Genomic DNA, 144179 nt, shown 5'->3' on the forward strand with positions numbered 1-144179 from the left:
AACCTTATGTAAAGGAATATCAATAACTAAAAACAACAGTGATAACTGTTGAAAAGTGGACACGTTACACTGGTCCTTTAATAACTTGGGCCGGCAATCCGTCCACTATTCTCTGACAATAAACCAGTAAGAATATATGAGAGAACAAGAACTATGCAGAAAAACAAATCATATACACTGTTTCAGTTTTCTTTAATGATTTATAAATGTGTGTTTCCACAAGTGAAGAGTCAGACAAAGTGAAGGTTAAATCTTCCTTTATTAAATCTTAAGAGAGACATAATCTACAGTGGTTTGACACCAACGAACAAGTCGTTTATATCAATGACCAACTCACTGAGAGCACTCTGAGTACTGTCCTCTAGAAGACTGAATATATCGTTTACATAAACATAAGGCAGAGGCAAACAGCAAGATGCAACAAACAAAGCATTAAATTAATAAGAGTACAAATTTTAAGAAAATGTTTTGTTGAAACCACATTCAGTACAACTCCATTTATTTTCCATTTGATTGTGTCTGAAAGTGTTGTGATGCAGCACAGCAGAGGTTTGAGAGGTGTTCACCTGCTGGCTCTTCTTCTCTGTGCAGACTTGTTTTAAATAAACACTTTGGAGAGACAAATGTTCTCGTCACGGCAGAAAAACCCTGGTGCCTCCTCACACCAGACACAAATATTGACAACAACATGTACAGACCTTTATATTATATAAAGATCCAATAAGAGGAATGTGTTGAATGATGAAGGCTCAACATTTAGTCGACAAATATACACACACACACCAGATGAAATAATTACGCTGCAGCAGAGTTCAGAGCCGTGCAGCCATTCAAACCCTGTGTATGCGCGTTTCAATCTGTTCAACTGAAGTCTAATTCAGCCTTCGCACCGGCTGTAAACTGGGGAGTGAATGACAAGTGTTTTAAATTGGGGTTGGACGAAGGGTTCGGGACCATCAGGTGCTTCTGCAGAGGGACATCGATCCTCGCCCACCTCATCATTTGAGGTTACAGGCCAGGACGTCAAAAACAGCCCAAACACTCACACTCGAAGGGTGTGTGTGTGTTGGAGCTCCTCTGAGAACATCACACTGGTGAAGCCCAGTAGATCAGCAGAGTAACCCCGCTGTTCAGCAGGCTGCCCTCACATTAAACTTCCTCAGAGCTGGAGACTCGCTCAGTCTCAGCTCGGGATTCTTTCAGCCACCTCTCAGCTCATTAGTGAACCAAAATGATTCAGACGCTGGCTGTGGTGTGAGCCTTGTCCTGAGACACAACTGCCCTGTAAAGTGAGCAGTGTGAGGTGAGGCTGAGCTTTACTGTTGATGTAGAGAGGGAGTGTAACGTGAGAGCAGCCCGCTAAACAAGCAGGGTTTAACCTCAGCAGCCAGACTGGGCGATGTCTCCACCGGAGCTCTTGGTCACTTCCATGGTGGTAAAGATCTGAGAGGATATAGAGAGACACAGACACACACGTCAGGCAGTGCAGTTTCATTATGTGGCTTTTACAGACATTGTGTCTTAACTTTTTCTAGAGGCTACCTGGAATCAGTCTCAAAAACAAAACTGAGAGAATATTGTGGCTGTGTGTAAACCACAATCTCAGATAGAGATTTGTGGCATAAGTTGATTTTGAAATGTAAGTGCAAACACTAAAACATCATTAAATTACCTTGATCCGGTAATTTAAAGATACATGAGGCAGCTACTGATAAGATATGGTACGATTCCTTCTTACTGTGGGGTTATTTTATTTATGAAGTGCAGCATGGGTCACACTTTTCTGTCCAAACATGTCTGAGAGAAAATTAACCAAGCCCAACAGTCATTTTGTTAGTGTCTGAGCACCATGCAGTTAATGTAAGTGCGTTACTCTGTCCCTGACATGCATGCTTATTGCTTGTTTTCCCCCATTACAGATATGTGCAGCGTTAAAAATAAAGTGGAAACAGCTAATAGGGATCACATATGTCTGGGAGAAACTGATCACTATAAGTGGTTGATTACTATAACCAAAATTACACATCTTCTGTACGATAGTCCCAGAACTTGAGGGAAGGTAAACAGCTTTTAAAGATAAGGGCGATATCACATTGCACACTTGCGCATGCACACACACACGCTCCCTTTCCCCTCCCTCTCTTGTGCTGACTCGTGAACACACAGTTTCCGCTGACGTCTCAGACCCTCTACATTTTAAAAAGGTAGATTTTGATTTAAATGACCACCACAATATCAACACTGATCACCACATAATGATCGACACTTTCCTTAAATGAGTTAAGTCTTTCTTTGTAGAACCATTTAGAGAGGTGGAAACAATTTAAATATAAAATAATAAGTAACTATGTATAAACAATATTTTACCACTGAAAAGATGTTAAAATGTATGGGTCCTGAGTTAATCTCAATCTCTTTGCATGCAGCGTTTCTTTGCGTACAGTTTGTTAATTGCTTTGTCTTTGTGGTATGCCCCATTATCTTGTTTTCCATCTTTGTAGTCATTTCACATCCCTTTGTGGACATTATGCCTGCAGCACAATTTCTTTGCAATAGTTTTTTGAACTTTTATGTCAGTGCATCCATGCACATTTGTGAAACTTACCATCTCTACCACATCAGTATAATGAATGAGTACTGCTGGGATCTTAAGACACTAGGATAAATTAATGAAAAGAATAAGACTGTCGCTGTGAAGGATTTTCCCCTGTGGCGTTTGGTTTTTGGAAATTACCAATTACCTTATTGTTCAGCTAGTATTAGGCAGAGGTTTGAAAATAAATTTTTAAAAAAAGAAAACAAAAATGACCTTTCACCCGATGATAAGAAACATAGATGTGTTAAAGCTTTGAATTAATGTGGTCTGACCAAATGTGTGGCACAGTCAGATCATTCACACAGAATTAGCAAATAAAAACAGCAGAGTGACTGTCACCGTCTTAATCACATTTCATACTGTTCAAGAAACCCAAGTGCAATCCTTTGAAATCAGTCTGTAATGTCCTGACATGACATCGACAAAAACTTTTTCCTGCATCAGTTCTGCATTTTCAGATTTTCTTGCTGTGTTCTTACTGGTTAGTTAACAGACGTTTGATAGTGTGAAACCGCCACGTTCTGTTACACTGCGACATGTTTCCTAAGCACTGGGCCTGGTTAGATAAAGTGACAGACTGCAAGACTTCATGTTGCTCTTTGATTAGTATAATGCAAGTTTAACAGTTTTTAAACAGACAAAAAAAAGACTGACTTGTTTTCTGGCTCAAAAAGGTAAGACGCCCTACCTTCAGGCTAAATGTCGCATTAAGAAGCCACAGCCTCTCAGCTCTGAACAAAACTCAGATTTCATGCTACTTATTATCTTATTACAAAACACTGATGAATTTTCACAGCTAAACGTCCTGTTACAAATATCTGCTGGAGTGAAGGCGAGGTGTGATGTAGTTGCTTGGTCAGAAATGCTTTGGGGTGCTTTCTCACCAACCTTGTTTGGAGTGAAAAGGTGCCTCAAACTATGGTCTGGACCAACGGACCACAACTGAGTCCAACCAAAAGAGGTTATGGATAAAACTGGACCATGGTTCTGTTTGTTTGCCTTGTGAAAAACTGTTTGGACTTTCAGACCACCTGTACGAAGTTGACATTTAAGCATAAACTAATAAAAGCAAAAGTGAAAATCTTAGTGGTCCCTCCAGACACGGAAATGCCATGGGTTGCTTTGGGAAACTGATCACAGAATTATTATCACAGACTGTTTGCTTGAATTTAACTGAAGTGACCAAAACTGAATCAGACCACTGAGGGACAGGGATATATGACATTTTCTTCAGGTGTTCCTGACAAAGCATGCTCACAAGAATGAGAAAGATGTGAGGTAACACCAAAATCTAACCAGTTCATCCTTGTGTTCCAGTCAACGTTTCTACAAAGTTTAAAGAAATAATTTCAAGGGGTTCAGAAACAAACCCCAAAACATAACACCTCTGGCCACAGCTGTCACTGGTGCAGAAGCATGAAAAAAAGTAATTGTCAAACAGTGAGTTGTCTTCTCACCTCAGCACAGGTCGGGTGAATGCCAATGGTGCCGTCCAGCTGCTCCTTGGTGACTCTACATTTCATGGCTGTACCGAAACCCTGCGTCACCTCTCCTGCGTTGGGGCCCAGGTAGTGGAACCCAATGACTCGATCCTACAAAACCAAAACATCATTTATGTGACATGTCAAGGAGTTAAAGTTGTTAGTTGCGATGTTCTTAGTTCTTACAAATGTATTAAAGTATTAATAATCTCACATTGTCAAGTTTATTGCAGATGATCTTGGCGTAGCATCTGTTGTTGTCTCTGCCAGGCACAGTAAACTCCAGAGGCCAGAACAGACTGTGGTACACCTGAACACACACCACAAACACAGTGAAGGCCCATGACCGTAAACAGCAACCAGCTGCATTTTATAAATAAAATGGACATCAACTCATCTGGGCTCAAATCATTTTTGGCAGGCAGCTCTAAAAATAAATTTTAAAAAAGGCAAAATTTTGATGGTCGCATAGATCCGTGGTGTGAAATTAATACAACACAGGGCTCGTATTACTGAAATAAAATTAATGGAGCGATATATATCTTGTGGCTGTGACACGGACCATCTACACAAAAAACAGGAGACAGATAAGAGCAGTAATTGTCACATAGTTACAAATATGCAGTAGATAAAACTATCTGATTGGACAAGTTCTTTAATAGTCAGAGGCAACAAACTATTCAAAAAATACAAGTTTACCAACATTCCAAGGTGAGTCAGCACAGTTCAATGTTCACAGTAAGGTGAACCTGATAACTAATACATTATTCAGATGAGTCTGTGTGTTACCTCAATGTTGTCTAGCCCGTAGAGCTCAGTGGCTCTGTCCTCTGACAGACCGCAGGAGCCGTACTCCAGTGGAGTGAAAACAGTCGTGGGAACGTTGATGTAGTCACACTGCACAAACAGATATTTAATAATTACTCTTTGTTGTCAGTTCAAATAAATCCTCCTATTGTCTCATGTTGCAAAATTGTGCAGTGGGAATCATTGAGGTTGTCAATCCAAGTGTCTCTTGATGCCCGTGTACCTTGAGCGTTGCTCCCCCATAGAGGCGTCGTGCTAACAGCCTGCCAGCCTGGATGGCGACAGGCGTCAGCTCCCACTTGCCCTCCAGAATGTCTCCGATGGCGTAGATATGGGGCACATTGGTCTGCTCTTCATCGTTCACTGGAATTTTTCCATTCCTGGAGGTTGGTACGGAGAATTCAGCAAGGAAGAATGAAACATGCCTAATCTAAATGTTAACTAAAAAGGTAAATACATATTTGGCCTGAAGACCAGCAGCAGAAAAGGACTGTGTCCATCATAAAAAAGGCAGAGATCAGATTAAATGGATCTAATGGTGCGTTCACACCCAACGCCACATGAAACGTGCGATCAGCGCAGCAAGATCATTTGTGTTTATTTGGGTTAATTGTGGGAAACGAGCTAATAAACACAACTTGGGAGTATTCACCTGTTCTCCTCCAGTAGAGAGGAGAACAGGCATTGTACATGTTGAGGAAACGGAGAAGCCAGCGCCGTTGTGTGTGGATCCACAAGACAGCACACAGCTTGGTGACCAGCTTGATCGCCCCCAAGTTCGGGTCAGTGCCAGGACTGAGTCTGGTGAGTTTCATTCACAGCACTGATCGGACGACGCAACATCGTGCCATGCAAATCTGATTGGTGCGACGCCCGGGGGGAGAGATGCAAGTTTGGCGTCTACACGCATCTTTGCATTGACTTTGTATGCATGGCACGTTCAGTGTGATTGCAACATAAGGTCATGTTGGGCTGCATGGAGCGATGTGTGTGGAGCAGTATTTTTATAAACCATGTTTATATTCTACTCTGTACAGCAGCAGACCAGGCAAACCTTAAAGTGGCCCCTGACTCCGGGGGCCTTGAGGCTGTGTGTCAGCTTCATCTAAATACTACTATGGTCATAAGACTGGGGCATATGACTCAGAGCGCTCTTATAAACTGGCCTCATGCTCTCTTAATCCCTGTTAGCCTCATTCTGAACCTTTCAGTCATTCACAAGAAGTGGAAAGATATCCTCAAAGAAAAGGCTACAATGCAGTAACATTAGCAATATATTATCAACTGCAAAACATGCCGTTTAGCTCTAGATTTCTAACTAAATCCCTGAAACAGGTAGGAAAAAGGGGCAAAAGGAAATGCATAGAAGAGGAACATGAAGCCAACCTGAGTCTAATCAATCTGAGTAGATGATGTAAAGTAATGACAATTGCATGTTAAGCTCTTACACTTAGATAACCTGTTGAAAACCTGTATGAAGGCTTTCTCACTTTACTAACAAGACAACCCCCCTCCTTCTTGATCCAATCCCCAGCACACACACACCACCACCACCACCACCACCCCCCCCGCAGAGCGCCACAGGACGGAAAGAACTGCTGAATCACTATGACTGCACCATGAGTCTTAAAGGCACAGGCTGCCATGTATAATAAAGAAGACTGCCTAGTTAAACAATGGAGATAATAAACTTACTTTGGGTTGACTGTGACCCCTGTTTTGTCCAGTCCAAGCTTGTCTGTGCATGCGTCTCGGCCCACTGCTACCAGCACCTGAAGAACAGAGCAATGTTTTTATTTAGTTGAAAAAAGTAGAAAATTACATGTATTAAAATAAATAGTTCCCTTTCTTCATTATGAGAAAATTATGAAATAAAGTGCAGTTTCTAAATCAACATTGCTGTTTTAATCAAACCAATTTCAAATTAAATCACTCGATACTTTCTTCCTCCATTTTTTTTATTCATGTGCACTTTAATCATTTAATTTATTACTTCGACCCGTCACAGAATTCTAGTGTCAATGATTTCTTTAACTATCACACAAACTACTGTTTTCTTTTCCATTTTAAGTACAACATATTAATGTGGCAATTTATTACATCATGTCTTTTATGATTGAACACTTTGGAATTACATACAACATGAGGCCAGAGAGAAACGTCATTAATAACTTGTAGAACATGGATGGAGTAACAGGAAAGATGACGTGATAGATGAGTACATACGGTGTTAAACTCTTCCTCGATGATCTCGTCGCTTTCTGTGGACTTAGCTGTCACCTTCAGCCTGCCAGGAGTGCCTGCTTCCAGCTCCTCTATCTGACACACAGATGAAGGAGAGTCAGAGGGGAAAGAATTCTTTGACCTTCTGTCAGAAGTTAAGCTTAAAAATAAGATTTATGATATAATATGGACAGACAATAAACTTGGTTATGCACAGATCACAATCTGCTGACCGCCTGTTGTCTTACAATTTGTAAGATCAAATTTTTTACATCAACATCTATCTTCAAATTGATTATTTATTTTTTACTGTGTTATGCATATTTGCCAATTTTAACTTTCCACTATTTTTCAATTTGACAGTATTTCCATTGGAGACAGCACCAGTTAACACTCACCTTCACAGGGACATATTTACGGAGGAACTTTACACCATGTTCCTCCATGTGCTCTCCAGCACGGTTGGCCATTTCCTGGTCAAAGCCCCTAAGCAGAATGGACCGCACCATGATGGTAACGTCAATGCCCAGGCCGGCTAGGAAACCACCGCACTCCAGAGCCACGTAGGACGCCCCAATAACCAAAGTCTTTCCCGGGCAGTAAGGCAACGAGAAGAGGTCATCGCTTGTGGAATAACAGACAAAGGGCAGAGGACGTCAAACAGAGCAAGGTAAAAACAAAGCTATCCAACAAGCAAACATAACTTTTTAATTGTTGGTTTGCTTTTTAAGTGAGAGCAGGAAGCAGAGGATTTCTGATTAAAAATACAAATGTCAGCTCTTCATACTACATGCTCAGGTAAACAACACAGTAATGGACACAAAATAACTCTGCATTACGGATGTGTCCAGACTGGGGTTGTGTCTTATGTCACATTACCACCTTTGCTTTGTGGGACTGATTGAGCAGCACGAGACCATTTGCAGTTTGTCAAAACGGCAGCATAATCCCATGAAACACCTGAGGACAATCTTACACAACATTTAGACTGCTGGGAGATTAATGGATACCCGGAGGTATTACCACCTGCAGAGGCTACAAGACTCCAGATCATTAAAGGGCGTGTTTGTGTTTTCACAGATCATATGTCTGCTGAATCCTGGATCTGGACGGAGCTTTCAGTATCAAAGCATGTTATTAGACATGACTGTTATTACAGTACAGCTATCATGTAGCATGTATTGGACCTTGTGTGCTCACCTGGTGATGCAGTACTCCTTGTCTCCAGGGACGCCCAGATAGCGCGGCCTCTCACCTGTAGCTAGGATAAAATTTGCTGCGGTATAAAATGTCTCCTTCCCTCGTTTGTTTAACGCCTGTCAGAAAACACAAAACAGAAGCACTCAAAATTTTGTTGAGGCAAGGAGAGGAGTTACAACAAGCAATTCTGACTGATTCGTCATGAAGAAACTATTTGTCAATGATGTACAGGATGTTTTGAAACATTCATAAATTATGGTGCAGCCTGTAGGGGAGGCAAGATGTTTAGCAAGGTCTATTCAAGACAACTGGGTCAACATAACGACAGACTAGATACAATGAAGACAGCCTATAATAGTGATGAGATTTGAGATGAGAACTTGACCTCTCCTAAGAGTCGAACCAAACCAGCAATCCAAGTTAAACATCTGCACACACACACACACAGAAGGTTCCTTTATATGAAAAGTACTCATTTACCTTGATTTTGTGTGGTTCAGTGAACTCTGCATAGGCATTGACATAGTTGACATTCTTGTCTCTTAGTGCCACCCTGTAGCCCCAGTTCAACGAGCCAATGTAGTTGTTCACCGCCGTCCTCATCGTCTCCCAGTTGTGTTTCACTGAGGACAGAGAAACATCCATGTTATTAGTAGAATGACAAAAACGCAACTCTAGACAAGGCTTGCTTCCAATTTACTATAGCAAGCCGTTGAGACTTCATGACCTTGTGGATTGGTTATCTGAGCCCTAACCTTTCTCGTCAAACTCCCAGCCAAACTTGCGTGCGTCCTGCATGGCAGTACCCAACATGGCCGTCTGGTGCATCAGCTTCTTGGGAATGCAGCCCACGTTCACACAAGTTCCACCAAGACCTGATTGACCGAGCAGAAACCATGAACAACACAAGGAAATTGTCAGTTAGCAAATAATTACCGTATTATGTGTATCCAAGTAGGTATCCTGAAGTGGAAGCATCTTACCCCAGGTGGTTCCTTTAGGTGTGGGCACAACATAGTCCAGCACCATGACCTTCTTCCCCAATAAAGCAGCTTCCTATTGTCAACAGAGCCAATGTTACTGCAACATTTAACAGATTACCCAACATCTTTTGAAATCTGAATAGAAGTGTTCAGTTAATGGCTCAAACAAGTCTAACGTTGTGATGCTGTTATTAGTAACCACAGCTTGAGTTTCACTCGGATCCTCTGACAAGCCACAGAGCAGCAGCCTCTACGGGTTTGAAGAGGTACCAGTGCGAGTGTGTTGCAGCTTATCTTGTCACCTTTGAGCAGGCCAGGCCTCCAGATCCTCCTCCGATGACTATCAGGTCATAGTCATAGGATTCATTTTCACCACTCAGGAGCTGCTGCAGGCTGCCATCTTTGTAAGCCTGACACAAACATGAACACAAGACTGATCAATACCTTAAATACAAATCACGTGGCTACAATAAGCACAACCAATTTCAAATATGAAAATCATTTCAAGATCTTTCATTAAGCTTAAGGACAATATTAAGAACATTTTATAAACCAAGTGAGTCATTGAGGAAAACAATCAGCTCAAATGAATTAGTAATAGAAAATAATTAGTTCAAGAGTGCGTCAGCTAGTTAACAGCAAGACAACTGGAATTTGTGAACGGCAGCTTTTCACAAAGTAATTTTATAGACTTATCTAATAAAACATTTATTAAATGTTGCCTAATGCCAACTTTAACCGACGGCAGCATGTAGCACATGTAGAAAACAAATCCTCACATGTACAAGCAACATCATAACCAGCACAGCCCAGTACACACAGTTAATTGTGGTTGAATTCAAATCACTGAAATTAAAGTTCACATTGTGCGCTGATGAGATCCAATACTTAATATGCAGCCTATTTAAGCTTGTTTACCAGCTCATTTCACTACACACTAAGTGGCAAATACAAAGGAAGAGCAGCTGGCCCCACACCAAGCCTAATATTTTCCTGCATTAGCACAACTCAGTAGACATAATTAGCTTCAGCAATTTTCCTCACATTTCTAGTATTTGCTAATATGGCTCACTGACGTGACCTCTTACCAAACCATAACCCTCCTGTTATCCTCAAATTTACTAACATCGTTTATCCAGGGGGTCATTTTGACCCCAGCAATTAAAAAAAAACAGAAAATTCATGCTTCAGGTGCTTTATGTTGCTGTTTTGACTTCTTAAATAGCCCTTTGTATGAAATGTAACACCCCCACCTACACCATAATACATCCAGAATACCGATTGGGACTATAACAAAAATATGCAAATCATCAAAATCTCACAAATTTACCTAAAATTGGAAAGAGAGATCTTTTGGGGATTTTTAAGTAATTATGTTATTTCCCATCAGTCCTGCATTGCATCTCTGTCATCAAAGTGTATGACATGACAGAAATAATGCATCGTTTTTAGATATATGGTGGCCAGAAATATTATGCTTCCAGTATTCCAACTGCTTGTTGTTGATATGTTTCTTCACTGTCAAATAGCTGAAAAAACCTCACTGGCAAAAATCCTTTTTCTCAGATATTATTTTCAATTAAGAACAAGCATGATGAGAAAACACACAGAGCATCAGGAGAAGTGGTTTGCGCACAGCTACAGATATGATTGGGTAGATTAGGGCCCCAAAGCAGAGGAAGTCCTTCACTGCCTGTGCCCTTGGCAAGACACTGAACCCCAAATTACCCCTGACAGCTGTGCCACAAGTGTGTGAGTGATATGTGATGGACAAAATGCTGCACATAGATGCACTGCATGAATGTGGATGAATGGCAAAACTGTACTATAAAAAACTTTGGTCATTTTGACAAGAAAAACTGCTTTATAAAATATAAACAACTTCTGATATTCTGCTCTGTATTCAGAGGAAAGAAAACACCGTAGACCTTCATGAGTCATTTATATGTATATAAAAAAAATTGTGGGTTGAGTATCAAGTCACCTGGAACAAACTGTGTGAACAAACAAACACTGTTTCTGGTGTCTGGACATTCCATTCGACTGAGTAACACAATGAGTATTCTGAGCAGCAAAGAACACAACAAGTCAAACTGATCCACCCCTTTGTTCTCTACCTGCATTGTTTTGTCACAGCCTCCGAGGTGTGTCTTGTTGATGAAGACGTTAGGAACAGTTTTCTGTCCAGTCATCTCAAGCAGCATCTCCTGGTAGCTGGTTCCATCCTCTGGAGACAAGAGTTCATATAGTTTACACATAAAGACACTTTCCCCTGGCCAAAAATATAACATCTGGCTTTTGTCTGCAATGGGAATCGATACAATTTGTATTCACTCAAATGACTAGACACAGGTTGGTTTGATGTTTTTCCTTCTTAAAAATCAGCTCTGACCAACAGTGATAAAACGTGACACCTGGGTGAACACGCTGATCTGGAGAGACAGTGTGAGAGCATCTCTGTTTCTGGTACGTCTGAGATGTTGTACATGGTGCACCGGGGGGAAAAAAACGAGTTTGTCCACAATAAAAAAGAAAAAAAAAACATGTATATAACTGCTATTTTTGATGTAAAAGTCACTAGGGTTGTTAACAAAAATACTCATTCCTTCCATATACTGTATGCACTGTTCATGAGGCAATAGCTCTGGCTTGTGCATTTGTTTTGCATCATACAGAGTACCTGACAATCCACAAATACAATGGAAAAACCTAAGCACAAACTTGCTATGCCATGAAAGTTTATTTTTTTGACTTTTTAGTCTGCTTAAAACAAGCAAAACTTCACTTTAATAAAAAGTAAAATCCTGACCGTCTGTTTCACCTGTAACAGTTGACAACCAATGCAAAGTAGCATAGTTGCTGTAGTTACCTGCTGTTTAATGCCTGTTAGATTTCCTGTCTGTTAGATTTAGACAGGAAGGTAAACAATCAACCAGATGTTGGCTTGAGGTTCTAACAATGTAATATTCTTAATGGTGATTGATTTTAACATCCCTGCATGTGACGTTTAACACAGCAGCTGAGACAGTGACAGAAATAACTCAGCGAGACAGGGCATGGAGGTTGGTGTTTACTGAGATTAGGCACGAGGCCAAGATATCCTCTGTGAGTGACTCAGCATGTTTTAGACTGCTGCAAAGAAAGAGCAGTACATCATGAAATAGATAGAAATCTGTAAGGATTCAAATTCAAATTATGAAAATCCATTTTACATTCCCTATTAATCTAAGGATGAAATACATGGCAGGCAAATGAGAGATCAACAAACTGACAACACAAAACATTATACTTGGCGCGTAGCATTTAACGTTTAATATAGAATAAAAGATAATAGTCTATCTCACCTAATAGGTCCAGCTCCACCACGTTACACTCCACTTTCAGCTCCTTGAACAGATCTTTCACCTGCAGAGACACAAAATGACAAATGTCACGTGGTACAGATTTCCTAATGAACAATAGGCAAATAGCCTTAAAACAAACTTTTATTATAGGAGGCAAAAAACGTTATGTTCACAGCAAACTTCACCACCACAACTTAATAACATAGATGACAGCATGAACAATATCGTGTGTTAAAAGTAGTTAACCTCAGTGCCTCAGTTGTGTTGAATTTGAGGATTTCGCAACAGGAAACTAAGCTATTATGGGATACTAACTATGTGGGAACGTTTAAGAATAAGGCTGTCGTGTAAACCGGACAGCCCTTAACGACAGCACATGTTTTATACGAGCTCTGCATAGTTTAGTTGCTCAGTTAGTTAAACGCTATGACTTATGTAACTTTTATACCCGAGATGAGCTGCTAACTATTCGCTTTAACTTAACACTTGACATGTATGTGTACCAGGTGCCGCCCTAGCGCTGCCTGTTAACGGGTCTGACGTTAGCCGCGTTGTGTGGCTTTGCTAACGCTGTAGTGATAAACTTAGCACTGGGGCGCAAGTCCAAGTTGCCGACTGATTTAACTTAGCAAGGACCATCCAGCAATTAGACCGAGCCCGTCCACTACGCGGGACAAGACGGAAGTTTCCGACCCCCCCCCCCGCCCCCGCGAAGACACGGACGTCTCACCTTGATGCAGAACGGACAGTAGCTTTTACTGAACACCATCACTTGGTTGATAGCGATGAGCTGCTGTATCCGAGACTTGAGCTCGTTCTTCCCGGTGTCATGATCCACAGGAGGCATTTTTCAGCAGATATCCGTGTGCCTGCGCGGGGCAAGCCTCGAGACACGACTGACTATAGAGGGAGGGGGAGTCTAATGACGCCGCTCCGAGTCTCTGTGTGTGGATATAAAAATGTCTTCCAGCCTCTTGGGTGTTTCTCCAGGAGCCCGCAGTAACAAGCAGCCGGCTTGGGGCTCTCCTCTGTGGTCAGTGGCTCCTGCACCACCCGCGCCAAACCTCCTTTATTATCGGCTCTTACTATCTGGGTGCGCTCGATCCGTGGCACCTCGCTCACCGCATACAACCATACTGACGACTGTGGCAGGGAGGAACTCCGCCCGCGCGTTCAATCTCGTGCCTCAAAACGTACCTACCCACAACACGTCACTGGCTCGTCGATTTACGTGTCATAAAAGCACCAAACTAAAAATCCATCAAAACCATCAATGTTTTTCAGAGTTTGACTTTTTGAAAAGTCAAACTCTCGCGTCCTTTTCCTAATTTTTATTTCCTTTTCTTCTTTGTTGTTGTTTTCATTCATTTGTTCATTGTTGATTATTTATTCTGCTAGATTTTCTTGATATATAATTAATGTGACAATTTATGACCATCTTATCTTTCTGTTTCAATACTGTATGTGGGGACTGCCTATAATAAAGGTTGTTGATCAAATAAATTAAATAAATAAACACACAAAACTGTCATCACCCCTAAATATTCACATTAAAAACTAAGTATTTTAGACCTACACGCGTGTTAAGATGAAGAAATAAAGACTTCACTGAAGTTTGTGCAGCTATAACCGAAGTGTGGGGGCCTACAGGCACTTCTGATAGACAGCTAACCCTGAATTAAGAGAGGAGTGAAGTGAAACGAAGAATAACATGCGGATATTTAATGTTTGCAACACAAGGCAAAGTCACTGGATGATCATGTGGCTGCTTAGAGTTATAGATTTATATCTTGTCACCTCGACTTGACTGAGTCCATCAAGTCCATACGCAAATACATAGTTATTTAGCGCCACCTGCTGGTGAAAGTAGTCTATGACAAGCAACAGGTGCATCGTATTTTATATACAGTTCAAGTTTATATTCTATATATAAGAGTTTTATAAGAGTCATGTACAAGTTGGACGACAAGAAGCAGGTCAGTGAGGCAGTAATTGGTGTAATAATTAAATAAAAATAGAACAAAGTAGAAGGAGTGTCGTATAAAAAACTACAACACTAAAAATTCTATACATTCAAATATGTAGTGTAATATGTAGTGTAATTTATTTCCCATTAGATTCCCATGTTCATTTCAGTAATTCTCAGCTCACCAACTGTATGTTCTCTATGTAATTGTCGTTGGAAAAGTTATAAATCATAATGTCTTCTCCTCACACTTCCCCCTTAAATCAATGTTTCACTGTACTGTAGCGTTATATTTTTCTGTTCAAGTAGGTGATTTAGCATTGCACTTTGCTAAAGTTGAGGGATTCACATAAGCAAGTCAAGGCCGATGTAAACAAGGCAGACTAATCTTGACTTTTAGACCCTTACATGTGTCAAGCTCTAGAATCACTCGTTCCCACATTTCTCATATTGCAGTTTTAAAGCATCTGTCCTCACACTGTCTGTTAAAAAATGTGATGTCTCAGGTCCAAACCGAGATGACCCTGATGCCATTATCATGGTAATTTTTTTCAGATTTTAGATAACCCCCTTCTGAGCCACAGCAGATATTTTAGATGGTGAGTTTCACACGACCTTCTGACAAATAAACTGATCTTTATGTATAAATAAGGTGGACTGCCCCTTTACACCGACAAAACCAGTAATTCATTTTTTTTACCATTTAATCCAACAGTTACTAATTTTGTTTCTATGATAGTTGAATCAATGAACCTGTGAACAAACGTATTGCTTATTAGAGACATCCAGCAGCTACACAGAGCAACATTAGCCTATGGACTCACATTTCTGACTACCTGGTGACTGTAGGATCAACAATCTCTTTCTTTTAGCTGTGTTACCTTTGCCCCTGTGATATCTGGATTTTTACTGTTCACTAGCGTCACTAGCCGACCTCATTGAAATTAATTTATATCCCCCAATCCTCTTCTGTCAACCATTTTGAGTTATGTTTGAAATCACAATGCTGGACTATAGAATCTACGAAAAAAATCAATTGCAGTCGATATCTATCAGATAATTCAATTAACCAAATTTAAGGAAATATTGTTCGTTGTTTTTCAATTGTTATTTACTCCATTGCCATCAGACAATAGCCTAAAATGGAGGACAGTTGATGATCTTGTTAATAGTGCAGCAGACTCAATGTGTATGAAACTCAACACTGCCGCCCCTCTGAAAAACAAAGTAATGCACCAGAGGAGTTTAGCTCCATAAAACAATTCATAAACATGTGCTTTAAAACACAAATTGTCAAAGTTCGAAAGGAGGTGATGTTCCATTTGCTCCGAAAAATACAGGCTCACTTGTGTTTCCTAGAGTAAGAGTAGAATGGGAGGTAGAGGCTTCAGCTACCAGGCTCCTCTCCTGTGGAGCCATCTCCCATGTTGGGTTCGGGAGGCAGTTCCCAGAGAAAACCCACACAGACACAGGGAGACCCCGTCAGGTTCAAACCCAGAACCTTCTTGATGTGAGGCTAACTACTGCATCATGCCACCCCCATTCTGCAAAGTGCCTAGCAACCCGTGTTGTGATTTGGCTCTATCCAAATAAAACTGAATGGAACTGTCATTTGATACAATGTTGTCGTAAAAGTTCTTGGTTATATCAGCTTTATAATTTGAACATTATATTTTCCGCAAGGACATTGTCAGGGCCAGTAGACCTCATGGGCACCAAAGATCAGTCCTTATGAGGCAAACATAGATTTTTTTGGTCCTGGTTATTGGAGTAAGACATGAATAATGGTTAGGTTAAGGTTATGATTAGGCATGTATTAGTCATGGTTAAGGTTAGGGATCAGGTTTTGGTTAAACTGTCCATGATGAATGGAAGTGAATGCAAAATCTTAATGAGCATAGCTGTGCAAACCTGTGTGTGTGTCCAGGTATTACTCATGTTCTAGGTACATAAAGCTGCTAACACAGTCACATTATGGGGACTTGTCCACCTTATGGGGACAAAGAGCAAGTCTCCATAATGTAAAACATTACATTTTACATTTTAAGGTGGAATTATGTTTTAAGTAAGAATGTTTTAAAGTTGGGTTTAGGTTAAGGTTAGGTTTAGGCAAGTAGTAACTATGGTTATGGTTGGTAAGTCATTGTAAGTCAATGTAAGGTCCTCTGAAGTCATGGAAACACGACTGTGTGTGTGTGTGTGTGTGTGTGTGTGTGTGTGTGTGTGTGTGTGTGTGTGTGTGTGTGTGTGTGTGTGTGTGTGTGTGTGTTTATGTGAGTATAGAGCATATTGAGTCAGAACAAAAGTCAGAAAAGTATTACAAACAGACTTTGTGTTAATGTAGCCCCCGCCTTGTCTACCTTATGGGGACAAAGAGCAAGTCTCCATAATGTAAAACATTACATTTTACATTTTAAGGTGGAATTATGTTTTAAGTAAGAATGTTTTAAAGTTGGGTTTAGGTTAAGGTTAGGTTTAGGCAAGTAGTAACTATGGTTATGGTTAGACTAAGTCAATGTAAGGTCCTCTGAAGTCATGGAAACACGACTGTGTGTGTTTATGTGAGCATAGAGCATATTGAGTCAGAACAAAAGTCAGAAATGTATTAGAAACAGACTTTGTGTTAATGTAGCCCCCTCCTCAGAAAAAACAACAGAAGACGTCTTCAGAGGAGAGAAGCACATACATCTGCTATGACTCTACTTAATCTGACTCACTGTGGATATGTGCCAATACATTTGTGTTACATATTAGTTGTATTTTGTTGTCAGTAAACTATAAGCCTCGGGTTTATTTTTCATGAGATCTACAATAAAACCCAAGTTTTTATAGGTTGTGTGAGGAGGTTGGGGACTGAATGATCCCAGGTTTAGTCAGTGTAGCTGTAATTACTGAATATCCCAGTCAAATGAGATGTGAAGGGTAAACATTGGGGTGTAACTATTAGTCATGTCACTATTGTGAGAAGCAGATGTGTCAATAGTGACCAACTCAGCAAACACCTCACCAGACAGAGGATGAGGTAATGTGATGTGTCAGTGTTCCAGGTAAGAAACACATGATCTAAAGGGATAGTTCACCCAAAAATGAAAAGTTACTCATTGTCTACTCACCACTATGCCGATGGAGGAGTGGGTGAAGTGTTTGAGGCCACAAAGCACTTTAGGAGTTCCAGGGGTAACCCAAATCCAATACAACTGAAGTCAAGGGTGACCACTTCTTCAAACGTAAAAAAAAACCAAACAGAAACAAAACATAACCTGACTCCATACTGCTCCTGTGGTGTCATCCAAGTGTCCATAAGCCCCGACATTCAAATTTCACTGGGAATGTCATCATTTACACCGAGTTTTTAGCCAAAATGTCCTGTGATATCCTCCCCTGGAGCCATGTTCATTTGTGTATCACAGCGGACAATATGGAGGCAGTTTTTTTTTTAAATTTCTGTTATTGGTTTTTTTTACGTTTGAAGAAGTGGTCGCCATCTACTTCAATTGTATTGGATTCGGCTGCAACGCTGTTTAGCCCTGAAACTCCTGAAGTGTTTTGTGGACTCCAACACTTCACCCAGCATCTGCATAGTGGTCAGTAGACAATGAGTAAACTTCCATTTTTGGGTGAACTATCTCTTTAAGGTAATAAACCAATTAACACCAGTTGCAACACTAGATGGCTCCTCATAATTCACATTCCTGTATGAATTCAACAAAAGAGAAATGGCAGCGTCTCCGTCCCTGCTGACGTCACGTGGCTGATTCAGGCAGGCGTCATCAGGGACTTTTAACTTGCACACGTGGTTTCCAGGTGAGTGCGGTCGCATGAGTTCCACCCTCTGCTACAGTGTCCACAGTGTTTGTGCAACAGGTCGGGACACGCACCGACAAACCCTTCCTCCGACAAGTGTGGACAGGAGCGATGACGTCGCAGTGAAGGAGCTCGCTCTACCAGCTGCTGAGCCTCAGTGAGTCTTGACATTTGCTCCACCTCCTCCGCCCTGAAGCTCCGCCACTGCGCCGAGGAGGCAGATTCTCCGGAGCAAGCGAGCGCACAGGAGGTGGACTGAACCCCCCGAAGAGAAGACGCGACGATGGCTGAAAACAAGATGGGCCCGAACCTCCAGGCTGGAGCTGGATTCCTCGCCAAACGAGTCCAGAAGTCTCTGAATCGAGCTCAGGAGAAGGTGAGAAAACCAGTTTAGTGAAGTCCCGCTGTGTTCCATGTAACTGTGCACGCTGTAAACTCCACGCATTGTCTTTTCAGAGCTTGTTTTGTCAGCCAGCTTTATCTTGTGGTTAAATGGAATCATCAGGATCCCTGCCATACAATAAATCATCGCTCTCCGTATCAATAATATACAGAACAGCTTGTTTCGAACACTTGTGATGAGGGTGTAACTTGTAGTCGACCCCAAACATGCACAAGCAGCATCTTGAGTAGAGTTTGAGTGTAGAAATAGTTTGATTTCACCGTTATTCAACTGGAAAGATAACGTTGAATAACAGACCTGACTGTTTTGCTCATAAATACATTGTTGTGTAGCCACTGTGACCCTCCCAGTCTGGGGCAGGCTACCGTTATCTAGGTCTGTAGAGAGTTGTAACTCAAAAATGAAATGTTTCAAGGTGACAGGGCTAAGTGAGAAGCTGTGATATTCACCATCTGGCAAATTGTTGATATGCAGACCATTCAGTGGTGCTCCAGGCCGTGTCTCAGGAGTTCTATTAACTGTACACATGTGTTTTTGTTGTGAAGGATCAATGCATGAACATCAAGTGTTGTTGAGTGCTGTACAGCCGTGAGCGGACACACAAGCTGCCACTTCCTGTCTGTGCACTTCCTCTCTCTCTGTTTGTGGCTGAGTTGTTAGATTTCACTCTGCTCCACCTCAAAACAGCAACTCCAATAAGTGGCTGCAAGATCGAAGCCTATTGTGGGGATTCTGGAATCTGGTTTTATAGCTTTATTTATTAGTCATGGAAACTGGGAGGATAGCCATAACGACAACAAGAGCCTTTGTTGCAGATTTAAAGCTGAAGGTCCTTGAAGTGTGTCAGTCAGTCTTTCAAACTGCTGCGTGCAGTGGAATGTGAAGGACGCTGTAAGAGTGAGCCAAGTGGGTCCAGTTCAGGTGGACCACAGCAACACATGGTCCTGTATGTGGTGCAGCAGTGTGTCATTATTGACGGTGCCAGACCGAAACTCCAGTCAGGCCGATGTGTTCAGATAAACCCACACATTAGATTATTGCAGATGTATCGGTATTAGTATCAGTATCAGATTAGATAATCACTACACAGCAATGGCAGGAGAGAAAAAAGAATGTTTACCTGACCGAAAAAAATATCCACAAAACCTCATGTAAAGACTGATGTATCTATGGAAAGACGGCCCTCTGTAATTTAATATTTTCAAATATCATGATGATATGAAGTTGGACTGACTTAATAGAAAAAAGACCAGATACAACATCCATCTTTAGGAAGAATTTGCAACGGCATAGATTTATTCTCACTCTTGGTTATTTTCAGTGTCCTCTTTGCTTTGTTTCGGTACTTATTACGTATTTTCCTCAAATGTAAGTAGTCCTTCTGTGTATTTCATTGTACTTTGTGTCAATGACAACAGCAGCTGTATATGTGAAATGCACAAATGTTGGGTCCAACATAAATCAGCCAGGCCAACTCTCTAGTCTCCCTCTAGTAACTATTAATGATGGAGACTCATGTCTGACTATAATGTTGAGACTCACTTTCTCTGTTTTCTGCTCCTTAGGTCCTCCAGAAACTGGGCAAAACCATGGAGACCAAAGATGAACAGTTTGAGCAGTGTTTCCAGAACCTCAACAAGCAGCAGGTACACCAGCACCACCTCACCTCTTCAGTATAAGGAGGCCTCTCTGCATGGCAGCACTGTGCCATTCACACATTCACATTCCCTGGCTCAAATTAAGGTCATGTAAACCAGCTTTTTTTATTGTTAAGCAGCTCATTTTTATCCCCCCTGACCAGAAATCTCCAGTTAAGTGGATTACTGCTCAGTTTGTTGTTGCGTTGAGATGCCATCCCACAGGTTCAGACAGTCAGCTCACCCTGGAAGATAGGAAATACTTACTAGTACAAGTTGCAACTCTCTCATTTTCTTATCAAATCTGCGTAAATACTGTTCGGTGTCTCTCTTATCTGTACATAAACTTTAACTTAAGCACTAATAGGGTCTATATACTCGTATTTAAGGAACTCTCAATTTTAAGGACTCAAAGTTTGTTTGTTTAGCAAATTTCAACAACAAGGCAATTCAAAGTGCTTTACATCAAATATAAGTCATGACAAATTTTAAAAGCAACATAAGAAAGTACTAAAAAGAAGCATTCAAAAAGAAATACAAAGTTAGTATAATTTAGTTTTGACTGAAGAGACTCGTCCCATCCGAGTAAGAACACAATGTTCTTTTTACAAATTAGAAAATTAAAATCAATAAACTTCACACGTTCTAATTGTATTACTCCTGAGGTATTGCTGTTATAGCCTTACTTGCTCTCGTCCGACTGTTTAGTTCATGTGCTAAACTAAACTTTAGATCGACATCACTCTAAAATGAGTGCACCGACTTTATAACTTTTTTCTACTTGTGCTACAGTTACGCTATGTTTTCCCATCCATCATGATCCCATCACTCCCTTGAGGCCACAGTATGCTGTGCAAACGTTACAGCTTCACTTTTAGGTTGTTCAGGGTTCACTCAGTGACTAAGGCAACAAAACAGCACAGGGAAACTGGTGGGGAGAAACAGGAAGGAAGTCTACGTGCTGACAACAGGACTTTCACTTCACCACCATCACCACATCAACTGTTTTGATTGTAATTTAATTCAAACTGTGTTGTCAGATTGTCTTGCTTTGTGTGTTGAGTATATGCAGCATAGATCTCCCATAGTGATACTGTAACAGAGGTTCAAATTTAACATCTTTTTGTTTTCTGCTTTGTCCCTTGCATCTGCACACAGGTCGATGGAATGAGGTTGTTCAAAGACGTCAAAGCCTACCACGCAGCAGTGAAAGGTGGGTTTTCACAACTTGTACATCATTTACGCTCACACATTACAGTGCCATCAGAATACCACCCTTTTGCTCAGCATACTTTGTGAAGAATAGGGAAGTGAATATCTTCTATTCTTGGATCCTTTGTTTCACTTTTGCAATTCTGTCGGTGCTGCTGTGTAATAGCAGTAAAATCTTGCCGTGAAAAACAGCCGACGCAGCATTGCATATAGGATTCATGTGCAAGAATCCATTGGGTTTCTGGTGTTGTCAGCTTCTGCTCCTGCATAGTGGGAGTACTCAGGAAACCAGTGTTGTTCTGACCTTCTCAGTGTGGGTGTAACTGTGCCACAAACCCTAAAAACAATACCACCACAAAGCTCCGTGTGCTGCTGATGCTAGATGATAAGTTGCTCCATGTGGAGTCAAGATTAGGTTATGAGATTTTTACACAATTACCTGCTCTTCTCCACAGCTGTGCATGAGACGTCCAAGCGGCTGTCCCAGACGTTGCAGGACATCTATGAGTCCGACTGGAACGGCGTGGAGGACCTGGCTGTCATTACCGAGGTACGGTCACCATGTAGAAGTGTCCTATGTCTCTGGGAGCCGGACAACAAATAATCTGATAACATCATTTTCATTTAAGCAGGTCAGGCTTGTTTTAAGGGAAATTACTTGTCACCAAACTAGATTGATCGAGCATGATCTAGTTTACCATGCTGACATATGTTTCCAGACCATAGACTGTATCTAAAGATGGACCACTTCCCCTCATTGTACAAAAATGAAGCTGAAATATCTGACCTGCTGATACACATGCTCAACCAATTGCGAGTCAGTCTCAACTGTCAATCATGATGTTTCACCTTGTTTTTATAGCATCAAATAACAAATAAAAATAAAACATATTAGAAACATAAACACTTGAACCTATGTTGGTGTGATAAGAACTACCTAAAGTGATATGTGTTCTATGACTTTTGAGTGGGGTCCATCTCCCATCTGGGCTACATTCAGCCTGAGCAAGAAAGAGCAAAACATTTATATAAACAAACGGTGGTGAATTGAACATCCTGTTGTGATACGCAAGCGTGACACCAAGCAGCAGCCATTTGTACACTGCCTTTTTAATATGACAGGTTGTATATACACATTGCTGCTGATTGAGCAACACCTCTGACACACCCACCAGATGAGAGGAAACGTACGTCAAAGCCTGTTGCACACCAGCAAACATGTCCGTCACCATCAGCCCAGGAATCACAGCAAAATGGTGCAAAACGAGGCTTTGATTATACATGTATGTAATGAGCTGTTTTAGCATAATCGCTAAATGCTAGTCAAGCTGCTGCATGGATAATATGTAAAATACAGAAAAAGAACTGCTTTTGTGGTTAATCACAACAAGACAAATGATAAATGGACATAGCATGTTGATATTTCTCTTTGGCGCTTCAGTTATTTAGATTAGTTATTTCACTACACTGGAGATAATAAATGTAACAGCTGAGGAATTCATTTGTTTTGACATAAAAGGATTAGAAATATCCATCTGCTAAGTTCAGTTGCTGCATATTGTTACTGAAAGTGAGTGAATGAGGCGTTTCACAACTGTGCACGAGTGATCCCATCGTCTTTGTGCAACATTCCTTTACTGAAATATTGTTTATGGCTGTGTTACAGTTAGAAAGGCCTGTTACAGTTGTACTGATGTGATACTGGCTGTGTCTCTTAGAGTGAAGACCTGCTAAGGAACGACTATGAAGAGAAACTGAGTGACCAGATTGTCCGCACAATGGAGAACTACACGAGCCAGTTCCCTGAGGTCAAGGTAACGTGATGCTCTTACGTTTGATGACACGTTTAAATGGCCCATCCAGTTTCTGGTAGAGGATGATGCTTTTACTGAAGTAGGACCGACGTCTGTTTTTCAGGAGCGAGTTGCTAAACGCGGACGCAAACTTGTGGACTACGACTCAGCCCGTCACCACCTGGAGGCGCTGCAGAGTGCCAAGAAAAAGGATGAAGCCAAAATAGCAAAGGTAGGATTATTTTTATGGTACAGCACTGAAATGACGAGTCTCAATGTTTTTTTTTATTTTAGTTTTTTTAAAGAATCTCTCAAATGCTCTGTTACAGGCAGAAGAGGAGTTTAACAAGACCCAGAACGTCTTTGAAGAGATAAATAACGAGATGAGGGAGGAACTGCCTGTTCTCCATCAGAGGTACGTCTGACCGTGTGGAATTTTATTAATTAATTTCAATACCAGGGTTGGCCTAAAAAATCCAGTAGGGGTCCTCCTATAGTACAAAAGAAAACAATATTAACATGCCTGACATTATTCCTGACTGAAGCTGAAATCTGATGTGTAAATGTGCATTTAAGGGTTTATTAGTCCAGGCAGAACTTGTTACTGAGGAAGGTCACGTAGATAAACTGAACTGCTGTCTTCGTCTCTGTAGCCGTATAGGTTGCTACGTGACAGTTTTCCAAAACGTATCAAACCTGAGAGACGTCTTCTACAAGGAAATGAGTGTGGTAAGAGATAACACCCATCATTTTATTTCATCACTCTCATGTTGCGGATGTGAAGTATCTGAAATCTGCCTTGCATCAGTTATACACCAGGTCAATGATGAAGTTCCACTGAAGTGTTTATGTTGTGGTTTGGTTTTGCAGCTGAACCGTGAGCTTTACAATGTGATGAAAAAACTGGAGACTCAACACTCAGGGAAAGCTTTCATCATCAAGGGCCTGGACAGGTAAGGAATTGTGGAGCTGCTGTTGTTTCCTTGTCTACGGTCACAGTGTTCACAACAAGAAATGTCTTAAGCAACACACAAGCTGAATGCAGCCTGACTGCTCACTAATTCTACAAACATGTCTCTCTGGAGAATGCATATCTCATGAACAGTTGAACTTATTGACTCGGCACAGTTATTGACTAGTGTATTCTTTGTGGTCTTGGGGAGTGCAGTGCTGAGTTTAGGGCGATGTGGACACAAGCGGAATTATAGAGCTTTTATTTTTGAAAAGTTGTGAACTTGGGTCTGAAGATTGTGTCGGTTGCTTAACAAACCTCTGAAATAGCCGACATGCAATGTATGAAAAATAGCACTTCAGTAAATCATTGAAAGTTATATATATATATAAGCCACATACGTGAACAGTAATAAAGCAAATTCAATTAGATTTTAGGAAAAACATTGACTATAAACTGAACACAAAGTTTTCTACCTTAACTCTGCACCATAGACTGTTTATAACAACGTATAAAAAGTGACAGTATATAGTTTGAGGAGGACTCACTAATGACAAGGAATCATTCTGAAATATCTCTGGAGCTTTAACACAGGACAAGAGAACAGGTATAGAACAGGCACTGCACTATTATGCACCGATGTGAACTCTCTTCAATGGCTCGTTAGTTTTACAAAATGCCTTGTTATGATCAGTAAAAACAACATGTACATTTTTTTTCTTCAACTAGTATGGCAGGCAAGACGAGGAAGAGAAAATCCCTGGTTATCTCCAATCCCATCCCCTGCAATACTGCGTTCCCAGCTGACCATGTCTCCATACACCCCTCCACCCAAAACGGAAAAGACGGCGAGCCCTCTGCTCAACAGACCCAAAGCAGCTCTGAAGAAACCAGCCCACCAGAAGAGGGCAGCGTCTCCTCCAAAGACATCAACTCGTCAGACTCAGATCTCAGCTCCAGCGGCACCAACACACCCCACAGGCAGTCGGTGTGTGAGAATGAGAACAGTGACAGGAGCACAGGGGGTCAAAGCCTGGAAGAGGTGGAGGAGCAGGAGGTGGCTGAAGCAGAAGCAGAGCTTGCTGGGAACCAGTCGGACGACTCAGGAGTGGGAGTCCAGAAGTTGGAGCCGGTGAGTCATGAGGTGTCCAATCCCTTTGATTCTGCAGACAGCGATGCCTCACACACTCCTGAGCAGGAGACGCTGATGGAACCACCATCAGAGGAGGTCACGCCCAAACCTGCACCGGTTCCTGCTCCTCGCCTCTCGTTCCGCTGCACTGACAGACCCCCTCTCCTAACTGCTGACCAGCAGGAGGACACACAAGAAGCAACATCCGACCAGGAGACAGCAGAATCTAAAGATGACTCCAGTTCCCACAGTCCACCTGGCTTCTTGTACAAGGTACCCAACTACCCTTTTAAAGTGTCTATAATCAATATTTTTGAAACGATTTTAAAACACTGAATTTAAGTAATGAACCTACAGACAATTATCAGATGAATTTGAAGCCTCCTTCAGCTTGATAGAGCCTTAAAGTAAGTTGCAGCTCATTGCGTAGTTGTCAGTCCCACAACTTTAATGTTTTGGTTCACCATCACTGCTCTCAGTAGCAGTTTTCAGACATGAACTACTGAGAATGTCCTCACAATTGGGAGTTTCTCATGAGTTTACCTTTGCCACATGAACAAGCAGCAGGAGATTCCCCACTCAGACGCATTTACAACACAGACATCTCGTGGTCGTTCAGGTGAGGTGTGGTGCTGCAGGCAGAAGCAGGATGCAACGTATTGATTCCACTCTTGAGATCCTGTGTTTGTGTTCACAGCACAGCAACACCAGTGTTGGCTCTTATCGTCAAAGCTCTGACATCTCCACTGGGGTCACCTAGTGTATGGCTCCTCTTTTCATCCTGAGATACTTGTATTTATTTTAATTTTTTTTCAGTTTGGTGTCTGGTGCGCTTTAGAAATGTCATCAGCACTGCTACTCGCTCCCGGTGAATCCACCGCAGTATTGCCTGCTGTTTTCTCACATGGTCTCATTCCAGAGATTTTACAAGGGGGCTGGCGGGACATTTGCGTTCTCACACACAGCCCCTCTGGGTAATGTCAGGGAGATTATTCAGAGTTCAGCGCTGATCTGAAAGCAGCTTTAGTGTTGTGTTCTGCACCAGGAGAACTCAGTGTTCACTGCCTGCTCAACACCAATCAGCAGACACCCACAGTCAGAGACGAGCTGGTAGTGAACATAGTGGAGCATGTAGCTGCTCCAGAGCCACATATTTGTTAGAAATTGATAAGTAAAAAATAAGCAGTTGTTTGTCATGTTAATTTAAAAGGTGACGATATGTCCATATTGTGCACAACGAGTTTTCATTTCCCTCAAGGGGTCAAAAACATCAGTGATGGTAAGTTCATATCTCTTGCACACTGTGGTATGATGTGGAGTGTTTAACTCAAAGCTCTATGGTTGTCCGGGGTCAAAGGGCTCACCAGATTACAAAAAGCTAAATATTTTCTCATTTCGCTCCAGTATCTCGACATGGAGACAGTTTGATTTAATTTATCAAGGTTGTGAGATTCCAGTCTCTGAGGTCTCTGCCAATACGCAACATTTAAAAGACCTCACAGTGAAAAGTTGCAATGGGAAATACTGTGTACTAAAGAAATAGGTGACAGTGTGTTCCTTGTGTGTGTGTATAAAGGAGTGGCTGCTGAATCATTTCAATCATACCTTTTTCAAATCCATGAAAGCACAAATTGCGTTTACCTCCTTTTTATTTGGTGGAATGGAAATGTACTGCAAAATCTGAAAAACATTCAATCATTTTGGTGAATTGACCTTTTAAAGGTAACTGACGGCCGGCGGTTTGATCCCAGTCTTTCCCATATGCGTGCCGAAGTGCCCTTGGGCAAGATACTGAAACCCGAATTGCTCCTAATAGTTATTGGAAGTCGCTTTGGATAAAAGCGTCAGCTAAATGATCTGTAATGTAAATTTCCAAGTTTGCATTGATGTGCCTTTCGTTTTACACCAGGGGGTGGCGCTAGAGAGCCATGCAGCATCTGAAGAGGGCCTTCTTCAGTTTGAACAGGGAGACGTCATCCTGGTACTTGCTGACAGTCAAGAGGTTTGTTTGTGTTCTTGTTAAAGCATATCTCGTTTCCTGTGCTACCTCAGAGATGGAGGAGATAGAAGAAGACAGATTTCCTGTAAAGTCTGCTCCCTCTCACTGAATATGTTGTTCGGGTCACTACATTATTGGCATTTATTTCTCCGTCAGACCTGCACATGTGCATCCAGCTGTGGATTGATACTTCAAATGATGCATAAGAGATTTCCACTGCGGATAAAATGGATCTGAAAGCAGAAATTGTTTCAAATTCAAATATTCTTACTAATAATCAGAAGTTGATTCACTAAACATCCTCAGGCTGAAAGCAGCTGAGTCAGGAAAAAATAAGTGGCATGTACATAAGTTGTAAGTTTAGGAATCCCGTCAGCTCCTGTCAAGCTTTAGTACTGGAAGAAACTGTCGTTGCTAAAAATGCATATAAATAACTGAGGGGTAAACTGCCCCATATTGTCAGTGTATTAATTGATAATGAACTTTAAAAAGCATATTTCAAGAATCATATCGGCTCATCAGCAAAACATTTGTTAAATGGTTCATTAGGTGAATATTAATTTCCTCACAAAATAAAATAAATAAATATTTTGAATGTTATTTAATTCTTATTTTGGTTACATCAAATATTCTGTGGGACCAATTTCTAATTATATTTTTGAATGATTTAATTTTATATATTTTTAACATAATTTAATATTTATTTTCAACTGGATGTAATCCAATCTCCTAGTACCTTACACACTCATATATTCATGAATATCGAAAGAACTGATACATTAACCATCGCTTGCTCTCAGGAGGAAACTCTAAGACCCTTTGGTGCCATTTGGGAGGAAATATAAGACACCGCCGCAGATTTCTTTGTCATTCTTTCATAAAGCAGGAAAAGTAAATTGTCAACATTGACTTAATGTCAGATCTGATTGTTTATTTGCTTCTTTAAGATCTCACATGTGTTTAATGTGTCTCGCAGCAAGACGGCCTGGTGAGGGGGATCAGGGAGGAGAGCTGGAACCAGCACACAGATCTCGAAAATCACTCTGGGATCTTCTTGGAAAAACTCATCCAGCCTGTTCAGCCAGAATGAGGCAATGGTCACTCCTCCATCTGAAAAACGTTCTTCTTCCACACAAGAGTTGTGGTCTCTCTCTCTCTCTCTCTCTCTCTCTCTCTCTCTCTCTCTCTCTCTCTCTCTCTCTCTCTCCCTCTCTCTCTCTCACACACTCACGCACATACACACTCACACACATGGAGGGAGTGAACCCATATGTTTTGGGTGCAGATCCTGTACAAACAGATGAGCGAGTCCCACATGGTTACTCACATGCTAAGAAGTTGCAAGATGTGGAACAAAAGTGACTGAGCTGCAGAACATTTTGTAAGAGATGTTTGGAAAAGTTACAGTATTGACAGTATTTTACTCTTTTTGTATTTTAAATGTCTTTCTACGAAACACTGTGAAAAGCTTTTTTTTAATTGATTCTTTAACCCTGTGTAAAACTTCCCAATAAAGTTCTAAATAAAAAAGGAGGATGTAACTCTGAAATTTTCATATAACCGTTTCTTTATTGTGCCATGTATTCATTTGATAAATCCAAGTGGAGACGACTCAGTCAAGAGTTTTGGCATTTTGTAAATAAAGTTGTGGCAGGACTGCAGATAAACAGCCTCGAGACAAGGACTCCAATGATTCACCAGATTGGAATGTGAAAATAATGTCAAGACCTGGAAACTGAGACTTGTTGACTGACTGACTGAGAAGTTTATGGAAGAGAGGTCTGTCTTGTATAAAAACATACTGAGCTGGGGCTCATGCCATCTAGTTTGGCAGTTCTGCTGTGTGGAAATGAGAAACTTAATTTTCTTACTGCAGATTATACACAGATCTACTGTAGCCAGCTGGTTAATGAGCTCACACCAAAGAGGGAGTTGAAGGATACGTGTGGATAAATGCAGCTATAAGGCTGCTCTGTTTCACGGTTGTTTCATGGCTTTTCAGACAGATTGCTGTGGTGTGCTGACTGGGTTGAGACTTGAGTTTGGTGTGGTCATGTTAAGGGCCAACAGCTGGGGCTGTCAACATGCTCCTGCACTAGCAAATCAATTAGCTGCAGTTCCTACATATCCAAAGGACTGACACAAGGCAGGACCACGTATTTAGTCTGGGAAACGAGACTAAGAAGAGACGATTACCATTCCTGTGGTGCCCGACACTTAAGTGAACACTCATTTCAAACAGACGGATCAGAACAATCGTGGTCACTGGGTTGAGCGAATGCAACAGAACATTTGTGTACCTCAAACGGAGAGGACGTGAATTCTGTGATGAGGGCAACTCTGCCACTTAACATCTGATTCATGCATTTAATCCAACTTTTTAACAATACATGCCAAGTTTGTAGTTCATTGCTACACCACTTGCTAAGGGCCCGATCACATACACAAATGCAAAGTGAATATCATGGGTCAAAGCTTATGAAGTTGAACTTCACTTAAAGCCAAGCTGCGATTTGCCTTGTCCCAGAATGAAGTGAACGGGAGGCAAAGGTTCACCACTGAAGAGATTGTGTGAATAATAAAATACGTTTTTGTCCTAATGATGGCAATACATGAAGAGTGAATCGATCACAAAGCATCCACTGGGAGACATCAATGTATGAAGTTTCATAACAGTGCATCCAATAGTTTTCAAGACATTTTACTCAGGACCACTGATGTCAAACTCATGATGTCATGAAAATCAGAGGATCAACAAAGTCTTCATCGAAATGGAAATTACACAGCAGTCCATCCTGTAGCCTTGTGATTCAAGATATTTCAGGCTACACCAGAGTGGTGGATCGACTGACAGATGTTAGAGATCAGTAACGCCATTTTGCTAGCAAGGCTAAAAGTCGGTGATTGAAAATAAAAGTAGAAATGCTTCTCTGGTCTTTTCTATGGAGATGTTAGATTGACACTTTTATTGCACCCAGAGCAAAGACATATTTACTATGAGAGTAGTGCTGGGAAGAGGCGTTCACACTCTGGTTTATTGGGACTTGTTGATGCCTCTGGGTATTGTTGTAAGTTCCATTAAAAGGTGTTCGCTCATTAAACAAACATGTTTCGACACAGCTGATGGCAACAATCAACGTCAGCACTTTATCGACTTTGTGTCAAAGTTCGTCTTTCTACAGAAAAATGAACAATTTGAACGACCACTGGTCAACTCAATCGAATGATGAAGTTTGAGATGAGATCATCAAACCTCACTGAAACCTTCTATTTCAGTCATGATGCAATAGAACATTTTAAGGAAGTGAGGTAGCGATGATCTGTCAGGTTGCTGATGAGCCAAATTTGTGCGATGAGGGAGCAGACGTTGCCAAGACGTATTTCAACAGTAACTTTAATTCAATAGAAGTTAGAGGGAAGAATAAATGTTGAAACAAAGGTGTGCCTGGCGTGTCTTCTGTTCCAGATGAGAAACTGCTGCTGCAGGGTCTCTTAATATAGTAGTGAACCTCATTCTGCACCATTCCTGCTAAATGAAGTCACCACAGTGACACAGGCACTCGGTGTGTATAGTCGCCTGACTTGGGTTGGACTCTCTCTTACCCCTGTTTGCTGAAAGCAGAACATGAGATCGATTCAAGTCGCAAAGTCTATGGTTTCCTAGTGATTCTCTTGTGAAATAACATCTGGATATTAAATGGTTTACAACCTACCTGGCCGGTGATTTACAGCTGTTATTTTTGCCTGTGGGAGCAGAGAAAACCTTTTCCTCCACCGGAACATTTTTCCTGAACACGACACTGAGATATTTACTACGATTAATTACTCTTTTAACTCACAGGAAGCCCTTTCAGGTGGTTGTGGGCATGGTTGCTGGTTTTTTAAATTGCCTCTGCATTTCTTATCGAACACAGAATAATGAAGTCATTATGTTGCCTTTCCTTCCAGAGCATTTTACATCTTTATCTTCCTCTTGGTTTCTTTCTCTCCTTCTTTCTTCCACGGTGACAGAGAAACCAGACACTCTAAATATAGACACATTTCACTGGAATATTTTTCAGGCAACCTGTGGGAATACACTGAAAGATCAGGACACAGGCAACCACAGTCAAGCCCACCTCTTTTGATAGAAATCCAGCGGTAACTGAGACTCTGTTATTAATAGAGCTGCTCCATCCCTGCGAGATTAATATTGAAAGGTGATATTCACAGTGGAGGATTCGAGGCTCCACTCCAATGTGAATATAATGCATTGTTATTTGTCTTTTTCTCAATGAGGGGCCTCTGTCTGGCTGAGCACATCACTCTGGGGCCTGTTTCTTCTCCGCCAGCCTCATGCTTCTCTGCCCGGTTGTGGTGTGAGTGTGCGCTCGCAGCGCCTCGAGGGGAGTAGGTGAGTAGGTTACACAGGGCAAACTGGTGTATCTGCTCGGGTCCATTAAGGAGTGGTGTTGTGTCGACAATCCGGATGATAGATAAACTCGGATATGGTCCCTGGGAGAGCTATGGAGTTTCAACCACTGCTTGCTCACATTCCTCATCATTCAAACTCAGTGTGGATCAGGCTGATGGGAATGAGAACCAATCAGAACTTTCACTGCTGTATGTTCACGAGTGCATACAACTTCATGAATATACATGCCTCTGTTGGTGGTGGGGAACTATTAAAAGAAGGAAAATTAACTTAAATTTTGAATGTCTATATAGGTCATGCATTTGCACTGAGATAGCAAAAAATTGCAGAATCACAAAAAAAACATGAATGAGCTGGGGCACTGGCAGAGGGCATACTTCCTGGCTTGCACCCTATCATGCAATATCAAAGAAAGTGATAATAATTCCTGGTTATTCCTCCTCACCTTCTTAAGAGTTGTTGGCTGGAGCAAGCCCAAGACTGGGAAATACTGGCCTGTGAAGGCTCATATTCCCATCACAAATTGCAATCAACACCCTAGGACCAGATCTGGTTTTCCAACACGCTGCATGCCGTCTACTTCGGACAGAACCCTGGGAGGATGCTGTTGATGAAGGGAATGAGAGACGACAACTGAGGCTAAACAACAAAAAGTCTGCCTAGCTACAAGGGTTTTACTGCAACAGCCACCATTAGGTTGCTAAAAGAGCTGGGAAAACACGCACAAGCCCTGCGCCAGACCATAAAAGAAACATCACAGACTGCAGAACGCTGCAGCCAATGACTCTGGATCAGGAGGAAAGACCCAACTGGGCCCCACAATTTTAGGAACACACCCAGGTCTGATCAGCCTGTGGTGGGCCTACCTTAGCAGAGGGTGTCTTGTAAATAAAAGGCCGAAACCCCCAGATGACAGTAAGTTACACAACTGAAGATATGTCACTAATACTGCTGGTGGTCATGAACATCTTCTGGTGGTTGGCAATTTATCATCAGACTACAGTGCAGGTTTAACCTCAGTGGGAATAGTAGAGAGGAAATCTTCAAGCTATATTTCTTCCCGTAACAATATTCTTTTTCCTCTCCCCCCGACTCAGGAACAGTAGAGGTCAGGACAGGTCGGAGGTCAGAGCTCAGACACACAAAAACGTCCCTGGTGCCGGTTGTGAGTGAGTGTGTTGCTCTATGATACTTCAGCATGGTAGATGATTGCTGAAGCTGGAGGTCCTGGAGCTGAAGGATGATCCTCCAACCCACAACACCACCTTCCTGTGTGTTGTGCATGCATTCTTACTTCTTTGTATACTAGGTGCTCACACACAGCTGTTCTGTATTTTCGACCCACAATTAAATCATTATTATCATTATCAATATAGTGATTATTAAAACCTGTATTAGTATGATTAGTATTGTTATTACTGCCTCTAAGGTTACTAAAAGCTGTAAACAAAACATTAATATTTTCCCACCAAATAAAGTTGATATAATGTAACAAACAGTTACGTATTTATACATCCAACAGACACCACCTAGCATTCCTTTGGGATCTATTTGCATTCATTTGATAGATTTAAGTCAAATATTGACAAGATTGATGTGAGCCTGAACCATAAACTGTGAAATGCAAAACCCTGACAATATCTAAAGAATTAGTTAGAAAGGCTGCAAGGAAAAGGGACTGCAAAGTCAGGTGATAGTTCCCTCTGGGTTTATCTTAAAGATGGACGACACGTCTGCTCCTCAAAAGTGAAGCCAAAATTGCTTGACTGCCACCTGGTGGCTGGCTGCGGTATAGATCATAAATTCCACCTCATCCAGTAGATAAAACAGGGACCAAATAGTCTAGCATACAGTATACGTCAAATAAATGTATCACAAAGATGGTTCCTGTCACTCTGATGTGTGTTAGTGTTCATTTTCCCAGTAAATTGGGTTTTAATTAGTTATTTGTTTGTTATTGTTGATTGACAGCTGACACTGACACAAGATTGGTTGAGCGCATGTATTGGCGAGAACTTGCGGCTTCATCCCTCGATCACTACTGAGCAAACTCCAGCTCCAAATGCACAAGATGGCAGCGTTCATATGTGGGATATTTTGACTTAATCTGTGGATAGTGGGAGGAAGTGGAGACCTGTCATCCTTTATATATGGTCTATTGTTTGTCACTACAAGTGTCATTTTTCACTTTAGACTTTAGAGCCGTTGTTTATATAAGAATACCCAAGAACCAACAAACTGGAAAAGCAAAGGAAAAGGCCAACTTGTTCACCAGTGTTTAGAACTACATACAGTATGTTTGTTTGAGATGGAGAGTTGCGTGAAATGATTGCAGGTTTTTTACTTGAGTATCCCTTTTAAGTGTTTAGTGAATTCAGGTCAACGTTAAATCTTCTATTGAGGTATTAGCCTTGTGTTCTTTTAGTCAGATCACATATTCTGCTATGAGTCACGTCAGGTCAGAACACAAGATATCTGATCCTCCTGAGCTGAGTCATGTCAGGCTTTATAAATACCTAAACTTTGACTTTAGCAAATACTCAGCAAACCTTCCCCCAAAACTCCCACATTCACAGCCAGGTTGTTGTTTTAATTGTGGTAATTCTGCAGCTTCCTGTGTGTGTAGGTGGCCTGGTGCATGTGTTTGTGTGTGTGTGTGTGTGTGTGTGTGTGTGTGTGTGTGTGTGTGTGTGTGTGTGTGTGTGTGTGTGTGTGTGTGTGTGTGTGGTGGTGTGTGTTGAGAAGAGTGCTCTCTCCTCCATATTCTGGTGCTCAAGACAACATGCAGACACTTTTAGTAGGTGTGTGTTATGTCTCTTATCACCCTTACTCTGACATAATGGAGACAACCGTGCGTGCATATGTGTGTGTGTGTGGGTATATGTGGGGGATGGGTGTAAGTTTGGCTGTGAAAAGGCTTAAATAAAATCCCCCAAATGGCTGGCAAGTTGACCAGTGGAAAATGAAGGCATTTAAACTTTACAACCATCCACATATAACAAAAATAGTTGCTAAAAAAAGAAAAGCTGAAATAGGTGTTACAGCACAATTCTTTCCTCAGGCCTTTTCAATTAGCCTGCAGATGCAATTAGCACACAAGGTCTTTGAGCTTTTGCAGTTTCAGCACACTCACTGGAATATGCTCTTTTTCCACAGGCTTGAGCCAAATCAGGAAAGGTCAACCCGTGATCACTTTCTCCCCTTTTCTTCTTTTTCAAAGTAAGGTTAAGAGTCCACACCGCAGTATGAAACAGTTTATCACTGACTTCTCCAGGGTTTCAAGTCTAACGTGATAACAACTTTTGGTTTTTGGGCCAATGTTCACACTGAAGTAGAGTTGGAAAACCAACACACGACCGCTCCGCTGTTTGACCCTCTGTGAGGTTACAGGTGCCATTCCTAAGATTATAAAATGAAACTTCCTCTGAGGTGAGGATCCGTTTTCAATTTGAAACCCCAAATCCTACCAAAATAAAAATGTGATGCTTGATTTGGACCAAGGAACACATTAGCAAGCATTTGCATATTTACACAAGTTGGAGACAAAGATAAATATTAGCATTCCTGTGGAGTTGTTACTGGCTACCTGATGAGTATAAATCTAATATTAACCCTCTGCTTCGCTCTGTTTTGGTCTCCTCCAGCGCCAAAGAGAAAGTACACAAGTGTCTGCTTAATGCTCCTCAAGTTAGCTGGACATTCAATTCTGCCCTTTGGTGCTCAGTTAACATACAGTGAGTTTACAAATGCTTTACTGAAAGTCTCTCCCTGCTGCTGCTGCTAGAAACAGGGTTGATTAGAGCGGCGAGAGCAAATCGAAACAGTTATGGGCCATAAAACTAAAACAATGAACAAACGCTGAAAAACTCTGCAGAGTCAGGTGATAATTCTCTGTGGGTTTGTAACCATGAGATGCACCCTTGTCACTCAAACCACTGTTCATTTAAAAGTATTGATTAGTGCAGCTCTAAACTGCATCTGTTTTAAGTTATAACAAGTTTTTGACTAATTGTAACCACAGCTTCTTTATCTTCCATGCAGACTGTTTAGCTTTTTAGTAGCAAGTTCAATTTGCAAACCACTGTTCAGGAACCAAATCACAGATTCCCCACAAGCATTTGAACAAGATAGAAAAGGCTGTTTTTCATGTTTCACCACATAGCAAAATAAACAGGAATTACAAAAAACAATTGAGTAATATACAGTATATCTGTATTTGCTGTAGTTAGTTAACTTACAGCGGAGACCACTGTAAAAACTGATCTGCACTACATACTTTTACATGTTTGTTAAATGTTTCACACAACTTGTTGCAGTTCGTACTTCATGCCAACAGAGGTCAATAAAGGTCATGGATTGCTTGATCTCCATTGAACAAGAAACACCATATGCTAACGTTGTCCCCTGAGCGGCTCCAGGTCTTTCTCTAACAAGCAGGACACTAAATAACTTAGTTTAACCATCTATAACCTGAAGCTTTTATTGGGTACAACATAAAATGCGTCTTGTTTGTAATCAAGGAACTCATTTAAGACTTGAATTGGTTCGATTTAACAGTGAGCTGAAGGGCTGGAAACAACTTTCTCTACATGAGACAAACTCCAGCACATTGCACCATTATTATTATGAGGGTAGAAAACTTTTGTATTATCAGCTTCCATGTGGCACAGCATGCTTCCTGTGTGCTGTGATTGGGCTTTTACAGATTGAAAACTTTCTTTGTCCAACTTCTGTTGCCTTTGGCTGGTAACACATCGTGACTCACATTTCTTCAGATTTGAGACCCTCTTTTCCTATAGACAACACACACACACACACACACACAGCACGCACGCACGCACACACGCACACACACACACACACACACACACACACACACACACACACACACACACACACACACACACACACACACGCATGAGGAGACCTCCAAATAATCACGTCCTGTATGCCTGTCTGCCTGTCAGTTTGCCATGACAGCAGGTCTGCTTCCAGCAGCTGATGAGAGACAGAGCTGAAGATGGATGACTGGGGGTTTGCCAGGTTTAGTCACATTGAATTCTGTCGTGACTTGCAAGAGTATGTTCGAGCAAAACAACAACTCTGTCTGCATCCAGAGAAGATGTGCAGTTAAAGTGACCTGAGCTAGTTTGAGCTGTCAACGCAACACTTCATTTGTACCCAGGTGGTTTCTATCAGGACACCCACAGTTCAGTGGATTTGTCAGCAGTAATCTGAATTTCTAATGCTAAGAATCATTACATTCATCACCATGCTCTGTTTATGGGTAAAACAATCCCTTATTCTGTCTACTTCAGACTGGAAATTTAAAACACTTAATTGCACAGTAAACAGCATTAAGGAATTCAAGTTAAGTCAACTTCACATGTCTGGTTTTCATTTTCAGACCAAGTCAGAACACACGAACATGAGGTCCTCTGACTGAAAGTCTAGGGAATTAAAACAAAGAGTTGAAGCCATATCTACTGTGGCTTTGAACTTCAAAACAAAACACAATGCATCCGTCCAATCAGTGAAGAGCCTTGATCATAGTAGGTACCTATTAGAAGTTGATGCCTTTGTGATTTGTTGTTGTGTGTTTTGTTATTTGCTGTTGTGTTTTGGGATTTTTTGTTTTGATTCGCACTTCAGGGCCAATGCACCATAGCTGTTAATTCAAATAAAACTGTGTATAACCCTCGTCTTTTCTTAAATCTGGTGAACTTAACTCTCTTATATTTGCATTACAATAACTCAGTCATAATAAGTTATCCACATTTAGCTCAGTTAACGCACATTTCTAAAGCAGGGAAACTTGTCTTTTTCCTATTTGAACCAGCTTAAAATATTTTACAGTGTAAATTCCATTAATGTCTGTTATTCAGAGTATCAAAAGTGACAGCTCATTGCACTGCTGCTGGCTCAATCACAATTATTTAATATGGACCATAAAATGGAGCACGTTATAAGTCTGAAGTCTTGTCAACTGCTGGTCCCATTTCAAGTCCCAAGCCTCGTCTCAGTTCCAAACTTGGTGTCAGAATGTGGCTTTCACAAGATTGAATGTCTTTTTTAATGTGCTACAAGGACAGACTCCTCCTCCTCATGCAACGTGACTGTTGCTGCACACAACAGACTGTAATTGTTCATCTCTGGAATGATTATTTCAATAAATGGTTACAGATTGTTGCTTTGAGCTAAACCTCATGACACTTTTGATAGAGTTTTTTTTTCCCAGCACATGCTGATCCATTCATTGCACCAGGCTGCCATTAATAATAATAATAATAATAATAATAATAATAATAATAATAATAATAAAACAAATAAATAAATAATAATAATACAATTTATTTATATAACACTTTTCTTAACAATGTTACAAAGTGCTTTAACAAAATATGAGAAACAGGAAATAAAAGCAATGCAAAGATAACTTGCAGTTATTAACATAGATCTAATTAATAGAAATGAAAACAGCATAAATAAAAACTTTACCAAAAGCTTTCACAAAGATAAAAGTTTTGAGAAGACATTTAAAAGAAGCTAGACATTGTGTGTGTCTGAGTAGATAGAGTTACAAAGTGTGCTGGCTCTAATAACAAAAGCCCTATCACCCTTTGTTACAGCCCGTGACCTGGGAACTAGCCATTACAGTACATACACTACAACAGCAGAGTTAGGAGGGAATTTTTTTTATGTGACACTGCACAAAAATAATAATGCATAAAATGCAATGTTGTTGCAAATTCTTTTTTAATAAAAGAAAACAAACTCATTCCATGGTTTAAAATACTGAGAATTAATGAATGTTTGGTATTTCAGAACTGATTATGAAAAATAATACTTATATAGTGTTTAACAGCAATTTGAGGGGAGAATTACATTTTTGTCCCAAAGGTGCTGAGAGGAGGTTTTTTGAATAGGGTTCATTACTCCTGAGCGGCTTCTCCTGATGCCATCAACCAGGTCCAAAGGAAACAGAATAGAATAACAAGAAGCTGCATGAATGGTTTCCCCTGTATATGTATTACATATCATAGTGATAGAATTAATGCATTAAAGGGATAGTTCACCCAAAAATGAGAAAATGTACTCCTTATCTACTCACCACTATGCAGATGGAGGGGTGGGTGAAGTGTTTGAGTCCACAAAACACTTCAGGAGTTTCAGGGGTAAACAGTGTTGCAGCCAAATCCAATACAATCGAAGTAAATGGTGACCGATTCTTACAACATAAAAAAACTAAAAACAACCACATACTGCTCCTGTAGTGTCATCCCAGCGTCAGTAAGCCTAAATGTCCTCTGATATCATCCTGTGGAGCCACGTTCGTGTGTGGATCACAGCGAACATTAAACAGCTAAAAACATGATTTAAATTACATTGTTTTGAGTCACATTTGAATGACGGGGCTTGCGGACCCTTGGATGACACCACAGGAGCAGTATGGAGGCATTTTATGTTTTTTTTCAGTTGTTTTATTAGGTCTGAAGAATTGATCCCAAGTTACTTCAATTGTATTGGATTTGGCTGCAACACTGTTCACCCCTGAAACTCCAGAAGTGTGTTGTGGACTCAAACACTTCACCCACGCCTCCATCTGAATAGTGGTGAGTAGATAGCGAGTGAATTGTGATCTTTGGGTGAACTATCCCTTTGAGTTTTTGTGATACTCCATATTATCCTTCAGTCTCCAGCATCAGTCTGGTAAAAGATGTTAACCCTCGTCTCGCTTGTGTTTTACAGCTTACAACATTATTGCTGGTAATATTGAAAGCTCCACCCCAAAGTGAAGTTGTAATGACACCCCCTTCTCTCCCTCTCCCTGACTCCCTTCTGCTTCTCCTCACCTCTCTCCACTCACTGTGGACCAGCAGCCTGTTGCAGCTGAAGGGGGGACACATCCAGGACACTCATTGATGATTCCTCAGCAAACTGGGCCAATTTGTTTTTCTTTCCGAAAGGAGCAGCACGGATGATGTGTTTTGCGCTGCGGCTTTTCGATGAGAGAAGAGACGCGCAAGAGAAGAGATGTGCACCGCTGCTGGACCTTCAGCTTCCCGGGCACGGGGGAAAAGTAGTCCCTGCGCCGCGCTGCTCCTAGCGGCGGCGGCGGCGGCTCTCCTGGTGCAGCAGTGCGCAGCGTTTAACCTGGACACCGACACACGCGTCGTCTACACCGGACCACCGAGCAGCTACTTCGGCTATTCTGTGGAGTTCTTCGGTAACTCGTCCAGGTAAAGTCTCCATCTGTCCCCCACACAGCCGCTCCTCAGGGCAACACTCTCTGCACACCACAGCAGGGTTATATGGATTTAACAGGGACTGACCTCTTTAGTGGTAGTGATCTTATTTCCACACACTCATAAGGTCTTTATGACTCCAGTCCCCTTTACTCTTTTGCTTTATTATGGTATCCATATGACATAATACTACACACTACACTATATGTCATATATGTGTTTGTGTGTGTGTGTGTTTCTAAAGAGTCACTTCTACAGACATAGTTTTGCAAATAATAAGATGTGTATTGGATACTGTTGAAATCCTATTAACTTTTTATATAGGCAATATTCATCAGAATCATTCGTATGATATTATCATGATATGAAATTATGGTTCTTGATGCCACACACACACACCACACACACACACACACACACACACACACACACACACACACACACACACACACACACACACACACACACACACACACACAAACTGGATTCCAGCTCCAATATGATTGGAAACAGACATGCAAGTCTCTCTCTCTCTCTCTCTCTCTCTCTCTCTCTCTCTCTCTCTCTCTCTCTCAGTGTAAGTGTGTGTGTGTGTGTGTGATTCAGAGAGGGGGGTAACCTGCAGTAGAAATATGCTAATGTGTATGTGAGTACAGACTAAAGGGACAACAGACAGTAGGTTTCCTGCTGTTGTGTTGTTTACAGATGAGGAACTGCTGAGTGAGAGCAAGTCAAAGATCAAACATTACAAACCCAGCGTGTACTGTACCATTACCTGTTTACCTCTCGGGTCAAACTCTGGGCTCTAGTCTGGAACACACACACATATTCACAATCCAGAGTAGACTGGGTACGAATGAGGTGTGACGTCAATACATCAGAATCAGGATTAGATTTTTATTCCCCAGCAATCCCTGAAAAGCACAGAGGGTAGTTAATGGTTAAGGGATCTTTCTTAGATTGTCAGTTATAACACTAGGATGTTATATTCCGATACAGTATTTTATATTTCCATACAAAACAATGCATTAACGGTTACCTCGTTTTTAGTGGTTAGAGAAATATGATTAAACTCTTTTTGTTGTGCAGCAGAGGGAATACTTTTATTGACCTAGAAAGCAGCGGCACTGTAAGTGTTGTTAAAGGACAAGGTCAAGGTGCAAGGCAAGGCCAATACAACCCCCCCTCTCACACACACACACACACACATACACACGCACACACACACTCATCCCATAATTATCACTTGTGGCCCCGGTGGCCATTGTTCAGCAATTACTGTTATTGTAGCCCAGCTTTAAAAGGAAGTAACTGTGACCTAGCCAGCAGGCTCACTTAACAAAAAACCAACATGGTAACAAAGACTACATTAATAAAGTCACACCATGCACTGAGCATATGTAGAGTTATGTAAAATTGGAATACATGATCATTTACATTTCAACCTCATCGTATTTTGGATGAACAAGTTGTTTTTTCTGCTTTAGTTGTTACAGATTTGACATTCAAACAGGTTATTAGCTTATAAAATATGATGCTCTGTGGCCTACTCAGCCGACTCAGCATCCTTTAGGTATTACAGTATTGTACATCAATGCAATAATGGTGTTGAACTCCTTTTTTGTCGTCACTCTAAGACTATGGGGACCAGATTCTATAGAGGGCGTACTGAAACACAGAACCGCCTGACTCATCACTCTCAGTGTAATATACTTGTGTTGAAACAGTGTAATACATTTCTGGCTCGTCCTCACAGCCAGCTGTTCACAGCTGTGCTGCTCGCAAGCCGAGAATCTCTGGAGGATGTTTTACATCACCTGAAAGCTCTGAATCGATGATGGCAGGAATCTCCAGCTTATCGGAGCAGCTGGTGGCAGACACTGTTTGATAAGTGCACCGCTGCTATATAAATGTTTTGCTATCTAAATCCTAGTTACACCTTATCAGCTCTCTGGGCCTCAGCTCTCCCTCACTAACGTCCTGGAGGGCTCACAGAGTTAAAGCAATGTTGGTTTAATGAATTTGTATATTTTCCTGTGAGGAAATTGGTTAAGATCCTGTCAGTTTGCTTAACTAAGCCTCTGGCAGTTAGAGGGCATGTTGTAGAGTAATTACTGAGATGTTCATCTACACCAGTTTGTACAGACTTGAGCCCAATTTGCCTCGCATAGTTTTGCTGACACTGAACAATACCACTCTGTGTTTCTGACCAAACTCATGTATTTTGACAGCTTGCAATTGTTGCTGAACATCTCCATATGAACCCAGTGGTTCTTGTCATGTGGTGGGTAAACAACGCAGCCGGGAGGAGGATGCTCTCCTCGATGAGGGAGATGTTTTCTCTCTGCCGATGGGATTGTTTTTACTGGTTGTCATGCATTCTGACAATTACTGGACTGTTTGGTTGCAGGGCGCCTTGTTAAGAGTCGCTGCTGTTGCTCACCACGCCATCTCTGTTTGCACCGTGTCAGCACATGAGCAGTTCCATCGAGCGTGTTCAAGCTGGGGCCACCCTCATATCAGGAGAATGAGACCATGGTGAACAAATACACATTTGTTGAAGTGAAGTATGTTTCCTGTTAGTACAGTGCAAGTAGTCAGGTAATAATGAGAGACATTTTCGACTGGGAGACTTGTATGTTATCACTGATGAGGGCTTTTCCAAACCTGATTCAGTTCATTTTAAACAATCTTGAGATAATTACAGCTGAGCAAAAACAAAAATGAGTGAGTGAGGTTTGGAACGTTTCAGCACATTAACTGGGCTGGAAATAAGGGGTTTTTGTTTGGGGGGGGACAGATTATGCTTATTTTTACTATAATTATTCGTGCTATATACTATCTATGACTTTGATTGAATGTGGGTTTGGAAACCTGTGAGCTGTAATTCTTTTACTGAGTCCCAGCTCTGTACTATACAACAAATGTATACACTATATATTATATACTAACTGTGATACTATACAACTTTGCTATGATACAATACTTGTGCCAAAATCAATCATACCGACACATCAGAATAATGCTACTGCCAATTAAACTTAAACAAAGAGAACTAAATATTTTTGACGTAGGATGGTTTACCACTAGATGCACTTTATTATATTTTTCTGTAATTGTGCATTACGTTGTTGAACAACAGTACTGAAACCACACTGAAATGTCAAAAGTTTGATTTGATTTAAATGCTAATGAGCTCCCCCCTCCCCCCTCTCCCCCCATGATTTTAAACGATATAAATTACATATTCACTACATCCACTACAAGCACACAAGCAGATAGACAGAGAGAGAAAGAGAGGGGTGGGGGGGGCTATGAAGACCATCATTTACCCCCGAACCCCGACATTCAACGGGTACAACAACAAGCGGAGAAAGCAGAATCGCGGGCTGACCTTATATATACAGTCTATGGGGCTGACCAGCGCGAGAAATGCACGTCCCGTGTGAACAGCCAGGCGGCTGCGCGCTTGAGAACGGCGCTGCTGCGCGGCCGGGCGCCTGTCCGGTGTACCCCGGCGAACGAGTGGGGGCGGGGGGATGAGGTGGGGGGTGGGCCAAGGCCATGTAGGGAGACTTCCAGTGCCTTGTTACGACACAAAACCCAGGAAGCTCATTCCAGTCACTCAAGCATGACGTTTCTGACTTAGAGGAACCATAACAAAACGCGCGAGTGTTTTAATATTATATCTGTTAAACAACGGCTTTATTCAATGTGAGCATAGTCTGTATATAAAGATGGACCACGTGTGTCTGTCTCCTCCCCCTGTCTAGAAATGAAGGAACAATATTATGGATACAAGTGATCCCATCTTGCACCAATGACATAATTTGAAGCCAGAATCTACGCAGTAGTTATTGTGGTGATGCTTTGGATTCACTTTTGGGGGAGGCGTCGTCCATACTTACACACATTCTATAATTTTGAGCATTTTAACATGCAGATGTGACCATTTAGATTATGTGCAGCCTTGTAGAGCTGCTTGTTGTTGTTTGGTTGTCCATGATTTTGTCAATTCCTCATTGTAAACACACTATTCTCACACCCTGTTTAGAATAAGTAGCCACCACAGAAATGGGACATGGCTATTGAAATCCTGTGACCTGATGCCAGTGAACTTCTTGAATGTTTACCAACCTGCCAGTGAGCTCCACGTTACAGGACAGCAAATAGCAAATGCAGCTTTAGTGTAGGTTAAGCCAACATTGCACATTTGAGTAAATACTCCAGAAATGATTGTCGTTATTTGTGCCTTTTACTCTCTGATTCACTCATGATTGCTGAGACGACAGGACAGAAAACTCACAAAATTATTTTGTATTTTGTCAGATAATTCTGGGCCACCCACGTATGTACGAGTTTAATGAGTGTATTTACATGTTAACCTAGTAAAGCAAATATTCAGGGGATCTGGCTCACATGACCATCATATCCTGTTTATTGCAATAAGTCAGATAAAATCTTGAGTAGCCTGAACATGATTAGCTGGGATAGAGAAGCTATGCTGGTTTGTATATGGACATATATTGCATTTCTTCTGAATGTAATGGAAGATTATATAATTATACATCAGTGGTTCCCAACTCTTTTGGCTTGTGCCCCCTTAAAATCAGCGTCTTTTGAGTTACACCTTTTAAGTTTAATGAGTTCAACCAAAGTAATTGTTCCGTCTTCCAATGTTCTTTTTAAGTTACTATAGAACTACTTGTTACTAACTATTTGACAGAAAATTTGTCTTAAAAGTCTTAAAACATAAGCATAAGAAGTGAATAAGAAGTGATTTGAGTTAAGCTGAGTACGACCTGTGTGTGACTAACCTTGCATATATACCGTATAAATGTGTGTAATTAGGTGGAGCTCATAAATCCTTAGGTAAAAATTACAGGTTGCATCTTTGACCCAGCCGTGCCTAAAAGCCATCCCCCTGTGTGCAGATGTTCGTGCTGACTGTGAGTTAAAGGAAAGGAATCCTGGTGTCAGGTCTGAACAGAGGCATCCGTCATCACGCTGATGAAATCACATTGTTGGGGAGGCTGTTGTTGGATGTTAAGCTCTCATGACGAGTGCCTTTAATTGACTCGAGGTTAACGTTTCAGCTCCACACGTGCACAGATCACAGGGGGTGGTGGGCAGTTCAAAGTGGTGTACCTTTGAAAGAGAAAGCCACTGAAGGCCCGCGCTCTGGGCGGCTGAGGGGGCTGTGGAGTGAGCGGTTTATAAGGAAAGCTTATCCAGCCATGTAAATATTCCTCCTTTGCGCTCCAGACTTTTGGGGGATGGTGAGGGAGTCTGTGTGATCTCTGCTAATGTCATCAGTCACCAGTGTCTTTAGTTGTGCCATTTTCTGTGGCCCAGGCTCTTTTAGCAGAGCTGTCTGAAATCCTGAGACTGTAGCTCATACCCACTCACATGTTTACACACACTTGCACATGCACTGTATTTTTTCATGATAGTCACACAATTACATTCACAAAAACAATTCTTGTCATTCATTCATCTCCAGACCATTATCCAGCCTACCTACTAATTCCTCAAACGTCTGTTTGGTTGTTGTCAAGCTTCATATTGAGCTGAAGCTTTTATTTTGAAAAGTTAGGACCTTGGTTCAGAAAATTGTTGTACCAGACTTCTGAAATAGCCAAAATCTCCATTGCCGATAAAAGATAATTTTAAACACAAAGTTTACTACCAGCACACAAAAAAAATGAAATGAAAATCATATATTTCTTCTCGAACAGAAATGTTTAAAACCACCTCCCTGTCTAATCAGCAAATAGGTATCTTAACAAGTTATGATACGAATGTTTTAATGGATTTGGACTTAGAGAAGCTGCAGACACAATTTCCCATGAAACATCCTCTCCTCATTGTAAGAACACTGAAATTACCACATAGCATGTCTCTATGACCATGTAACCTAAACAAAGACTCGACCCATCACCAAATGAGCATTTAAAAAAGGATGTTTGTCATTCATCAAGCTACAAAGAGCTACAATAATTGCTTTCTTTCATATCACTACAATTCCAGTCTCATGGAGGCTGTTGAGGTAGTTTCAACACAGAAACGTAGAAAAGTAGAAACTTAACTTCAAAAGCTGCTCGAGTCAATATTAAAGGGGACATAGCATGCCCATTTTACCACAAGTTGATATGGTTCCTTGGGGTCTTAATGAAATGTCTGTAACATACTTTGGTCAAAATACCACAAGGATCATATAAAACAGCACCCTTTTTACCCTGTATAAAACAGCCCTCCACAGAGTGACCTGTTTTGAGTGCCTGTTCCTTTAAATGCTAGTGAGCCAGCTCCCCCTCCCCCCTCTCCCCCCATGATTTTAAACGATATAAATTACATATTTTATATGATATAAATTATCAAATATGCATCCCATACTTTGTATTCCCCTTCGGTTGTCCTGGAGTTTTAATTTTCCCAATCACATAATTAAATGTCCCCTCTGCCCATCCACTACAAGCACACAAGCAGACAGGCAGAGAGAGAAAGAGAGGTGGGGGGGGGGGCTATGAAGACCATCATTTACCCCCGAACCCCGACATTCAACGGGTACAACAACAAGCGGAGAAAGCAGAATCGCGGGCTGACCTTATATATACAGTCTATGGGGCTGACCAGCGGAGAAATGCACGTCCCGTGTGAACAGCCAGGCGGCTGCGTGCTGGAGAGCGGCGCTGCACTGCGCGGGCGCTTCGCGTCCGGTGTAAACCGGCATAACGAGTGGGGGGGGGATGAGGTGGGGGATGGGCCAAGGCCATGTAGGGAGACTTCCAGTGTACTGTGACGACACAGTACACTGGAAGCTCATTCGAGTCACTCAAGCATGACGTTTCTGACTTAGAGGAACCATAACAAAACGCGCGAGTGTTTTTTTTCCAGAGTTTTTGGGTTGGTAGACATGCCAGATACCCACATTAACGTGTAGAAGCACTAACAAAGTGGAATTTTCATGATATGTCCCCTTTAAGTAACCTCAGCTCTACTAAGTTTTTAGTGTCTTTCAGATCATTGTTTTGGTTTTACTGTCTGCACGTTTGCTGCTGTGGTTCACTCTCACGACTTCCATCAGCATTGTTTCCAGCAGCAGGCTGTTGTTTTCAGCAAACAAGCTCTTTAAAAAATTACTGCACACCACCTGCTCAGCACTTAACAGCAGGCAGACATACTTGGTGGCTAGCTGGTGAACATAGTGGAACATTTAGTGGTTAAGAAGTCAGATATTTCACCCGGGAGCTGCTCCACGAGACCGAACACATAGCCAAAAGAACATTGAAAAACACAAGTATAACAACAGTTTACGAGTAACTTCACTTAATATTGGGAGCACAAAGTGATTCAAAAGTCTAGATTCAAGATGTTGTAAAGGTGAAAGACATTTTTAGGGAAGCTACATTAGCAAAAGAAGGTAGTTCTATAAGTATTAAAGAGGAAGTGATAAAGACAGACATAAATAATACTAGTAATAATAAGATAAATACTTCAATAAATTATGATATACAGTAGAAGGATAATAATTAAATGAGAATACGTTGTACAGTCATACCTGTGTATAAAATATGTGGTATAGCATAGAAGACTGATACTGAATATCTCACAGATATATGGCTGTTTCATATGTTGTTGCAAGGGATTCTGCTTCTTTTGGACCATGACTTCAGTACAAGTCACTGATACACTAAGGAAGTTGACATTATGGCTTTGATCCTGAATAATATTTCTGTATTCAGCATCATGTAGGAAGTACACAGTATTTTGGGCTTTTATATAACGCTCCTCTGGCTACACTGGTTATTAAACTCAGTCATTAACAGACGATAAAGCACTGTAATCTTGAGTTAGACCTCATCCTGATGTAGTAGAGCTTTTGCCCAATGTAAAATGACATTATCTGAACTTGTATTGTGAATAATAGATAGATATTTAACCTTGCAGCAGCAATAATGTGTATGTAGCATAATAAGCAGTATTTTACCAATAAGATTAGAGCTAATTGGGATGATGAGATTTCCTTCTCTGATGACGTCTGGGATGAAACCCTGAAAGCTGTCAACTCTTCCTCAAACTGTGGAAAGTTTAGTCTTTTACAATTCAAGTTACTGCATAGACTTTATTATAGAAAGGCCAAACTTGCCAGACTCTATACTCAGATAGATCAGGAAAAAAATGCAGTAGGTGCTCCCAAGTCCCCTGTGATTTAACCCACAGGTTCTTGTCTTGCCCCAGCCTGGCTAACTTCTGGCTAACACACTTTGATTCAATCCTCCTAAAATGTTTTGTTCAAAATTAGACCTCCACACAAATTTCATGCATCTAAACGTTATCAGCTTCACTTCACATTTCTTTTTGTGGAAATCCCCACTGCCACCCTCATTTAAAGGTTCACAATCAGAGGCTTCACAAGACTGACTTTGTGGCTCGCCTTCCCTCAAATGACGTGGCACCATGGCATCTCACCTCATGCCAGCCTACAAAGGGCCTGCGCCTTACTGCCTGTCCACAACACACAACACTCATGGCCATAATTCATATGCACCATTATTCTTATTATCACTCTTTATTGTTTTTTGCCTCCCTTACTCCTGTGAATGAGTCTGAAGTGAGACTGGGCTGCTGGAAGTGGTTATATATTGCCTGTTTTTTAAAATGAAAATGAAAATGCCTGGTTTCTACTTGTACAATATCATACCATACTGTCTAAATATTGAAACATAATATGTTTTTATTCATTTTATTTTACAAATCTTTCTTGATATAACATAGATAACATGAGTTCCTCGTTTTGATTTACAAGATTTGTTTGTCTTTTCCCCTGCCTAGTACCAGTATTTTGATCGGTGCTCCGAAAGCCAACACCAGCCAGCCCAACGTCACCGAAGGTGGAGCTGTGTACTCGTGCCCCTGGAGCCAAACTAACTGCAGCATTATCAACTTTGACAAGCAAGGTAGGGTGTCTTGTTAAATCTAAATTGATGGCTGACCTCTCTCTACCCTCACACGATAAAAATGTGATCTGAAAAAGAACCAGCTCTATATTTGAAATCCAAAGGAGGCAATTTTCCCTACATCGTAATCACAGCAGCAGTAACTAACTCACATTGTTCCAGGATATAAAAATGTCCCTTTCCCCAACGACACTGTTAAACAGTGGAGACGAGACTGTACATTAAACTCTCAGCTGTCTCTAACCAGCCATAAAAGTGGCTGAGAGAAGGTGTAGGTAGCATCTCGAGTTAAGCACCTCAGTGCTTGACCCTGAGGTCAAAAGTGCAGCCCCCTGCCACCGTACAGCCCATAATCCAACGCTTCTCTGCTTTGACTGTAACCAGCCTTTGATGTGTCTCCTGTGGACGAGGCTTTCCTCCGCTCCAGCCCTCCGTCAGGTCTCCATCATCTGCCGTGTTTGCAGTGTTCTTACAGTGCTTTGATTTCCTGCTGGACTCAGGCCCAATGTTGTGAGCGCCCTGTAATTAGGGCAGAGTCATTATGCGGACAAGGACCCCAGAGGAGCTGGGGCTGCCTCCGGCAATGCCAGGAATATAATCACTTACATCACAAATCCAGGAAGCGATAAGGACCACCGTTTGAGGATCACAGGGTTGAACTTATCGTTCATGGTCACACACTGATATCGAGTGGCGGTTGAACCCAGACTGAGAGCCGTGACTGTGTAAACCCTGCCTGCATAAATACACATGTTCAAAATGTTTACAAACACAAACTGTGTCTGAAAGGTGATACGCACTATGTTCACATACACAAATATGTCTACACACACACACACACACACACACTAACACACACACTTTTTAACTCAGTGGTCTTGCATTTCCACAGGCCAGACTCCGTTAACCAAACGTGGGCCCTGAGCTGCAGCAAGCAGAGTTTAATGTCACTATTGTGCTGCTCTGACAGCAGGCACATATTCAAACAAATATAACACACGTGACAAGTATGTTTTAGCACAATGACATTTTTTAGTACACAACCAAGGACTGAATTCAAATTTCAAGTTTGTCATCCATCCTCATAGAAAGTATACGGCTGAGCGAAATGTTATTGCTCACTGAGCAAAGTGCAGCAAAACATACAACATATATACATAACATTGAATCTAACAACAATAATGAGGTTGATGCATTTGATTATGACCCGTATGCAAACACAGTGAAAAATAGCCAATAGTTTAAAAAGCGCAAACACTGAAATTGAAATTGAAAATTACTTTTCAAGGATGCTGCATGGCAAAAAATGTTTCATGATTTATGTTTTTTCACTGAAGGTGTGACAGAAGTCCCACCTGAAGAAGAAATTAGGGCCGACAGCAAACGTCACAAACTTATATAACACTTGGATTTGGATGTGAACCGTTTTCTTCCAAGTCAGAAAATAGTTTTTACAGTTTTTCACAGGATTTAAATGCAACCTGGCTCACCTACCTGGCTCAAGAGTTAATTTCTTTGGACCAGGAATAGAAATCAAAGCTAAAATATGACTGAGCATATGTCTTATTTTTTTTGAATGAACTATTAACAATATGTTGTTTAAGGCAAAAAAAATCATGAAGGTGTAATGTTGCTGAAATTGCAAATGCAGGCAAGAAACACACACACACACACACACACACACACACACACACACACACACACACACACACACACAGACACACACACACACTAACACACACACTAACACACACACAGGGCCTCTTCTTAAAACAGAGCCTGACAATGAGGTACAGCCGTTTGGGTTACAGTAACAACAAGGTCCAAGTCCCTCTGAGCTGTTTGATGTCTGCCATAGCATGGAGGATGGATTAAGACTGCAGGCCCCGGGAACAAGGCCATAAAATATCCATGTAAAAAGCCAACAACACGTGGGGAACGCTCTCAAATGAAGCCCCGACAGCACAAGAATCAAACACTGACGACAGGGGAATCTTCAACTTAGTTAATGTAGCTGCTCCTGACCTCACTAAAGTTTTCTCAGTCAGAGGAATACACATTTTGTAAATAACAAGTGACTCTAATGTTTTCGGTTATTAAAGCGCTGCTTACAACTTGTTTTTTTCCTCTATGTTCTTCCAGGTGATCGATATTTTTATGTTAATGATGTGAACACTCAGATTGAGTTCAAGTCCCATCAGTGGTTTGGAGCTACTGTGCGTTCCCATGGCAACAGCATCCTGGTAAGAATGGTTCCATGGTTGTTGGTCAGTTTGGATAATTTACCTATTAGATGAAGACTGAACAGTTTCTTAAACAGATTTACTGACATGTGTTAGTGCACGTTACTCAAACAACTGATGGTCATTGGTGTCACATCAGCTGTTTGTGCTCGCATATTGTCATGTTTCTTATTGTCAGTCTTTATTAGTCTTTTTTTACTTGCTTTTTTGATTTGTTTTTGGCTTCTTGCTTCAGTGTTGGCAAAAACAATTTGACTATGTTTAGTATAAAATGGGTCAAACACCAGACTTTCACCCAGGAGACACACAACTCCTGACTCACGACTCATGTGATGTGCTATCTTCCCCTTTATTATTATTTTTACCTGTTCCAGATTTAGGCACCAAAAATACTGGGTTAGTTTGCTAAAAGCCCATGGGATCAGTCCTGCATTGTCACAGGAAACAGAAATATATGTATCTACCAGCCTTCATATTGCATACTAATTAGGTTGACTGAATGTTCTTGCCCTGTAACATGGTTACAACCATACCCTAGCATTTGGGGTAGTTTAGTGCACTATGGAGTCCAGGTCGTAGAAAGACAATGACTCCCTCTGTGCTTTGAAATACGACACAAAAATAAAGTCACATGGAAATGATAGGTTTGGTGCTAAGAATATTGTCACCATCTAGAAAATGTGAAATTGTCTGTGTTAAGCATTTAATTGGCTTGCTTTCTTTTTCAGAAATTTGCCTCATATAGAGTCAGAGAGCACTGAATGCTAAGAAACCCTGCAAAAAGATGTTAAGTTTGCACGTTAATGCACTAGAAAGAACCTCCGAACTATAGGACAGAATGTTAGTCCTGCTCGTTTCGCGTCACACTTTAGCGTGTTAGAAAATAAACTTGTAGCTTCTCTTGATATTATTGCACTGTTGATGTTCAAGGAAGGAGTTCAGGGTCAAGTTAAACGTATTAGCTAAAAACATGATCAGTTTCCTTTGTCAATGAGCTGCCTCTCTTTTCTTTCCAGGCTTGTGCTCCCAGATATTACTGGAGGACTGAACACGACACACCCTTTGCCGATGTTACAGGAACCTGCTACCTCTCTGTAGACAGCCTTGAAACTTTTGTGGAGTACGCCCCCTGCAGAACAGGTATAGTAAATGCAGTTAGAGCTAACCTCTATACCATCTCAGATCCCATCGGCATGACGAATAAGCCTCTGGGGGCAATGGTCGATATTTTTGGGGCTTCCGGTTTAGACAGCGGATATCTGGGCCAAGACTCTGTCTTCCGTTCACCGTACACTGTTTAGAGTCTGAGTCCACACAGGTCAAACATTTCTCCACCCTCAATATGTTCCACCTCTTTTACTCTCCACTCAGACCTGTGGGCAACCAAAGCCAGCTCAAACATGATGGGTCAAACTAGACAAAGAAACCAGGAGCTTTCAGACGTAAAATCTTCCATCTTCCAATCAACCATCACCTACAGATTCTGCAGATTCACATGAGATAAACCTCCACAGGACTGAAAGCTGCATTCATGACACCAGACAGCAGAAGAACATAGTCACCACTAAATTGATAAGGCGAATGGGTTAGCAAACATAACCCAGAATGCATTTAGCAACATTAGCAGCTCTTCAGCAGTTACGGCAGGAGCAGTTACGGCTCATGGAGGCATTATCCTTCAGGACATTCAGGTAGTTTTAGCTTCAGAGTAACTTACCCACTTAGAAATCATAGAAAGGATCCTTATTGTGTCTGAGATTCACAGTTTTTTAGGTTTATCAGTATTAAAGTATAACAGCGATTGTTACCGGTGTGTTCAGAGAGCCATCACTGTATCAATGGGTACATTGCTAACAAGGACTGCTATGGCTAATTCAGCATAGTTTTAATGGGGCCATTTTGACAGCCTTGACGCAAATATATGCTGAAAACAACCATTGGAGAATAAAAGGTTCCAGCTCAGGATTAGTGTTTCTTGTTTTTACCTGTGTACTGGCAATAAATATTCAGGATACAGCTATAGAGTGTAGATCATATAATACTGTTGGAAACCAAAGACATGGTTGTGGCAATTTTGTATATTTTGCACTTGTTTTTTGTGCTTCTTCTGTTGTATCATATCATTACTCATTACCCTTTTTGCCTTTTATCGGTCATGTAAATTAGGGCCCTGTCTGTGCAGGTATCAGTAGTAGCAGCTGTTATCTTCTGTTATCACTGTGATTCTTGGCTGGGGTTGGTTTTGAGCGCTCGTCTGTTCTTGTGTTGCCCTCATCCATAGACTCTCTTTGATCTTGGCTGGGTCAGGGTCCTTCTTCTGTTTGGAATTAGCCTGTTTCGTGTCATGTTGCATGTTTTTTGCAAATTCCGTGCCTGCATCCATACCGTGTCAAGAACGTTAAGTGCTGTCAAACTGCCATAAAATATTGCAGTAAAATGTTTTTTATGACACAACAAAATAAACAGTAAGGGTTAAGGTAAGGCTTTTTTAGCGTATCACATTCATCACAATTTATGTTCCCCATGTTTTGCTGCTGTTCCCTGCAGAAAGGCATGGACCTGCTGGACAGGGGTATTGTCAGGGTGGATTCAGCGCTGACTTCACTAAAGTAAGAGACATATTTGTTGCAGTTTGGCTGAAGTCACAGTTTCTCTGTTTCGGCTGATGTAAGCAGCTGGAGATTAAACATTAGACTTGCAGAGTTTGTTTGAAACTCATGATGCAACTGGTGACACGCAGATTCCTCAGCTCTGTCTACTGCTGTGTGTGTTACAGGATGGGAGGGTTGTGCTTGGAGGACCAGGCAGCTTTTATTGGCAAGGTGAGCTCACAGGAATGTGGAGCAGTGTGTTTTTTTAAATCTTCCAATGGATTTTTTTCCTTGGAAGAATCCAGAGAATCAATCCATCACATTTGTCTGTCAATGAGCTACAGTGGAACATCTCAGGAGCCAAAAGTCACATGTCTTATTTTAACCTTCGATCTTTAACCCTTTGTTTTCCTTCCTTCTTGTAGGTCAGCTGATCTCAGCCACCACAGATGAGATTGTTAAGGCCTACTACCCCTCTTATTTTCTGCTGTCAGTTGACGGGCAGATTCAGACCAAACAGGTGCAGGGAAGCTATGATGACAGTTATCTGGGTAAGGATGTACACATGTACATTTACTACTGCTACTTCTAACCCATACTACTGAAGCATCATACACTACAGTTGCCATATGTATTTACACTTTACGTACTTTACTTTTCTGAATTTGGGCCATGCGACACATCTCATTAACAGAATGCCATTGAACGCAATGTCGATATTCATGATTACAAGAGGATAATTTCTGAGAAGTGTATCCCTTAACTTTCTGTCCAGCACCCCCATGAGGTTGATGCTCCTCCTTGAAAACGTTTGATTGGATTTCATGAAAAGTTCTGAGGATTTGCGTGGTCCCCAGAGGATTTTCGATGATATATATTAGTTTTCTTTCTTTCTTTCTTTTTTATTTTGCATGTGTGAGAAAAGTCATCAACACACCCAGTCACTTGCTGAAAATCCTGCTGTGTTCTTACATTGGCTCCTCCTGCAAATTTGATTCCGTCTTTACTCTACATCCCTCCTCTAGGTTACTCTGTGGCTGGTGGAGAGTTCAGTGGGGATGATGAGGAAGGTGAGGGTCATATTTACTTTACTGAGAGACAAGATGCATGGCTGAGCACAGAGTTTGCAGACCCTCCATCAAGTCTAATATTTAACTGCTCAGTCTGGGCAAAGGTGATTGGGTTGTAACATAAAGGAATGATTCAATCTTTCAGGAATCATGAACATTTAGAAACCCAAAGAATTATGAAGAAATGTAATAATTGTGGGGGTTTTTTTATTGGCTGGAAACAAGCTTTATCCAACACTGCAGTTCTTAGTTATCGCTCATGTTTTGGAATGACCCCTGTTCCTCTCTCCTTCTTTGTTGCAGATTTCATTACAGGGGTTCCAAAAGGACTCATGCTGTATGGTTTAGTAAGGAGTCAACACATTTCTATTTTACAACATTTTACAGGAAATAGTCAAAACAAAACACATAAAGTAAAATATCATCCACCAAAACCGCTGAATATACTTTATCTGAATATTATCATGCATTTTTGACAGTATGAGCCACAATGTGTAATCCATAACGACTTCTGTCTGTCTCAAATAGGTGTCCATATTAAATGGAAGCAATCTGAAGTCTATGCTCAACTTGACAGGGGAGCAGGTATGTGCACATCTGGCTGGAGATTTTCTGTACTTTGGCCTGGCCCCTTGTTTTCATATCTGGGTACACACATTTAAGGTGGCATGTGTAGAAGATGAAGGAATTTGCCCCGTGGAGAGGACGCCTATATCAGGGTCAGAGGTCTGGTTTACAGTAAGCACACCTCATGGCTTCTAAAATCTGTAAATCAAACCCAGAAGCAGCAGACGCCAGAACAGTGTTGTCACTGCACTTATTCAGTATGTGAGTAGTGAGCGGAGGTGGCATTGCTCCATCAGACACTCTTTAGGCTTTTAGTCACAGATGTATAACCCGCATTTTATTTTTCTATCATAAACATTTTTTCTCGAAACAAGTGCAACAGTTGAGATCCACAGTGTACTAAAGGTGCCGGTAAAGGATATGCTAAAGTCTATAATGAATCAAAACTGACACATTGAACAGGTCACTGGTCATTGTATTTGTGCTGCCTGACCAAACCTTTTTCACCATAAATTAAAATCCACATCCATTGCTCGTTGTGAAAACACTTTCCCAAAGTTCCACTGACAGTATTATGAGGCTTCATCAGTAGTTTGGTTGGAAATTCCCACTTTGTGCTTCCTCAGACACGACAGAATCACATTAGAGATATTTTCTCCTTTGTATTAAATTATAATTATTTTTATTAGTAGCATTAAATTAAAATTACATTTTACCCGCAATAGGAAATAGCCCTAATTGATATACAATCTTATATGATGATATATGTATATATGTATATATATAAAATTATACAATATATACAATTATTTTCATGTAGGTTTTTTGGTATTAATGTGTGACTTAGTTTTCTTCAGACCCAACAGCGACAGAAGGTGTTATTATGGAAACCAAATATCTCTGTGACATCACATGGAAACTTACTTGTTGTTAATTTCACAAGGCTTACGAGCATGTGACTAAGCACACATGGGAGAACATGTGTCTGAGTGTGTGTTCAGTGTGGGAGTTCATCACTGAGTGTTCACTGTGTCAGTGTCAGGGTGGAGGGAGCTGAGTAAACTGTGAAGTCATAGTGAGAGTGATCGGAAGTAAACTCCAGCCTCCCTGACTCTCGGCTCTCTGTGGACGAACGCTGCTCCCTGTGTGGGTTCTGGGACTGTGCTGTGGAAGTCAGCTGAGAAAACACACCCGAGGTTCTTTGTGCAGAGACCATGCTGCTTTGGTGAAAGCACTTCAAAATGTGTCTTTTTTTGTACAAAGACGATACCTGCAACACTTGCACCCTTCATACTACAGGTGGGGGATAAAATACAGTATATAATAATAGACGTAACTGTAAAATCAGGGTTTACAAAGTGTTACAAAGTGTACAGTGTGCATTCACACTGTCAAAAACAATTAATAAAAAGCAATAAGATATCAGCATAACGTTAAAGCAGTAATTGCAAATAAAAAGAATAGGAACAAGAATACAACATCACTTAAAAGCAAATAAATACAATAAAAAAGAATAAAAGCAATAAAACAAAAAATATATAAAAAGACAACGACAAAGGCAAGTCTGTAAAAATGGGCTTTCAGAAGTTCCAAAGCCGATGGGGCCTTATTGTAGAAGCCTGGTCACCTTTAGACCTAAGCATCGACTTTGAAAGAACCACAAGGGTAAAATCCTTCAAAAATCAATTCTGAATTGTACAGTTTATCTGTGGGATGACATAAGTACAACAAAATATGTCAAGTGATGTGAGTCCTTGTTAGTATGACAGTTATTATTCGTGTTAGGGCAACTGCTTCGTTCGAGTACCGGTTTGGCCCAGTTTTCATGTTCTCTGACAGTCTAAATTGACCATAGGTGGGAGTGTGAGTGTTTGTCTGTATATATGAATCCTACCATACGCTGGTGATTTGTCCAGGTTGTACCCTGCCTCTCGCCCAATTAGCTCCTCAAAGGATAAGTGGTCCCTTTGAGAAAACTGCTCATAGGCTACTTTCACCAACCTGGAAATCACATTTTAGAATCATCAATGCAATCAATGACAGTTGATGACATGAGAATATATGTGTTTTAAATTGGTGATCTTAAACTACCACAGATGAACAATCAGCCTGTTCATCTCTACAGAAAATAATGATATATACATATCTGTGTGTGAATGAATACAGTACCGCTCCTACAGGGTGGTAGGAGCTTGAGTTTGTCCTGAGCTTCAGTTTGATTTATGTGGCAATAAGCTGTTTTGCACGTGCGATACAGAAAAACAATGTCAATCGTTCTTGTTTTTCACAAGGTTCTCCAAACTCTGTGTTGTGTGGCTCAACTACAACATCACTTTGACTTGAGAGTCACCCAAGGAGGAAACTTGACCCTAATTTATCATTTATGGAATGAAATTAAACCGGAAAATGCCAAGCCCCCATGAGTATTCTCTCTGAGTGAGATTTAAAGGAGTTTGAGTCCACGCTACCCAGACCCCCTACCTCTCCTCGGACTTACAGAAGCTCTCACTCTGAGCTGCATGAAAAGAGAGAAGAGGACACCCCAGGGGATTGTGGGATTGAGAGATTGGAGAGGATAGCTTCTGGGGGAAGTGGTGTAAGGTACAAAAGTCAAAAGGACACGCAGAAGGAAAATGAAATTGGAAAAAACGAGGATCTAAAAAAAGGGATCTATCCACCATGGTGTGATTACAGGCTAACTGGCTCTTGTTTGTAATACTTTCCAGATGGGGTCCTACTTTGGCTACGCAGTGGCAGCCACCGACATCAACAACGACGGGTGAGTGAATGGAGAGACACAGATGGTGGCAAAAAAAGAAGCTGAAATGGGCGAGAGAGAGAAACTGGAGGAGTGAAGTGAGAGGTCACAGAAACATAGGTCAACACTGGGACTTTTTAGAACATTACCCAAACATGCTCTCTCACCCTACGTCACTCTGTAATGTGTCACGGAAATTTCCCCTCCTCGTGTGAAAATATTTTGCACTTTCATTCTGATAATAGTTTGTCTCTGTGTGAAGTTTCACTTCTCTAACTCTGGTGGAATCACACCCTGAGAACTTCGGTTTGGCTTTTAAATTTTCACTGTAGACCTTAAAATGACCTTTGCATGTAAATGAAGCAAAAAAAACTATATTTGATGTAAAAATGCTTTCCAGTAATTGTACTGAATATTCAATTCAATTCACTGTTATTTGTGGAGGGCCAAATCACCATATACATTATCTCAAGGCTCCTTACATAGTAAGTTCAAGACCTAACAAAATTAAAGAGAAACTCAACAGTTCAACTTTTAATACTGTCATTAACGTAGTATCAGTGAGTCAGAGGGACAGACATTTACACTTTCATTATTCTATTGTGATAGACATATTTCCCCTGAGGTGAGCACTGGGAGTTTAATATTATAAAAATAAAAACGTTTACATGTGGCAAAGGATGAAATACTAACACATGGGTACAGAGTTTTAATTTAGAAAATGCATACTTAATTGTGTCTTTAAGTATCCCTGTCGAAAGTAATTTAGACAGGGGGGCTCTATCTGACACAAAGGCTTTGCTAGTTTCAAAGTGACACCCCATTGTCATTTTCCCATCCATAGTGCACTTCGTTCAAATAGCAAATGCACTCTCACCCATTGGATTTAAAATGAGTTGTGACCAGGCTCATCGTTGGGACATTGTTATTGTGAGTCTGCTTTTGACCAGCAAAAGACTGGTCTGGAGTTAAGTATTTTGCAGTTATAGGGATAGTGATAGTAATATGCACCCAGACACCAGAAGTGCGTACACACACTGGGACATGCAGCACAAATGATGCATGGAAATTGACGAATTGAGGGAGAACACATAAACAGATACCTGTCTTCTGCAGAGCAGTGTTTTCTCTTAGACTTCTTGTTTGTTATAACAACAGTCTACAAAGGTGCAAGAGCACCTGCCCAGTAAAGGGAATGGGAGAAGGCTCTCTGATGGGTTTACCACCTACGATTTGCTTGCCTCCCCAGTCTGGATGACCTGGTGGTGGGAGCTCCTATGTTCATGCGGCGAGGGACCAATGGGCGTCTGGAGGAGCTGGGCAAGGTGTACGTGTACCTCCAGAAGGGCCCTTTGCTGCTGGAGCCAACCCAGTCCAACCTCATCGGCCCCCAGGCCTTCAGCCGGTTCGGCAGCTCCCTGGCTCCACTGGGGGATCTCAACCAAGATGGATTCAATGGTACTGGTGTCACATGCAGCATGAATTACAAGTTGGACAGCAGATGATTATTATTTTGTTTGCATATTTTGATATTTATTTATTTTTTCAAACTAAAACTTGATATTAAGGTCTCTGTGATACATTACACATTGATTCATATATTGAGTAGTCACAACATGTGGTTGGTTTAATTTGAGGTTGTAACGTTTTGGATAAAAAAAACATCATCTTCATCCTGGGTTGTAGGAAAGTATATATGATATTAAGTGTTAAGAAAAAATAATCTGTATTTGCAGCCCTGGTTAATAGTTTATTCTATAGCAAACTTTAGGTTACTTAAGGTAAAAAATGTAAAACATTTAGTTTATACTGTTGAACAGCAGGCAAAGCAAATTCTCACATTTGAGAAGTTTGAACTTGTAAATGTTTTACTGATCAAAATGGTCAATTAACTGAGTTATTATGAAAAGTCATGATTCAGCCAAGATTTACAAATGTATATTGTGCGGCAATTACTGTACATTGCTCTGTATGCAATCTACATTGATTGAATGCGCTCATTTTGCATGTTGCTGTTACCATCAGACATGGCCATTGGCTGTCCCTACGGAGGAGACGACCAGCAGGGATTGGTCCTCATTTATAACGGTCATGCTGGAGGATTGATGGACACGCCCACTCAGACTCTCTCTGGCCAATGGGCTTCCAGCTCTTTCCCAGCCAGTTTTGGCTTTTCTTTGCGCGGCAACAGAGACCTGGATCAAAATGGCTACCCAGGTACTGCAGGAAACCGTCCAGCAGCAGACCTCTCTCAGCACTCCATCTTCTTGTTGGCCAACTTCTTCTAACTCGCTTTCCCATGTTGCAGATCTGATTGTTGGTGCTTTTGGGGCAGATAAAGCAGTGCTTTACAGGTACGTTTCCACTCTGCAGTGTTAGGAGATATAAATAGACCCTCTACGTGTATTCTTATTTGTCCATGGTCTGTGTCTTCAATCAGGGCTCGACCAATAGTGAGCGCCAGCGCCTCTCTCACAGTGCAGCCGACCATGTTCAACCAGGAGGAGAAGACTTGTAGGCTGATCAATGAAACCACTGATGTGTCTTGGTAAAGTTCACTTGTATACTAACGAGATGATTATACAGTATTTGTGACTGCAGTGGAAACGTCTTTAATGGTTGAACAATAACCCCTAAGAGTTTCAGAGAGGGAAGAGGGAGCGCTCTGACAGAATAACAGAACATGGAAAGTCCTGCAAATGTTATGTAACTCACATCTTAGTTCAATTCCAGCTTTCTAAACTTTCCCTCTCGAGAATGTCAAATGACTTCATGTTCACCAGTTTCCTGTTCAGGCTGCTGCGCACTTCACTGTCAGTATTCTCAGAAGCAGTGAGTAAAAGGGAAAACACACCACTCTCTCAGTCTGGATGAAACTCTTTCCAAGTGCTCAGTTTAACCTTTGTTTTAAACGTGGAACCCTTTAAGACCACTTAAAGACCAAACTGCCTGACTTTCTAGCATCTGCCCAGGAAGTTGATACAAGGACGTCTTGTTTTTGTGTTTATTGGTGTTTCTGCTGCCTTGGAAACAGAAAAGGAGACGGAGGGAACAGAAAGGAGGAAGTGGGAGAAAGGTGGAGTCGCTCTATGGAAAGATGAAAAAGTGGAGAAAGTAGAACTGAGTAGTGAGCTTTGAAAAGGTTGGAAAAGGGTTGTAACTTGAAATGACTCAGATATTATTTGGCATCAGCACATCTCCATAAACAGCATGAGGCGTACCCTCGATTCATGTGAGCATTTGCACAACCACATTCATATTTATGTGTGTCTCTATTGATTTTCTGTAGCACTTGGTGCTTTAAAGTTGTAATCCTTGATATTTTCACTCCTTATTTGGTTTGGCGACACCCATGGTTACTGTGGTAAAAGCAAGTGTGGTCTAAAGAGCTATTTTCTCACAAAGAGCCACGGCTTTATACAACCGATCAGCCACAACTTTAAAACAGATAACTGGTGATCTTATTATAACTGTTCACTGGTAAATAAATTCCATATTATCGCTTTTGTCCTGATGCATTTTTCATGTAGGATCATGGTCGTGCAGAGTGCAGAGACAAACCCGCTGTGGCTTTTATCTGTGTTTCATCAGTTGAAAGTTTTTAACGTGAAGCAGTGGCAGTGATGTTCTGTACAATAGCTTTAGGGGAATTCTGGTATTTTTCATCCTGGGCACTATGTTTATAAAGGTAGGTGTGTATATAAATGTTACTTTTGGAATCAGTACAGCAGATTGCCTCCATCAGCAGCCGTGACATTATGGGGCAACTGCAACAGTCCGGGAAATGACCACCAATAAAAAGTTCATATTGTTCTTCTGGGTCTTGGCAACATTACATATCTCAACGAGAAATCTCACTCTCAACTGTACAGCAGCTTGTTGCCTTTCTCTCTCTCTCTCTCTCTCCTCGTTCACTCGGCGACAACCCAAGTCTCACAAGAGTTGAAAGTGAGTCTCACTCTCGAAGTTGTTGCAGGAAGACGGAGGTAGAAACGTAAGAGTTGGAGAGAAGAGTTTGGATTTTATAGAGACAAACTGACTTTTTCTTATGTGGACAATGAAAGCCTTTGACTTTGATGGTCGTCCCTACTTGTTTGAGCAGGAGTATATGGACGAAGAGCTCAAATTGAGGAGCAAACGAGGAGAGAGGGAGACTTCTCATTGAGGGAGACATGTGTAATGTTGCCAGACTCTTAGCAAAAACCCAGAATAACAGTGTGAGCATTTTATTGGCGAGAAAAATCTTACCGTGCACATTTGTGGACTGTCGCAATTGCCCCATAAGATTATATTGTAGACTGTTCAGACATGGTGTAAATGGAGTGATGAGGATGTGTGTGGATCCCGGATAGGAAATCTGAATCAGGAGCTGAAACGCCAGACTCAACTACAACATTGAAGAATCATGAATTTAAATCCTTTGAATGATCATTTCAGCCATTAACAGTAACAAAAATAGGATTTCATGAAAATCTTTATGCCTTATGATTGAAGCGCTCTGTGGACGTATGTGAAGTTTTTTTGTGTGTGTTTTTGTTCAACCTCCAGTGTCAGCATCACGTTCTGCCTGCTGGCTAAAGGAAGCACCTCCCCTCTCATCTAGGTGAGGCACACACACACACACACACACACACACACACACAAACACACACACAGATGGTCCCTATTACCTTGCTTTCTTTGTGTAGCCACAAGTATGCTGGACCTCACTGTGGTCAATTTGGCAGTTAAGATCAAGATAAAAGAACAATCATGTAAATACAGGGTAACTCCAGCAGTTTAGAAAAGTGTGTGTGTGTGTGTATTGTCTATGATGTCTGCATAGTTGTTGTCATGTGGGCTGCAGCAGTACCCTCACTGTGTTTTCTCTATACTGTGTGGAGAACAAATAGCATGCAAAAGTACTTTACCATAACAATATTTACCACCGTGTGTGTGTTTTATCAAGGCTTTGTGGTGGAGGTTCAGTTGGACAGTGTGAAACAAAACCAGAAGGAATCCACGAGGAGGACTCTGTTCCTGGACAGTCAGCAGCCCAGTCTGGTGAAGACCTTCAGCCTCACCAATGGAGAACCCTCCTGCCATGACTCCATGATCTATCTTAGGGTCAGTCCCAATATGTGTGTTTAAACATCAGTGTCAAACAGATTGGAAATTATCTAAGTATTTCATATCAGAGTTTTTATGCCCTGGCTGGAAGCGTTATGTTTTCTGGTTGAACATGGTATCTTATGTCTGCCTTTGGGAATTTCTTCATATTTTGATCAGTTGTCGCTTTGTCTCAAAGATGAATTGATTAGATTTCAGGGGTCAAGGGTCACAGTGACCTCATGTGAGTCTGGCCATTCGTCTGATAGCTCTTCAAACATTTCAGTTTGGACCAAAACCTGTTGCTGGCACCGAGCCTAAATACACTGACGTTAAGTTATTTGTATTGGGAATTGTACTTGTATGGGCACTGTTGCATCTTTTGTGCAGGCACAAACGCACAAATGTGCAGGAAATGTTACGCCTAGCTAGCAAACAGTCATGTAATCGACAAATGGACTCAAAATCTGCTTTGTAAATATTAAATGAAGAAGCTTATGGGTCATGGACACACACAAGGTGTTCTGGTGACAAACTGAATGCAAACCTACAAAAAAAATCACATGGCTACTTTTAAGGTTGGACCGTTTGTAAGGCTTAACTGTTTTTGCTTATCATACAGTTGTTTCCAGGTGAACGCCTGTCATCTTATAAACAACGACAATAAGTCCTACTTTTTTATCCTCAAAAGACGAGAGTAGCAACAAAAGAATACATAACTTTTGAACAAATTATGGTAGAGAGAATATTTAAATTGTGTCTGAATCGTGAGATTATCCACTTTCAAGAAACCCAAGAACCGAGTTGATTTACAACACGTGCAAACATGTGGTAAGGGAGCTGAAGCTAGCTGGCTCAGAGGAGGGGAAATTTCCCAGCACTATTAGTAGGCGTGTGTGGGTGTATTACTTGGCCTTTAGTGGTGCCACTGAACTTCCTATTCCTAACCCACAGCTGTGAGGAAAAGGTAGATTTCCACCAAAATTCAAATGGAGCTTCAATAGAGCAAAATACAATGATTCACATTGAAAAAAAAAGTTAGTTTGCAGAATTATGCAAAATCAATTCAACTGATTTGCATGAAGGTTTGTGGAGGGCGGGGCATAGCCCAAGGACGATGGGTGCATGATTTCATTTTTCACATTCTTTTCACATTGTTAGTGCGTTTTTCAACTTTTCTGTTAACTTCACTTAGAATAATTAATGGATATTGACTAAAAAAATCATGGTTAAGGGACTGGTATTTATGAGTGTGTGTAATTAGGTGCAGATCCAAATAAATATCCGGATCTCGTGAATTTAAATGTGGTTTCATAGTTCTCATTCCAGTGATGTTTACTGCCTCCACCCGAGGAGGGAAACAAAGACAGATCATTCACAAAAATTCAAGTATTGTGCGCTAACAGTTTCACAGTCCAGTCCTCTCAGGCTCTTTGTAGCCTGAACAAATGTTCTGCTTCTCCAGGCTCTGCTGGAGTCCTGCTGCTTTTCATTGATGTCTCCTAGTCATTGGCTGTTTTGCACCTGCAGCACCAGGTGAATGCAGTTAACTCTCCGCTGCAGAGCGAGGTTAAAGTCATTTCCTAATTGGCCGAGCTTGAAGTTTCTGTTTGAAGTGCCATTTGTGGGGAAACTGCTACAGTACCAATCTTCTCGTCACTCAGTGGTGACCTGATCAAAGTGAATGTCTGACTAACACGCTTAAGTCATATGTGTAGGTGTTCACTGTAAGAGCATAATGATCAGAGGAGTCTGTGCTCTGACAGGACGAGAGATGGTCTGAGTAGAAGCTGCCAAACATGCACTCACCTGTCAGTCCACACTTATGTGTCTTCACGTTTCTTTAGAGGGGCCACGTCATTGTGGGTGGTCAAATAGAATTCATGTCACATCACAGAAAACTAAAGCAGTTGGAATCGCCCATTTAAGCAAATAGTTTCAATAACATCTGCTTTAGATTTCATTCCGTGTGACTGTTTTTCTCGTACATTTGCAACAGGGTTTCTCAACAGTCTCCACTCAAAGACTGAAAATATCTACAGATTTATAATCATTATAATTATGGGTTGTTTGAAACCATCTTATACAATTGCACCTCACCTGAATTGTCAACATGTTCCAGGAAACAAAACAAAACATGAATCCATCTCTATGGCTTGTACGACAAAGCAAGTTCAACATAACCAGATATCTTCTGGTTATCTGGCTTCACTGAACCTAATGTCCAATTCTGTATAACCTGAATCATCAAGCTGGTTTTCAGCTGGCTCAGTTAACTCAGGGCTTCGCAGCTATGAGCACTTTCATGAAAAAAGAGGTTGATTTATACATGCAAGTAACATTATCATAACTGTGAATAAAGCACTGAATATGATACGAAACACAGAAACCTGCAGGTAAATTTGGTCACATCAAGCTGATTCAACAGATATATAAACAATATGATCACATGATCACAAAAAGAATCCCTACAAATAATAATAACAATAATATAGTAAGGACAAAATATAAACTGTATATAAGCAAAGGATTGTTTTAGTTTATTTCTGAGTATTGTTTCTTTTTTGTCTGGTGATTAACAAACTATTATAGACATGTGTTGATTTAAAAAAAGGTGTCAGACTGTTTGTGCTGCCAAAGCAGAGAGGAGAGAAGAGGACGTAGTTAATGTGTGATGAGGTCAATTAGACTGAAACATTTATAATCATGGTAAATCTTGGTCAATCTTATCATAAATGATGCAGCTATAGAGTAAAAGTATCAACACTGTTGGAAATTAAAGAAAAAGAGTGGGCACATGAAAGGTTTTGAAACACTAAAATATCTGTTGCTCTTTATTTGTCACTTTACTAAAAACAATATTTGTGTCATTAACATCAGTTTCTCAGACTTTGGCCTCTTTGTTGCAGGGTGAAGAGGAGTTTCGGGATAAACTCTCTCCCATTCATATCAGTCTCAACTTCAGTCTGGATCCTCAGGCTACAGTGGCCGAGCATGGCCTCAGACCAATCCTGGATTATCAGACAGAACAGCTCATAGAGCAGAAGGTAAGGATTATCTAATGACACACATTAACTCATGAAACCAGATAAAGGCCACGCAGTTCACCCAGTTACATCCAACTGCTACACAACCCACTGTGATATCCGCACCACAATAATTAAGATGAGAAGGTTTTACTATCTCTTGGTGTTTTAACATGTGTAACGTTAGCTGTTTGGTTGATTGAAGCTTTACCTCTTTGAAAAACAGTTTGTCATTGAAGTGCAATGCATCTTGGGATAGCTTGGTCCAGGGAGGATCCACCCGTTGGAGCCTTTGTTTCTCGGGGATGGAAGGACGCATTGTCAGCGGCATTTGAAATGGGACAGTGCAGTCACGCCACTGTGATGAAATCGGCTCCGGAATTGAGACACAGTTTATGACCTTCTCTAATAGGATCATAGAACAGAAGCCTCTATGCAGCCTGAGAGGCTAAGTCTGGTTCACAAATGGCCCACAGATGGTTGTTCAGAATCAAATAATGAAGCCACAGTATAACTCGAACGTAAGCCGGCCAAGACAGTACAAAGATTCTTTTAAGAGAAGTATCATTGATTATTAAACTGAATCATTAAATGTTAGTAGGAGAAAATGGATTTTTGAGAGCCTTATGTTGGATCAAAAACTAAATTTGCTATGACATATATTTCCATCGCTGTAGCAGTCGCTATTTAAGTGGATTAATAACTTAATTCTCAATAGAAATTCCTGGTTGCAGCTTTTCATATTTGAAGTTCTCCCACTTCCCTTCTTATACTGTTGGTCAAACAGAACAATACATTTACTCAGGGAAACTCATTTGCACTATATTCTGATATTTACACCATTTAAACAAGAAAATTGTTCGCAGTTTAGGTGATAATGCAAATAAGGCCTTACACATTTCAAGTTGATTAGGCTAACAGCACTTTATACACAAAGGATATTCTCAAATTTAAACATTTGAAAGTAATGTTGGTTGGCATTTACAGTGTATGCTGCTTGCACATAAATATTAAGGTTGAGAATTTTCCAAATGGAATTTCCACGCTGGACTGAAGCGCTGCTCTGTTTCAATTCTTCTTGGAAGATGAGATCCCCAAGGATATAGTGTATGTCTGTGTGGAGTTATGACGTGTATCTACATATCACATTACCACACCAAACAGCCAGACCACACCACTTAGATGGCCACACGCCTTGAATTTTGTGAACCAAACAGATGGTCACCACAATGATTACCAGAGGAGAGAGAGCAGAGAGAGCAGAGAAGCCACGGGGGAAGAGTTTCACTTAACTTCACCAAACAATGTAAAATCACGTACAAGTTGTTCTTATACACACAGTGGAGTTCTGAGCTATATTTGTCTAACTTCACTCTGCCCACCACTGCACTGTTTACATTCTGCATGCAGGACATTTATTTGAAAGGCAAAGACGGAGGTTACAGGCCGCCATTTTAAACCTGACATCAAATGTGAGAGCCCCTCTGTGATGCTGAAGCCCACATGGTTAGAGGCGGAGGGTCAGGCCTGATAGAGCAGGAGCTGATTACAGCACTGTTGGTGGGTTTTCATTTTGTTCTCGTTTCCGTTATGAAAAGCTGGGAGGTTTATGGAGCACTGGCGAGTCATGGCTCTGCAAAAACACAGAGGGCGGACTGACAGCTCCGTATGGGGCGGGGCTCAGCTCGCAGACATCTGGTTGTGGTTTGTTTATGTATTTTGTCGGTGGTCTCCTCACCAAAGCAAGAGCCAGAGCCGAAAAAAAACGTGCACATGTTTATGTGAGTGATATAAGGTTAAGTGAGTATGTGAGGTGGGTGTGTGAGTGTGTATGTCACGTGCTTGTAACTGGCTGTTTTTATGGAATCCTTGTTTTCATAAGAATCCTTATGTGAAAGGAATCAACAGAAACATGTTCTTGTATTCTGGATATAAGTAGGAGCAAAAACATTAATATTTTTAATTGATGAATATGGAGTTATGTTATTATTCGTACCTCCAGGAGGTCTGTTATTTGGAAGCATTACATTAAAACCAGCGGCTGGATTACCACAAAACTTGGAAGGATGCTGGATGGGTCAAGAAAGAACTCATTACATTTTGACGGCTGTGTCTGCACTGTGTGAGTGATGTGTGATAGAGAAAGTGCTGCACATAGTAGTAGCAGTAGTAGTAGTAGTAGTTTTACAATAATACCTATTATTATTGTTATTTGTACTACCTTTTGGAAGGAACTACAGTTCCCATGATACTTTGGGACATAATATTGCCATGGAATCAGTTGCTTTGTCTGTGTCTATTCATTATTCCCTTTAACTGACAATTGGCTCAGTAGTATCAAAGTTATTTATCATCATTAATAACATTGATAAAGTTGCAAAATCTAATGCTTTACTCCAGTATGCTCACAGTTTAGCATGTCCATTATTGTAAGTGACACCATAGTCAATCAAATTAATGAAACAAATCATTGTGACATTTGTGCCAATAGAACAAATTTGATTTCAGTTCTTGTGGTAGACATTTTCTGATATCATTCTGTTAATTTGGTCGAATACCTCCGCCCTGTTTGTTTGAATATTAAGGAGCAGATTTCCACGGAACTTGGTGGAAGAAAAGGACATTGGCCAAAAAAGAGCCCATTCAATTTTGGCACCGAGTATTATTTTTTTTATCATTGTAAGATAGAAGCCTTTAGTGGAGGCATGTGTTCCGTGCACCAATTGCCATTCTAGCTGAAGTGATTCAACTTTTTTAGAGAATGTATTGTAATATACAGAGAGGTGTTTTGTTATTTTGCCGAATTTTGTTGTTTCGCTGAAGTTGATAAAAAAACTATTCCCAGACGTTAATTGTGAACACTTAACATTTGATTCTTACTCTGGTAGTGTCCCACAGTCAGTGAACATAGTCTGTACATGCAGTGGAGTAGTCATTTGTCTACCAGGTATAATTACCATGTTTGTATTTTCATCGCTTCACGTCTTGGAGGTGGCCAAAAGGGCAACAGCTCGGTCTAATGGATGGAAACATGGCTCACGTGGATCAAATGTGTGGGAATATGGAGAGATGAAAGTGAAGAAGAGATCAAAAGTGGTTGGAAACAAAAGTGAAAGATAAGTTGGCAACCATCACTTCATCTTAGTGAGCCAGTCACCGAGCATGCGAGCTCATGTCTGCTCAGTGGGAAATGAGCGATGGAGTCCAGAGTGAATGTAAAACCAGGAACTTGAAGGAGGAATCTCCACGGAGACACTGTTAACCATTGCCAGGCTGATTCTTCGCTCTCTGTAGCATTCTTTTACGATCTAATGTTTCCCATATGTTGGAGAGACGGGGCCGCGCGGCAACAATGACAGTAGAGAACACAAAGGAGAAATGGTGGAGACAGAAAAGAGAGAGTAAAACAGAAGATTGAATGGATGCACTTGAAAAGATAATCTCATCGAAATCACATTTATCTTTCACCAAGTCGTCCATAAGAACTACGGTTTTCACTCTTTTTAATCGAGGCCTCTCCACAAAAACGAAACACTTGCTCAGACTGAATTCCTCATCCTTTCATCCTCCTCAACCTTCGCCATGTTTCTCTGTTCTTCTCTTTCTTCTCTCCCACATGTAAAACATGCATCACTTCTATCCCGCCAGTGTAAAGGGTCCTGCTTTTGTTACAAATATTGTTACAGTTTTTGTGCATAGATGGAGGATTATGTATAATCTATATCCAACTTTATCCTTTAATTAAATCATGAATCTAGTGTACTGGCTTCTGTAAACATCCTCTTCCTCCAAGGCTTTATTCTCTACGTACCTTCCGACTCTGTTCCCTGGGCACCTCTTTCTCTCTCTCTCTTTTAGCCCTAATATCCTTTCCTTGCTTCTCCCTCTTCCTCTTCTCCCCATTTATGCCTTTTCTTCTCTCTCTCTTAGGCCCAGATTCAACTGGACTGCGGAGAGGACAACATCTGTGTGCCCGACCTCAAACTGGCTGTAATTGGGTGAGAGGAAATCACCTTCACATACCTGAGTCCAAAAACACAACGTTAGACTTGCATATTTTCATTTGTTTTGCAGATCGCACAAAATACAATTTGAACATTGTTCGATAACATAGAAAAAAAGAATCATTCCACAAGAAACCATTGTCTATTACAACAATGTAATGATGAGCACGACAAATGATTTAAAAGACACAAAGAACATAGATGAATGAAAAGAAATATGTAAAGAAAGAATATAGAAAGAAAGAAAAAGAGTAAGACAGAAAGAAATAGAGAAATAGAGAAAAGGAGAAAGAAAGAAAGAAAGAAAGAAAGAAAGAAAGAAAGAAAGAAAGAAAGAAAGAAAGAACAAGAGTAAGAAAAAAAGACAAAGAGAAAAAGAGAAACAAACAAACAAACAAAAAGAAAGAAAAAAATAATCTTAAATATCTGAAGCTTCTATTTTGTCTCCCTGATCAAGAACTGTTTAATAGTAAATATAAAAGTTAAGGGCACATTCTCAGCCTTTTAGCATATTAAATTGTCTCAAAGGTGAAATGATGCAAAGCGAACCCAACTTTAAAAGCTGCAGTTCTGCTCAATGCTGATCTGCATAAAACAATACGTCTTATGGGACGTTTGTCTGATGCACTTTAAGTGATGCCTTGTATGTTTTTGATTACTGTGGAGGGAAAACAAGTACGAAGCACAGCTGATGAGCAGCAGTACACAACACTTATAGAGACCACACACAAAACCCTTTTTCAATGTGATTGGGATTCAGGCTTGTATTAACATAATTTGTTGGCAGAACAAGCTATAGCCTATACTAACATAAAGATCATATAGGTAATGTGTTAAGTCTTTTTCCGGCCACCCTATTGATATAAGTGACATCTCTGTGGTCTCCACCAACTCCTGAGCTAAATATGCGGCTCTTCAGTTGCAAAATGCTTCGATATGTTCTTCAGTTTTCTGCCAGCTTTGTCTGTCTGCTGTGTGGTGCTGGGCAGGAAGCAGCAGCTGAGTTGGAAACAGCTGCCTGAGAGCAGTGAGAGGAATCAGAACTGTCAAGCTGCAGTAAAGCAAAAACAATGAGCTGACATGATCCATAGAGCTATAGTGTTCTTAATTCACATGCCCGCACACACACACACGCACACACACACGCGCACACACACACACACACACACACACACACACACACACACACACACACACACACACACACACACACACACACACTCTAGTTTTGAGGACACTCAATCCATTCCCTGTACCCCCTTGGCCTAACATTTTACAACCCAGTGTTTTTTCCTGCTCTGACCAGAGTGAACGTCACAACCTGTTTAGTCTATGCAACAATATAGTTGTTTGTTTTTGTGCCTTGTCCTGAAGAAAACCCACAGGGGTTTGCAGAATTAATTTTAATCAGGTTTTTGTTTTATTTCATTTTATTTACCACAGATTAAATTTTTTTCATTTTTATTAATCTAATTTATACACTGACAATCTGTCTAGGGTGCACCCCACAATCCTTAAAGGATAAGCGGTATAGATAATGATAAAATAAAGGTTTGTTTTTAGTTTTATTCATAAATAACGAAAGTTACATAAGTAAAGTAAATGATGACTTTTTTAGAGAATGATGGGTGGGCCACAGTGCATTATGGGAGGAGATGCAGTCATCTCTGTCAGCATGCCTGGGTCTAACAAGGGAAGAGAAGCTCAGTCACCCTAACCTAAACCTTATGCTAACCCTGCAACCATGTCTTAACCCTCTTAACAGTCTTAACAGTCCTTTGTCCTCCGAAATGTCCTCACAAGAATGGAAAGTACACACACACCGCACGCACACGCACGCACTTACGCACGCACGCACGCACGCACGCACGCACGACACACACACACACACACACACACACACACACACACACACACACACACATTAGTTTTGTTAGGACTGAATGTAAACAAGTCTTTTTCTTACAAAAGACTTTAACTGAGTTTCCCCCTTAACTCATGGTTAATTTCCCTATGAGTTAACAAGCAATACTGGACAGAGAAGCTGCGTTTATCAGTGGATTTCAGGAAAAAAGAAAGAAGGAATCTCAGGAATTATATACAAAACAGAAACCGTATATAAAATGGACAAGTATACAAAGGAGTAAACACAATTCTGTGAATCAGAGAAAGACTCAAAGGATGAGATGCCATTCACAGCGCAGCTCATAACATGCAGTGGAGAACAGAGGAACGATTCCTGAGTCTTGGCACACTCACTTATTATCGTTGATTAATCATGTATCCCTGCTTGTGAATGGACGTGGGCCAAATGTTTGGCAACGCTTTGGTCCATTCACAAAGCGAACGCTCGCTCAGGCTCTGTCCTCCGAGCCAGCTCGCTCTGTTTTTTATTACATGCATGTGATTTCTCTTAGCTGAAGGAATACACTCAGGGCGAAAAAAGTTTCTCATGAAAAGTCAAAGAGCTGCGTTTGTAGCTGCCTCGGGACCAAATGATTCAGCACTTTCACTCAACAGAATTTAACCTCACTGACACACTATAAGATGCAGCGTTTTTCTCTAGCTCGCCAAGAATTTGCAAACAGTTGGATGTTTAACATTCTCAGCCATGAGGTCTGTCACTGGTGCTCTGGCTGTATCCTCTGGCTTCCATTACACTTTCATGAGCTTTATGATTCACTGCTACATATTCTCAACATGTGAAACTGTAGTTTCAGCTTCAGACGTGTCTGTTCCCATCATCTGTTCAGTGTTGGTGTATCAGCGTTGCTTCCTCCGCATTCGCTAAACTTTCCTGAGCCTAATTAAAATCATCTGGTGGTCGTCTCACCTAGCGAGGGGTCACCGTGTCCAGACTCGGAAGAAAGGGGGAGGGGAGGAGGAAATGGGGAATGAAAGAAGAACCCTGATTCCGACCCTCCACCAGACTCCTTTCTCCTCACGACGCTCAATAGAAACATGAATTTACTACCACAGAGTGTAGCTGCTGGGGGAGGGCTGCAACTGGAGAGTGTCGAGAGGATTTATCACTACGCTGAACGTGTGTTTGCATACAGGGGCGTCACTGTGAACATGCGGAATAAGGTGGGGGTCGGTTTCCTGAGACAAATCACAGTGATCAGATTTGGGTCATTTCCCAGGTCAGTCATGGACAGATATGCAGGGGAAAACGGCCCCTGGGGACAGCTGTCGAAAACAAGAGATGCATTGTCTGGAAAAGACTTCACGTCCCTGCTTTTCATTAGATTTCACAATCGCTGCTTCTGGGGCATTTTGGTTAAACGCTGCACCAACTCACTTAAAATGGACTCAGGAGCAGAGATGGCACAAAAACAATCTCTGTTTTTGGTCATTTTGATGGCCGTAGATAATTCATCTTTTCAACACTGACTGTAAAAAAGTCATGTTGAAATATCACCTCTTCTTAGATCTGTGTAGAAACTCTACAGCCATGCTAGTTTCTTTGTTTAGTTGCACTTAGGCATGTTGTTGGTTTGAGCCAAATGCTGCATCGCACTGACAATACTTACATGCTATTTTTAGCATTTATGTTTAACAGGTTAACTTAGTCTAGAGTGTTAATAATATTAATAATATTATTCATATAGCACCTTTCAAACACCAAAGAAAAAAAGCAAATTAGTGCAATGTCATTTAAAATCAAAAACAGAAAAGTATACGAAATCTAAACTCATAGACAAGAAACAATATAGTATAAAATCCAAAATGAAAGACTAATAATACAAAATAATTTAAAAGTATTGGCAAAAGACAAGGATAAAAGAAACACAATATCAACACTGATCATCAAATAATGATCGATACTTTTCTTAAATGATTAAAATCTAATCCAGCCTGTACTGACTCTGCTTCCTCTTAGGCACTTAGACACACACAGACTCACACAAACAGTGTTAATGTGTAAACTCAGACTGTAATACTGCCAAGAAAACAACAGGGGGGGGGGGGGCATGGTTAGTTGCATTATGAACACCCTGAAGTTGCGCAATCATGTTTTGGTTCAGCCATGTAATCCGAGCAACACAATCATCCAGTCAAGATTATATATTTTTGTTTAAAATGTTTATTATGTTAACATTTGCTAATCAGCACTGTACCCAAAGTACAACATCAGTTTCATATTGATTGGTATTTGGTCATAAAGGTTAGGACATATTAAAGATTTGATTTCTTTATGGCGCTATATGAAACTTAAAAGATCATCAAAGTCCTTACAATTAATACTGAGCTTTCATTCTAATCGTTCAAGAGACTTTCATTGAAAAGCACAAATATGAACCTCATGGTCCTAGAGGTGAAACCAGGGGATCACTCAAGTCAGTATGATTCATCCTCTTTTATGTTACTAATGTTACTTTCGTGTTACTCTTTATAATTATTTAATTTGATTACATTTGTGCACAATTCAAATACCCCTGGATAATAGGATAATGAGTGTTGCACAAAGACTCAACCCGACACTGTGTTTGAAACAAACCATCCATAAGACCCACCTGAACATCTTTTTCAGTAGCTTTAACACTGCAGGGGCCATTGTTTTCGTATTAAAGGCGGATCATGATCATTGCTTTTGGAGATGAATCCACAAGAGAATTATTTCTGAACACTGTTTACCTCAGGACATGTGTCTTTCAGCTGCTGCAGTAGTCACTTGTTTTCAGTAACAGAAGCTCTCAGTGTACCTCCTACTCAGGTCCAAACAGCAGACAGGCTATATTAGTGACAAGCTGGTGACGTACCAGAGCATTTAGTTCCTGAAAAGATTTAATATGTACGAATTAAAGGAGACTTTGTTTGCGGGTAAATATACTGCCCCCAAGTGGCACAAAACAAACCCAACATAAACAAAAACTAATGTTACGTAATAGGGAGGACGGTAATATGTTGATACATGACAGGATATTTCTGTTTGTGGTCTTCTTTAAGACTTCATTCATTTATAAAATGATAATAATAATCTATATTACATTGATCAAAGTATTTAACAATTAAAACTACTGCTATTTTTTATATTTGATTTAAGAATTTTAAACTTGATACATTTATTTGATACTTTATTAAAGAAAAAGTGAACATTTAGATGAAAACACAGTGATGATGTTGTGTTTCTCCTCTTCCAGTGACAGAACAGAGGTTTACCTGGGCGATGAAAACTCCCTATGTCTGATCTTCAATGCCAGGAACGAGGGAGAGGGAGGGGCGTACGAGGCTGAGCTGTATGTGGTACTCCCCCAAGAGGCCGACTACAGCGGGATAGCACGCAACAATGTGGTGAGGGGGGGGGTGGGCGGCCGTCACTGTACTCGCCAAGGCATTTTGTTGTGTGTATGAATAGTTTGGTATTAGGTAAATAGTCTGTATTTTATAGAGCACTTTTCTAGTCTTGAACAGTACAGTTTTAGTATTCAGAAATACACACAATCAAACTATCTATGTACAGAATTAATACCGTTAAATATTAATATAGTCTCAGTTGCCATTATATTATTATTATTCTCTAATTAAGGCCCATGTAACTCAAAGCTCAAAGTTAATATCAGAAGTTAAGAGATGATAATATTTGATGTTTCTGTGTCATTTCCAGAGCTTGACTCAGCTGACGTGCAGCTATGAGGCAGAGAATCAGACCCGATATCTCGTCTGTGATCTGGGAAACCCCATGAAGCCTGGTAGCAGTGTAAGAGCCAACTAAGCCCACAGTAATATGAAATCAAGTTAAAGTGCTCTCTCATGTATCCATTGATAAACAAGCAAACTTAAAATGTTTTCATTTTGACCTGTTACGATACACAAAACCTCGATCTGACTCTAATGTAAAATGAATATTGCCTGTTTCTATAAGCAGTGGTATAATAGAGGCCCGGATAACTATTTATTTATCTGTTCATGGTGAGAAAAAAATGTATGGTGCCTTAAAGAATAAAAATAAAAAAATCTGCTGAAAAGTGTGCAGGGAATATAGAAAAGTATTACATTTGTTTATCATAGTTTTTAATCGTGTTCCAGAGAATAATTGTTTCTTTTATCTGTCGTCTATTTCCTAGATCCGAGCCGGCCTTCGGTTTACTGTGCCCAGACTGAAGGACACTCACAGTCCAGTTCAGTTTGAGCTCCAAATACGTAGGTAGGTCACAGCTACAATTGATTTTATTTTCATTTTTTCTTGTGTTCAATTAACGTTTGCTATCCTGTTTTGTCAGATGATATAAAATATCGGTGAAACGCTTTTTGTCTCTTTGTGGTTTGTTGTAGTAAAAATGTAAATAACTCTGAGAGTGACGTGGTGCTTTACGAGCTGGAGGTGGCCGCGGTGGCCGACGTCATTCTGCAGGGGTGAGGCATTACTGTTACTGTTATAATCATTATAATCACTGTGATTGCTGCCAGGACGACTCCTAAACTCCATGTTTGTGCGTGTCACAGTGTTTCTCGGCCAGACAAATTCATCTTTCCACCTCCCAACTGGACCATTCGTCAGACTCTGAGGGAGGAGCAGGACATCGGCCCTGAGCTTCAGCAGGTCTATGAGGTCAGCAGTGATTTCTGTCAAACCTTACGTGTTGAGATTTGTACAATTCTTACTTCTGTCTCTTGTCTCTTTGTTTTCAATGATGATTTAAATGAACTGCAGGTGCAGATTTACTGGATTATTCAGAGACACTGGGATGGATTGTCAGAAAGGGGGGAGAGTATTTGTAGTAAGGTAGTCTAACTTTTTTGTAGTGCAGGGGAGGATCTTTATTTCTCTTTTATTGTAATCGTAATCCACGATCAGCTGCCACCACGATCACAATCCACGATCATAATAAAAGAATATACTCTAAGTAGTTGATAGAAAATAGCAGATTTGTCTTCACATAACCTCCATCAGACAAGGATTGATGTGCCATTTATGTGTCTTAAGCAGGTTAAAGCAGAAACAGCATCTTGCGTCAAACTGTGCCTCTCTTTCAGCTGGTGAATAATGGTCCCAGTGTGGTGAGCCACTCTACGTTAGAGGTGAGATGTCCTCTGAGGACTCCCGGCCACGAGCTGCTCTACCCTGTGGAGGTGGTGACCGAGGGGCCGCTCAGCTGCTCCTCCAGAACAACCATCAATGCACTGAAACTCAAGGTGAGGAAACACACACACAGCATCGTTGGCATGGGTGAGGCCTCGCTCTATTCCTGTCCCGGGAAATCTGATTGTGTCTATTACTGAATCCGTCAATGTCTTCATGTGTGCAGCTCCAGCCTCCAGCAGCAGTGAGTCCCACGTCACTGAAACCCAACAGTGAGCACCGCATCCGGAGGAGGGAGGTGTACAGTGATCCTCTGGCTGAACAAGGAAACCTGGTGAGACAATGTGGAATAGGTAGAAGTTATATGCAGGGACACACTGTATACACACTACATTTCTGTTGACTACATTAAACAAACACTTGACTGATTTCTCATTACGCTCCTGGAAGACAGTTTCAAAAGCATAGAAATCAATGCAGAAGAGATTCAGTATTCTGAACAGTCTTCCTCGTCAAAACCTAGCACCTAGATTACCCGCAATGCAACTTGATTGGTGATAGTTCAGTCAGGTATGTCATGCTAATGGTGCTTTTATACAACTTTTTTCTCAGATGTTTTAGTCCTACCTAAGACTTAACATTTCCCCTTTTATTTAACCACGTATTATCTTTATTGTAACATTAAAAGAGATTCAATTGATTTCAATGTCATATCTGTGTGTCCAGACCTGGCTGTGTTCAGTACAGCAGAAATACTGTCAGAAATCTAGTAGCTTAGTTTATAGTCTATATATACAAAGGCATTAGGAGCCTCAGTATCAAGGTCCCACCGATACTCACGCTCAACCAATCGCGAGTCAGTCTCAGCTGTCAGTCACGACATTTTTAGAGCAAATAATTGAAACCAAATCCTTCAGAAAAAGTGAACATACATCATTGTGATCAGAACTATATAAAATGACAGAAAATGTCTTTATTGAATTTATTTGGTTGTTTACTTTGACTTTGACTTTGGCTCCTGTCCCATTCAATAACAATGGAGATGGGTTTGTGACATGTACTGCATCCAGCCACCAGGGGGCGATCAAGACGTATTGTCACCGCTTTTGGGGAGCAGTCATGTCATTTGTTTGTATACAGACTATGGCCTCGCTCTGTCAACTGCAAAAAAAGGGATATTCTCTTCTGATGTGAAGGAGTGTAGAGAGAGAAAATAAGAAACTCTGTTTGGATTTACTGTTTCTTTCTTAACCCCTGAGAACATTTGTTCCTCATCAAATTGTGTAACAGTCGACCCCATGCATTTTCCAAAGACCCCAGGAAGTGTTTGTTTTCCTCCTTGACTCAGCATGTGGAGGGAATCATGGTGATGCAAGTCTGTTCAGTCCAAACACACCACAACAGAGGCTCTTAAATAAAGTCACTGCTTCTTGTGTTGACTGTTCGATCCCCCTGGGTTTCTGTGTGTGTGGTGAGTGGGCGTGCACGCTTCATGTTGCACATTTAAACTAAAGTAGTCCAGTAAGGCCGTAGGGAGGAGGCCGCTCTGCCCACTTTAAATCCTAATGAGATTCTTTCTTTCAGCGGAGGAAATGATAATAGATATAATGAGCTCTGGTAAACATCTCTGCTGGTTGTCCTAATTGTTCCTGAGATGAAATCAATTAGGTTTGTGATCTATTGTGCTGCTTTGGTGCAGCTCGCCACTGACTGATGTCACTGACAGCTAATTTCTTATGGTATTCAGATGAACCGGATTTAAATTGGAAAATCCAACCACATGAAGATGTTTCATCACACTTGTTTGTAAGTTGGACAATAATGTAAGAGGTGAAAATATTTTTTTACCAGAACTAACTGAATTCAACTCAATTTATTGTGTATTATAGAATGATTTTTCATTGAATTCTCAAGTCTACTGGGCTAAAGAAATGTTGAAAACGTATAATACACATTTGTTTCTTTGAAACAGCTGCGCCTGGAGTATTGAGAGTATGTGTGTGTGTGTGTGTGTGTGTGTGTGTGTGTGTGTGTGTGTCGTGTGTGTGTGTGTGTGTGTGTGTGTGGTTGGAATATTTCTTTGGACAGTATCTCCAGATGATTAACATTTGGAGCTGATTGGTCGGGTGGGGGTGTGAGGGACGACACTCAGCAAGTTGAGAACTGTACACTTGTTGAGTGAAAGTGCACAAGTGAAAGTAGTATCTACCGAGTATGCTTAGTCCTGCTTTCCTGCTGAAGATTACAAATCGGCCATCCTAAATAACTAATGTCCACATTTCTGATAAGTAGAATGAATGAACAATAACCCAATGATGAAAACAGCTCATATCCACCATGACTGGCGGAGAGACTAAAAATAGTTCCAACTCCGGTTTGGACTCTTGGTCTATGCTGACAAAAATGTAAAGAGGGAATGAAAACACTACCTCGGGTTCTGTCTATGTAACGTTTCTTTTAATAGTGAAGATCTGGTATGGCTTTTTCCCTTCAAATTTGTATAGTGGTTTCAAATCGATACTTTGCAGGCAGTGAACTGGCTGTCCTTTACACCCCCCTCCTTTATTTTGGATTTGTAGTTCAGATCATCCAAACTTCAAATCTTTTATGAGCCTCTGCAGAACAGCATTTCTAAGCAAAGTGTCCAGCGAGAGCAAAAGTAGATTTTTAACAGTATGAAAATATCTGGAAAAACAAAGTCCAAAATATCACTCTAATAGAATAATATGCAATGACATAACGTAGACAAATCCTACTGTTTATAGTTTATAAGTAGAACATAGAAACATTAGAAACAATAGAGCATGTGTTATGTCTTTGAAAATGAATTCATTAGATATTTTTTGGTACACATGGGTATTAATTCACATCATAGCCTTGTTCTAAAAACTCGACCACACATATTACACATGCCCCAAGTTTCTTTCTGCTGCTGACTTTCTGGAAGGAAGCCACCTGAAATTCTGAAAACCACAGTGCACCCTGGGAATTTTTTTGGCCCAACATAGAGGCCAAAAAAGGTTGTCTCTCTCGACTAACAGCCAAAGATGCGTAGGTCAGTCAGTTTTCAGTAAAACATTTTTTAATAGGTTTTACTCTATTGCGTGTATTTGTGGTTGTGTGGGTGTGTGTGTGTGCCCTTGTACAGCTATCTTTGTGAGGACCAGTTTTCGTCGACAACCTACGAAGTGAGGACATTTTGGGAAAGTGAGGACCTTTTGCCTGGTCCTCACTTTGCGACCCTGTGACCACCCTTTAATGGACTGTTTGGGAGACTTAGTTTTAGGATTAGGATTAGGGTTAGGATTAGAATTAGAATTAGGTTAAGGGCTAGGGTTAGGGTTAGGCATTTAGTTTGGATGGTTAGGTTTAGGGTAAGGGGCTAGGGAATGCTTTATGCCAATTAGTGTCCTCACTAAGACAGCTGTACAAACGTGTGTGTGATTACTGCAGAAGAATATGAACCCTGTCCCATCACTAATGAGGAGAAACAAGCTCTAATGCCACATTGTCTGTGTTTGTGTCTGTCCCTGCTCAGACCTGCTCGACAGTGGAGTGCTGGCATCTGCAGTGTGACGCTGGGCTGCTGGAGAGAGGAGCCAGTGTTATCCTGACTGTACGCTCCAGACTCTGGGCTGAAACCTTCATCGAGGTGAGACTACACAGCTCAATCTGCTCTGCACTGATGGCCACACGTACACTGTTAGTACAGGAAGCTCTGAACTCAAAAGGAAGATCTAGACTGATGGGAAAACCAACAACATCTGTTGTTATACTGCCCTCTGTTGGCGGTCAGCAAACCAGCAGTTACAGATGGTGTGTCCCATCCCAAAAAATATTATTATTGATATATCAATATTCTGACAAAATAAATTGACTATTTATATAGTGATTTTCCAGTCTTATTAAGCACTAACAAGTCCCATTCACATGTTCATACAGCACATCTATGCACAGTGCTTTTTGTATCACATTCGCATACTGGTGGCACATTCATCAGGGGCAATTTGGGCTTTAGAATTTTGCCCAAAGACACTAATACTGCTCAGTAGAACATTTGATGTTGTTTGAAAATTATTACAAATTATTCAGACCTTTTTTGGGGGCAGGGGTATACATTGTTTTCCAATCTGCTCAATCAGCTCTATAAAGCTAAAGTAAATGTAAAAAATGGAATTAGTTTAAACAGTTTGATCACAAACCAGAGTTTCTTCCTGCTGCTAACGTCCTGGAAGGAAGCCCCCCGATTCATTCTGAAAACCACAGACACATTCATGCAGCACGTCTATGCACTGTTCTTTTTCCATCACTTTCATACACTGTTGGCACAGTCATCAGGGACAATTTGGGGTTGTTGTATCTTGTCCATGGACACTTCAGAATACGGACTGGGAGATTGAACCATCGACCCTCTTGTTCATGGACAACCCTCTCTACCTCCTGAGTCACATCTGCCCATTAAATATATGATACAAAATATCAGCTATCATCAGCTGTGAGACACCGACGCCTCTTTAAAACTTGTCCTACTGTGCTCTGCTTGTCCACAGAGGTCTTATAAGCAGTATATTCTGGAGTGCTCTGTTCACTACAAAGTGGAAAGGATGCCTTATTCTATTCTTCCAAAATCCAAGCCATCAGGATCCAAAAAGGTAACAAAACCTGATCTTTTCACTTGATTTTACAATTTCACAAACCTTGTAAACTTGTTTGCATGTGAATAGGTATGCGGAGGCTCATTTCAGTACTGTGGTTCCTGTTGTTCAGGTGGTGACGGCCGTGATGTGGAACAAGCCGGACAGTATATTCTCTGTTCCAGTGTGGATCATCATCCTGGCTGTGTTCGCTGGGCTGCTGTTACTCTCCCTGCTCATATATCTACTGTACAAGGTAATAAACTCAAGAATAGCAGTACGAATACTCTCACAATATAAAATAACTGGCATGTGGTAAAACTTACTCTTCAGGTATTTCGTGAATAAGGTGATGTGCCTGTAGTGACAAAAATACAAACTATCAAACTATAAATCAATAATCCTGCTCTCTGAAAGACAACAGTCTTGAATAAAGAAAAAAAACACAAACACATGTTGCAGGTAGTGAGTCCATGCATTTGCACTTTGACTTTGACACTGTGACAAACACATACAGTCTGCCACACTGAAATCAGCTTCTTCTGTTATAACCCAGCCGTGCTCAGAAATGACTGTCGACTTTAGCAAAATAACAAACCATAGAGGAACCTTCATGAAAGTAAAACCTTTAAAAGAGACGGGGAATATTAACCTTTAAAAATATTTCCTCCTCCAGAATTTGTCAGATTGATGTGCATCTCCCTCTGTTTCCCTCCAGATGGGCTTCTTTAAAAGGTCAGATCCGTACGGTACGACCATGGAGAAGGCCCAGCTCAAACCCCAGGCGTCCTCTGAAGCTTAGATCCAAGACGGATCCTCCCCTGCAGCTGCTCCAAGGAACTGGAATCACCGTCGCATTCCCAAACAAAGAAGGATAAGCAGGCAACCCATTTAATGAAGGGATATCATGGGAGTTGTATCACTGGAATACAAACTGTCTGGTGCTGCACTAATGACTACAAGGGTGACGCAGTTGAATATGCACTGCTCTTTTGGGAGCGAGATTTATGAAGCTTCTGGAGAAAAAGAAAACAATACCGACTATCTCCATCACCAATCCCTGTGGAAAAATTTTACTTTGGAAAATCCTCCTCAAATACAGGAAAACAAATGCACCTCCAACAAAGGCACTAACGCTACAGAATTCCTTTAACCGGAAAAAATTGTATTGGAAGCCACGTTTGCAGCCCAAGTGTTAAATATCTTTTGAAATTCCTGCTTTTGTACAATGTATACACCACTTGTTATTTATGGCCCAGTGTTTTTCCTGTTGATTGTTGAGTGTTGTACTGTAATGTCTGAGGGACAATCCTGGTGAAACTGCGATGTTTTACTTGAATCATTCCTCTCCCATATTGGGAGGTATTTTGTTTGTTGTAATGTAATGTAATGTATTCATTGTGTTATGATCTGTTGGTGTGGTGGCCCAGAATAAAGCCTAATTTTGTATACCCATCCAAAAAACCTTGATTCTATGGGCAGTGGGTAGTGACCTCGAAGACTGAGATAAAAAAGATTACAATTTTCTAAATTCAGGTTTAGAGTCTTTGAAACTGGGTTTATAAAAAAGACCTGGAGTGGAATTAAAAAATAAACATTTTCCAATCTCAGATTTAGCATTTCTCAACTCTAGCAAAGTTATTTAATGCCTCATTACTTCCCTCTTTACGTGGCATATGTTACTACCACTGTACATGCACGTCTTCTGATGCATTCAAGAGATATCAGAGGTTTCAAGTTTTCACTTATCTCTTGTGTCCCGATGGCACGATGAAGCACGATGAAGATGATACATTCAAGTGAAGTAATGATGAGAGCATGTTTTGGAGCTGAGGGATCTCTGCTTATAAACCACATCTTAACATGAATGAACTGCTTGTGTTTTAGCTGCTATTTGTAACCTTTGCAATTTGAACTGTGCTGGATATTATGTGATGTAAACAGACGTCACCAGTCAGAATGAAAGTTTGAGTGGGACAGATGTCAAATATCAGAGTTCGACAACAAAGTTGCTCTGGACTTTTCTTCAAACGTTTTGTGAAATTAGCGTAGATGAAACCATGTGAGAAAGATTTACTAACACAATTTATACACTATTTAAATATGTACTTTACTGCAATGTAGGCTGGTCATGTGTTCTTATGTAAAATGTTAATCTGAAATGTTATCATAGCTTTCAGATAAACGTATTAAGGTATGGTAATAATCACCTCTCACATGGAAATACCCAACTGAAGTATAAGATAAGAGGAGAGAAGAGAAGACTTTTAGTTCCACTATGGGGACATATGTTGTGTTACAGTAGCAAAGGGGACAGTCAAAATACACATCAGTAGAAGTAATAAACAAGGCTTACAATATGAACGCAAAGAAATATATAACAGGGAAAATAATGCAATGCAATACAATGCAAACATGATACAAACAGTGTAACATGATTGGGTGTGAAATTGAAATAGCCCTGATAGAAAATGATTATAGCACAGATTAATTATTTTACAAGATTATACTTGTGCATGGTCGACTGGGAGCAGAGCTGCCTTTACAGGTTAACAGCTGCAGGAAGAAGTGACCTGCACTACACCTCCTTCAGACCCTTAGGTTGATCAATATGATGCTGAGGGAGCTGCCCAGTGATGGTGTCCTGCAGGGGGTGACTGGTTCTCCATCAGAGATGATAGATTAGCTTTCATTCTCTGTCCCACTACTTCCACTGGCCTTTTCTCAAGAGACCGTCCAGTTTCCTCCTGTCAGCAGTCGAGATTCAGACCACTCCAAAGAAGATGGCTGGTGCCACCACAGCGTCATAGAAGCAGAAGCATACGTTTGTTGATACATTTGTATCAACGATGCAAAGTTAGAAATCTCTTCATGTTCTGTTTGAACACACAGTTAACGAGAACAGAGAGAGAGAGAGAGAGATGTTCACAACATGGTTACCTAGGAAGAGTCCTGGATGTTTTCTCCTACTGTTGGTATTGATGTGTTTGCTCTAACCCACATTTGTGCTGAGTGTGTGCTTGCGTGGTTCTGCTGAGTTCCGCTGGATGGATGCTCCCTCCCAACTCTGAGTGTTTATCCCCCCCCTCTGTACGTGTGTGTGTGCGCTCCCTGGTTATATAAGCCACCATCACAAGGGTGCAACTCTGGAGAGGAGCACAAGTGTCGATCCTAGAAAGGGATAGAAGAAACAGACGACTGCACTTGCTTTCACTCGGCTGTGAGTAACACTTTCCTTCTGTCGTATGTGATTAAACAGAGTTGAACGTGTCATTTACAGTAGAGCAGGACACTGTTGTGCATGCACTGTAATCTCGTGTGTCTGTAATGCAATACAAGAGTCTGCAGGGGCAGATGACTCAGCTGTTTGTGTTTGGAGCCAGGATGAGCAGTGAAATGCAGAGGGAATATGCAGCAAAGTGTTTAACACACACAAATCTGTTTTCTATGCCTCTGGTAAAATACAGCTTTAGTTCAAACTGATAATTCCCCTTTTTACAGTAGCTACTGTATCATTGCTTGTGTTATGACTGACCCAGAAGAACACCAACATTATGGCACAGACTCAGGAGAAACCTACAAGAAACATTTGTCATCAGGTTTCTTTCTGATATGGTATAAATGAGCTACATGGGACAATAGTGGTTAGAAAAAATTTAAATAAAACACAACTATAGTCACTACCACTCCCTAAGTAGTAAAATGAAACTAGCCCCTTGAACCGTCGTTCCTATACCAATGTGCCAGTCCAGGTTGTTTTCCTGCTGGATGATTTCTGATGGTTGATCCTTTGTGATGCCTCCTATTCAGGATGGACACAGGGAGGCTTTGGCCCCAGCTGCGGTGCTGTGAGTCAGCAGACTGGGTATTATGGTGTTTGGGTTTGGAATGAAGGGCGATGACTCAGCCCTGGTTTTATTTTTAACCTACTCAACCCTGGGGGACCGTCATCAGCCTCACCAATCAAACCCACAGTCGTTTGTTTCCAACTCTACTAAACACTGCAAACATTTCAGTTGGATTTGAGCTGTGAGCTGATTCGTCCAGACAGCCTGATAGAAACTGGAGTGAACACATGTACTGATCCAATTTGCACTTTCCTTATTTTACGTGTACAGGTCCTGCCTTCTCTGTATGAGCTGTAATCATGGCCAGAAACCTTCTGAAGAATCCCAGTGGGGAAGGTAAGGTGTCATTTTATTTAGAGAGGATCAGCAACTATGTAACTGGTTGATTTAGTATGTGGACTATTTCTAAAGTCATGAGTGAGCTTTCACTATCCTTAAGTATAATTTTTATATTTTAGATAGATAGTTCTGGTCTTGGTCTTGGTCTTGGTCTTCCCTTGCTGGTCAAACTTAATCAAACCTCCCCTTGTAATTGAACATGACTCTAAGTATACACAGTAGAAAATACATCATACTACTATTGGCAGCGTGAGACTTTGCATTTCCCCTCCCAGAACAGCTGGAATTCTGGGAGCTGACAGAGAATGGTGGAAACCAGTGGACGGTGGAAGACATGCCAGGAGACTGTGGCCACGACTTCTGCAATGATGGAGTGACCAAGTACTTTGCGACCTCATTTGAGTGAGTGGTGATCAGGTTTGGGTTAGGTTTGCCTATACCTCCTCAAGGTTAGAGTTTGCCACACTTTGCACCATCCAGTCTCTAGTGTTTATTTAAAACCTTTTTATTGCACAATCCCTCCTCTGGTACTTAATTTAATTTTTCACATTTTTTTATATTAATACTTGCACAAACATACCACAGCAAATTCCTTGTATGTGTAAATCTGCTTGGCAATAAAACCCGATTCTGATTCCATGAATACACCCTCGAGAGGTGCCCTAACAATAATAACTGTGGGCTATAATAAGCTGCTTGTAGAAAACTTATGAGATCTTTTTTGACAGCTTGGAATAGATCTATGACACTATTAATGAAAAATGTTTCCATCATTATTATGATACGATTTAAATATATTTTCATTTCAGACTTTACTTAAGTTTATCAGTAAAAGTATGGATGGTTTGGATGGTTTTAAATAGAATAGGGAAGTTAAATAAAAAAACAAGATATCGCAGCAATAAACACTCATCGATCAGATTATTTGAGCTAAAAGAAAACAACTTGATAAAAACAGATTTTTTTTTTGTCAGTGTTAAAGATTTGTTCTTTGAAACACTTAATTATGTTTCACATAACATGTCCATGAGAAGAGGGAGTTTCATAATAAAACCAGGCATATGTGCCTGAAGTTGTTGAAGATAGAGTTATTAAGTCTTCACAAATGGATAAATAATTGGGTATTGGACTTTTCACCACAAAAACTGACCCTATTTATTTTATCATTATTATTGTTGTCTTTTTAATTGTATATTTGGACAATACAAAAGTCAAGTAGCCCCATAATAAAAATCATGTTACACACAGTAGTATCTTCTATTTACTTTACATTGATATATATATATGTGTGAGTATGTCCATATGAAAGTGAGTGAGTGACTGTTTTTTATCAATCCCAAACAAAAGCATCACGGTTTGTGTGTCCCAGGCTGTGTCTGAAGAGGCAGGTGATCGACTTGTTGGCAGAGGGTTACTCCTGTGAGCAGCTGGACGCTCAGCCTGCCGTCAAAGTGGAAGACTGGTGAGACAGAGGTGGACTGAGAATGCATGTGGACACAGTGGATAAGTGTGGAGCATCACTGGTTAATGTTGAAGCTCATCCTGCAGGTACTGTGGGAGGACAGACTGTGGCTGCACCTACCAAATGACCGTGTCTCTGCTGGATGAGAATCACGAGGTCTTGCAGGAGTTTAAACCTGAGCCGGCGATTCTCGACCCCGACAGTGATGACTGCTCGTGGAGACAGGTACACAGACACACACACACTAACACAGAGCCACACGTTTGTACAGCTATCTTAGTGAGGAAACTGATTGGCATAATGCATTCCCTAGCCCCTTACCCTAACCCTAACCATCCAAACTAAATGCCTAACCCCAACCCAACCCTCAACCCTCAACCTTAACCTTAACCTAACCTAACCTAACCTAACCTAACCTAATACCAACCCTAACCCTAAAATGTCTTAACCCCCAAACAGTCCATTAAAGGGGGGGTGTCACAAAGTGAGGACCAGCTTAAATGTCCTCACTTTTCTGAAATGTCTGGTCCTCACAAAGATAGCTGTACACACACACACACACACACACACACACACACACACACACACACACACACACACACACACACACACACACACACACACACACACACAGGCACACATAGTCTCCATGACTTCAGAGGACATTACTTGTTTAACATTGGTTTTCTGAAGACTCACTTTAACCTTAACCGTTGTTACTATTTGACTAACCCAAAGGGTCGGAATATACTTGCTGTTAACTATGCGAAGTGTACATAAGAGGGCTGCTTCATGTGTCCTGCATCCATTTGGAGCGTAGGTTGTGCACATCCGGAGAAATTAACGCAACACGCATGCACGATGCAATGCCCCAATAAAGGTCAGGGCAGTAGCGAGGTCTTGACAGGTTCAGTGGGCACGTCATCAGGGGCATATCACCTTGGTGACTTGCTTTTTGTCCCCTCTCTGTTTGAACCTCAGATCAACAACAAATTTTCTGAGTATGGCCCCGGACTGCGCCACATCTCCTTTGAACATGGAGGACAAGACGCCAAGTTCTGGAACGGCTGGTTTGGAGTGCGGGTCACTGGGAGCTCTGTTACCGTTGAAGTCTAATTGGAAAAAAAAAGAAGAGAGGGAGGAGAAGGGAAATAAAGAGAAGATAACGCTGAAAGATAAAGAGGGAAGGGAGGCAGGGGGATATATCAGGGCACAGAGTGAAGGGTTCAAGGGTTCAAGAGGACCAGCTTTGCCTTATGCACCTACTGTAGCTTTCACCACTGCACAGTGGCTTCAGAGATTATTCAGACCCCTTCACTTTTTGCACATTTTATAGTTTTGTAGATTTCATTTTAAACCATTTTTTTTTTTTGTGAATCATACATTCCTGCAAATTAAAAAAACTGAAATGCCTCAATTGCAAAAGTAGTCAGGCCCTTTGCTGTGACACTAAATACTGCGGTCAGGTGCAGCTTTAATTGACCTGGAGTTGTGTCCAGACATTGAATGCACCTGTGGATAAACTGAATTGACTGGATATACTGTAAATTGGAAAAGCACGTGTCTATAAGGTCCCACAACTCGCACTGCATTTCAGAACAAAAACCGAGTCAATTCCAATGAACTCTCTGTAGACCTCCAGTAAACATATGGCAGAGGTTTGAGTGTTTCCAGCAGCACACTGACCACAATAATTGTGAAATTTGAGAGAACCTGGTGGTAGTGTCACGTTTTGGAGGAGGTTCTTAGCAGCAGGGACACAGAGACTGGTCAGAATAGAGGGGATTTCCCCATTCAACAGTGCCCGGGGGCATGTTACCTAGACAACACAAGGGATTCAGGACACGTCTCTGGCTGTGGCCTAGATAAAGTCCAGACTCAAACTCCATAGAACCTTTGTGGAGAGAGTTTGATACGTTAGTTCACACAACATCCTCTTCAATCTGATGGAGCCTCAGAGGATCTGCCGGGAAGAATGGGATAAACAGCCCTAAATCCATCTGTACAAAGCACTTCCACCAAATTTGAATTTGCAATGGCTGCTAAAGGATCTTCTTAAAACATGTTCTCATTATATCACTGTGGATCATTGAGTGTAGATTGATGGGTAAACATTTATTTTATTAGTTTAAAAGAGTGAAAGGTCTGAAAACTCTCTGAATCCACCTTATGTCGCTGCTCATGCAGTGGAAACATGCAGCTGCTATGAAGACTTTAGTTACTAATCTATGACTATGAATCACCACAGAACACTGTCACGGTGACAGCTTGGCTTTACTTACCTTAAAACTACTGCTTACAACATAGTCATAAATCCTGATCTATAACTGAACTACTACCTCTGCACGGTGACATATGCTGGGGCTAAACCACATGACTGGACGTTGTAATCAGTCAAATATGAATTAAAATAATGAAATAAATTGCCGTCTACTGTACTTTCTGTTTAATCAAGTAAAATTTGTATATAAGGATCTAATCAACTGAATAAAATGACGTCAGACTGTAGGTGGAAGGTGGAAGACGGTGGGAGATTTGATTTGGACACAGTTTTTACTAACTCACCTTCGGAGCCCATTGGCTTTGTCTGATGATGATTTAGCCTCTTGTGGCAATGGCCAATATTTTGGGGCTTCTGGTGCAGACATGGGATATGTGGGCCAAGACTCCAGCTTCTGTTCACCATACACTGTTTATCAGTGGCGGCTGGTTAATACAGGGGAATTGGGCGGCGCCGCCTCCAACATCCTCCTCCAACATCCTCCACTCTCATTTGGCCGGCGCCTAATGAGAGCGGATGTAAGTTCATAACGCAATGTATGTAATCCAGCAGAAACAGGTCAGGAGCTTCAGTTAATGTTCACATGAAACATCTGAATGAAGGACAACTTATACGAGCTCAGTGACGTAATCGTGACACTCAGTTTGAGTGTTTCTGAAACTGTTGATCTCTGGATGTTTTCAAAAAGTCTCACCTAATTCACATGATATCTAGTCAGTTTTTAAGAAACACTGAATTTGGATCCTGAGTTTGCACCAATATTTAAAGGGGACATAGCATGCCCATTTTACCACAAGTTGATATGGTTCCTTGGGGTCTTAATGAAATGTCTGTAACATACTTTGGTCAAAATACCACAAGGATCATTTAAAACAGCTCCTTTTTACCCTGTATAAAACAGCCCTCCACAGAGTGACCTGTTTTGAGTGCCTGTTCCTTTAAATGCTCATGAGCCAGCTCCCCCTCCCCCTCTCCCCATGATTTTAAACGATATAAATTACATATTTTATATGATATAAATTATCAAATATGCATCCCATACTTTGTATTCCCTTCTGTTGTCCTGGAGTTTTAATTTTCCCAATCACATAATTAAATGTCCCCCTCTGCCCATCCACTACAAGCACACAAGCAGACAAGACAGAGAGAGAAAGAGGGGGCTATGAAGATCATTTTTGACCCCGACATTCAACGGGTACAACAACAAGCGGAGAAAGCAGAATCGTGGGCTGACCTTATATATACAGTCTATGGGGCTGACCAGCGGAGAAATGCTCGTCCGCGTGTGAACAGCCAGGCGGCTGCGTGTGCTGAGACAGCGCTGCGCCCCCTCGATCGCGGGGTTTCCAGCGGCGCTCGGTGTAAACCCGGCGTAACGAATGGGGGCTCGGTGTCTTTGTGCGGTGTTACAGTAGCGCTGAACACTGCGGAAGTCTTCCACACTGTTGGCTGTCTGGCGCTGACACAAATTCCAGCTCACGCATGGGAGAGCGAGCGGTCGCCCGAGCAACTGCTGCAGCCTCCCAGTCCCAACGATCCAGACAAATGCCACATGTGAGTGAATCGGGCTGACCAGCGGAGAAATGCTCGTCCCGTGTGAACAGCCAGGCGGCTGCGTGCTTGGGAACGGCGCTGCGCTGCCTCGCAGCCTCCGGTGTAAACCCGGCTGAACGAGTGTGGGGGCGGGGACGGGTGAGGTGGGGGGTGGGCCAAGGCCATGTAGGGAGACTTCCAGTGCCTTGTTACGACACAAAACCCAGGAAGCTCAATCGAGTCGCTCAAGCATGACGTTTCTGACTTAGAGGAACTATAACAAAACGCGCGGGTGTTTTTTCCCCAGAGTTTTTGGGTTGGTAGACATGCCAGATACCCACATTAACCTGTAGAAGCACTAACAAAGTGGAATTTGCATGCTATGTCCCCTTTAAAGTCTCCCCCTGTTTACCTCCACTAAGGTGGTTATGTTTTCACCCTTGTCCGTTTATTTGTTGTTAAGATTATGCAAAAACTACTCGACAGCTTAACATCAGAGTTGGTAGAAGTATGCAATATGGTTCAGGGAAGATCCTGAAACATAATCATTGGTGCAGATCCATGAATGTTTTATCACTTTCTTTAACATTGCACATTAGTTTTTTGTTGTCTTTTTTACATTGTCACTGATTTTCCAGGGAACAATTCAGTACTTCCAGAGTTCTGCTGCACATTGTCAGACACTTTTGAGTCAACGACTAAATGGGAAATATGATAGTTGACACTAGGAGCAGTCTAACTCTGAGTTGTTATGAAGAATAGAAAGGCTGCGATATGAAACTGACCTTAATGTGAGGCCTGGCACATGTTGGCAAAATGTATAGAAACTAGGCCACACAGAGAATAAAAGAAGTTAGTAAAGTTAAAGATTAATGGTCAGAAGGTTTCTGTCAACAGTGTAAGGCTAATTTAACCAAATTATAATTCGAACATTTACTCATGTATAGCTATTATTTCAAAATAGGTGTGTATAGTGATACTCAAGATAACTTCATCAAGGATCAATAAATCAACCCTTAAACTGTGTTTAAAGAATCAAGTTCACTGGATGACAATTCATATCTTTAAATGTCGCAAGAGTTTCAGATTCAACATATATGCAACAAGTAGACACTATCAAATAAAAACAGCCATTTTTAAAAAACTCACTTTTATTTTCATTCATTTCATTAAAACTGTATAACTCATATTCTCAAGTGGCTGACATACTGTGTTACATAATATAAATACTAACTTCAGCCATAAATAAAGGTTTGATTGCAAACTTGTAAGTGACAATACAACCCAATAAAAAAATTCATATACAGGCCAGTTGGCATTGCACATCACTGACAAGCACCATTTACTCACTCGACAAATTAAGGGCACTGTTTAGTTTAAAGCTACATGCTTATGAATCAGTAATTTAGCTTAAGTTCAGCCACTCATTCTTACAACCAGTGGCTGTGAAATGCAGTCTTTCAACACTAGCTGTGGTGACCAGTTTTTTTCAGTTTAGTGTAATATGTTTATTTATCATGGCCCATGTTAAAAAGTCTAGCACGTCAAAAGAACAACAAAAACACATACAAACTATTTAGATGTAATACTGTGGGCAATGTAGTCAGACTGCAGCCTCAGAGATAAAGGTCACAGACTACAACTTTCAAACACTGCTTGTGGTAATAACTTATAAACAGAGACAAAGGGACAAAACTTATTCAAATGGATGACAACAAGGACTTGAGTTGGATGCTCATGTTGAGCAGACTCATGAAATGTAACATTATCCAAGTACTCAAAATACTAAAATAGATCTTAGTTCTATCTACAAAGAAGGAACTTTGAACTGGCCCATTCCTTTGTTATCAACACTGTGGTGTCTTGAGTGATTTCAATTCAAGTGAATATGAGCATTTGACCTATATAACATTTAAATGTGAATGTGGACACAAGTGAAAAGAAAAAAAACGGTACAAAAACTCCGTTGCCTGAGTTACATTGTTTCAATGCTACAAAGGTTGATATTTAAGGAAAATAAATGTCAGTGACTTGACGTGTCTGTAGGAAATATGAAACTCTGCTTCCTGCTCTTATTATGGACTCGGGTCACAAACACATCAGGGACAAAGAGGACTGTTTTGAACTCTTCTTGGGAAGTACAAACAGTATTAAATCTAACCAAATATCAGCATGGAAATTTAAAGCAACTTTCAGACATCAGGCACTGAACTCCGGATAATGACAAATGTCCGAATGAGACTTTCTCCGGAGTTTCTCTTGCCAGCTCCCTAGTAAAAACTATAATAACGCTAATGTCCACATGAGCCCATGTGAGAAAACAGCAGGAGATTATCCGGATTCCGCAACGGACACAAAACGGACACAAAACTGAAAAAACTAAAAAGTATATATAAATATCTCAGAATAAAAAAGTGGTGCCACACTGATTAAGATGTCTAGAGAGCCTTTGGTGATAAGGGCTGAAGCTGGTGTGGATATGCAGTAAACCAAAATATGTGATTTCCATAGAGCAATCAATACGTTACATCCTGCCTCTGAATGCTGTGCCACCCCTCACCTGAACACTGCAGAGATGTCTGTGTTGTTGAGAACATGTCTGAGCGGAGAAAATGTCTGAAAACGACTCAAGTGTGTATGTAACAGTGTATGTTGTGTTTTCGGATGGTTCCAGGTGACCTTGTCCAGGTGAAGGACAAAGACAGAGCAGGCAGGACTCTCTATTCTCCCTGTGACTGCATCTGTTTGCAGAAGGCCTCGAACTGCTGCTGCTCCAACTCTGTCATCACCTTGTTCAAGGCATAGATCTGAAAATAAAGACGGGGGCAATGTTAAGTATTTAACTTGGACATCAGATCAGGTTTGAAAAGAAATGTGGAGTAGTGATGAAGTTGGTCACCTCTGCTCTCTGTCTCTGTTTGAGCTCTTGCTGTGCAGACTTCTGCCTGGCTCGGTCTCCTCTGGTCGGGGTCATGTTCAGCTTTGGCTTGTCCTTGCGGCAGGCGGGCTCCATGGCAACAGGCCTCGATCAACCTGAGGAGATTCAAGAGAACTTGATATTTTTTGACACAGTCTCACAGACTGACTCAGTTATAACACAAACCACCAGCAACAACATTGAGTTCCTACTTAAGTGCAACATACAAGTGATCAGCAACGCCCCTTGATCAGAGTATAACAACTCGGCACACACACACATGAACAACATCTGAACGTGGCTATAATCCCTTTAAATAAGTGACGCTCTGTGTGGTTGAGGTGTGAAGAACACGAGACAGTTCATTAGTCTTCAGTCTTAATGTGAACACATTTAGAAATAGGTTTAAGTTTATCTTATTGACGGTGAGGCTACATTCCTCAAGCTCAACCGTTATTATCACACTGAGAAACAGACCGATGGTGACGTTAGGGACGCAACATGTTTATTAGCAACAACAACATTTGTAATCGACATTTTCTGTGATAAAGTAGCTTCGTTACAAAGCTACAAAACATCTGTTTCTATTTTGCCAGCTGCTAAAAGTCTGATATTAATCCTGGTAGGTTTAACGTCAGCAAATGAAGTCTGTCTAAATGACTTGCTAATGTTAGCTAATGTTGATGCTAGCTCACGTTTGACTTGCTGATGTTAGCTAACTGTCATTTGCATTTCTTAAAGAAACCACTCAGTAACTGTAACATATGAGTCCAGATAATGGAGCACGTACCTGGTTAATATAGGAGCTGGAGGGATATTATAAAAAACTAAATTCACTTAAGTTAGTCAGTCAGTTGACTGTAGCTAGCTACTAGCTTAGCCGAATCAAAACAGCTGTTCCCAGCGTGCCACCAGTAAACAAGTCCGAGTAGAAGAAACGTCTGAATAAATGTTCCGGTTCCGTTTCCCGTCCTCTGCCTATAATGACAATTTAGCTGCACAGTTTTGTACATTTTACAACGACGAACCAGACTCTTTGACACACTCATTTTACTATTGCATCCATTTCTACATTTTTGGACTCGATTGAAGCATCTAACATTGTGTAAATCTTATCTAAGTCAGATTTGACGGTAAAATTCTTATTAGACATTGAATTCATTATAAACCCAATGATTCTGTACGGTAGTCGGTAGATCTCACATCCATAAATGTAGAATGACAAAAAGGAACCCTAATTTCACAGGATTTCTATATGAATTTAAATAATATATCAAGACTCAGCAACTTACAGAAACTAAAGAGCAACAACTGTTCAAATGAACAAACGGGTTCCCCTCTTGTTTTCCTCTTGGTGAGGTGAACCAGGGTTGGAGTTCCATGTAAAAGTTGTAACGTTTACCTCCACCAAGGAGTTTTTATTTTTTTACCCCTGTCCGTTTGTTGGTTTGTTTGTAAGCAAGGTTACACTCAAACAATCAAACGGTTTTCTACAAAACTTAGTGGAAGGATGCAGCATGGGTCAGCGAAGAGGTCAGCGAAGAGCCTTTACATATTTCAGATTTGGACCAAGGGGCTGGTCCAGCAAATTTCTTTAAAATATTCTTTAACATAGGGAGACAGGGCATACATTTTAAATTTTTACTATTTCATGGATCTCGATAAAAAACAAAATCAGGCAGATTTCAGGAACTGATATAAATTTGTGTAATTTGGTGCAGTATGATTGAATTTAGGGAGACTGTTGGTCCCTGGCCAAGGTACATGCTCTACTGAGTATCTGATTCATTCATTACCTAAGTTTAGTATCTAGTCGCAACAGCTAATGCTCACACTCAACATGGGAAAAAACAACCACCGGTGTTAAAGATGTCTCTTAGAAGTCTCTCAACAAAAGCAGCTGAGGAAGGATAATTCAGTAATTTTCTTCAAAGCTGAGGCTGAGATGAGTTTATGCAGGGGTCCAGTCAGTGTCCTCACACAGAAGAAAAGAAGATGGGAGTACATTTAGATTTACCTATTTGACCAGCATCACCATTACCAGTTATCCCTGTTTTTACAGTTCATCTCCAACCAGGTCTGACCACAAGATGTCGCCCTTGTCCAACAGTCCAGTTACACATCAGCTACATGTTAGAGTATTTTGAATAGCACAAATATTCTTAACATAGGACATCTTTTAACAATAAGTTAATGTTGTAAGGTTCATATGAAAAGAAGAGAAGATTGAAAGCAGAGCCTCTAATGAAATAATCCTGTTGAAATCTTTGGTCTGAACCCCTGACTGCTGATTAAAGGGCGGAAAATAATAATGTTTAAACAATCAAACAGCTTCCCTGTATATTCACTCTTGATTTAGAGCTCATAGTGAATACTCACACCATATATATGCACACACACACACATACATACTGCACACACTGCCCCCTCAGGGCTCCTCTGCAGTGCATAAATCAGTTGGGTGAGGAGTGAGCCTGACACAAGTTGAAGGGTGGTCCAGGACACATTTATCACCTCCGAAACAAAAACAGTCATTATGAGAGGACAGAATAAGTGAACACTCTCACATACGAGGTGAGGAAACCGTCCTCTCGGACCAGGCTACCTGACAGCACTGGTAGTCTCCCGTGTTGTTGTGAACCTGAGCTCTGAATGTGTGCATGTGTGCCCTCTGGCAGCAGCTACACCACAGAGATTTATCGCGTGGCATACCAACGGTTTACCTGGATTTATCCTCCAACTACAGGAGAGCGCTCTCCCCTGGAATAATATCCTGCCAAGAACAACTTCAGCTGAACGCTGCAGACAACAGCCAGACCTGCTGCTCCATATGCACATAGCAGCATAAAGGAAAAACACACGTGAAAAGCCTGGAAATCACCAGCTGAGGTTGAATGTGCTGCTGAACTCACATATCTGTGTGTTTGGTTGAAAGCACTGCTTCTAAAAGTTGTATTTCCAGGAATGAAAGTAACAATGATTTAATGCTGATTCCTGTCAGCAGTAAATGTGACACACAAGTTGTTCTGACTCAGTTGTAGCTGATGAAATATTTGAAATGATCTGTCATGAACCTCCAGAGCCGAGAGAGTTGCGGGAAAAATACCCAAAACCGAAAGGACGTGGTGTGTGTCATGTAGTTTTGGTTTATTTGAATGAAACAGTCGGCAAACCGGGCAGTTAGTGAGTTGTCAGCTGTCAGAGACGTGTGCCACCCACAGAAAATCCAGGGTGAAAGACGTCACAGCGCTGACCACACTGTCTGATTGACAAGTGATTTCTGGGAAGAGCAAAGCACAAACAGCCGCAGTAATGACAGAACCAAACTTAGCAGCAAATCACAGGAAGAAGGTGGAGCACGGCTGCACGGCTGCACGGCTGCACGGCTCCACAATGAACCTGCTGAGATGTTAATATTGTAAAGATGATGTTAGAGGAGCTCAGAAGCAGATTTAACACTGGCTGCATATATGTGCTGCATTTATGACGGAGCAGTTCAGAGACATTACAGTGGAGGGTTAGAGATGAACCTTTTTCATGAGAAATGGTGAATTTATTGTCTGATAACTATAGTGCAGGGCCCGATGTTAACCTGCCTGCTTGCTTGTCCTGTGTTAATGCTCTAGAGCTACTTCAGAATTATTCCTTGTCATTAGTGAGTCTTTTTATTGTTTGTCCTGGATGTTTTGTGCAGAGCTTTTTATAAACAGTCTATGGTTCGGATTGAAGTTACAATGTCATGACACAGAAAGCTTTGTGTTCATCTTACCTGGTTCATCTGCAATGAAGATTTTATCGTCAATGTTTTTTATAAAATGAAACTGCATTTGTTTTATTACAGTTCATGTTTGTGGTTCATATATAAGTTGGACTGATTTACTGAACTGGTGTTATTTTTTCATTAATTGCATGTTGGCTATTTCAGAGATCTGTTGAGTATTGACACAATCTGCCACTGCACTTCCCTGGGTCATTAACAATACACAAGCTGAGTGCTACTGTCAGATATCCATTTAAATCCCCTGAAGGTTCCTTAAGGAGTTCAAAAATAAATGACTTTGTTGTTAAAGTTGCAAACAAAACGTTCTCATGAGAAATGTTACAAGTTAAACTCTCAAAAACTCACTGGGACCGTGTGGATGTGGTATGATCAGATCAGATGGAGAAATGCCAACAAGCACCACAACCGTCATCACATCAAGTTTCTAAAGTTACTGAGCCGTGATTGGTGCACAGAACCACTACACACTTACAACCAGTAAGAAGAGCAAAGACAACAACACACAAGTATAACTGAGTCAGAAACTTGAATGTTCATGAAGAGGCCTATCGCTCATATCAAGAGGCAAGCTTTAGGTTGACATCTATTTTTTGATATAAAAAAATGTACATTTCTGAACTGTCTTTAACACAGCTCATAGGGATAACGGATAACCAATAGGATAATGGCTTGTTCACTATCTTACATGAATGTCACTGTCACCATGGACGTTCTGCAGAGTCCTCTGGAAAAACCTAGCAGTTCAATAAAGCATTGCTGACGAAATTCCTCCAGCTGTACACTTTTCTTTTCCGAAACACACTGGCTAACCTTTGGGTATAAACTGTCTTACTCTCAGACCTTTATAAATCACTGTGAAGCAGCTAATGTTCTCTAGGTCATTTAATTTAGGATTAAGGATCATATTCTGGTGACAGACAGTATATAACTGAAATTATTCAACATGTCTTGTGCCTTGTGCTCCGAACATCTGACCATGAACCTCCTATTTCCAAAAGCATCATATGCACAAGATTATCTATGTCCCAATATAAAGGCCCATTCAGACGGATGTTTTTGCCTTTCAGAGACTGAAGATGTCCAGCAGAGTCTCAGGTGCAGGACCACAACTCAACTGCCCCTATTCTGGTGTCTGTTCCCATATTTTGCAGACCCCCACACACACCCACACAGACACACACACTCCATTCTCTCTTTTTTCCTTTCCTTCATCATCTCTGTAGGATTCTGCGGGGTCCATCGTCAGGAGTCCTTTAACCTCTCATTCCTACTATCGCACCTCATGGTGGTGATGGTTGTGAGAGAAACATGGTTAAATCTTTGGTCTTCGATACAGAACTGTGCTCCTCGATTGTACTGACAATTGGAGCATTAGTGACCAAAGACGGGCTGTGACAAAATGTTGACAGTGTCAGATATTTAGGATCAACATATTACAGTGTGACTGCTGCTACGAACCACGTCTATAAAGCAGCCAGATGCAGAGTCCACTGGCTTCATTTTCAACTTTAGGAAAAACAATTTCTCCTCCATCTTTTTGTGGTTTCCTGCCCTGTTTCCACTGCATGTTTATTTATTTTTTCTGTATTTTCTGGCAATAGGTGATGCTGATGACCTGCCACTGCTCTCTTAGACCGTTCTCTATTTACATTGTTGTACCTATGATTCATCATACACTCATCAGAGTCTGATATGCATCACATTGATATTGTTGTACCAAAGGGGGACAAATCAGTAAAAAGCCAGTGATGTTACGTTGTTTTGCTACGAAAATGGAGGACGCTAGTAAGCAAAGCCGTCCTGAGCGAATCAAACAAATTGTGTGTCATGTCAAATTCGGCAAAATGGACAGCTCTAGCCATTAGGTGTGGGTCATAGTGATGTCATGTGATGTCACAGTGATGCAGAAGTATCAGCTGGACTAGTGACAAGGGGTTTCAGGAGCTTCAGTGTTTTCTTTAGGGTGAGGAGTTCACTCTACTGGGGACGTTTTTACATTGCTGACCTTTTAGATACACACAAAAATCTCTATAACACACTAGAGGATGGACAAATAAAAATTATCTTAAGATGCTGCTCTGAGGATTTATGATTCACCATGCAACACAAACACACACACACACACACACACACACACACACACACACAAACAGAGCTTCACTATATTAACCTACATGATAAAAACCTAACAAATTAGTTGAGAGGATTAAGTGTCAAGTCAGAGCAAGAGAGTGAGGAGGAAAAGAGATGAAAAGGTTAAGAAGTAAGGGAAGACAAGATGGAGAGATGGATAAAGTTTTATAGAGTGGCAGAGAGCGCTGGAGAGGGGATGGATGAGGTGTGGAGAGACGAGCCAAGGAGACGGCAGCGGCACAAGTGTGTGTTAGGAGCCTTGTTCTTCTAAATTAAACTGCCTCTCTCCAGGGGAAGCACAGCTCTGACTGCTCTTTCACACCAGCGGCCCTGAACACACAAACTTACCACAACCTCCTAATCCTGCTCGCCTGTCCACTGCCAAAAAACACACATGCATACATACACAGCACACACACACACGCAAGCATGATGTGTACAAATCCCCATAGTCATGTGCATATTCACACACACACAAAGTCTTTCAGGACTAAAAATAAACCACCATGGTGACTGTGCCTAAAATAACTGGACACACACGCATCTACAAACATACGCTTACTGTACACGCACACACAAAGACCTTCATAAACGCACACACACACTCAGGCACCAAAATGCGAACACACTCTGTTGCTCTCTTCACACCTGAACCCCAATAGACCTGCACCCGCCAAAGCAAACAGCAACTAGCAAAAAAAAACAAAAAAAAGATATGGACAGGATGTGACCTGACAAGCAGGGGTCAGTGTGGGTAATGTAGCGCATGCACACGCACACACAAACACACTATGAGCCCTGCCAGTATGTTCCTATTTTGATGCCGGGAATGATTTTATGCCTTCTTAACACCACTCTGCTTCAAATTCATATTCATACAGCGACCGGTAGCTGTGGTCACTGGCACCTCAGCAGTATCGGCTGAGACGTGTGGTGAGGAGGTGTGAGGAAAGGGCTAAAGACACACTTCCATTGGGTGATGGGGCAAAGTGAGAAAGAGAAAGAGGATGTTAATGTGGCTGCTCTCTCCTGAAAGAAAAACATCCCACAATATATTGAATGGACTTTGATGTGCAGAGCAGTTCTGGGTAAAGTTGAACCCGCATGTGACCGCAGATGTGTCCTGAGCCACATATGAGACTGGCGTTCACACCTGGCATTAAAATGTGAGCCCAGATGCGTCTTGTGATCAGATCTTAAATCAGATCTCACTTCCCTGAGCTATATGCAAATAAACACATAATTTCCTATTGCAACGATGCAATGCATGGTGGGAAGCAGAAAGGAGAAGAAGAAAAAATCAAAATAACAGATAATTCATGGCAGAGCAAATCACACAGAGGACGGCAGTTGAGTAGGCGGTCCATTCGCGTACATTCGCGTTCACACTGTTAAATGTGGCACAGGCCACCTCCGAATGTGGTCGGGAATGACCGGATCTATAACCGATCTGAGTGCGTTCACAGCTGTAGCTAGGGCTGTCCACTTGTGATCGGATCACAAAAACCACATGTTAATACCAGGTGTGTACAGGGCCTTAGTCTTCAGGGAAACAACTATCATGTGAGCCGGTCCTAACACAAGTTCAGGTCAAAACTTCATCCTTGGAGTAACAGAGAGTTGCCCCCCTCGTTATCATTGCAAATAAAAATATATAAGTTTACATGCTATATTTATATCTATTGAAAGCACTTGTGCTATTTATAGAAGTAACATTAAGCATTTTTAAGTTTTGAAAGATCGAACCCCCCTCTCATTTCATGATAAACATGAAGCATACGAAAAACTGCAGTTGTCATTTTTTATTTCATTTAGGTGTTTCTTTTGAGTGTCTCTAAAAAAGATGACTTAAAGGTTGTTAATGATGTTTGTTGATGTGTGAGCCTAACCCAAGAAAACAAGCACAAAAGTGGATGCAGAAAATTCCATGTACACTCCATTAAACTGGCAAATATGTCTTATTTATAATCTTACCTGGACAAATTGAAACACTGCTCACACAGGAGCGGCTGTGCCTCGGACGGTAGAACGAGTTGTCCCCTGCTCGCTAAATTGCCCCAGACAGATTAATCTTCTAACACGCAACAAATGCAAAAATGAAAAAAAAAGAAAAGAAAACAAATATGTTTTCATTCTGGTTCTAGAGGTTTCTTCCAGTTATTAAGGGAGTTGTTTTCTCTCCACAGTCACCAAAGTGCTTCTCATTGTGGGAACTATTTTTAATGTCTTGACCTTCTATGTAAAGTGTCTTGAGATAATGTATATTATGATTTGGTGCTATACAAATAAAATTGAATTGGATTGAATTGAGTTCGGGTAAAAAAAGTGGTGTCACACGCGTAGAAGAAGATGGATGAAGATGTCAAGACAAGTTTGTGGTGATAAGGTCAGACGCTGGCGTAGATGTGCTGTAAACAAAATCATGTGATCTTTGTCGCGTAATGTTACATGTTACGTTACATCATGGCTCTTCCTGCTGCACCCCCCCTCACCTGAATCCTGCCAACTATTTGTGGCTGTTGTGAACACGTCTGAGCAGAGAACCGTTGAGCATGTGCACTGCGGAGAAAGTCCAGACCCAACTCTCTGGAGATCCTCCACAGGTCACGTCTGAAAACTGTCTACAGACAAAGCTCACATCTGTGAGAACACCAAAATGTTCACTGCGGAGCAATTTCCAACTACTTCACTTCACAAAGCTAACAATGTGACACTGACAGATTCACTCTGACGGCCGTCATGAAACACTCCAGAAATGTCAGTCAGTTCCTGCTCTAGAAAACCACGACAGTGCAACATTATATAAAGAAGACAGCAATAACTTTTCCTTGACTGCATGGCTCATGTACAGATTATAATAATAATTTATATATACAGTAGCTCCTTTAATAAACCTCTGTGGAAACCAGTGAGTTCCAACAACATCACAAGGTCTCCACCATCAATCAGGGATAAATAATAGACGTTTATTTTGTTCTTTGTAACTTATCAATCCTTAAATGTGATATATGTGTATTAAAATGGTCTGAGATCTTGTGGCTTTGTGGGTTAGTCAGTACATTTCATCGTCTGACTCATTGAGGCATGTTCTCATGTTCTTTCTTTTCTCTAACAGCTGCTGAGCCAGTGCAGAGAAAGACTGCAGCATAACTGCCCTGTGTTTCCCACACAGCAAATCTACTTCTAATTGCATTCACTCACCTCGGACACCCCCCTGCCCCACGTGCACTCCCTCCGCCTCTCACCCCCTTCACCCTCACACCTCAGCGGTCAGTGGGAGGGTGAGAGTCAGGGGCAGGAAGGAGCTTGGAGGAGAGAGAGGGGTGAGGCTGATGAGGGTGATGGCTATAGGAGGAGGACCGAGGGGAACAGTGTGTCCTTTAAGTCCGTGTGAGAGAGACAGCAGGGTCAGTGTGTTTGGCCTGCCTGGGTCTCCTCCATCTCTCTCTCTCTCTCTCTCTCTCGCTCTCTCTCTCTCTCTCTCTGTCCCAAGAGCTGCTGCTTCTCATTAAACCTGTTTGTTTTGGCCGTCTCACAGTGGCACTTAGCAGCAACACGCTCGCCCACATGTGTGCATGCAGATACACATGCATCTCACATGCACATGCGCACGCACACACAAACACACACACAGGTTTGTTTGTTTTGGCAGTGGCCAGGTGCCACTTAGTAGAATCTCTAAACGCCAGCGATCAGCCAAACACACCACTGTGTTTACTTTTGCAGAGCGTGGACACACACCCCCCTTCGATTATACACACGTCAAACCAGGCTGAAGACGTGGTGGATTTGAAATGGTACACCAGGAATGAATATGCCACAAAAGTATAACTTTACTGTCATCATAATATTTACTTTACTGATTTTTAATTGTTTGTATACTGCAGTGATGAGGTTGTACCTTTGGTTTCGGGTTTACAGTTATTTGTTTGAAACATGCTGAGTCAACCACCAAAGAGACTTTCAATGATCAATGTATTTTTTTTGGTTACAGTAAACTCTCTCTCTCCACTCACTCTACTTTCTGTTCATCATTGGAACATCTGAGTTTGCATGACACATATTTGATCTGTGTAAACCTTTGAGAAGGTTGTTGATCTGATGTGCAGCTGATTTACACATCTTTACACATCTTTTACTCTTCTTCAGCTTTCAGATGCATTGCATTCCTATCTGTCTCTCTCATTTTCCACATGTACCGAAATATGTCACAGATTAATTTCTGTATCTTAATTGAACACTGGTGGAACAGGAGTTGAGTTACCACCAACTACCTCTCGTGGTGGTGGCAGTGCACAGAAACACTACTAGTGATCCTGTAGAACTATGAATGGAAGAGCATACCGTTAGTATGAGCTTTCTAACATGTTGTTCCTGAAGATGAAGTTCAACACGGTTCAGTAGCATAGAAGACAATGTTCACATTAGAATACCATGTTCAGCAAGACCCAAGCACTGTGAGTGGAAAGCTTGATTTAATAGTTCTGATCCAATTCCATTAACTGGTTCAAACCTGCAAAATATATTTTGGAATTTCATTAGCTTGCTAACAAACCAACCAGCAAGCAAACAGATGTGAAAACGTAACTTCCTTGGTGGAGGTAATTAAAGTGTTTTCATTTTCATTATTCAAATTGGAAACTGTAATTGTCCTTGAAAACCATATAACATACACTGCTCTGTCAATGCATTAAAATCATGATAATGATACTAATAACACAGAAATTATAACCCAGCAATGCAAAAACACATTATGGACATTTTGCATTTGTACACAAAAATGTCAGATGTTAGCTTGGGTTTGCATCCTTTACTGTATGTGAGCCATCTGTCCTACAGAGATGTGCCGCTTTGTAGTTTGTCTGCTCGTCCTCTTCAACTGCCTCCACTCACGCCTCTCCAACGCCGCAGTTGAGGAGCAACAACTTTTTTAATAAACTGACAATTGCACAAGCACCCTCATTACCCACAGCAGTCGGCCAGGTATGCAGAGGTGTGAAGTAGTTGAGGCTTAAACTTCTCTCTCAAACTCCAAAGTGTGTACTGTCAGGCCTGGTTCCACAACAGTGGGGGTGCACCAGTGCAGACAGAGTCAAAGTGATCGTCGTTTGCCAAAAAAGTGATTATAGCCTAGTTGATATACGTCTGCAGCTGCTTTTATCTGGATTAAACAGTCATAACATGCAAATACTCCTAACTATGTTCGTCTGTGGCAACAGCAGAGGTACAGTGTGTCTTTGTGAAAATGTAACGCTCCTTGCAATTGAATAGTCAAGCTAAAGACTTGATTGCAGTTTATGACGCAGTCAGGTGTGATTATAGACAATACCACAGTATTGTTTTTCTCTGATGTTTGTACGTGCTCAGTACGTCTAATATCCTTGTTTAGGCTGCATATATCTGGACAGTTGTAATTAAATGATTTATGGACAGCTTATGTAACAAATAATGACAGCAAAACCAATAGTGTGTGACAGATCCTAAGAGTTTTCTCCGATAAACAGCTTATGTTGCAACACAGTAGGAAAGAAATGTTAACAGCAGTAAGAGAATATCGCATTGTATAGACCAGTTGGGTTTTTACTTGTTTAGACACCCCCTGCAGGCCATGCGGTTGAGACGAATCGAGTGGCAGGAGTGACCTGGTGGTAGTAGGCATTCAATTAGAAACGGCTACGCTAACTTTGATTTGTGTCGTATAATAACTGCTGATGGTGTTGCTCTCAGTGATCTGCTGTCATCTGAGGTTGTGGTCTTGCTTGTGTTTTTGTTTTTATTATATAAAAACTTTGCAGTCAGTAGGGCGCCTCCGTCAAGGCCACACAGTCCCTGTATATTCAATGAAGCTGCACAAAATTTCACAAACCATATCAGTTCCCTAAATGTGCATGTTTTCGCAAAAATAACGAAAATGTTGAAAAAACGCAATGTTTGGGGGAAAGAAATCCTGGATCCACCCCCCGATCTGCACCAAGATCTAATCGGGTTCTTTCCTGACGAGGAAGTTTTGTGGTAAAAGTTCCAGTAGTATTTGTGTAATCTTGCCAACAATCAAATAGACGGACAGTGGTGAAAACATAAGCTCCTTGGTGGAGGTTATTCTTATAATGGAACATTTGTAATCATTCATGTAATAATATTTGGACAATTAGCAAACTCTGGTACACAAATTGGCCATTGCCCATTCATTTCACTGAGTGCATTTTGTGGTGGTTAGACTAACCGTCATCACGTTCAAAGAACCTCACTTCCTGTCATTGTCTGCATTCCCCTCCTTTGTTGTTGCTTACCTACCCCGCCTCCATTAGTCTCACTCATGTCAAGTTTACTTTGTGTATTTAGTCTCTGTGCTTCCCTTTTGTTCAGTACCAGTTCGTCTTGCCAGTTCCTGCCTGTGTTCCAGCATTTTCCCAGTTTGTATTCCCTCTTGAGTTATTGATCAAGTTTAGCTTTTTGAGGTCGACTTTATTTTTGTGTTTTTCGGAAACCACTGCCTTCCTGACAGTCTACCTGTTCACCTTCCAAATTAAAAACTCTTCATTGGATCTGTTGTAGTGTGGCATCTCTCATCCTCACCTTCTCCACACAGCATTGGATACAATTTTCAGTTAAAAACCAAAATTGTCAATGCAAATGTCATTGTTCTTTGCCAGTAATGACTGAGCATTACATCGCATGGGTTTGTTTGTTTAATCCCACACGTCTCCCCCTGGGGTAAGAGCATTGTGAATTTAACACACAGACACACGCAGTGCTTGCAGTTCTTGTTTATATTCTGCTGAACACTGACCCCGTTTAGTTTAGATAGAATTGATAATATCCCTTAAAGAGCCTGTCACAGAGGGTTTGCTCTCGCCCACAGCCGGCCGACCCAGAGGAAAACATCTGCCACACAGCCATCACACTCCGCAACACACACTCCAGCCACTGTACACACAGTGAACACACAGTGCAGGAAACAAACGCTGCGTTCTCTTCTCTCACCGAGTGTAATTTGGACCCCAACCCTCCCAATTTTCTGTCTGGGACGGCCTCTGGACAGCCTGCAGGGAGAGCAGCGAGCATACAGCCCTGTTAGGTTTAGGTTTCCCTCCACACACCAAGAATGTGATAAACAATACACGCATTCTTAGGATCTGGCAAAGGTATATGCACATGCAGATATACATGCAGTACGACACGTGTCAACACACACACAGACTGATCTGGCTGAGCCCTCCAGCAATCGTTAAAACTACTGTACATAGGTTAACACACACACACACACACACACACACACACACACACACACACACACACACACAGTGTTTCCCAACAGGGCCCAGACACACTGCAGCCCTGTGGTTAAAATGTTACAGAATGATGTTGAATTATGACCAACAGACACTCTTTTCTTTGGAGGAATGGGAACCCCTTCTGCAGCGTTCAAGCCTGAAAAAAATACACTGTTGGCAAAAAAAGTACATTATTGCAAGTCATGCATATAGGAACATTCACAACTTGACATTAATATGAATCGTGTACAAATATCAACTGTGTGAAAGAGGCCACTATAGAACAGGGGCTCCCTGTACAGTATATTCAGCGATGATGCTTTAAACATAACTGCTTCACATAAGGGTGGCATATACAACGATCAGCTACAATGTTAAAACCAGTTACCAGTTTTACTGTTGTGCATTCTTAATGGGTGTATTGTTTCTTAATTTGTTAAATTATTTTATTTAGTTTATATAGTTTTGAATTGTCCCATTAGTCAGTCGCAAGGCAGACTGTGTTATTTATAGCACAATACGTAGACTTAGTACTGTTGTCAGCAAATTCCTGTTTGAAGTGGAAAATATGTTTATTAAGTTTGAGAAAAAGTCAAAGCTAGGGCACCTCCAACATCCAGGGCTCGATTTTCATACAATACTCTTGTACAGATTATACAGCTACTTAATATTAGAATATTCAGTTGAAATTAGTAAAGTTTTGGATAAAAGGTCAATGTGAGGTTAAATCTGCAATACGGATGCACTATTTTGTTCCCAGCGTCAATTACTTCTCAGCCAAAGTGTCACTAGTCATCTGTTGCTCGCTGAGCTGCTGTTCCATTAGCTTGTATAACTCAAATTACGTGTTTGTTAAAAATTTCATTTATCAGCATTTCTGGAGAAAACTAGAAATGTTCCTCAGGCATAATATCCATATTCTCAAAAAGCGATTGTCTACAGTTGCCATTAGAATCAAAACCCCTCAAGATTTTAACAAAGTTAGCATAAAAAACACAAATAGCTGTGGCCAATAAATTAGCCTTAGAGCCATAGAGCCATTCAACGAACCAAAAATTGACTCTCATAAGTGGAATGTTCTTTTTTTTAATTAAAAGTCAATACGTTACACCCCAGTTGCCTTGATGCAGCTGTAATATTGCCTGAATCTGCAAGTCCACTGAGGTTTTTGGAGCTTTACAGTGAGTTTCAGTTCAGTGTTTGGCAAACAAAATTGTTTTGGTTCACTCTCAACACTCTCAACGTTTTAGGGAAAAAGCTCTAAAATGCCTCTGTACACTACGTGCTATAGCACCAAGCTGCAGCGGACACAGCAGACAAGATGGTGAACACAGAGGAGCATTAAGCTGAAAAGCTAGTATCCTCCAGGTGTCGAGACCTAAGCAGGTGACAGCCAAACTGTGTAAAGGGCGCATTATCAACTTAAAGGGGACATAGCATGCAAATTCCACTTTGTTAGTGCTTCTACAGGTTAATGTGGGTATTGTGGGTAACGTTTTGTTATGGTTCCTCTAAGTCAGAAACGTCATGCTTGAGCGACTCGATTGAGCTTCCTGGGTTTTGTGTCGTAACAAGGAACTGGAAGTCTCCCTACATGGTCTTTATATGTATGTTTATTTTATTTATTTATTTTGATGTTTTGTTGGGACATTTGAGTTCTCAAACAGCATAGCATACTGCTAGTCTTCTCCAAATACAAAATAACTGATTTGATGGCCAGTGTCACAGGTGACAACATGCTGGACTCTGTCAACAGAGTATGCACAACACTCTCATATCAATGTCCATACGCAGCAGCTTAAGAGTGAAATCATAAATATTCTCACAGCGTCAAAGTGTCAGTGTTTCCTTTTAGAGACTTTCCAAAGCTCCTGGAATCTTGTGACACATTGTCCGTCAGCATTTAAATGATAAGAACATACACATATTGTATGTGTCATCAGCAGATTCAGACTCAGTTTAGCATGAATGTGAAGTGAAACCACACCTCTTGAATCCACCTAATGTTTAACTGTGTATAACAGAGTTGCCTGAGCTGCAGTGTGGAGCCGGTTGCGTGTGGTGGCGACGTAGTTGCCAGGTCAAGGTTAAGGGTTATGGTTTCTGTGGGACCTCCGAGGACATGGTGCTGCCTACCTAGACCCAGCTGTCAAAACACACACACACACACGCGCTCTCCAAGACAACCAGGTGTCTTTGTATGAATGAGTGTAGTGTATCCCACCTACACACACACACACACACTGTCACGTTAATTCAACATATAAACACAGCTCAGAGAGGTGAGGCTGGTGGCACTGCCTGTGTGTCAGCATTGTGTGTGCGTGCAGCAAGGCCTCCAGAGGGGGCGCTGTCTGTGTTGCAGAAGTAAAACTACTACTACCAGCTGTCAGCAAATTGTGTGTGAGATTGAACGTGTCTGCCTCAGCCTGTGCAGCAGGCAGGGTACTGTATGGATTCATGTGTTGACTCAGTGAGATTGGCGGCTTGCTCTCAAGGGAGCTGTGGCTTAGCCGACGCTGGCGCACTGTTAAGGCTAAACACACCTAATTGAGGAGGACGCTTACAGGCCCTCTTCTGTGTGTGTGTGTGTGTGTGTGTGTGTGTGTTGCAGAAAGAGTGAGAGAGTGTGAGTTCGACAAGACTGTATGGAATGAAGAGAACACATCAGTCTTGCTTCGGTAAATATCATGGTCTGATAGTCAGTGGGCTTTTCTGTTCTTTTCTTGGCAATTTAATGAAATTACATAATGAAGTGTATGTATTCACTGTTCTCTGTTTGCCCCCTGAACACACTGTTTCTAATGGCAATTAGAAACAGTGTGTTATTCTGTTATGCATGGGTCTTCTCTGCAGTTTATAATAAGGGATTCACACAGTTCATCTCACTGTGTACATACAAAGGGGTCCAAGAGTCCGAGACCAATTTCTCATTTATCAGACTTTTGGACCCCACTGTACAGGATATGCCTACATATGCCTACTGTACAGTAATGCATTTCACCTTTGAAGGAACAGTCCTGGACGCCTTATTTTGGAGGTTTTCCTGGCACGTCCAACTGGTGGGAGACCCAGGGTCAACCCAGAACATCCTGGAAAGATTATACATATCTCATTTGACCTGGGAATGCCTCTGAATCTCTAGGAGGAGCATGAACATGTAACCTGGGGAAATTAATTTCTGGAACTGCATCGCAGTGAAAGGGAGTAGGGGGATTGCTGTCAAACAGAACTTAAACATGAAAATGTATATCTACTTATCCATACAACTTGCTGCTACCTGTCCATTGCACTTTTGTTTGTTGCACTATTGTACTGTATATCGTATATTTTGTATTTTTAACTGTGTTGTGTGTTTGTTAAAAAGGTAAATCTATCTAGATCTACAAAGTTCATCCAACAATCCATCCATCTAACACAAATGCAGTTTGTTGTTGACTTGTAAACACCATACAGGCGTCTGGGGAAAGCTCCCCATTTCGTTGAGGTCATTTAAATTGAACATATCATTTCCTTATTTCTGAACTTCAGATTTCCTTCTACATATACAGTAGGTTATTTAAAAATGTGTAAAATCAGACAGGTCTTACCCCATCCCCAAACCATGTTTGCGACAGCTAAGACCGGACAACTGAGTTCAAAGTTATTTTTCTGGCTGGAATCTGACGTGAACAACTTCTAAATGCTGGAATCTCATTTATGCCATCTCTCCCACAGGAATGGAACGGCACATTAAACGGGGGCAGGTGTCGCAGGTGTTGCAGATCTGCTCTGGGCCGCCTCGCTCACTGAGCGGCATTCAATGCGGGCACTGTTAAGTGAGTGCGTGATTCCAGTGTTTTCAGCAACTCCTCTGGCTGCCTCACTCGGATGATTACGCCAGCAGGGTTTACTTAAGGATGGGAGCGTGACAGCTGCTGGAATGCCTCTGCTCTGCCCACAGAGAACGGGACATGGGTCAAACCAGTATTACAGTTACACAGGCCTGGGCAGCACGGTTCCACCAGGCAGCTCAAATGGGCCGTGGATCGTACTTGGTGACAGACGCTACCATGGCTCGTATTTACAGTTGTTAATGTCCTGCAGAACATTTTCATCTGTCCTTAAATTTGACACATTTTTGTTGCTTTTATAATTATACAGTAATTAAATGATTACGCTTACCAGTAAATTAGGTAGAAGGCAATGCAATGGGGCAATCACCTGGCTTTCATCTGTGCTTTTGGAAGGGGGTCATTTTCTACATTTATTTAATTAACTTGAGTTTTTAACTGGTGTTGTTTTAATTATATAATCTTGTTTGCCAAACTCCTAATATCTGCATAACAGTATTGGACCATCGTATATTTATAATTAATACACAATTTAATAATGTTTCTCTTGACTATTTGGTACTGAGAGAGTTTTTTTTAAAGAATCCAGGCTGTGATACCTAAACATGTTGTATTCTAGATTTCCTATTGTGCGACCTCCCAATGGCTACTAAATGCCCAAATCTTTGAACTGTAAACCTCTTGTTCATATTGCACACTTTCCATTTAAAAAGGGTAATGTTTAAACCAAGGTAACCCCGATGACATCATCTGGGTCATTTGGCCCGAAGTTCCTCCAGAGACACAGAAGATTTCACACAGCTGGTTTTATGAAGTGACATGATACTAATGATGAGTAAGTCAATATTTATATCTTTATAACATCAATTCCTGGAATTTCTGCTCTTAAGGTTTATAGTAAAGACATATGGGAGAGAAGGGGCATTAAAGGACCTTCAAACCGTCAATGCTTGGTTGGCTGGTGCAGCTGGGTCAGTGTTACTCTCTTTCAGTTTAGTCAGAACATGTGTTTTGACTGATTATTTATGTTGCAGTTCCAGTTTGTTAAATAGTCACACCATGTAATTTTATTTTTTTGCTTTCATGTGTCTTTTCATAACACCATTCATTTTGTAGTTACATGAACATGTAGTTGCTGAGTGACATAATATTGAGGTCTTGTCACCTTCCCCAAAAGCCTGCCAAGCGTGAGTGTGTTGATCTAGTAGTTCCCCCGTTCTATGGAGGTTCACCTGGGACCAAACATCACTGAAAGGCGTGTTGGTCCACAGTCGTCTCCAGCTGTATTTATTTCCTGGCTGGCAGCTCAGCGATGGTGACGGTGGTTCATGTTAGTCACGGCCTTGCTCCTTCAGAGCAGCCACAGAGAGTTACTCTTGGCCCGGCTTCAGCCAGGATCAGAGACCTGATTGGACGCTCAGGACGGCAGCCGGATATCAAGGCTTTGGACATGCATTCACAAAGCTGATGGTTTATTTCTCTCGCTTGTCTATGTACATATTGACTTATTCCAGGCATGGAGGAATATTGGTTTAAATTGACGTGACCTGTTTTTATTACCTGGTGGATAATATAATGACAAAATACAAAAATGTCCAAGTAAGTGGTAAAGGTAGACGCTCATCACTTGGCTTTTGTAACTGTTTATAGTGTGATTTTTTGCAGACTGTCGGAGGCCATAGAAGAACAGAGCTGCCAAGAGCCAGATAAACAGCTCAACATGAAAGGTGAAGAGGTCCATTAGGCAAATCGACTGACAAAGTGGATTGACGTGGAAATGGACTGTAGCATGAAACTGGCACTAATAGGTCCTTCGTGCGAGACAGGCAGCCTACTAATAAAGGGAAAGCGACTGGGCATGAATCTGTGCCCTCATCGCCCCTAGGGTCATGCACTAGCTGTTAGCGATAAGAGATCTCCAAAAAACGTAGGTGAGTGCAACATGGCAGCATGGCTGCTCGGCTCACAGTAGGGGATGTCAGTCACTTAATAAACAGCTTATACAAGCAAACCTAAAAAATGAGACCACAGAGATGGATACAAAGCTCCCAACCTGCTGACAACGAGAGCAGTTTTGGCTTGACTCTTCAAATGACGGTTTTGGGGAAAAGAGTGGGTTTATTGCAGCTTTTTTCAAGCAGTTGAGTTTGGAATGGAATGAAACCAATGGACTAAAAGACACTTCTGAGGGGAACTGCAGTCCAACAATCCTCTGTGGCATCACAACCCCTTCCACATTGTACTGTATATAGACTCTTGACCCATTGTGCGTGGAAAAACGATTACTTAAGATTAGACTATGACCTTGCAGGGATGGCATTAGCGATCTTCTGTAAGTTTCTTGAGAACAGAGGCCACATCCTTTGAGGATGATCCCAACCACTGAGGTGAATTGTGGTTTTGAGTGATATTGCTCAACAAATACTAGACAGATTGCAATCGAATTTACTTGAGACAATTATGTCCCTTAACGTCTGTTGCAGGTCTCTTTGTTCTTCTTGGTAGTTCTTTATGACTCTGGCAGTATGTTTGGGCTGTAGAGTCAAGATCAGACGTTTCACTGTTTGCATCACGTATAAGGATCTAAACATCTTAAGTGCTTAAACCCACAGTACTGGATGAATCGTACAAGATAAAGACAGCCACTCAGATGTTAATGACCGACAATCATGTCAAACTCTGGATTTCAGGAGAAAGTACGTGTGTTGGCGTGAGCACACTGCTCCAGATGCTTGTCATTTTGGTCTTAGCACGCACGGTCTCCTGTTCTGAATTCCCCGTCCCCTTTGCTCTGCTGTGCATTTATCATGTAGTTTACGGTAGGGCAAAATTCAACATCAGGGCTTTGTTCCACATGTGCTGCTCCACTACAAATAATAAAGCATCTGATAGGTTTCATCATGCACAGAGCTGCAGGGCCTTTTCCACCTCTGCTTTCACAACGCAGTTCCATTTCCATCTGCACACGAAGAGAAAGTCAATGAGTTTATTAACACTGTGTGATTACCTGGAGTCTCAATGCTTTGTGATTTACACTGTTAGATAACACAGACAACACAGCTGCAGAGCCGCTGAAGGTAAATTCAGTGCTCATTTAAAACTAATTTGTGGGTTTGTACAAGTACTATATGACATTATTGTCAGCATCATCAAGTACGTGTAAATAACATATCTTGTTTATTGGGGATTGTGATTTTTAAATAATTTATGGCTGAATGTATTTTGACAAACATAATTTTATATTATTTGTACATTGTTGTTTTTGATGTAACATTATTCAACTTTAACCAACTGTCAGTTGTTACCTTCACACACACACTCCCAGTTCTGTATTATTCTGTTTTTAATTATATCCAGGCTTTTATATACAGTATACCCAGGTAATAATATTTTGGTATGATTCAATATCTAGTGTCTTAAATGCCTCCACATCAAGGCTCAATCCCATTTCACCTTTGACCCTACCCCCTTTTTTTGGGGGTTATCTTGCCCCTTGAAACGGAGTCACGAGGGGTAGTGGTTGAAATCTCCCCCCTACGAATTGGGACAGCCCTTCAAGAAGCCGTTACATCATCAGTAGTCGTCGATGTAAACAGACGAGACAGTTTTGCCAGGGATGTCATTGTAATAACATTGTTGAGATCTTAAATAAACCAATGCTATTGTTTGCAGTTTGCAGTTACTAAAGTGACAAACCTATAATATCCAAATAACATATATGCTAATGCAGGTGAACCTATGACATTTGAAATTGAAAAGCTTGGATGCTCTGCATTATTTTACGTATGAATCTAAAGCACACAGGCTGCTAGCAGTGTTCTGTAGACAACCCTGCCAGGATGCTTTGTTATTAGAGGAGCAGTTCAGTTCATTAACATCGCTGCTAAACACAAGGTTCGCTAGCAAAAACGCGAGCATGCTAACCCTAGCGTGGTCGCAATCTTTTGTTTTAAGGTTGTTCTGAAAAAAGTGACCATAACTGATTGAAATGATATTAAACTAAGTTATTACATGGATGACACCACAGGAGCAGTATGTAGGCATGTTATGTTTTTTATCTGTTGGTTTCTAAGTCTGAAGATAAGCCCCTAATATCTTCAGTTGTATTGGATTCGGCTGCTACCTGGCAGCTACACTGTTTGCCCCTGAAACACTTCACCCACCCCTCCATCGGCATAGGGTTGAGTAGATAATGAGTGAATTATAATTTTTGGGTAAACTATTCTTTTAAGGTAGAAATGCTCAGCCATGGTGTTGACTGTTTATTTTGCTCAAAATATGGCTTTTAGAAGGCACACGTGGGACATGTGAAAAAAAAAAATTTGGGACGGGTTTTTGGCATTTTACTACGGAATAGGTCTGTATGAAGAACATATAACGTGCTTGTTTCCTGTAATAGTTAGCATAATAACCTGTAACATTTGTGTGGATTAGTTGAAGAAATATCTGGACAGGGTGTTGACACTTTTCAACCTGAACCTGTGTGAATAAAACATATTTTCTTTAAACTAATAGCTTCAGAGGTGTTGTTCATGTGCAAACCTTCACTGAGACAGAATAAAAAGTCACTCACTAGTGTTTGCTGTGTGGCTGAGCTGATCACTCTCCTACCCAGACAGCGTTTTGACAGTGATGATGCCTGGGTGTGTTGGGGGACAGAGTATGAGAATTGATATTTTATCAACAGGTCCCACTTTTGCACACACGTTGCACGTAAGTCTTATTTTACAATCCATTACTAGTGAGAAAGAAAAATGTTCAATACTAACTAGTTAGATAGCTAGCTTCTTTTCTGGCAGCTAACCATAGCTAGATCAACAAAATAAAACTCGAAATATAACAGTTTATATTTAATAGACTGATTGATATGCATTTGAAACTATGCTTTTGATCTTCTTTATCCATAATGTTAGTATGGCTGGTCACAATCATTTCAGACTCACGGTTGAAATGGTCACAAAGATGCTGTATGAAGAACAGGATGAGGAAAATGAGGAGGCAATTCTTGGGAGTCTGAAATCTCTGATGCTGAGGATGTTGTAATCTACAGGATCAAGCTGGAGTTGTGGGTGTGTCTTGGAATCCAACTCTCCTAAATGAAGAAGGCTCCTTTGATGACATAGGAGATGAGTCTTCTATATTATCAAAGGAGGGTTAGGGTTAGGGTTAGGGTTAGCCTTCTCCTAAATGAGGTGGGAGAATACGCGATAAAATAATATAGCAAAGAAACACCCAGCCATGCAGGAAATTAATACGGGTCATTTTTGACCCATTTTGTGCATTAGAAGGGGTTTGCATAGCTTGTGTATCAAAGGGTTACGAGTAGCAGTGAAAAATAGTAAAATAGATACCTAGCTACAAGAATTTTAAGGTCCTGCATTCATTATTATATTAAAAGTCCTGTAGTGTTATCAGCAAAATGTTCTTATAGTATCAGAATTCTCATTCTCATTATGTAGAAATGATTTAATAGTATATTATATAATTGTAAAAATAGCTTATTTTAAAATGTTACTGATGTTTCCATGTGTATGTAGCATTCCACATGCTTTGGCTAATTAAATAAAATGTCGGGGTACACACATCAAATATTTTACAAGATTATCACATGTTGTATGTTGTGGAGTCAAATAAAACACACTGTATTGAAGTCCATATGTTTTGTTCTCGTTGTCTGTACAGGTATAAGAATTTACTTTGGTGTCTATGGTCAAATTTGCTCATATGGGCTGCAGCATGGTAAGCAGACACTCGCATACCAGGATTCCTCACCACCTGTGAGTCTCCAGTGACAGTCCCGCTGCTGGCAGAGAGGAATCGCAGCACCATCAGATAACAAAGGTGCTGGAGCATGCACGGTTATACACAGGTGAGGAGTGTGTGTATCTGTGGTGTAGTGTAGCGTGAAGCGAGCAGAGCAGCACAGTAGATGACCCAGATAAGAGGATTATTAGTTTATAAAACATCTCACTGATGCAGCTGGGCCGGGATCATGAGGAGCCTTGTGCGGCCTGCAGTCAGCAGCACCGTGGGTGATGTTATAGCTCGCCACCCTGCTGCTCATCAGCTCCTCTCGTACAGTTACTCTCTACTGACTCTTTATATCTCATATACTTTGGAACTGTCCCTTTACTATTTCCAATTTAATGGCTGGTAACACCCCACACATGCAAACATACAGCATCGCAAAGCCACTGATGTCACTTTGTCCCCACACAGGAGTCAAACATTTCACCACAGGATTATATTTATTATATTTTGGGTCGTTTGGGAGCAACACTAAAGCAAACAGGAGCAAACAGTTACTGGACATATTTACATATTCAGCAGACATAGAGCAACATTCGCTTTCATTTATTTCATATGCTTCTGTCCAGTTTTCCAGTCAAAAAACAAAACAAGAAAATAAATACAGCCTATATATTTTTTTAACAGAAAAAGTGGCTCATTTTTTGGTTTGTTGTTAATTAATTTTTTCCCCTTTCAGATGATTCTTGCTGTAATGTGTAATTGAGTGGTGTGTATTCAGTCAGGCTTTAGTGTGTGTGTGCATGTTGTGTCCCATTTTGTGTGTGACCACTTTAGTTGTCTGGGATTATTTATCCTCACTGTGGCTTCTCCTGTCATCGCTGGAAGCAGCAGAGACCCAGGATGAAAAACACATCACAGAGGCTAACGTGGGAACACTCGTGCGGACAGGGGGAAACTGGTTCCATGAGGTTTTGCCAATGTCACGACAACCACGCTCGTTTCAAAACGTTCCCATCAACATTGTTATGCTAATGACCTTCCAGAAGACTTCCCGCTCTCTGTCCAATCACGCAGCTCCACCCATGGTGACAGCGGGTCAAGCTGTGGAAAGAAGGAATCACACGGATGCAGACAGACAAATGAGATGCGATGACAAGGTTAATGGACTCCGAATCTCACATGCACGTACCAAAGCATTGCTCAGATTTGTCCCAGTAACGTGTGTGTGTGTGGCCATTAAGAGGGTGGTTTTAAAGACACACACACATTTAAAACTCTTCATTTCAGCTCTATAAACGCCCAGAGCACGGTAGTTTGTTTTTGTCTTGGACTTGATGTCTCCTTTGTAACATCTGGTTCTGCAGCTTCACAGTCAGACTGAAGCCAGCGTCTGGTTTCCCTGCTGGGTTAGATTCACCACGCCTTGAGACGGCGACATGTTAACAGTGTCTTTCATGATACTGTCCAACATCCACCCTTTCATCGCTTTTTTCCCAAAAATCTTTTATTTAAACATCATTTCTTTTCCCTTCTTTCTTCCCTTCTGCTTGTCAGTATCTGAAAAACACACCGTCACAGTTAAATGGTTTCACCCACACTCGTTATACTGTCACCTGTATTGTACGACTATACTTTTTAAGTATAAGCCTCCTGGACTGATTACAACTAAAATCTCAGCTAATTGATTTAAAAAGATCTCCATATCAATTTGAATCCTCTCCATACCAACATGCCTGAGCATTCACGTACACTGGGCATATGCATGCCAGTGTAAACAGGAAGTAATGCATGTTCGGTTTGGACACAGGAATTGCCTCGGATTTCTCAAATAATAGCAGTAATAAGCAGAAACAAATCAAAATTCTGAATCTAACTGCACAACAGCTGTTAGCAAAGACAACATGGTCAGCAACGCTTGTAATTGATTATCCATGTTGTGTTCTACACTGGTAGGCGATGCTGATGCTGGTTGTTTTCTTCTGGAATGGGAACATGTGATAAGAGCTTGACAAATCCGGCTAGGTTGTAACCAAAAAAGACCCAATCAGCAAGCGGTTGTGAGTGTCAACGTCATCTTTTCCGTAGATCTCCACTGCTCTGGAGTCTTCAAACTAAAATGTGACCTGGAGAGTTTCCAAACTTCTAAGTTTTTTAGCCCCTCTAAAACCTTGTAGTAGTGTGGATGCCAAGTGTTGTTCCTGACTGAAATATAGGCCTGAATGATTTCTACCCAGTGCGATGAGTCTGAGACATCACAGTGGAAAAGATGTGACATTGCTACAGCACAAGTGAGCTTCATGATGACACCACTGCAGATGTTGTTGTTTATAATAACTGAGATGGACGCGCAAGTCATTTTTCATTAAAATTTCTAGACAACCAGATTCTGTGTGGGCCTTGTTATACAAGCCTTGTCTTATAGTGAAACTATTTATAACTACAGCTTTAGAAATGCCAACTAATATGTTTCCATTTACTACTGTTGTTTTAACATGACAAATGATGTAATTGAGAGACTATATCCAATCAGACCTCAAGTGATGGAAAAAGCACATGATGGAAATGTGACATTTATGTTTGTTTCGTCTTCATATGAATTTGATGAAGGTCATTGCTTCACACAGGTCCGAGGTTTCATCTGGATGTTCAAGGAACATGTCTTTTTTCACTGAGCGTGCTTCCATTATTCTTTGTTAACTTGTCAAAACAGTTCTCTGCCTCCATCAAGCAGAAAACACCTGACTTGCAATATTGCAACTTTTTCCGAATTTGGCTGCAAATTGAAAATATTCATAAAAGGGTGGATGGAAACACAATTGAGTCTTCTTGGCAAAAGAAGAAAAACTTTCAGATGAAGTTTTCTAGGTGGGGGTTGAGGAAGCTCCTAACATGCGACAGACGCAAAAATGAAAAAAAACTAAAAGATAACAAATATCTCCGGGTCAAAGAGCACACGTAGAAGACACAGACAAAGATGTAAAGAAAGTTTGTGTCAAAAAGAGTTGACTTGTCTTTGAAAACCAAATGATCTCCGCAGTGGAATAAATACATTAATAATAAGACTTAGATACACTTCCTGTCTCTGTCTGCTGCACCCGACTGCTCCCCCTCTTGCCTGAATAATGCGAACTGTGAACTCGTCTGTGCAGAGAACCTCCCGCGGTCTTGTGCATGTGTGAAAGGCAAACTGCAGGTTAAGCCCTGACCCAATTCTCCTGACTTTTTCCGCAGGTCATATCTGAAAATGAAAAATGTAAAGTTGTCACTAGTTTATCCTCAGAAGCCTTTGATAGAGGTTTATCTGGCAAATTAGCCCAACAAGGCTGTCATATTGTGTGAAACATCTACCTTGTCAGTCAACGTGGTTTTTCGGCTCCTGAGGTTGTTGGTTTGTTTTCTGTCAGCTTGTCAACAAATGCACGTGTACAGCTGTGTGCAAAGGGTAGTTCAGATCAGAACTTGTATTTACGACAGTGAATTACGCATCCCACCTGTAGGGGGAGCCTTAATATAGAATGAATCTTACATTTTGACCCTTTAAAGTTCAGTGTGTACGATTTAGGTAAGAGGGTTCTAGTGGCAGAAATTTAAAATAAAATAATAATGTGTTTCATCTAAATTGTAACAATTGTTGTTTTCTTTACCCTAGAATGGGCCCTTTATCTTAAAATACTTTACATTGCAAGCAGGTCCTCTCTACGAAGGTCGCCATGTTCTTTACAGTAGCCCACACTGGACAAACTAAACACCTTTTGAGTTTTTATGACCACAGGTTCTCTTTCATGTTTGGAAGGGGAGGGTGAGGTGAGGGGTATTCACCTGCAACATACAACCTAACCACTAGATGTCACTAAAGTCTACACACTGAACCTTTAAACATGAACATATTTGTACCCACAGCTTTTAAATTTCTACCGAAATATGCTATATAATTAAATATAGTAAAATTTTAAAGTAAACAGCAAATAGTAAAAGCCTTTTCATCATGTCTTATAGGTTTTATTGTGAGCAGCTGAATCAGCGCTACAAACCAAAAAGCGTCATCACTGCAGGAACAAGACGCACAATCCGTCCACAAGCCTTGAACTCGTCATGAAGTCAAGTCCTGAGGTCGGGCGGTGCAGACATCCAGGACAGCTGAAACATTGAAGCGGTGGTGTGGAGGGAACATTTGATGTGTGCGTGCTGATTATTCATCGCGGAGCAGCTTCTATTTGCTTTCTTAAACCAGAATAACCGAACATTCCTGCATAATCCATCACGAGACATGCTTTCTGCTCCCAAACATCTTTATTAGCATATGACCTGATCTCCTGAACTCTCCTCCCCCTCGTCTCCTGGAATTCCTTATCTGCTTTACACAGCGCTAATAAAACTTACACTGTGTAGGTATGTGTGTGTGGTACTGTGCTCATTGCCTGTTTAGGGCAGGATATTAGAGAGGTCTGGAACACCTCACAGTGTGTTAACGCAGCAGGACACATGGAGGCAGCAGCAGTGATGGTGTTTGTTTGAACAATGACTGATAGAGAGCAGCCCGCACAGGTTCACTTCATGTTTGGAAAGTATATCTACAATCCTCTCTTTTCTGATTCACTCCATTGTCTTTGTCCTGCTCTCTTTATTTTCATCTTCTTTCTTTCTGATCCCACCTTTCGCTCTGTTCCTCACCTCCTCTCACCCTCCTCCTCTGTCCTACCCTCTCTTTTGTCCTCATGTCCCCTCTCCTCTCATCCCTTCTCCTTTCCTCTCCTCTTGTTTTGTCGTGTCCTCCCTTCTCCTCCTCTTCTCTTCTGTACCACATCTACCCTTGTTTGTCTTCTCTCCTCTTCTGCTCTTATCGCTCTCACCTTTCCGTCTGTCTTTTCATCCCCCCTTTTCTCCTCTCCTCCTCTTTTGTCCTACCTCCCCCCTTTTTCACCACCTGTCTCATATCCTTCCCTCTCTTTTATCCACTTCTCTCCTCTGCCCCTTTATGCTATCCTTTATGTCCTCTCATCCAATCTTATTTCGTTTCCTTTTGTCCTGCCGCTACATCTCCTCATCTGTCTTCTCTCTTCTCTATATCTTCCTCTTCTTTTCCTCTCTTTTCATTCTACCCTCTTCTCATCTTGGACCGTCTATTCTTCATTTCCTGTCTTCTTGCCACATTTCTCTGTTTCCCCATCACGCCATCTCTATATTCATTGTCCTATCTTCTTTCCTTTCCACTCCTCTTATTCTGCTCTTTCATCCTTTCTCTGTGCCCTTGCTCCACTTGCTCCCTCTCCTCATTTCCTTGCCTGTTTTGTCTTCTCTCTTCTGTCCTCCACTCTTGTCCTGACCTTCTTATTCTCTCGATCCTTTCGTTCTTTCATACTAATTTTCCTCCTCACTATTCCTCATCCTTTGTCCTGGCCCTGCATTTTCCCCTCTTTATTTTCCACCCTTCTTCCTTCCCTACCGCTTTTTTTAGTCTTCTCTCTTCTCTGCCCTCTTTAGTCCTCTACTCGGTTTCTTTTGTCTTTTCTGTCTCCTCTCCTGAGTTTCCTTTTCTCTCCTCTTGCCTCCTTTTCTTTCCTCTCTCCTCATGTTTTCTCCTTTCGTCCCTTTTGTTAGTTCCTCTCCTGTCATTATCTTCTTCCCTGTTTTTTGCTTTCGATCTGTTTGTTGTTGTGATGGATGAAAACACATGCACTCGTCAGCCAACTCTCTCAGTCTCATCTCTTCACCATCACTTTATCACAGACAACAGGCAGCCAAACAAACCTCTTCTCTGGCAGAACATTTCAAATACTAAAAGTGAGTTTTTCCTTTTCTAACAGAACACAGCTTTTTTAACGGTTTGCTCACTATATACAGTATGATAGTGCTGACATTGGCCTTTTTATCATATATGTCAGGTCCTCCTATCATAAAGTTTTCAAAATATTTTTTTTAAAATTAACTTTCAATTCTTCTGAGCTGAATCAGTTGTCATGGAGCACCCGGATCAGATCAGCATAAACATTATGATATATAATAGGATCAGTTCAAGATTTTCTACCATGACTCAATAATAATGTTTTGAAAGAAAAAAGACACTTCTGGTTATTTAATAGAAAAATATATGTCATCTGTTAAAAAAAATCTAATATCAGTAGATTGAATCACAAAATACAAATGTAGCTCTCCAAAAAAAATCTATGGAATCAATTGGACAAGTTAAGACACTTTCAATTGTATTCGTCTGCAACCCAGTGCAGTTTCAGTCTCCTTACATTTTTTTTCCAGACTCGCTTTGACCCCTGAAAACAAATCAGTTAATCTTTAAGTCCAACTGACAACTGGTCATAATTTGAAACTCCCTTTGGGCAGACTTGAGATATTTGAGGCCAAACAGATAATTTTGGAGGCCACCATGACCTTGACCTTTCACCTTTGACCACCCAAACCTAATTTAGTTCATCTGTGAGTCTAAGTGAACATTTGTGCCAAATTTGCAAGTTCTCTGGCAGTGTTGACAACGTTTATGAGGCTAAAAACGTTTTTGTGGGATCACAGTGGCCTTGATTTTAACTATCAAATTCTAATCAGGTCATCTTCGAGTCCAAGTTTGTGCCAGATGTAATGGAATTCCCTATGGGTGTTACTGATATAGGCTACCATGTTCACAAGAACATTAACTCACTGTGACCCTGACCTTTGACCACCCAAATTTCAAAGAGTTCCCTCAGGCTGCTCTTTAGATAACGGGTTCTTGAGGCAAAAAGAGTTTTGTTAGGACACAATGACCTTGACCTTTGACCTCCAAATTGTAATCAGTTCATCCTTGAGTCCAACTGAACCGTTCTATCCGATTTGAAGAAATTCCCTCATGGCGGTCTTGAAATACCATGTTCACAAGAATGGTACAGAAGGATTGTTGATTTCAACCACTTGCCAGGGCTGTATGTAATTCTGTTACCATCTTCAGCAGCCAAACTTACTTCAGCTGTCCTCTGATATATTCTCATGATAATAGATGGCTAAAGACACACAGGGGTGTTTGGATGTAATTTCTTTTCTTTTCTCCAGCTCTGTAGGGCATCACCTACAGCCCACTCACCCATTACAGTTAAGAAGAGTGCTTTTTGGACAGCCCGAACGTAGTCCAAGTATATAGTGGACATGATGAACTACTAGTAGATTTATGTTGAGCAGCGGGACCATCCCACTCAGAGGCGAGATGCCTATAAAATGGTGTAAACTAATACCTTAGTTGTGAGGATAAAATCTTTACAAAAAAAGTAATCATATTAATCTGTTTGGCAAGCCCAGATATGTAAACTGAACTACCCCTCCCACTCTGTTCCACAGAAAGAGGCACTGAGGCTTCAGTGGAAGAAACATGAAACATGAAACTGTGAAATGTTCTGTGAAACAAATATCATATCTCTTGGCAAGAGGCGCTTTCTGTTCATCCAGGTGATTTTCAGTTTGACACAAAGTAGATAGCTGGCCTGGACACATGCGTGGTGCCAGGGAGGGGCTTTGGTTCTAACGTTTCAATACTTATTTTATAATTTGAGCAAAGAGTAAATACATGGACACAAACTATTATTTTTAGACTCAAAAACATAGAGCCAACACAGGTGATACGTTTCAGCCAATGGGCTTTTGACCTTACTAAATATTCACGTGGAGACTCAAAAACGTGGAAATAAAGCTGACTGAAGGTGACAACAACAATGCAGTCATTGAGCAGGACCAGGACAGGCTGAACGATGCAGATTAGGAGGATGCATGTATAGACTTCTACAATATGCATATCTCTGTGAGCACAGTTTTCTACTACATGAGGCACTACTATAAGCTAAACTATTACAGCAGTGGTGACTCTCAAACCAGTAACCTGGCAGTTTTAGCTTCAAACTCTGAGAGAACAAGAAGCCTGGACAAAATCACTGATGCCTTTGCACTCCACCCCAACAAATGACACATTGTGTTATGATGTCTTAACAGCCAGCGAGTTTTTATCCTCCTCTGTTGCCTATTGTACATTTAACGCATTTGGTGGCTGAGGCACATTTTCGGACTCCTTAAAGGTAGTTATTGCTACGTAATGGTTATTGATATAACATTAGGTCTATGGAATGAACTGTTTATTCATTAGTGCTAGTGTTGGTAAGTGGCAGCTTGAAGTGATGTTAGAATCTGGGGCAGAAATGCAAACATGCGTGTGTGGCTTGCTGCTGTTTTCTGTCATCTTTATCCAGTATCTCACCTTGTGTTTAACAGAATGACATTGTAATTACCGCGGGTACTGTGTGCATGTCCACATGCATGTATGTGCATGCGTGTTGGCGCCTTAATAGGCAGCCCTAAATTTCAGAGCACCCTTGCAGAGGAGTTGGGTTCTGGCTCTTGCACAGCACAGTAGAAACTTTATTTTGTGCACCACGAGCTGCACTGTGTTGTTGTTTTACCAGCTTTGTACATACAGATGCATTTGTAAAGGGCACATATTTTCACTAGCCACAGCATGAATAAAAGATGGCAATGTCTGTCTGTCTGTCCCGTCAACTCTTTGGTCCAGAATGAAACATCTCAACATCTACTCTGTGGATTACCATAGTGTTGGGTTTAGGGTTAGTTTGGTTCATGGTTCGCAGAGGATGAACATAGATGTTCTTATTAATTCTCCTACTTTTCTACAACCGTCCTCTCTAATACGTTTGAGTGGAACTCTCGCAACAACTAGTGGATAGATATAATTTGGTACAAGCAGTCATGTTCCCTTCCGCATGAACTGCGGTAACTTTGCTTTTGACTGTTTATGTGGCGACATCGCAAGGTCAAACATTTTGTCTGTCTACTTACAAAAACTACAAAAAGTGCTGCCTCACAGAACAAAGCTGAAGACACTTTCAGCATTGTTTAGTTGTTGTTGAATGTTACTTCTTGGTTACAGAACAAAGCCGGGTTGGTTGCCAGAGAAACCAGAAGGGTAAGCTTGTGAGAGTCACATCTGTGCCAGCAGTTTTCATTGTTGTTTAAGGGGGAGTTTTGTTTCAGGCATATGGAGGAAGTTATTGATGCAGTTCTTGACAGTCTGTAAAAGTTTTACTTCAAAGATTTTGATTTATAGCCTGGTTAACAGTGAAAGTACCATATTAATACAGTAAGTATTACTGTAAGTAAAAGAGCTGCAAAATGTTTGCACAACCTCAAATCTTATTTACTGTAACAAATAGTCTTTGATATGAATCTACGTGTCTGATATAAACTTCAGATCGTAGACAAACATTGATGATGCATCGCTTTATCTCTCCATCCACTACTGGTGTATGTGTTCACTAAAAGATTTACGTGTGTGTGTGTGTGTGTGTGTGTGTGTGTGTGGGGGAATAGGCACAAAAAAAGGCTATAGGTGGAAAATACTCACCTGTCCCTGCGATCAGCTCAGATAGATATATGAAGCCAGATACATCACACGTTCCAAAACGCACACACACACACACAAGTCAGACACACACTTCACACTTGTGGTAGAAAACACTTTGTCCTCTATCAGCTTTAGATGTTTTCATGATTAAGTCCAGACCAGGAAGAGTGAATGAAAGAACTAAAAGAAAAAGGAAAATTCTTCAGTTATTCACATTTGGTTTTTATAGTGTTTGAGTTCAGGAACCAGGGAACTCAAATATGCTACATACATAACAATTGTTTGTTTTAGCCATGTGTGAAACCTTCTGCTGATAGTAGAAAACATGTTTGTGTGGTTATGTGGTACTGTGCATGTTTTGTGTGTGAATACATGTGCATATAACTGTGTCCAAAGAATGTGTGTGTGACAGCACAGAGGCCATTTGTGTTTAATTTAAACTGGGAGGGAAGGGGACCCAGACTGAGAGGCCTGTCATCACTGGGAGAGGACTGCTCCGCTCTGCTCAGCTCCCTCATCTCCATAATGGCTTCCAGTTGCTCGTAAAAACACTGAACCATGGGAAACCGTGAGAGGCCAGCGGCCATCAGAACCTCCTCAGATGGACTGACTGACCGTCTGAGCATGAAAAGCTGCTCGAGCTTGTGTGTGTTGTGGTGTCACTCAGACAGAAGACGAGATGACCGGCCGATGAGGCGGGTACTGTTCACGGCAACCACTAACCAGGGCGGAATTTTGTTCCTTTGAGGGCTGCTTGATATGACGATATATATCGTGTGATGATAGAAAAACATCTTACGTACCATATTATTCTCGATTATCCTCTATTATCCTCAACTTATTTTGATGTGCTGCAAATCACTTTTTATTGCAAAGATTTTCATCACTTGGACACTGCTTTGTGTTCTTCCACACGGCATGGAGTGAATGGCACAGAATGGGGTAATTCCAAAGAAGAGAAAGACTGACCAGCCAAGACAAAACAAGGAGCTCGTACCAAAAGGAGAGGCTACTTGTGTCACATGGATGTGGTTTAGATGTGAAAAGTTTGACATTGATCAGAAAAGCCATAGCCTACTTTATAAATGATACTGCAGACCTGTCCCCACTACAGACTCAAACAACACTAACGCTTTTAACTCCTACGCAAATATAATGAGTTTACAGACCATTTGACAATAATTAGTGTTTAGAATATTGAATACAATTTTCTTGAATTATTTTATAAATAATTGTTACATATTTGTGAGATTATCTATTAATAAAACTTTATTTATTTGAAACACTATGGGACACTATACACGATAACAGGCTAATAAGTAAATCTAATATTAAATGATCATCACCGTTTGATTTAACCCTGCACTTAACTATTGGTGAATCATGATAGAGAATGGAAGAACACTGCAGTTTAGACAGTAACAGGAGTTAGTGTAGTGACTGATCCTGGACTCTAACCAACCTCTAACACACCCAATGATTATGACAATCAATTCCCAAATCCCACCCTGTATCCATATGTGCCCAGAGGGCGCAACAAAAGTCAGCACAGTCTGATGCCACATCCTCTGCACATTGAATATGGTGCATGTCATCTAACTAAACTACATTTCTCATAGTTATAAAGTCATCAGCTCTAGTATTTCCTTAAAAAAGATTTGACTAAGATGACATCACAACCTTGTTATCTAAAGAAAACAATCTCATGCAATGAGTCGTCCAGAAACCAAAGAAACCAAGATAGTTTACTCGTTGTCATAAGGCAACAACTTTATAGTGATATAAACCAAAATAAACCAAAATAATTGCGATCACAACTGCTTCACATCCTCCAAGTTATTTGTAATAGGCAATGACATGTAACCTTATATTACTTAAACTTAGTCAATATGAAGAAGAAAATATTTATTTACAAACACTTTTCTACAGAACTCAAGTCTGGGTAATTTGCTCACATGTAGAAATAGCTTATAAGGAAACTTCTCTATGAACTCTATACATATACTGTATACAGCATTTCTGTATACATTCCACTGGGGCTCTTAAGTCCTGATCCTTGTCAACAGATTTGTGTTTTATTAGGTGGAGAAACAGCAGTTAGGGCCTGCGGCTCTGCGGGCACCATTCATACCAGCATAAACACCTCTGACGCGGACAAGCAGTTGCAATTTTGTGGGGGTGATGATTGTATCTGTGTGTGTGTGCGCGCACATGAACACACGTGTCTATCCATTTGTGTGTCTTTGACTGTGTGTTGGTGCCTGATTGTGTAATCACAGGGGGAATCAGCGCCAGAGTTGAATCAAGATAAATTGTTTGTCTCTACTGAGGCAACAAGATTAAGTTTACTGACAATCTGCTTTTAATAAACAAAATTCTTAAGTGTTCAAGAAACAATGACAATGGAAGCACATCCATAATCTTAAATTGCAAGAAGTAAAAGATGTGACAGATTACAAATCCACTACAGTAAATCGTTATTGTTATATGTTATTATATTTTTATAAATATAAATAATATAATGTATCATTATAAATATTAGCTATACATTTATAATTACTTGGTTTACTTTAAACAATAATATGTAGCTGTTTAAACAATATTTGTTGATGTTATGCAACTACTACATACAACAGCAGAGACCTTCCATAGCCGTGCACTTTCTACACGAGTGTACCAGTTGTGAGCTGTGAGGTGTTATCTTTTTTCCTCATAAATGGTTAATTGTTACATACTGGTTACATACTAATTTAAGTACCAGTACGAACCACTATTATTGTTAGTATTAAAATGGTACCTGATTCAAGAAACTAATCAATCCATTTTCTATATGCTCATCCTGTTGATGGTCACAGGGGTAACGGGAGCCCATCCAAACTGTCATTGGTCAAGAACCTCCAGCGTATATCGCAGGGCTGACATACAGACGCAAACAACCATTCACACCTACCGTAATATCCAATAACCCAGTCCCAATCTGCTTCCAGTCTATGGACTGTGGGAAGAAGCTGGAGAAAACCCAAGCAACCATATCTTATATATTTATATCTTGTGGACCAGCATGCATGAAGCTGACAGTCTATAAACAGAAAAACATGTATTAACTGTACAAGTTGTTCATGAGAGTATAAAAGAAAACATCTCTGACTGATGCAACACACACATTTGGCTTCACACAGAAGAGTGTTCAGTGTTTTGAAGCCCACTTTTAGCCTCTGCCTTTGGTAACATTTTTTACATCTTTTTGAAAAGTTTGGGGAATGTCATTTTTACTGACAGGCCAATTAGAACCAGTCGGCTCAATAAAACCTGTTATACCAACAATATACATGAAAGGCACATTTTTATTTTATGTCTGCCCAAGCATCTGTTTTATGAATGTAAAGGGTCTGCTGAGTTACAATGGCCAAAATCTGCAGCGAAGAGAGTCCTTCTCTCCCACATAAAAAGAGCCTGAAACGACTGGTCCTGTTTTTTTCCCATGAAGCTGCTACGTCACTAAATAACATGGCCGCCTACGTACAGTTTTTACTGTGATGGCATGCAATTACAGTTATGTATGAAATATAAGAGAGGAACAGACTAAAAACTTTTCACAGTGGCGAGGTTTTGTCAGTGGTGACATAAGTCCTGCTCCAGTTTTGTTTGTAAAGGTGGTTTGGGTCATTCAGCTGGTTCATCCAGGCCTTAATATCTGAATCAGACATGCATTGGTACAGTAGCAAATACACAGACGTTACCGTGGCCACAGCAGTGTTCAAAACTGATAAGGAAACCTCTGGGTAAGGGGCTTGGCATTCGCAACAAGCACTCTAAGTGGTTGATCAATCACACAAGAGATGGCCAGCGGACCAGTCAGAGCAGACTGGGCTTTTTGGGAGTTGCGCCAAGAGCTATAATAGAGTACTTGTAATACACCCCCAAATTAAAATTATTCTAATTACCAAAGTGTAACATTATCAATGTATACAAATCAATATGTTCACAATTGTATACCTAATGTCGTGACCCTCAATGACAAAAGGTCAGAAGACTTCAGGAAGGGAAAATGAGAGCAACCATTGTTTGACAGATGTAGAGATGGGTCTCATTGACCCACAACATAATAGAAGTTAACTAGTGTTGGTCAGGCCATGAGTTCCAGGCCTGAATGTACTTCCCTGGGATATTGTCACATTCCTCTGGCCCACAGAATCTGTGGTCAGCCACACATACAGTTTTATTGTGGGAGAGTATGTTACAATGTGAGAATGCCAATGAAGTGATTGATATCGCCTATGCTTAGGATTGTGGTGTGTGTCTGTCTGTGTGTGTGTGTGTGTGTGTGTGTGTTAAGCGCCTTGTTCTCTTGTGCTTTGTGAAAGGACACATGTTTGATAGATTACTTGATTTGGACCACAGACTTTTGCGTGTGGCAGACACAGATCAGAACTCTGTCAAATAACATCACCAGTACCTTCGCCAGCAGAACATTTATGTGTGGGTGTGTGGGTGGATGGGTGGGACAGGACAAAGAGGGTTGATGCGTGACAGAACGATAGTGTGATTTAGCGACAGAGTTATGAAGAATTTGTAATCATATGGCTTTTGTGTGTGTGTGTGTGTGTGCGAGTGAACATTCTTCAGGGATCTCATCATTGACACCAACAGGACAGAGCTTCACCGTATCAAAACACTGTCTGTGCTGCATTCAGGTTATCTAATTGGCTCCAGACGGAACAATGAACACTGATGCTGAAAATAGATCAGAGGGCTTCCACTGTCACACACACACAAACACACACACTGTCACATGTGCTAAATCACATGAACAATGTGTAACACTTGCATATATAAATGTAAACACACATGTGAAGTCATTAACACATATATACATACCAACTGTATGTATATATACAGAATTTTACACACTATTATCATCGTGATTCACTGTTTCCCTTCTGAGGCAAACATCCGAGGCAGTGGAGAGCATGCACAATCGAGACTTCCTCAGGACAAGGTAGCTGAGCTCCTGTTGGCTCCATGCACATTTAAATTGGATTTGAATGGAAATGGACATTTTCAAAACACAAAGGCTAAAAGTAAAATAAAAAAATCTTTGAACTCGATGGAAAACATCACGAGGTTAAGGGAAGATGTAAAGGAAAAGAGAACTGTGGTGTGAAGAAAATCTGACTGCACTCACACTGGACTTGTTTTTAACCAACTTTATTTATCGCAGAGGATATGTACATTGAAAAACTCCATTCAAGTAAACTTCTCTGTCCAAAGCAGAATCACACCTCCTTATTAAAGATGTTTCCAGTTTATACAGATGGAACATTTAACTGATAGGAATTACCAAAATAGACATTTTTGAAAAACTAAACAAACAAAATGTATAAGAACATAAGGGATATGCAGGTGAAAGCAATCAAAATAATAATGTAATAAAAATAAAGAATAGAGAAAAGAGCCAGAGTAAATGACTTTCAGAGAAAGTTATATAATTTTATTTTACCTTTTTGTATAGTTGTTAGGTACAGAACATTTTCATTTTTTTGTACATTCCACAATCGAAGCAATTGAAATGACATTGTTACATGCATTATGATGATGTTATTGTGAACAAGAGTTGGATATCGTCTGGGTCCTTTCGAGTGAAATACAGCCACACTTTCGACCGTTTAGCTTTAGCCATTTTGTTATCATGTCAACTCGAGTTCGAGCTAGCTACTAGCTAACTGTAGATACATGCTGCCAGAGCCATATAGAGAGTGTGTTGCCAACAGAGTTAAGTGTAATGTAGACAGGTGCAGTGATGTTTATGTTGCCTTCAAACAGGGCAACTATTTCAGTACAAAGCTCAGGCCTTGAAATGAGGCATCAAATCTGCGTTGTGATTCGGTCCGAAAGGTACCGGCTGTGTAGGAGTCCGATTTTGTTATCCAACAATATTGTGAACTATAAGTTAAATTGTTGATGTCCCTGCCTGTGACTGTGACACTTTGACACTTTAACTTCCAGTGGCAAATAACGGATTTACTGTACTTTGCACAATCCAGTCTCTAGTGTTTACTTACAACGTATTGCACAATCCCTTGTGTAAACATGCTTGGCAATAGAACCCCATTCTGATTCTTCAGGTGACTCCTGACTGGACAGATGTGACAGAAAATCTCCGGTAAAATACTTATAGGATTTCCATAAGTTTTGGATCATGTCCCAAGAATAAAACAGCTGCTCTGCTGTTTCTATATATACAAAGGTCTTAGTTGTGTCTCAATCTTGAACAATTCTGCTCTAAGTGCCAGCTCCTTTACGAAAAAAATCGAAGGAGGAAGGCAAACATGCAAAGCTTAACTTAAATAATAAAGAGACTATACTTTTGAACACTCTCCACAGTTACCTTGGTGATTATCTGCTGCCAATAGAACTTCAATCCAACAAAAGTGGGTCATTCTCCATGACCATAAAGGGGATCTGTCGCAGACTGTCATAACCAGCAGCAATGCGTATCCATGATGGCAACATATTGGTCCTTCTTGGACTGAACCTGTTGTTCCTTCTCCTGTAGAGCAGGAAAAGGCCACGATACATTACCCACTTTACTCTGAAGGTACCTATAGGTCCCACTCTAGGTAGAAAACCTTAAATGAAACAGGAATTATAGCATGGACCGGCCGCAAGGCTGGTAAAATACGTGCATATAAATTTAGTCAATGAAAACAATGCAATGGTTAGCTGAACATTAGCATTTAGCAATAGAGTGCAAAGAAAGTCACCACAATTCACTGGGACACCAGCAACCCATCAGTGATTAAATGAAGAGTCATAACACAAGAACCAATTTGTGTACTTTGTCTCTGAACCCACAAGTGCCCAAAAGGTGGAGCTAGAAGTCGTAAAGGCTTTCATAGTGTGTGGAGGGGGTTGGCATTGAGTGATGTGCATGAGTTGAGATAAGGTCTCGACAACAGGTAGAACAGAGCATTGTATTCTTACCATAGTCAGATGGGGTCTAGAAACTCAACAGTGAAAGGTCCCTCGTAATGATACATAAACATTAAGGCTGTATATCAATCAATATACCTTGACTCCGACTATACCTTGAATAAAAAAATTTAAAATAAATAAAAAGTTAAAACAAAACATTTAGTAGCACTTAAATGGCACTTACTTATAGCACTTTGTAGTTTGACTTTCTTGAAGAAAATTGTACTTTCTTGATTCTTGTTGTTCTGGGTTTGAACCCTCATGGTTGAATGCACTTATTGTAAGTCGCTTTGGATAAAAGCGTCAGCTTAATGAAATGTGATGTAATATCAGCTCATGAGCTGCCGAAACCCAGGATTGGGTGTCCTTTAGATCTTCAGTCTAACGCTCCCCTGACTGAGTTATTTTGACATGCCAAATGGCAGTCAGGTTGGCTATGTGGTGCCAAACACACACTTTTTGATAAAAATGTCACAAAAATGTACAGCACTGCTGAAATATTAGCATGTTCTCCTGCTGACATTGATAAACAATGGATGGCCAGAAGGATGACCCAGTATCACCTATGCTAAAGGAGATAAGCTAAGAAGCATTGAAGGTCCTTTTCTTATCATTTAGAGAATTCAAATAGCTCTAATAATGGCCGCCACTGAAATACATTCATACATTCTAATGCAAAATATACTAAAGACAAAGTTCCATTTCTTTTTCAACCCTCAGAAAAACATACTCACCAAATGTGTGTGTGACTATGTATGGTGAAGGTACTGTTCAGGTGTTGAGCTGTGGTGCTGCTGGAAGTTGCTATATCAAGTGTGGCCACTATGCCGAATACACAGAGTACGACATGTACGAACTGTGGTGAGGGGTTCCAAGAAGCACCATAAAGGTTAGGAACCGCTGACCCATGCTACCTTAGCTTCTAACCTGATGTGCTCCACCAACCACTAAGCTCATGAATAACAACTCAAGTTTTTATTAATAATACAAGTTTGTGATTCTGCTTAGTACAAACTTACAATGTCAGATAGACCACCAACAGACCTAAACTTTAATCTTTTGCAAATCATGCAGCCCTCTGTGTGACTAACGCATTGGTTCTGCTCACAGCAGCTTGTCACTGTAATGAGGCCCAGTGGACGTCAGATAGTAGATAACAATATTCAACACATGCAGTGGGAGGAGGTCACAGTCTCTTGATGGAAGAGTTAACTGGTTCCAGCTTCTAAATTACTTGTCACCATGGCAACCCCAGTCTCCGCCCTCGAGTGGACTGTATTGGGCAATTGTTAATGAGTTTCCAAAGCCAGAGACATTATATCACCTATACATGCATGCACATACGCACACACACACACACACACACACACACACACACACACACACACACACACACACACACACACACACACACACACACACACACACATACACACGGCCACACACAGCAGTTTGCAGAGCCAGAGAGTGAATGAGATTTATTGTTATTGTGATAACCCGGGGGTCCGGCAGTGGTTGAATATGGCTGAAATAAGGCTGTTTTAATAAGGCCTGATTTAAAGAGGGACTCCTGGAGGAGTTACACAAACGCGCACACACTTAATCTTGGAACGGTTGTCTCTCCCTCTCCCTTACTTTCAATAAGTTTCACCTTGTCAGGCTGTGGGTGTGTGTGCGGAGGGGAAGAGAACAGAGGTATTTATGGGGATCATTTAAAATCATCTGTCCTGAGTTGCATGCGAACCATGCCATCTCCCCTCAGTTATGAATGTGTGTGAGTATGTGAGTTCCCATGGGAGATCAGGTCTCTGTATGGCTAAACTAAGCACACAGCCATGACAAACATTAGTCTATTGAATTATGACCTGCCAGTAATACCACCAGATCAGGTTTTAAATTTAATATTAAAAATCTAGGAGGAATACCGTTGGTTGCAGTAGCTGGAGGAGAGTGAGCCCTGTGCAGTTGGTGACTCTGGGCTGATATCGAACACAATGATACACATCTCTACATGTTCATATAAATGAAATAGACAGTTATTGTGTATTGAATAGAATAAGAATAGGGCGACACCTTTAGCAGGAATAGTGTACATGTGCACAAAAACACCTATAAACACTGCTTCATAATGCTTTTAGTGGTCAAAAACTCCCATGTGTACCTTCACTCTTAATGCTCCATCCATTGAAATGTTTTTTTATACACTAGTGCCTTCAACTAAGCTGTTTTATTAGGTCATACCACTATTGTTTTTGATTCTATCTTTATTTTTTTTATATTACACAGTTCGATCTAATTTATTTGTATTTTCTTTCTGTTTATATTTATTTTTAGATTTTCAAACAGATTTATCGATTTTATTTATTTTAAGCCTCTTAACCTCTTTTTTTTAATACATTTTAAACTTTTATTTTGCTTGAAAATTGTTTTAAACTGAGCTTTTAGATATAAAATGGTTTTCTCAAAATTGCGTCAGTTTTTTTTATGTTCCTGTACAGCACCTTGAATCTACCTCAATGTATGAAAGATGCTTTAGAAATAAAATCGTTAATTGCTTTTATTGTATATGTACATACAACATCAAACAGCAACAAAACCTTCATCAACAGTGTGACTAAAACGTTCTCTGTTCAAATAGGAAGCGCATATCCTCTAAGAAGCAATTAAGTAAAGTTAATGGAAATGTTCCAATAGAATTTCTCATGCTAGCAGTGTGGGTCACTGCTGTTCAGTTGCTCTTGTTATCTCATCAACCTAAGTTAAGCATATTATTACAACTATTATCATTATTGTGCTGCCCTGATTTTTACAGTAGTTTTCTATAATAGAACTAGACAAGTAACAAGCAGGTTATAATGTCGGCACTTTAGTTGAACTACAATGGTTGTAATTATGAACCAATGTTTCAAACGTTTCTTTTAACCATGAGAATGATCATTCTATGACCTTAATCACACGTTAAGTATTATAACCATTAGAAAGCACTTATTTGAACCCAAACTATGATCTTTAATGAAACCTAACTAAGCTTTTATTGAGCCTAACCTCAACCAAACCTGTATCATAGCTTGTCACAGTGTCAAGCTTTGTGCTTGAATCAATGAGAATTACAACTGAAATTGTAAATCCACATCAGTTCATTTGAAGTGATCCAAAGTCTTAAAAATGTAATCATAGTCAAAGTAATCCTGCAGTTGATCGAGGATACTGTTGAGTATAGTTCCTTCAAAATATGAGGGAAAAGAGGATCATGCAGCCAGATTATTGTTTTTAGATTAGATCTTAAATTTCCCCTTGACATAGAAAAAATAAATGTATCTCAAATGTTTTATTTCTTAATCAAAAAGTTGTGTAAAGTTGTCAATTAGTGCCCGTTTCATGTAGGTTTTTACTCTTAGAAGAGACCCAGCATTTCCCCACCCCCCATACAATTATATATATATATATTACACATATGCTGCTAATTGGACTGCTGCCAAACAAAAAAAAATGTATTGTGTATTGATGCACAATGATGATAAAGAATCTATCTATCTTTTTAATTGTCCTTGGGGTCAACTCAGTCCATCGAATGTGCTAATGTGATAACCTGACATGTTGCAGCCAAGGATATTACACTGACCTCATACAAAGCAATAAAGTAATGGTCGTTATCATGTCTGATTGCTGAAGATATACGCAGTGAATAGTTTGCAAGCTCATCGACCTTCTTGAGTCCTGTAAAAGTAATTAAAGTCTGTTCGAGTCAGACAGTATGTCATGCACTTGTGTGATTGGAGAGTTTCAAAATGTACCTGGCACAGACGCTGAGAATAAAATGTTTGGGGGAGCACACAGCAAGTAGGTCCAGGAAAAGATAGAGGAAACAATGTGTAATGATTGACATGATTTGAATGAGCTTTTATAAGCAAGTCTTCTTAGTTGCCATTGGCCAGGTTCTGGTAATGAAAGTGCTACCAGGCAAGCGACCAGTTATGTCAAGTGACAGTGTTCAGATATTATCCAGATACTGTTCTGTCCTATTCACCAAGTGGACACAAGTAGTTTGCAGACATGAACTCCAGAACGTGTTCAGACAATGGAGAACAGAGTTTTCATTTCACACACGCAGAACGCAGCAGGAGATTCTCTGGTCAGATGCGTTCACAGCAACGGGAAGATCTCTGCAGGGTTCAGGTGCGGGGTGGTGCAGCATGTCGGAGGCAGGACATTATGTATTGTACTGCTGCAGAAATCACATGTTTTTGTTGACATCACACCAACACATTGTCAGTGTGTATCGCCAAAAGCTCTCTTGTTTTCCCAACATGTCTTTTACATGTGTGGCTCATCTTTTTTTCCCCTGAGATATGTGTTTCCATTTTTTTAAAAAGTTTTCAGTTTTGCTGTGAAGCCTCCAAACAATATCCTTCTGCATTCTCACATGGGCTCATTCGGACGTAATCCAGAGTTTTTACTGGAAGGAGAAACTCCCTCAGCCTCTGACTCAGATGTTTGTGTTCTCACAACAGCTTTAGTGGAGTGATTTTACCACATAAGAGATAAGTGTTGAAGTGCTCAGTCTGCGGCTACTTTTAAGGACTAAATGTCTGCTCATGTGCTATGTATACAGTGTCAAAAACACAAATGCTCAACTCAAAGAATCCACTGCTTCAAACGTCCCACGTAGTTTAAAAATAGTTCAAAGTAGCTCAGTTTCAGTGTCAGTTACACATCCTTACGTAAAGTTACAGGAGTATTCAGATATTTGTAGAAATCCTTTGTTTGCATCTGTCCTCAGGGTTCTGACTGGAGTGGATCATCATGAAGCTCTGGTATCTCTGAGCAACGGAAAGTACTTCCACCTGACAGATAAGAGTACAAAGCGCACACACACATATACAAGTTTAGTATAATTATTCATACTATCGGCTGGAGGACTGAGATGCTCCATGCATAAGTGTGTGTGACCTCTCGCGTGAAACAGCCAGAGATCCTATCACCGATTACCAGCAGGCGGGAAGCTGATGGTTTACAGCTCTGAGAGACTGGAGCTGCTCTGTTGTTTTCACTTTGATTTACCATTTTTAGTTTGCATGTTATCACTACCCTGAGACTTGGGGCCAATTAGCCAGCCAGGCAACTGGAACTTCTCCCAGTGCTCCCTCTGGCCAGTCCAGACCTGCTGCACATACAAGCAGCCGAAATAAGGATCCTTGAAACCAGGGTGTTTGGACTCATTCTTTGGAACAAGTTGAGAAGATGAGACATCTGAAAGAGCTTAGAGTATTATAGCTGAGAAAAGTTTAAGGGACAGATTTACTACTTTAAGCCGATCTCAGATTACCCTCAGAGCCACGAAAAATCTGCATGCATGGTGAGCTGGTTACACAAGTCAATTACTGTACATGGTGAGAGAATAACAATGGAAAAAAGGTACTCAGCCTTTTTCGTTTTATTTTAGGTTCCTTTAGATTTTCTTACTAATATTTCTTTCAACATTTGCTTTTACTGTCCAGAAGCCAAAAGTTGATACAAATGTTGATATATTCATGTTTGAAAGTTGCCTTCGATTATTACTGTGAACTCCAAACAAGGCTTGGTGAATGATTTTCAGTTGACTATTTTGGCCTGGGGTTTTGCCTGTTACTTACTACTTACAGTATATGCCTACCTGATGGCTTGTGGGTTTTGTTGCATGTTGCTGGAGACAAAGACACAGAGTTGGTTCATTTTTATCTCCAAGTCATATCCGGAATCCTCCCGGACCTGTTAGCTTATGTCCCGTGACCCGACCCATCACCTGTGATTAAACACACATGTTACATACACAGTCAATCACATAGAATGGAACCACCTAAACAGGAGGACAAGTAGGACACTTGTCCTCCTGTTTAGGTGGTTCAGTTGTGTCCCTGGAAAAGTATCTCTGAATTGTCTCAGCACCTGAGCTCCTGCAGCTGTCAGTGTGTTCCCTCAGTGACAGGTTGTGGATATCAACAGCTAATACATTGTGGCACTTTTTACAAGCATGAGAGCCACTGGCTATTTCTGTCTTTATAGGATCCATGACCAATTTGGTGTAGTAACTAGTTCAGTGTCTAAAATGACAGTTGTCTAAATGGAAGTGAAGTTGTCAAAGGTGTTGTCATAGCCTTTCACAATAAAACAAATCCTTGCAGATGACTCGGCTTCATATAAGCTGATTTTGTTGTTAAAGATAATTGACAAAGGACGGAGACCGCACCTCACAAGTCCGAGAGAGACTCAAAGATTTCCATCGACAGCAAGTATGAACAATACACCCTCTGCTCTCACGAGATATTGCTTCCTAAACAGGTAAACATGTTTACACACATCTCCTCCTCTCTCTGGGCTTAAGAATTGTTGTTCTTTGGTCTGATGGAGGATATGAGGTGAAATGGAAGGAGATGGAAGGAGAATGTAAAGGTATCCCAGTATAAGCAATGATTGGAGATTATAAATTAATACAAATGTAACAAGATCACTTAAACCCTCTCATCTTGGTTACCTTACACACTCGGTTTGAAATTATTAAACAATTAAATCTGTGGACACAGTTAAAAAAAACTTGGATAGGTTGCATATGACACAGAATTTAAACCATATTCTTGGTAGACAGATTGGAATGCATGTCACTTTATTTGGGTGACCTGTCAGAAGGAATAACTGGACACAATGAATATCTATCAGTCAATATACTGACTATAGCAGCAAAAAAAGCTATGAATGGTTGAAACCTGACCCACCTACAGTAGATAATAGGCCCGAAATCATTATAGTGATTCATGAGATGGAAAAACTAACTCTCCAATTAAGATTGAGAAATGATCTGTACATCACAAGATGGACAAAATGGATACCTGTTGGAATAGATAGTTGTTGGCGGCTTGTGGCTCCTCATCCTTGCAGTGTAAAAGATGCCTTTCACCTTCCCCTTTGATGTGTGCCCCATCATTCATTCATTCATGATATGTAATACATAATGTTATTTGGACACTTTCAACTGTCAGTGTGCTTGGCTTAGTGTTGTAGACTCTGCTGTTGTGTTTGTGTTGTATATACAGTATATAAAAATAACTAATAGAATTAAAGTGTTAAAAAAATACAAATAACAGACAATCATTTTAATTTCTGATTTCTCTCAAGAAAAAATAACATACCTTCTCCTGCAGCGGGTCAGATGCATGACTGAGTTAAGACACTACAGAAGACTACCACTGTTATCTGCATGTTTTCTGGATAGAAGAAAACTTCAACAATTAAATCCATATTTGTATATACCATAGACTGAATATAAAAGTTAGACAACATGGCAGCCCCCAAAACCAAATCATTTTGATTGCCCCCTGGTCACTGGCTGCAATAAAGGTCACAAACCCCACATTTTCCATCTTAGCAGATGGGACAAGGATCAAAGTAAAGAGTCAAAGTACATGTTAGAAACATTTTTATCAAAGATGGTTTCTGTCATTTTAGGTAGTTCTTATCACAACTGTTAATTTTACCGGTAAATTTGGTTTTCATTTGTTATTTAATGCTATAATGATGAGGTGAACCTCATAACATAGCGTTGTTGGCTTAGAATTCATCCATGTCTAAAGCCAGTAATTGTAGTAGGACACATTGTAGCTCATGTGCAATTGTGCATTGGAATGAATAATCAACTATTCTCTGATGCAGGAAACATGTTTCAGAGCCACCTTTCCCATTTGTCCAAGACTCTGAAACAAACTTGCATAATGCTTGTCTTGACATAATTTTTCATTTAGATGTCTCTGTCTGATTCAATAACAAGCCAGCTCTCTCTCTGTCTGTCTGTCTTTCTCTTTTTTTCTGGTGATATGTTGAGAGCTCTGATGGATGGGTGGTATGTATGAATGACTGTCTCTATTTATTGAAGGTGGAGGACACAGACGCTGTGTTGTTGGGACAGGACTCAGACCATGACCCTATGACCCTGCGTCACACACACACACACACACACACAATTTCATGTCGCTCCATAATGAGTGTGTCCCGGTCACAGCGACCCCTTTCACCTGATTGCTCACACACTGATGTAGACGCAAACACATGCTGATCAGTCATCATGTCTTTGCTCCATGGAATGAGTCAGAAGGACTTTGATAAGTAAGCTGTAATGACTTCAGCCTATAGTGGAATAGTGTTTGGCCCAGTTCTTAGAAACAGTTAATTTCTCATTATAGAGACAAGCAACAACTAATTTAAAGTCTCTCTTTGTTTTTTCTTGGCAAAGAATCAAATACGAAGTTTTGAACCACTCTCGGAGATCAGTCCAAGAAGTGTAAATTCATTTTTTGATTTGCAAAAGGACTGTTCTTTTCACATCATCGGATTTGCTTTATAATGTTTCAGATAAAACATCTTTTTGTACCTGTATCAGTCCAATACTTTGAAATAGGTAGGCAAATATTGTCAAAATGTGTCTAACACAAGCAGCCACACAAGAACTTTGTCAAAATCAAATTGCCTCTGATATTGTTAAATACAATTTTTTATTTAAATTATAAATTGCATAATTAAAGTAATAAAGTTACTTTCAGGCAGGAACAATACATCTAAGGTTACATAACCAGCAAAGTCCTATAAGTGCTTAGAATTGTACACAGTTTACAGATGCAGCTTCATGACTGCTATAAAACATCATCTGCTGCTAAGGAAAGATATTCTTTTGTGGACTGCTCTCCCAAAGGTCAAGAATGAACATATGACACACAAACATGAAATGACTCAACAACCATTGGATGTTGTTCTGTAGTGGTGGAATAGATGTCAATATCATGTGAGACATGCTGATTGTTTGGGATGACAGGGGTTAAGCATCTTGCTCAAGGACACTTTGACACAGTCTCCAGAACAGCAGGGACATAACCAGGAACCTTTATAATAACTTGATGACTTAACCCACCTCCTGAGATGTGCTGCCTCATCAGATGATGTATCTTTGGATTACCAAGTGGGCACCTTCTTACCTCTGGCTTTTCACTGATAGGCCTTGATCTCACAGCAGTGAATCCATCTCTTCCATTGTGGGCCCAGATACTCGCCTTTCTCTTCATCCTGAATTGCCTTGTTCTGCAACTCTGGACAGGTCTTCCACTATTTGTCGATGGGCCTCTACTCAAACTCCCTGCTGGAGTACCTCTGCTATTGATGTGGCCACAAACCCACTGCCGCCTACTTCAACTTGTCTGAGCTTTACTTTCCAGCCATGTCTCCTCCACTGTATCCCCAGGACACTGTAAGCTCAATGATCCCACAGGATTAACCAACAACAGAACAAAGCCTGGTCTAAGGTTTGTTGACGTGATTTCAGCTGGGAAATTAACACTCTGGTCCACGTCCACCACTATGTGTGCACCTGCCTATTCAAACAGTGTTTGGTCTTGATGAGGTGTTGTCTGACTTGACCCTCATCTTCTTGGACAAATGGTATTACCAGCCAGTGAGATGATGGGGAGGAAGGATGGTGACACTCATCCACCAGGGTTCTTGCACTGCTCAAAGTCACTGTAGCATCTTGATGTGCCGCCAGGCGTATGGACCTTGAGTGAAACTTGTCTTGCATCCCAATGGGATGTAATTTGTTTTATGGAATGAAATGAAATTTGGTACTGATATATGGTCCCCAAAGGATACGCTCCTATGAGGTTATCCCCTAGCTTCCATCATGAGGTTGTCATTTGTGGGTTAGAGTTTAATTTCTTGACAACTACTGGATGGATTTTCATGAGCTTAAGTACAGACATTTACGCTTTCCTCAGAATTAGGTCTAATAAGTTTTGTGAAACCTTAACTTTTTCATCAAGAAGTCATCATTGTCCATTACTTTGGTTTATGATTAAATACCTGTAAAACTGATAATGTCATTATCACCAGCCATAGCTATATTTGGGTAAACTGTGTATACCTGCTAAACACCTGCTTGTTAGCATGGTCACTGTGAGCATGTTAGAATGCTGGCATTTAGCTCAAAGCACTATTTGCCCATGCTAAAGGTCTACTAGCATGGACGTGACATGGTCTTGTTTTTCTTCAAGTTATGAAAAAAAACGTTTTGCTTTATGTCTAAAAAAAGAAGCATAAATATGCAAATAAATATCACTGCGACATGATTAACTTGATTTGCTAAGTAAATGGTGGTGATAATAAACACTCATATATGCATTTCCCAACGGCATCATTCATATAGACATAAACATATATGTAGATTAATTGCTCAGGAGTCACACAGACAGAGTAAAAAGGCTTATCAGTCATTGTAAAGAAGTGGCTGAGGAGCTTTAACATTCCTGCTGTTCTGTCAGGAACACTTATAAAAGTTATTGTAGAACATTTGGCAGTAAAAAAGTTGGCAGTAGTGACACAAACAAGAAGTTGGCCCCATTGCCATGAAGCTTTCAATCATGATCAACATTGCTCACTGGCTAGACAAGACCTCATTGTACCTGTCTGCAAAGTACTCAGCTTGATTTGCTTCCCTAAA

The 144179-nt window shown here is 40.8% G+C and overlaps 5 protein-coding genes across 5 annotated transcripts; 3 read left to right on the plus strand and 2 right to left on the minus strand.

Annotated features, from left to right (window-relative positions):
• Positions 1-240: 240 nt before the first annotated feature.
• On the minus strand, positions 241-13742 carry txnrd3 (thioredoxin reductase 3). The gene is made up of 16 exons (XM_035151923.2): positions 13365-13742; positions 12635-12695; positions 11408-11517; positions 9593-9700; positions 9291-9363; positions 9063-9182; positions 8788-8930; positions 8308-8423; positions 7506-7731; positions 7111-7203; positions 6580-6656; positions 5108-5264; positions 4867-4974; positions 4292-4387; positions 4054-4188; positions 241-1443 (listed from the first exon to the last, which is right to left on the minus strand). The coding sequence occupies exons 1-16, from the start codon at positions 13479-13481 to the stop codon at positions 1381-1383; spliced, it is 1803 nt and encodes a 600-aa protein (XP_035007814.1). The 5' UTR covers positions 13482-13742; the 3' UTR covers positions 241-1380.
• A 4631-nt stretch (positions 13743-18373) lies between these two features.
• On the plus strand, positions 18374-29085 carry bin2b (bridging integrator 2b). Its single transcript, XM_035152954.2, has 12 exons — positions 18374-18780; positions 20373-20453; positions 21603-21657; positions 22112-22206; positions 23375-23470; positions 23574-23681; positions 23779-23864; positions 24103-24178; positions 24320-24402; positions 25131-25806; positions 27443-27535; positions 28509-29085. The coding sequence occupies exons 1-12, from the start codon at positions 18688-18690 to the stop codon at positions 28620-28622; spliced, it is 1656 nt and encodes a 551-aa protein (XP_035008845.2). The 5' UTR covers positions 18374-18687; the 3' UTR covers positions 28623-29085.
• Positions 29086-39793: 10708 nt separating this feature from the next.
• On the plus strand, positions 39794-83621 carry LOC118104946 (integrin alpha-5). Its single transcript, XM_035152269.2, is given in 31 exon segments — positions 39794-40186; positions 49028-49152; positions 51295-51395; positions 52412-52535; positions 53943-54004; positions 54172-54217; positions 54412-54537; positions 55012-55056; positions 55360-55403; positions 55585-55641; positions 58350-58402; positions 59631-59839; positions 60407-60598; positions 60690-60735; positions 60822-60929; positions 62930-62961; positions 62964-62984; positions 63330-63487; positions 66379-66516; positions 70426-70493; positions 75644-75794; positions 76108-76200; positions 76568-76647; positions 76776-76856; positions 76947-77052; positions 77478-77636; positions 77750-77857; positions 81062-81175; positions 82074-82175; positions 82291-82413; positions 82876-83621. Coding segments are annotated over 31 exon segments (3162 nt in total). The 5' UTR covers positions 39794-39980; the 3' UTR covers positions 82960-83621.
• Positions 83622-85240: 1619 nt separating this feature from the next.
• Positions 85241-90229, plus strand: fbxo2 (F-box protein 2). Its single transcript, XM_035153165.2, has 6 exons — positions 85241-85377; positions 86276-86341; positions 86620-86746; positions 87714-87806; positions 87893-88031; positions 88788-90229. The coding sequence occupies exons 2-6, from the start codon at positions 86305-86307 to the stop codon at positions 88920-88922; spliced, it is 531 nt and encodes a 176-aa protein (XP_035009056.1). The 5' UTR covers positions 85241-85377; positions 86276-86304; the 3' UTR covers positions 88923-90229.
• A 2524-nt stretch (positions 90230-92753) lies between these two features.
• Positions 92754-95479, minus strand: LOC118105233 (small vasohibin binding protein). The gene is made up of 3 exons (XM_035152754.2): positions 95328-95479; positions 94520-94653; positions 92754-94427 (listed from the first exon to the last, which is right to left on the minus strand). The coding sequence occupies exons 2-3, from the start codon at positions 94631-94633 to the stop codon at positions 94341-94343; spliced, it is 201 nt and encodes a 66-aa protein (XP_035008645.1). The 5' UTR covers positions 94634-94653; positions 95328-95479; the 3' UTR covers positions 92754-94340.
• Between the last annotated feature and the right edge of the window lie 48700 nt (positions 95480-144179).

This window comes from Hippoglossus stenolepis, chromosome 3 (assembly GCF_022539355.2).
Source record: "Hippoglossus stenolepis isolate QCI-W04-F060 chromosome 3, HSTE1.2, whole genome shotgun sequence".
Classification (NCBI taxonomy): Eukaryota; Metazoa; Chordata; class Actinopteri; order Pleuronectiformes; family Pleuronectidae; genus Hippoglossus; species Hippoglossus stenolepis.

Coding starts and splice junctions, on each gene's coding strand:
- txnrd3 (XM_035151923.2), bottom strand. CDS start 13,481: ATGCCTCCTGTGGATCATGACACCGGGAAGAACGAGCTCAAGTCTCGG. Junction 9,183..9,290: donor ACCTAAAGGAACCACCTGGG/GTAAGATGCTTC, acceptor TCGGTCAATCAG/GTCTTGGTGGAACTTGTGTG. Junction 8,424..8,787: donor CTGAACCACACAAAATCAAG/GTAAATGAGTAC, acceptor GTTTTCTGACAG/GCGTTAAACAAACGAGGGAA.
- bin2b (XM_035152954.2), top strand. CDS start 18,688: ATGGCTGAAAACAAGATGGGCCCGAACCTCCAGGCTGGAGCTGGATTC. Junction 20,454..21,602: donor AGAACCTCAACAAGCAGCAG/GTACACCAGCAC, acceptor ATCTGCACACAG/GTCGATGGAATGAGGTTGTT. Junction 24,179..24,319: donor TCTACAAGGAAATGAGTGTG/GTAAGAGATAAC, acceptor TTGGTTTTGCAG/CTGAACCGTGAGCTTTACAA.
- fbxo2 (XM_035153165.2), top strand. CDS start 86,305: ATGGCCAGAAACCTTCTGAAGAATCCCAGTGGGGAAG. Junction 86,747..87,713: donor TACTTTGCGACCTCATTTGA/GTGAGTGGTGAT, acceptor TGTGTGTCCCAG/GCTGTGTCTGAAGAGGCAGG. Junction 88,032..88,787: donor ATGACTGCTCGTGGAGACAG/GTACACAGACAC, acceptor TTTGAACCTCAG/ATCAACAACAAATTTTCTGA.
- LOC118105233 (XM_035152754.2), bottom strand. CDS start 94,633: ATGGAGCCCGCCTGCCGCAAGGACAAGCCAAAGCTGAACATGACCCCG. Junction 94,428..94,519: donor AACAGAGACAGAGAGCAGAG/GTGACCAACTTC, acceptor CTTTATTTTCAG/ATCTATGCCTTGAACAAGGT.